Below are 143,660 nucleotides of genomic sequence, written 5' to 3' on the forward strand. Positions count from 1 at the left end.
ATGAGGACATCAGGTCATGTTCACCTGATATATCCTCCTCTGATAGACAAAAAAAACAGTTACCTTTTCCCCTGATAATTAAGCTTGTATCTGACAACTATTATTTATGAGGCTTAGTTAACATCTTTTGGACCAAATTCTCAGTGTTTGGAGTTTATGGTTGGTGTGGACACAATTGGACCAACCATCTTTTGACATGTTATGCCATGTATTTATTTCTTTGTGTCTGCATTCAACATACCAATTTGACCAATATGTGCCTTTCTATGGACCAAATTGAAGCTTTGACTCCTACTACAGTTTTTTCAGTTTTCACTTTTCTGACCAGATACTACAGTTTTTTCACTTGAACATATATCATATGAAACATGGGCATGATACTTTATTTTTCATGTAAGTTTTTCATATGCCGATTTAATTACAGTGTTGAACAGTTCCAACTTTTTAGATAATTTGCTATTAGCAACCCACTAGAGAGGCCTTGTGTGATTGCCAACGATTCACCGGTGCACATCAATTATGCGTCATTTACAGGGCATATTCACCTTTGCTTTTACATCTTTTTCCCCCCCCTTTTTGAGAACGACGTGCTTAAAAATCTATGCGTGTCTATGGTGGGTTGGTTGAAATTTCACTATCTTTTGTCTCTTTTCTCATGCTCTTTTCTTATTTAACCTTGACTTCCTATAAAAATACATTTCGAAACAAAGCACGATAAGATTGTTTAATACTCCCTCCGTTTCAAAATATTTGACACCGTTGACTTTTTGGTATGTGTTTGACCATTCGTCTTATTTAAAAAATTTAAGTAATTATTTATTATTTTCATATTATTTGATTCATTATTAAATATACTTTCATGTACATATATAGTTTTACATATTTCACAAAATTTTTTTAATAAGACGAACGGTCAAACATGTGCTAAAAAGTCAACAGTGTCAAACATTTTGAAACGGAGAGAGTATTTGTTGTGATTTAGGAAGTTAGAATTGTCCTAGTGACTCATGAGTCCGCTTTGGCTTACTTTTTCTTTACTTTCTTTGATGGGAAAGTGCACTCAAAGCTGTTGCAAAGTTTTAATAATTTTCTCCAATCCTTTTATTTTTTTGGTGTATCACTTTGAAAAAGTGCGAGGAGCTGAGGTGCCAATGATGTATAGGCTGCAACACGTCGACTTCTTATTGGGTTTTGACCTCCAAATGTCAAAAGGATAATTTCCCTTGTTTTATAACATGGCCGAAAGCTTCTGAAGATAGACACTAGTACATCAGAAAACCATGGCTGTATTTTTGTTTTTACTTACACTGAATGTGAATTTTTTTTCTTGTGCAGCTCACCAACATTTATCTAACATTTGAGTTCTTTTTTTTTGAGTGATTAATTTTTAACAGTTCTGAGGCATAACATGAAACAATTCTTAGGCACAGGTGGTTTAATTTGGCTGAAGGAATTATGTTATCATGATCTATGCTTTAACACACAAGTTCAAGTAATCAACTTTAATGCTAGTTAACCTATCTTTTGAGAGTTCAGTTATGATTACATAATTCTGTGAATTGTGGGTGCAATGTCCATGCACTAAGCAATGCCCCAAAAGGATGTTTTAAGTGGCACTCAAGTGATAAGCATGCTTATACCATTGATGAATGCATGTGGTGCTCATCACTTCATCAGTGGTGCGTCAACGTTTAATTAGTTACTACTATTTTGTCACTTTTTCAGCGCATTTGTGTTTGGCTCTCTGACCAATGTGTTGACAATTTGACATGTAGATGGAAGCTTAGGTCAAATATAATAAACAAATACTCTATTGAGCATGGTTGACTGACGGTGTTGTAAGTAGTGGAGATGGCACCAGCCAAATGTCAACGCGCAAAAGGAGACAGCATGAATGGTGCTAATTAATCCATATGTTGGAGCATTACTAAGCTGCATTGCTACCTAACAAAAAGCAAGTTTAGTTAATAATCACTACTAGATCGCTTACTGTATGTATTGCAACTATAAGGGATTTTAGTTGACATAGGTGGTGTTTGAATCTACTAAAGATGAAGATTAAGTGTTTCACGTAAAATGAGTGGGTAATAAAATATGATTAATTGAGTTTTAATTATTACAAACTTGAAAAATAGATTAATCTGATATTTTAGAACAACTTTCATATAGAAAGTTTTCGCACGAAACACACCGAGCAGTTTGAAAAGCGTGCCACGAAAATCCAAAAGTGTATCCACTCTTTGTCGTGGATTCGAACAGGACCATAGTCATATTTGTTTTGCTTCATAATACTCGCTCCGATTAAAAATATAAGGTGTATTAGGTTTTTGCTTCATAATACTCGCTCCGATTAAAATATAAGGTGTATTAGGTTTTTGCACGGTCTCTAACCTTATACTTCTACCATTAGTTTCTTTCACAATATATTATCGCATTATCTAAAAAATAATATATTATCAACAGCTGCAAAATTAACATCATATAAAAATATTTTCAAATACGAAGCTAGTAATACAATATAGTTGGCACTAAACACATAATTGTTTGCTTTAATTATTAGTCCAAAATTTGTTAGTTTAGTTACTAGTCAAAATGTTGACTTTGTGGAAAACTATGACAGCTTATATTTTCAAACGGATGGAATGTTAAATTAGTAATGCATAGACAGGATAATCCATCAACTAGATATAGGTGATAAATAAATGTATTTCCTTTGAGTCCATGTGGCCCCACTAAAAAATGCCAACATGTCCATCTCCAATCTTTGCTAGATCAAGCCTTTCATATATTAATTAATATTTTGTTTTGTGAATCCTTTTGTTGTTGGTTGGACCGCTTGTAGGACTGAGCTGGCAGTATGTAAAGGAGCTAACCATTCAGCTTTCACTTTTGAAGGTCAGTGGGGCAATTGGACAAGCAGTTGCTTGTCACTTTCTTTTCTTTTGGCCATGCCTGCCTCCACTTTTTGCACCACTTTCCTAGTCCAATTATCTCAACAAAAAGGCAAATAAATAAATATAAGGGAAATAAAGAAAGAAATGCAAAAGGAATGATACAGAGAAACCAACAAAGAAATCAGATACTGTTTCTGCTGTCCCTGCCAATCCTGAGATGAGAAAGACTTGGACAAATTTGAGAGTTTACCAGAATGTCAGAATATGTCCTTACCCATACCATGAATCCTATGGACTACTTGTGTATTCACTCTCTTTTTTTTTCTCTGAAAACCCATAAAATTTTATTTCATATCAAGGAACAAAGTACATGGTTTATGGTGCAATTAGTTGCACACTGAAACTATTCTTCAGACTGAAGCTTGCAACAATATTACAACAGATTGCTGAAGAAATGAAATACCTCAAGCCATATATTCCATCTAATTGATTCTTATTTATCTACAAAACCAGGGGCCTTACTTATCTCCTGGCTCCAAACCCAAATACTAGCTATATCCATTTAAATAGCTATTTTCTAAATAGTATTTACATGCTACCTATGGTTACAACTATATCTCCACAAGTAGCTATGTCATACACTTCCCCCAAATACCCCTAGTATACAAATACTCTGTCTGATTCACAAAAAAATCAGTACTGTCAGGCTACTAACTTCGTGTTCAGTTCAGAAGCAGCAGAGAGGATGGAGGCAAAAAAAAAAAAATCTTGCAAGATGGCCTTCAAGATCCCTCCTGGAAGGTCGCGGATCGGGTAAGCGCGACGGGGTTGGTGTGCAAGAGCGGCAAGCTCGTGATCGCCGGATGTTTCGCCGTCTTGCCGTCCCTCTTTGGCTCGAACACCGTGGTGGCGAGCTTGTGCACGCCGGTGCCATCGTCGTCGTTGTTATCGTCCGCCTTGTCGCCGCCTCTGAAGGCGAAGAGTGACCGGATTGAGCTCCGGGCAACCTCGTCGGCGTTGTCGATCCGGATCGTCTTCGGCACCCACACTTTACCATTGCCATGGTGATCTCTTGCCTCATGATCACCACCCTCTCTAGGATGCTTGCCTAGTGTGAAGGAGGAGACTGAAGGTGTAGCACTTGTAGGTGGTGATGATGATGAGATGGCCTGAGACTGGACTGTGGCCGGCCATGGGAGGCTCCAAGCTCCAGGAGGTGGAATCATGCAGCCCCAGTACGCCGGCGCTGCCGGGTATATCGGGATCGCGATCCCCGAGGTGTAGTAGGGCCAGATGCCGCCACCGTTCATGGCTGAATGATGATGATGAGGAGGAGGAGGAGGATGCTGCTGCAACCCGTTTGTAGGTTTTGCTACAGTGTTGCCGATCTGCTCGTCGTCCCTGTTGCTCGACACCTCGCTGCACGCGGCGGCGGCGTCGGCGTTCCGGGCATGGGCGACGAGCCCCTCCTTGCCGAGGCGCGTCATCTTGTCGGCGAGGTCCAGGGTGACCGGCGGCGCGTCGTGTCCGCCTCCGCCGCCGCCGAAGCTGAGCACGGTGGCGTTGGTGGCGTCGTGGGGCGCCGCGGGCATGGCGGCGGCGGCGGCGCAGGCGCGGACGCGGTGGAGGAAGTGGGCGGCGGCGGTGGCGTTCTTGTTCTTGCGGCGGCCGGCGCCGACGGGGACGTTGCGCATGGCGCCGCCGGCGGTCCAGTAGCGCTGGCAGTGCTTGCAGAAGTGGCGAGGCTGGTTGACGTTGTAGTTGTTGAAGTAGCAGAACTTGGTGTCCATGCTGCTGCACCGCGGGCATGGCAGGATCTTGTCCGGCTTCTTCAGCTTCATCTCCTTCTGCTGCTGCTGATGGCTCGCCGCCTCGCCGCCCGGCTGCGGCGGGCTCTCGCCGTCGACGACCTCCGACCGCGGGGAGGGGTCGGCGACGGCGACAGCGGCGGTTTCTTGGACGTCGGATTCGGTTGAGCTGCTGCTACTGCCACTATGCTGCTGAACATCCTGCAAATTAGCAACAGTCAAATTAGTTGATCAGTTCTGAAGAAGTGATAATTACTATAGTTCTTGATAAACACTGTAAATTTTTTAGCCTTTTTTTGGGTATAAATCAGGAGGATACAACTGTACAGGCTATGGTTAACATCACCACATATTTGTAATTATCTGATACTATCCATGAGTGCAAATTTAGAGAGAGAAAAAATATTTATTTCCATTTTGTTGTTTCAGGGTTACAGTACTAGGTACTTTTGCTGTATTGGGAATTGGTTCCTGTTTCTGAACTCTATCTGAAGGTTGGAAAATTACTAGTTTTTTCTTTCACAGCTTATAAGAAAGGAAATTTGGACCAACATAGATGGATCCTAGGAGGCTAAAAGACAAGGCTTTGTCTTAACTCCTAAAAACTCTGAAGAGACCAACCAAACAGGTCAGGTCCATCTTCAGAAACTCTAGATTTGCACCAAATCAAGCCCCCCATACCACACCAACTTAAATTAGCATATATTTATTTAAGAGAAAAAATGACTTCCATCACCCTTCCTTATGAACTGTAAATAAAAAAAAAACTTTATACTTTTCCTAATAGAAATTTCAGCTTCATCAAACTCTTCAAACTAGCACTCACTACTGCACCTTTGGAAGGCCTCCTATGCCTTCACATAAAAGAAAAACAAAAGATTTTTTGCAGTTTAAGATGAGAAGAGACATACAAGAATTACAGAGTAGAGACCCAGACCGAAAATTCCCCAAGAGACGCAGAGCCAAGAATCAAAAACTAAAACAAAAAAACAAAAACAACAACAACAACGACAAACGACGATCCTGATCGATCGAAGCAGGGCAGGAACAAAACCAACCTTGGCATCCGGCTGCACCGGGATCGTCTTCCCGAACAGCTTGATCAGCCCATCTCCTCCTCCTCCTCCTCCTCCTCCTCTGCACTCACCCATCTCACCCAAGCTCTCCTCTGATTCTCTCTCTCTAGCTCGTCTTCTTGCGCCTCCGCTGCTGCTGCTGCTGCTGCTGCAACACTGGAACAAGAGCAAGAACAACAAGTACAAGAAGAAGAAGAAGAAGGGGGATTGGGGTTGTAGGAGGGAGGAGGAGGGAATTGGGGGTTCTTGGAGTGATGCGTGCGGCGGCTGGCTATAAGAGAAGGGAGGGAGGAGGAGGGTGGGGGCCACGTAGGAGGGTGTCGAGAGCCACAAGCTTGGCCTTGTGGCCTCAAGGGTGCGTTTTTTGATTCTCTTCCTCGTCGCCTTTTCCCACACCCCCCGTCGCCCTCACCCGCACCTGGCCCCTTCTTCGCTTGGCTGCCATCTTTCCTCTTTTCCCTCTTTTGCACTTACCACCCCCCTCCCATTTGTTTTCTCTCCTTTATTGTCCTCCTCGTTGTCATCCCTTGTGATGTTTCTACATTGTTTTTCAGAGGGCTGCTACAAAACGGAATCCCGTTGTAACGGGATAGATATATTAACTATTCTTTTGCACGAGTATCACATGTATCAGGTCCTAGATATCACAAGTACCGAGTAATAGGTATCACAGGTATCGGGTACCATGTAGCTGGTACCACAACAAGTATCAGATATCAGATACTGTCTCATAAGGGTATCCCGTTCCAACGGGATAATGTTGTCTAGGTTTTTTTTTAATAATAAAGGTGTTTTTTTATCCGGCCTCTACATCCAACCAGGATATATGCGGTCATCTTAGGGTGCTACTCAGATGACTACAGCCACTCTACTACATGCCCTTCCGTATTTCTATATTGCAATTACTAGTAGCATGTTCGTTTTTTTGCAACGGATCAGAATCATAAAATAATTGTGGATTGGGTGGGTGATGAGATGAATTGAGGATAAAGCACGGGCTAAGCTCATATAATTAGGGATTGGCTGGTTGGCTGGCTTAAGAATTAGATACGGTGGTTACGCAGAGTGTATGAAAGAGGACGAAAGAAGGACTATCATACTTTTAAGGTAATAGGGACGTTCTTGATTTTAGAGTTTATTTAAAAGTTTTTTCATCATAGTTTATTTTCTAGCATTTACTTTTAAATCGATAAAAACATGTAAACAAAAGTTTTATCCATGGATTATTTTTACTTGTTAATAAGTCGTGATTTTCTTATAATAAATATAAGTGAGCCATTATGTAAAATATGTAGTCCCTTCTGTATGGATCGGTGGACACAAAACTCTCTAAAGAGAGATGTATATAGTACTATATCTATACTACAAGGTTTGGTTTGCCAATTGTATTTTCGGTTCACATCCATTCATTAATTGTTCTCGAAGTAGTAGTTAGTTATTTCCTTTTTCCATCGCTATTGGTTCTACGAAGCCTGACTTACTCCCTTCGTCATAAAAATATAAAGCACGACTATTTTTTTTATTTTTTCATACTATAAAATGTACATGCATACGCATGCAGTTAACTATCATATTTCTCCTCTTTAATTTGTCTTTTAAATCTCGACTCTTAAAATCTCTAATCTCATTAGATGCATGCATTGTATTTGTTATAGTGATCAAAAAGAGAAAGTGAAATAATTCTTTCTTGGTTTCTACATTAGTGGTATAGTTAAGCCTTATATTTTTGGATGGATGGAGTAATTGGCAATGGATTTGTGGTTGTTTTCACTACTGTGTTATGTTTTCTAGAAAAGGTTATACGCATATCCAAATTAAGGGTTTAGCTGGGCCATTTTTATGTTTGTAGGTTGGAATTCTTAACAACAAACTTTACCTCAAAACCCATAATTTGAAATATGGTAATATCTAGTTGGGCCATTTTTTTCAAGTGTAATAATCAAATAAGGTCAAGATTGGAATAGGCTGACAAAGACATATCATACTCCAATATGGATCATACTATTCAAACAACCTTAATTACTCTAATTAAATTTGTCTTTAGAGTTGTAACTATGTCAGGGAACAGTGTGGAATATAGACACAAAAGGACTTGGGCATCATATCTACAAATGCACCGGTGATTTATTATCATGTGGTCCGGGTGCTTTCGTTTGGTTTCTTTTTGTGTATTACCTTGCACTTCATTTGACAGCCCTGTAAAAGGGGTTTTTGAGAAACACGCCGAATGCATTTCACTCTCAAAGTTTGTCTCAGAGCACCCTCACTTGTAATTAAATTGTTTTTAGACATGTCACTATGTCAGGGAACAGTGTGGAATATGGACACAAAAAGACTTGGGCATCATATCTACAAATGCACTGATGATTTATTATCATATGGTCTGGGTGCTTTCGTTTGGTTTCTTTTTGTGTATTACCTTGCACTTCATTTGACAGCCCTGTAAAAGGGGTTTTTGAGAAACATGCCGAATGCATTTCACTCTTAAAGTTTGTCTCAGATCACCCTCACTTGTAATTAAATTGTTTTTAGAGATGTCACTATGTCAGGGAACAGTATGGAATATGGACACAAAAGGACTTGGGCATCATATCTACAAATGCATTGATGATTTATTATCATATGGTCTGGGTGCTTTCGTTTGGTTTCTTTTCGTGTATTACCTTGCACTTCATTTGACAGCCCTGTAAAAGGGGTTTTTGAGAAACACGCCGAATGCATTTCGCTCTCAAAGTTTGTCTCACCCTCACCTGTTTTGGGCGAATGCATTTCGCTCTCAAAGTTTGTCTCATCCTCACCTGTTTTGGCCAAATTCTCTGTGACTACAATTATTTGCATTGTTCCTAGTTTTCTTTCTTTCTGAAGCTTTAGATAGCTCTAGCGTGCAAGCCATGTGTCATAAGCATATAGCTCGTGAGATTGTATGGCCATGTACTCGTAGAAGCGACAGTGTATGTCCTGGAACTCGGGGTATATTTGGAGGAGCTCCACACCACAAATTAGTATTTTTTTTCATCGGCTTTACATCACAAAACCTGCAAGTTTGGTATTATTGATCTTTAGGACGCTGATTGATATTGGTTGTGTTAATAACTACTCCATTCGTACTAAAATGTAGTTTTTTAATAGTTTGATTTCGTCATAATATATAGCTATTTTTTCACTTACCTCTCATTTCAACCAACCATAACCATCCATCCATCTCCTATTTAATTAATTTCTTCACTTATTTTCTCTTTTCTACCAATTACAACCTTAATGTCATCTTTCAATTTCACTTATTTTCTTAAAATTTTCCGTAAAAACATAATTAAATTTTGTGACAGAAGAAGTATATCTAATATTAGAATACATCGAGGGTTTATTGTAAGAAACAAGAGCCTGTGGTGGTCAAAGATTTGCCAGGTGTAAAGGTTGGGAAGGAAGAGTTTATTGTTTCCTGTTTGCATCCCTCCCTGTCATCATCCAATATAAGGTTCACTAAAATTGTGAATGAACCTGGTCCATCATGTTGGTATGTAGACCAAGTGATGTGTCACTGCAGCAGAGCATCATTGACAGGTGGCACGCACAGCTGGCTTCTCTTATTGCCCTACTTTGGGGGGTCTTTTTTTGCCTTGTTGGGTATAAGCTAAAAAAGAGATATTTAACAATTTAGTATAAAATATTGTTTTAAAAAAATCATTTTTGCATTGTATAAAAATAATGGTACTTTTTTTAAATGATAAAATAAAACAATGGCACTAATCTTGCCAAGAACAAGTCAACCGCACATGTGTCAATTTCCACGTTTCGGTTCTAGAAAGTTCTTCTCCTTAGGAACTTCTTTAGAATCAGCTTGCACTTCTTAGAGCAAGTTTAATAGTATAGCCAACTACTAACTCCAATTCATCTGTAACTAATCTAATAGTTCATTCATACAATAGTTACATACTATACTATTAATATCTGGTCCCACCTGTCATACACACACTGCATCTTGGAGTCCGTGCTACAGCTGGCTACAAATCTGTAGCCCGCTGCCCTTCTCTTTCCTCATTTATCTACTTAAAATATGTTTGCAGCTGGCTTATAGCCTGTTATTGTACTTGCTCTTACCTGGTCAGCTTCCTTTATCAGTTCCTCCCATTGTGACTTGTGAGTGGTGAAGTGCCCTTTTTTGACTTTATTGGAAGGGTAACAAACATCTGTTTTCAGCTGGCTTGAAAGAGACTAGCAAAGTCCATAATTTTTTTAATTAATTAAGTAATACCAAATCAACAAAGTTTGTAACTTTATTTCTGAGGTTTTATTGTTAGACTTTTGTATATATATGGTCGTAGGCAGAAAACAATAAACACAACAAAATCATTTGTCGGTTTTTGTTTACATCTCTTCTAAAAACCATTTCTCCATATGTGATACATGAGTGGAAAAATATTTTACCCTGCATGAATTTCAGACATAATTAGACCCAAATAAGATTGTATGGCACATGACACATCAAATCATAGTGCCTTTTCAGGAGAATTAAGTAATGAACCGTCCAAGCAAAATCCCTAGTAGTTAATCCTTGCATCTAACCTAAACAACCTTATCTAGCTGAGGAGATGCACATGCATGGAAGAGTTTTTGATGAGTTTCACAAAGTCCTCTGATCTGTACTGGTTTAAGAATAAAGATTTCACGTCAAATATATAATCGGTGACGAGCCTTTCTTTAATTAATTAAAAACAGAGACAATATCTTTCTCAGAGTTTGGTTAAATTTATGTCCCACAAAGACCGTAGTTTGGAGAAGAAGAAACAAAATATTCCCTAGCCTACACACGTGGCGGAAGCAGGAGCATGCCACGTGGCTCATATCATTTTTCTTTCCCCTTGGATGAGTACGTTGAAATTAAGCTGTGATGGTCCAATGTTCAGTTGTGTCAACATATGTGAACAAAGATGTGGGGATAGGTATTGACTATTAGCTACTTGTACTTTGCTTGGAGTAATTACTTGAGGGACTCCTAATTAAGGTGTGATTTGGCTCAATCCAGGACGCAATCTATGTGTTGGGTTTTGGTTGGGGAACATGCATGGAGGGGAAACATTGGGGACGTTTGGTCCCCTGTACCTGACTTAGACCCAGCAGATTAAGGGTGAAAACGGTACAAAAATTTTTGATATCTCCGGTTACCGTTTTCGGTTTGCACCGACCGTTTTAGTTGGTAACGATAATTGTCGACGATGGAAATGTAAACAGCAATATTTTTCGAAAATGGTAGCGGAAATGAGATGGTGGTTTTTTCGACTGTTTTGTCGGTAACCGTGTTTGTCTGGTAATTTCCGTCAAAATTCTGAAAGTTCCCCAACGGCCCAGTCAAACCAATGCATCGGAAGCCCAAGAATAAAGGAAGCCTAGCATGCAGCTCATTAGAAAAGGGAAGTGACCAGGGGAAACACTGTTAACCCTAGGGCATGGCATGTAGATTTTGTTGAACTTTGGTCTTCTCAACTTATGGATGTTGAAGTATTGTTTAACTTTGTTTATATTGTTCGTCAAACTTATTATCATATCATTCATCATCATATAACAATGTTATATGGAGCGTATTGATGCAAGAATGAAGTTATAAAGTCATCTTTCATGTGTAGTTAAATGTGTGACTGCCACACTCCGATGTTTTCGACATGAATTTTTGACTTCCGACTAAATATCGGTAGATTCTGTTCTGATCATCCTATTTCCGATATACCGATATACCGATATTATCGATATCGTTACCATTTTCGGATCAAACATTCCGATTTTTTTTGGAGAAGAAAAATATGAAAATAAAAATGGTAAAGGGTTTTTCCAATCGTTTCCGACCGTTTTCATCCCTACAGCAGATGCAATGTTGTTTTGTTTGATTAGATATGTATGCGTAATTGCATAGGATGATACTCTCCCCATCCTAAAATAAACTAAGTTTTTTTATATAAATCCAGACATATGTCTTGTCTAGGTTAATTATTTTTTAAGAATGGATGGTGTAGCTCACCCAGTTCACAAGGCATCACTTATTATGGCTCTGGGTAGATGAAAATCATATCTACTTCTCCATATGCATGCTCAAATTGGTCCACTAGCTAATAAATAGGATTACAAGGAAATTAGCATAAATTAGGTAGTATTAATGTGTGTCAAGCTATATCAATGACGACAAATTTGATAGATAATCTCTAGTAAATTGTTTTTTAAGATAATTAAAAACTTTGCTATTATCTTTATCTTTTCACATCCATGCTACTCATACTGTCATACAACATCTTCAATCCATCCGTCAAACAACATCTAACAATTACAAGCTCACCATATCAAGCAACCAATAAACAAATCACAATTGAATACCAATATATCCTGGCTTTGCCTGGATCTTTTGTTGAGCCTGGCTACAAACGTCCTAGTAATTAAACCGGAACAACCATTGGTTCTGACTTTGAAAAGCAGATGCACAGTGAAACTTAAAAGTGTTTTAAGTGGCTATTGTTGATGGACAGATTGATAAATATTGAGAAACTTCACAGTACAGGGAGAACCTGAATGTGTAATATGTACAGATGCAGTGCTAGTAGACATGGTGCACCTCTTTTTCTCATGTTCTTTTGCAACACGATATTGGAATTATCAGCAAAATTTGTACACAAGGAGGGAGAAATAATATTTTGTAATTAGATGGCACCTTGCACATTGAAATTATAACATATGGATTTCAATTAACATGTAAATCATAAAGGAACAATTACATAATATATTTTGTAGTAAATTTCACAAAACTACTTATAATTTGACCAAATTATTGAAAACTATAAATTAACATTAAATTTATCATAAAACTACATGTTTAAGGCTAATTACAACAAAAATACATATTTAATAATGAAATTATCATAAACTATAGATTTTGATGTTTAAATCCTTAGCTCCAAGTTTTATGTCTCAGGTGGTCACTACGAAATGACTAATCCAACAGCCAAGACACAATGATGCACAATAGAAAGCTTACATGATGCCACCTCCATCATAAAATATAAGAAATTTTATCCACATAGTTATATGGCAAAATCCTTCATATTTTGGAACAAATGCAGTAGCATTTCTTTAAAGAACCATCCAAGGGTATCAATAGGGCGGAACTTTTTCCTCAAAAAATAGGGGGTACGGTGGAGCTAGGTAGGAGAGGAGGAGTGCTCAAGAATCCGGTCAAGAAAATCTTTTAGCTATAGTCATCTATTTTCGTCATATCTGCACCCTCTCAATCCAAACTCAAGCACTCATATCAGACTAAACTTGATCTAAAGTAGTGTAAAGCAAGTGAGTAGCACCCCTCACCATTTTGTTGTAGCTCCGCCCCTGGGTATCAAAGACATGCAATGGTGCTTTTCCTATTATGGTTTATATCACTACTAGAAAAAGTATCTTTCCAGGCGGCAAAAAGTGATTTTTGCAGGCGGAGGTACCCTCCGCCTGTAGGTCAACGACTGCGAAAATCATCTATTTTCGCAGTCGGGGCAACAACCCGCTTGCGAAAATACATTCAAAAAAACAAAAAAAAAAATCACGGGCGGCGGTCGCCGCCGCCGTCCTCCTCCGGCGTCGCCGCGCCGGGCAAGAGGGGAGGGGAGGGGAGCCACGCCGGGCATCGTTGTCGCCGCCGCCCTGTGCCGTCGTCGTCGTCGCTGCCGCCGCCGCCGCCGCCGGCTCGCGCCGTAGTCGCCGCCGCCGGCCTCCCCCCTCCCTCTGGCCAGATCTGGGAGGGAGGGGGGAGGGGAGCTGTCGCCGCGGCCCCCGCGCACGCGTCGTCGTCGTCGCCGCGGCCCCGCGCCGTAGCCGCCGCCGCCGGCCTCCCCCCTCCCTCCTCCGGCCAGATCTGGGAGGGAGGGGGGAGGGGAGCCGCCGCCGCGGCCCCCGCGCGCGCGTCGTCGTCGTCGCCGCCGCCCCGCGCCGTAGCCGCCGCCGCCGGCCTCCCCCCTCCCTCCTCCGGCCAGATCTGGGAGGGAGGGGGGAGGGGAGCCGCCGCCGCGGCCCCCGTGCGTCGTCTTCGCCGCGGCCCTGCGCCGTCGTCATCGCCGCCGCCGCCGCCGGCCTCCCCCTCCCTCCTCCTAGATCTGGGAGGGAGGGGGGAGGGGAGCCGCCGCCGCCACCCACGCCGTCGTCTCCGCCGCCGCCCCACGCCGCGCACCGCCCCGCTGCCGAACGCCGCGCCGCCCCGCTGCCGGACGCCGCGCCGCCCCACCGCCTTCCGCGATGTAGCCGCCGTGGGAGAGGCCGGCCGTGGGGAGGAGAGGGGAGGGGAGGAGAGGTGAGAGGGAGGGGTGCGTTTTGAGACTTAGAAAAAATCTAAGTCTATCAAAAGTCTATTTATAGTCAAGTCTATTTTCGCAGGCGGACCGGCACATTTATCCCGATTTATATTTTTGTAAACGGTCATTTGGCTCTAAGGGTTATGTCCGCCTGCGAAAATGAGACTCCTACGTTGGGAAAAATGCTTTTTCTAGTAGTGTATCTAGTAATTACTAGACTAAGTAAATTCCAATTAATTACATGGTAGATATAGATATGCAAGCATCCAATTGAGCAACTTGAATCTGTATGGGACATATATATATACTTTGTATGTCCTAGGACTAACAATTAGTTCAACTTTATCTCTCGTGCATATGCTGAAGGCACCTTTATGTGTGTGTAGTGGTACACGTGTGGAGCAACTCGGTGTGTGCATGTTCTCTCCCTCTCTCAAAAAGAAAAAAAAAGAAAAATGTTATACACGTTGTTATAGAATTATTAGATAAAATCAAAAGTGGAAAGTTCATTGGATGTCCAAGCCTAGTTGCTCTATCCCCACTTTATAAAAGGCTGCTAGATATGCCCAGTGGAAAATGCAGGAACTAGATCCTTATATATTATTCCCTTCTCTCCCCAGCCTATGATATATTCTTTCCCATAGTCCAGTCCGAGGCATGTTTTGTCTGCCCAAAATGAATAATGAAAAAAAAGACACCTAAAAATGAAATTAAACATAAAAAAACATAAGAAATATGCATATCTATACTCCTTTAATTAAAAATAAGTAGTGGTGCCACCGCCAATTCTCTATCTTTCTGAAGTAGGGAAAGGATATGTGAGGTCAGAGAGCCTACATATCAATCACCCATAGTGGTGTTTGAAACTCATGAAGTTGAAGATTAAGTGACCGCACGTAAAACGAAAAGCTATTAGCACATAATTAATTAAGTCTTAATTATTATAAATTTGACAAATGGATATATTTGATATTTCAAAACAACTTCTATATAGAAAATTTTCACACGGAACATTGCCATTTAGTAGTTTGAAAGACGTGCTAACGAAAACCGAGATAAAATTAAATCTATATCTTCATGAGAAAATAGCAGGGCACAGACCAACATATTAGTCCTTAAATATACGTAGAAAATTACGAGATGCATAAAAAAAAGTAATGATAATAACATGTTAATGATGATTTCAATTAATTAAAATTTCGTTGCGAATGCACAAGCGTCAGGCAATATGCTACTCCCTCCATCCACAAAAGTTACACCTATTTCGCATTTGAGTTTTTCCAAATAAGTTGTTTCTATTTGTAGTCTTTATGCATTCAAGATTTAAATGAAGAGATAAATTAAATATTTTATTAGAACCCAATGAGTCATCTAAATACTTATTGGTTGTATGTTTGTATTCACTACTTGATTTTGTAACATCCAAGGTGATTTAATTTTCCCTTGGTCTTGGTATAAAAAATAATGTAACTTTTGTGGATGGAGGGAGTAGTATACTAAATAAACCAAAAATTCTCATGGTTTCTTACCACTCTATAAAGCAACAAAGTAAAGTCATTTTTTTTCCAACACAACAAAAAGGTCATTTGATTCCTTTGCTTGCACTACCTCCTCACATTCAATTCCACCATCTTTTCTTCTTCTTCTTCGCATTTAAGTTTGGGAAAGCATCGAAAGGAGAGCGACGTTTCATGTTATACTTGGCTGTGATGAGGAGGAGAAAAAGGGCAGCAAAGCGTAGTGCTTTCCACCACCTCCACAGCGACAGACAGACAGGTTTGGTGATCCACAAGCAGACGCTACGCTGTGGCTCAAATGGGCTAATCACATCACACACACATATATACTAGACCGCATATGGGCCAAGAAAATGCAGCAAAACTCCAACCAACCTTACGTTTCTTTGTTGGTGAAGAAGCCAACTGGCCAAGTGCCAGTCTGACACTTGTATATCACTTCCCAAAACAACCAAAAAAAACTTCTATCAAGGAAAAAAAAAGCCATGTCAAAATGGTTTTTCTTTATGCTGTGCCTCGTTCTTATCTTAATAATTAAGATGTAGATTGAACATTGGTTTTCATTAACACGTTTTTTAAATTATTAAACAGTGTGTTCGTGTGAAAACTCTTTATACATAAGTTGCTCTAAAATATCAGATAAATCCATTTTTTTTAGTTTATAAAATTAAAAGTCAATTAATCATACGCTAATGATTTTCTCGTTTTAGAGCACTTATTTAATCTTCAACTTCATAAGTTGTGAACGGGGAATCATCTGAAATAGCTACTGGACAATGCCACACATTTATTTTTAGAGTAAATATCAAAGACCATTTGTGAAAAAAAAAATCATGTCTAAGATAATCCTTTCAAAACACTAGCTTCAGAAGCCCCCATGTGGAGATCACGGTAAGGTATATGCTTCCAAGATCAGACAATTGTTCTGTCTACACACATGAGCAAAGTTCACTGTTTCGTTTTTGTTATTATTGTTTTTATAAGGTGTATGTGCATTTTGAATTCAAAACTTGTAATATTCGACCAGAAATTATTGCTACAATCAATGGGTTTAGAATCATATATGGAAATATCTTCAGGTAATTCTCCTGCTTTATCAATACAGCGAGCAGTTCTCCTGCATGCTTGCTTCAGAAATACATATCATAAATTTTGTTGGTATTGACAACATTTGCAAGGGCTAAAGAACTGCACGCAAAATTTCAATTTCAAAAAAATCATGCTGAATCAAACTGATTGATTATTAGTTAGTCAGGACGTAATTTCCCAAATTATGCCTGAATAAAACAGATACAGCTGGTGGCTCATCCTACCACTACTGGGAGGTTGGAACTCTAGAAGTCATCTCTCCCATTCTGCATCAATTAGAAATATACACATCTCTAGCCTAGATCATTTAACCCAATTTTGTATATCCTATCATCAGATCATCCTTCTTGCACACAAAATACTGGCTCTTGTCATAGGAGAAAAAAAATCTCAAATGGTAAATGGTAAGCTACGAACAAGGAGTTCTTGTTCCAACAAAGCCAAACCCCATCACAGTGAATGCAACAGCTTGGAGGTAGATGTAGATGTAGTATTTATGATTTCCAAGAACGAAATCATATGATGCACATATAAGGAGATAGAGCGCAAGCAAGAGCTCAGGAATGTAAATCCTGCAAAGGCAAAGGTTGAAATCTGAGAGACGTTCTTGAACATGTATTTTATTCTTTCAGCATTGAAAGTAAACTGTGCTTTGCTCCCGAAAAAAGGGATGATGTAAAATTTATTATTGGTTGCTACACTTACCTTTCAGCACATTCAGTGGGCTTCAGTGGTTCAAGCAGTGGGACATCAAGCTCATCCTTCACCTGATCACCTACTTTTTCAGTAACTACCCAATCATTTGCACGTGCAGTTTCAAGTAAACCGCTTAGAGCTGCACGCATACGGTGCATGGCCATGACATTCTCAAATAGAATCCAGAATGGCATGAGATGGACTGACCTATCATATTGCATAAGATAATCTAGATAAGTCGGCAGTAAGAAAGTACATAGGAGGCTGTACTAGTAGGAAAGAGCCATGCGTTACCCTGGATTTCTGATGGCATTCATAATAGTAATGGCTGTGGGAATATAGACCAGGCCCCACACAGGAATAGTGACTTCAGGAACCATGGCAGACAATGGGATGACAATACAGTAGAACAAGAAAGTCAGGATGGGAGCAATGGCTCTCCGTACGAAGAAAAAACTGTACAGAAGATGATGTTTCTTCCACATTGATACCTCCTACATCAAACATAGATGATAATAGTGTTACAAGATAACAAGACAAACTTTTGTCTTTTGGGGAGAGGTTCAAGAAGGCAAACCTTGTTTGTAATAATTTCCCATGCCATTTTTCTGAAAAGATTGGCAGCACCACATGTCCATCTATGTTGTTGGTGACGGTAGGCCTGGAAGGTACTTGGGAGTTCACTCTTCACCTGTGTAATATTAATAATTTCAATGCTGTCAAGGCACAGCATAACACATGCTAGTCATATGCCCATCGAAAAGCATATTAGGTTCAGAGGGAGTGTGAGACATACCCTTATATCACCAACATACAAGAACTCCCATCCCTTTAGGCTTGCCCTTACAGCCAAATCCATGTCTTCCACAGTGGTGCGGTCTTTCCATCCTCCAGATTGATTAATAGCAGATACGCGCCACACACCAGCTGTACCTGTAGGCAAGGTTGCTATTGTTTTGGTACATGTACACTTCACGCTAAAATATCAAGCAAGATTGAAGCTTCAAGTAAATGGCTACGAGAAGTCGAGAACAGCTCTTACCGTTGAAACCAAAGAATGCGTGCATAAATGAGCCTGACTCTTGCTCCACTTTGAAGTGGTAGTCCAGTGACATCTTCTGTATCCTTGTCATCAGGCAAACATTGTAGTTCACTGCAAAATCACCCGGCAAAGGCCAGGTCAGGAACATCCTGTAATCAGAATAAACAAAACTACTCATTTCAAGTTATCGATATTACCACTGCCATAGAGAGGGGGTAAATTGCAGCGGAACATCATTAGTAATCAGAATAAATAAATTAGTGCTTAAAATTGTCAACCTAGATAATATCATGCATCTTTACTGAAGAGTGGGTAGAAATTGTTAGTCCTCTGTTCATGTTATATGTTTCTCAGCCAAAATGTTACTTAAATCACCATACTGTTTAGGTTTAGCTATTTGTAGGACTAAGGAAATATACATATCATAATGCATATTTGTGAGATGGAGTTAGTATTTTGAACCACCGTTGCTTCATATGCAGTCCTGTTTATGGAAGGTATCAACATCCCAATTATGAAGTAGTTACAATCATAAAACTTTGAAGACTTGCGTCAAAAAAAAAAAAAAACTTTGAAGACACTGATCTGACTTTGAGCACAAATGCCCATATCAGTAAGCATGGCAGTTTGAGGAGAAACATAAGCTTCAAAAATTTTAAGAGCAAGGGTCTCAATGTCTCATACTTTGTCAAGATGTAGTCTACAACTCTACATTTTGTGGCAAGTCCAGTACTTTGTTTGGAATCTCAATCCTTATGTTTAATACTTCTTGGGGCAGGAAGAAAAATATCTCACGGGAACACATCCCTGGGTATGTGCAAACTCGGATGTGGACCATTGGATGAAGATGAGGTTTGAATGGACTTATAGATGCTTAAGTGCCACATGGATAAACATTTTGAAACCACTTAGATTGAAAAATCACGATGAGTCATGAGTGATCACAACCTCAAGACCCTCTACATCCAATCCATCAAAACCTCATCTAACGGACAATTTCTGAATTTGAGAACATCTAGATATGCTTGCATTTTTGTACTCTTTTGAAGGAAGAGATGCCTTCGTTAGAAACATTCACTATTGAACATTAAGCATGCAACAATGAAGAGGAACCAGTAAGTTGGCAATGCACTTTCCACTCCTCATTCTTGATGCTCCATACTACTTAGTACTTTGACAGACGATTGTCATTTTGACAATACATGATTCTCTCTGCTTCATTTCCTCCATTCCGTTTGCATGATAATGAAAGTACAGCAACAATATCTAACAATGGTAGCAGTATGCTTACCAAACTCCCAACGTGTCTGCACAAGTGCAATCTTTGGATTGTGCAAAAGATATGGCATGGTTTTTAAGAGGAAGTCTGATTCAGGCTCGAAATCTGCATCGAAGATAGCAACAAAGTCACACAGTTGTGCATATGTATGCTCCATGCCTTTCCGCAGGGCTCCTGCTTTGTATCCCTTCCTGTTGTTTCTAACCTCATACTTGATATTAATTTTCTTGCTGGCCCATTCCTTACATTCAAGCTCCACTAATTCCTGTACTAATGAAAACTAATTAAAAGAATATAAAGGCATAATAATCTCAAGACAAATACTAAATGAATAACACACACTGAAAAAAAAACAATGCATTAATATTTAAAGTTTCCGTTTGTCAATCACCTCACTTCCAATTTTGCACTAATTAGTTGGTTTCATGAAGAGTTTGTGTTTGCTTACTGACCAAGTGACTAAACGATTCTATCCAAACAAGTAAGCAAAACAGAAAGAAAGTATTATGTGGCAATCAAGTAACTCATAGATTCGTAAATCAAGTACTTTAACAAGGGTGCATAAATGCATAAGTACTACATATAACAATTATTCTACTTGATAAATCACAGTGACATGGTTTTGTCTCCATGTTGCCTAAATTCATTTCATCACATATATCCACACTATAACAAAAACAATTCACGGAAATAAGATTTGGAATTTGTATGGACTATTCACTGAAGGAAGTCCATTAGTTCGATGCTTCTGCCACCTATCTACATTCGAATGATATTGATTCTAGTCCTTAAAGAAATAACAATGAGTTAAATACTGTATGATTTGCTTAGGGAAATTTGAGAAGCATTGTTCTGTACGAATATACAGAACATTTCACAAGAGCATCACAGCAACCAAATTTTGGCATAGAGTTAACACAAGGCATTTGTTTCTTTTTTTTTTTTTGGACAATCAAGACAAACTTTTTGTCACCGAATGACGTTAAGACTTGGAATTTATACGGACTAATCACTGAATGTCGCGCATTCGTCCTATGCTTCTGCCACCTATCTACATTCAAATGACACTGATTGTACTAATCCTTAAAAACAAATGAAAAATGGGTTTAAGTACCATATGATTGATTTATGAAGATTTGACCAACATTGGAATGTACGTAACAGTTTACATTTCCCATGAGCATGACAGCAACCAAATTTTGACCCCTTTTTTTGGACAACCAAGACAAACTCTTGTCACTGAAACCTAGGCTTACTTTAACGAAAGGATCAGTGGAGTCATCCAAGACTTGGATTATGATACGGTCCGGTGGCCACGTGAGCGCGCACGCCGCTCCGATGGAGAGCTTGTACACCTGCACACACCAAAAAAAAAAAAAAAAAAAAAAAAAAAAAAAAAAAACACACCAACAATTCTGGGATTAAATGCGATGAATCAACGGGGGGAGAGAGGACTAGGCGGGCGGAATGCAGGAACGGGCGGGGCGGGGTCACCTCACCTCCTTCTCGTTGTACATGGGGATCTGCACGAGCACCATGGGGAACTCCGCGGGCGCGGGCGCGGGCGCCTCGACGTCGGGCGGCGCGGCCATGGGCTCCCAGCGGTAGCCGTACCCACGGAGGCGCCTGGCGGCGGCGGCGGCGAGGCTGGCGAGGCCCATCCAGGCGGCCTCGGCGACGAGCATGGCGGACATGGCGAGGCACGCCCACACCGCGGCCCGCAGCGCCGGCGCCACCGCCCCCGCCCGCACCGCCGCCGCCCACGCCGCGGGCAAGGACGACGAGGAGGAGGAGGCCATGGATTTGCTTGCGGCGGGAGGAAGGGATCGGCGGGCGGCGGTGGGCGGCGCGTGCAGCTTTTTGAAAGGGAGGAGGGGAGGGGGGTAGGTTTGGGTGGTGGTGGTGAGGAGTGGACGCGACGGCAGCCAAGACCTTTTTTGCGATGGAGCCCCTCCATTTGTGCTCATATTTCACTTCTACTACTACTTACTCCTTCCATTTCACGTTACGATATACGTTTTAGCCTTTTCCGTAGTATTTTCTTGGAAACTATCATACTATATCCGTATTCATATCCCTTCTGTTTCACGTTACAAGACACGTTTTAGCATTTTCGTCCCTCCGTAATATTATATGTATTTGTTGGAAACTATCGTACCATATCTGTATTCATATCCCTTCTGTTTCACGTTATAAGACACGTTTTAGCCTTTTCGTCCCTCCGTGTTATTATTCGTATCGGTTGGGAACTCTAATATCATATCTGTATTTGTATCCAGAGGAAAAAAATTATATCCGAACGATATACATATTTGTTTTTCTCTTGAGTGGATGAAAACTATCCGCTCTGTTTTCATCCAAATTCTTCTAGATTCACTAAGATCTACTTTCTCCGTCCAAAAATATAAACAACCAAAATCCCATATATTTTGGGACAAAGGAAGGATTTAGACACATGTATAAAGTATATATGTGGATCCATTTATTAATCTATTTAAAATCTAAATGTCTTATATTGTGAAATAGAGGAAGTAGTAGTAATTTTATAATGTGAAATGGAGGAAGTAGTAGTAATTTTGTTCTCATGGTACTTCCCCATGGTATGTTTAAAACAATTTACAATAAAAATAATAAATGTTTTTAAAATCTTTTGTTGAAAACTAAGGTTTGTGTTTCATACTAGCATAAGTACTACTATGTCCCACTCCCATGTGGAATATCCCATCAGTGATGCTCTTGTTTGAGAACCTCATTAATGATTATAAAGACATTTCGGCGCATCATTAACTAGTTCTATTTAAAAGTTTGGTATCTGATGTCATTTTCAGCTGTGTTTTTTTAAATGTGTTGGAAGCTAATCTCCCGTGCACACAAAACAAAACAGAGTAACTCATTAACGCATAGTTAATTAACTATTAGCTATTTTTTCTTAAAAAGGATTGATATGATTCTTTAAAATAATTTTTATATAATATTTAAAAACATATTGTTTAGTACTTTGAAAATGCTTGCGTGCTGGTTGGAAAAAGTGGAGAAAGAACACAACCTTAAAAACTACGTGCGATGAGAACAGCAAAACAAAAATAGTACTCCATCCGTCCCATAATATAAGGGATTTTAACTTTTTGCTTATACTATTTGACCATTCGTCTTATTCAAAAAATTTTAGAATTATTATTTATTTTATTTGTGACTTACTTTATTATCCAAAGTACTTTAAGCATAACTTTTCGTTTTTTATATTTGCACAAATTTTTTAAATAAGCTGAGTGGTCAAGCAGTACAAACAAAAAGTCAAAATCTCTTATATTATGAGACGGAGGGAGTATTAGGGTAGGGACAGGTGAGGAGGTGGTGGGCATGAAAAACAGGAAGGAAAAACCATGTACAACCAAATTCACTTCATGGGTGTTCCCACTAACCGGAGCCACTTCATGGGACAGCCATCTCTCAATGGGGGGTACTTGTAGCTGAGTTCTTCAAAATCTCAAGTAATCGGGTAGAGGTACTCTAACCCACATTGGGATGCCTCAACCCACGTAGCCACATGTATTTTTTTCCTCCCCTACCCTTACTTTTTTAGCCCATCTCTTCTCTTCTCTTCTCATCACCTCTCTTCGCTCTCTCTCCCTCTTCGCTCCCAATGACGCCGCCCTACCGCGCCGCCTCCAACTCAGGCCTAGCGCGCCGCCATGGTGGCCGACGACGAGCAGCGGGTGGCTGATGGCGCGTGAGCTCCCCCACTCTCTCTTTCAAAGCACAGGAGCGGGGAGCGGTGGCCAACGGCAAGCGGCGGTTGGCTGATGGCGCACAAGCTCCACCGCTCTCTCCCTCTCTCTTTCATAGCACGGGAGCGGGGCGCGGTGGCCAACGGCGAGCAATGGGTGGCTGACGGCACTCTCTCCCTCTCTCTTCTGTCGCCGTCCTCCCTACCTTGCACCGTCATCGTCCTCCCCGCATCGCGTCGTCGCCGGCCTCCTTCGCCTCGCGACGTTGCCGTTCGGGGGCGGAAGATCCAGCGCCGTCATAGGCGGATCTGCCAACCCCCCCCCCCCCCACCGGCCAGGTCGGGATGGAGCGGCAGCATGCCGCATCGAGGAGGAGGTAGAGGCGGTGGCGGGCGCGGTGCCGATAGAGGAGGTCATGATGGTGGCTGTAGCTGTGTGCGGGCTCGTCTTGCTCCACTCCGTCGGATGGAGGCCTTGTTAGCGGCTGAGGCGAGAAGGGCAAGAAGGAAAATCCAAAAGGGATGAGGCAGGGAAGACGGGACCATGAGCCGTGGCTCAGGAAAAGGGAGTGGAGGCCCTCGTTCCCCTCGTGGGGGTCACGCCTCCCTCCAGGGGCATGGCCCGGCGACAGAAGCGGGACGGCGTTTGCGAAGGCATGGGTTGAGGATACCCATTGCTCATTCTCTAACAACCCCACCGCATACCGTAGGGGAGGGGACTCCTCCGTTTCCTTCCTCCTGCAGATTTTCTGAAAGTGCAGTGTACTTCACTCTGAACACACTTCCTGCCACAAGACTACTTTCTCTCTCCTAAAAAAACGAAGCTAGAACTAGATATATCTAAGTACAGTAAATCTATATCTAAGTACAGTAAATCTGAACAGGTTTGTTGTATTAGAATATTTCATATCTAAGTAATACTTAGATTTGTGCTTTTGTCCGACGGAGGAAGTATGAACAAGGCATAGAAGCTATGCCCGCCAAAGAGAACCATTAGCATTTCTCTGAATGCGAAGGTTACGTAACTTGCTCCTCCAATAAATTCCTCTGCCAAATTTAAATGTTTATTTTCCAGGGCTATGATGGAATCCATTTGCGTAAACCGCAATTCAGACTATAGTAATAGAAAATTACAAGGTTCCGTCTGGCAGGTTCAAAGAGAAATCTACAAGTTAACTCGTCAATAGATGCACTTTTACGAGGCAATGAACAACCAAATAGCAGAATTCCAATTGTCTAATCGATTTCAACACAAATAACAACAGATGTGCGCCTAGAACAAATTTAAGAAAAATTCACCAAGAGATACAGGAGATAAATATTGGTCCCACTTCAGAGGCAACCAAAAGAAAACCCTGCGAATCCTAAAGCAAAAGCACATAATGCTGATGATAAGCAAATATGTACCAACGGTACTCAGCTTGATTTCAAAAATTATTGTTCCTGGTTCAGAACACGTTTTAATGTTCAACAAGAAAAGGATTTATAGTTTAGAACCTGATATTATGAGTTCAACAAAAAAAACAAAAGGCTTCTAGTTCAGAACATCATTCTATGGAATCAAATAAAAAAGTTTACGTTATAATGGTCTCAAATGGGATGATGGATCCTACAATCTCAGTCTATGGATCTTCCTTCTGCACAGTTTGACTAACAATAATAACTTCATGGGACATGCACAATTCTCTAACCAGTATCAATCAGTACTATGGCCCTGTTCTTTTCAAGGAATGGATATAAAAGACTAGAAGTTGCTCTTTTATCAACATGATATCCATTAGCTTCTGGGCAAAAAACGTCAAAGCTCACTTAACAGGAGAAAGGCCAGGTCATCAGAGCAAGCATAGTTTAGTGGGTAAAGCAATCATCTTGTTTTCCCCTCCCTTTTTAGTTGCCCTTCTGGGATCCACTAAAGCAGCTCTTGAAATGCTACAAGCATTTCATTGGAATATATCAATGATAAGTGATCACATATCAAATCCAAGCTAAGTACCATAGTACTATCAGTACATGATTCTGTAGTTAATTGGTGGCATGCATTCTGACAGAATACTACTATCTCAGGGATATTTCTTCAGCCCCTCAACAATTCACCATGCTAACTACGACCAGCTTGCTAGAGTTATGGTCTGATTTCCAAAACTTGTATTTAGTACATATGCAATCTATTCTTAGCCCTCTCATAAGGAAAGCAACAAGCAGCTCAAGCTCTACAGACTCCCGGCTTGTTTGGGTTTTAAAGTGCAGGGTGGATCACTGTGGCATTTCATCAAACAGTAGATAAGTGCAGCAATCGACACCAATCCAACCACAGTTACCACTGTGATGAGAACTAGTAGTGTGCATGGTAGAAGCCAAAGCTAGCACAGGTCTAGGAAAACCAGGGGCAGCAGGATAATTGCAAAGCCACCAAACAGATTGGCTTACAGTTAATGGCATGTTGAAAAGGCAGGTGCCCTGCCTAACAGGTAATGGCATGTTGAACACAAGAGACCGGAATTGTGGAATTGACTAGTTTATTGAACTCATAGCAACCATGTCATGGAAATTATCTAGCAAACATAATAACATCTCAGTTTTAGTTGCACCGATCACTGCAGCTTCATCTCCATGATGCTCTTGGCCTTTGGGGCGTACAGAGAGTACACCACCGCCTGCCGCTTTGCCACCTCCAGCTGCTTCTTCCCGTCCGCGAACACTGCCGCCGCGGCAGCCGCATCGCCGAGGGCACGGTTCTCACGGAAGGCGTCCGCGGCGCGGCGGCGCGTGTACTCGCGGATGTTGTAGTCAGAGAACTGCCTTGCCGTGCGGAGGAGGGACCGGAAGAGGGACAGCGCCTCCGCTCTCGTCGGTGCCGCTGCCATGGATGAGCTTCGTCACGGATGCTGTTCGTGCGCTAGAGAACTACTCCAGAATCCAGATAGCTGCTTGGGCTAATGGCGGCAAGGGAAAGAAAAGAGGAGATGCCCCTGAACCTGAACCCCACATGGCAAGAATGCAAAGGATTATTAGACCGCCTCTTGACTAGTATAGTACTAGTAACAAACAATAATGAATGAAAATTGAAAGCTAGTACCAGTAATAGTATAGCAATAGCTTCAGCAGTTAGTGGCACTGACCATCTCTGTAAGAAGTGAATAAACAGTGACTGTAAGAACTAAGAACAAGCATGATTCCAGCAAGTAATTCTAACAACACAATTCAGATACCCAAGAACTGTCAAATAGCTAAAAAGGCAGCACTATACAAAGAAGTTCAAGTGTAGATCATAGAAAATTCCAGTGAATTCTCATGAGCAAAATCAGTTGACTATTATTAACTACACCGCTTCATTGTTTTTGTAGATAACAGACGACTATGATGCATATACATCATTACAGCTTTGGACCAAAGCCCTGCAATATAATACCTGATCTGAGGGCAAAACATAACCTCAAAGAATGAAATCAAATGAGTTGGACATAAAATAAAAAAAAATTCCCTTTCTAGGGGAGCTTAGTTAGCAAAGGGCAGAATTATCTGCAACCACGCTTGTCCTACGGAACATTATAGATGAATCAACCAGGGGCGGATCCAACTTGGGACAAACTTTTGGGTGAACAAACAAACTGTTATTACTTGAATTAAGAGAGGTTTAAGGCTATCAAATTAAGGAGGAGGAGAAGATCTAGAAGAGAAGCTAGTAGGGTTCACGAAGGCAAGCAAATTCCAGCCCCGGTGGGGTGGGAGAGAGAGAGAGAGAGAGATGAATCAGAAAGAGGACGCGGATGCTCACCAGGATCCCCTCCCCTCCGCTGCTCTGCTCGCCAGATGGAGATCGCCACCCGGCCCTCCCCTGTTCAGCCGCGACTCGTCTTGGCGGCGGCGCAAGGAGCGGAGGAGACAACGAGAACGAGACCAAACGGGAGATTTCTTTTTCTTTTTCGCGATATACTCTCGACTACTCCGCCCTTATCTTAATATTTTTATTTACTACTCCCTCCGTCCCAAAATAAATACAGTTTTGTATTATTCACATTCGACGTTTTACCGTTTATCTTATTTGAAATATTTTTATGACTAAAAAAATACCCGTACGTTGCAACGGATAAAGTCTATTTTAATCTTATTATTGTTATATGGTTTAGTTAAGATGAAATTCACTGTAGGAGTTCACTTGGATATATATTTTTTAGAAAATCATAGGCTGCAGTTAGGAGTTTGATCGTCTCAATTAGCATGAGTTTTTTTAAACAGATTTCTTATATGATTCTTTCTTTATTAACAAAAGTGAACGACCTTAAAAACCGACTCAAATACGGATATGTATTTCCAAAAGCAATCGAACTTAAAAACCGACTCATACACGGATGACGTACTAAAATACCGACAAAAACATCTTCAATTTTTATAATAGTAGATATTAATATTTTTATTATTATTAGATGATAAAACATGAATAGTTTTTTACGTGTGACTAATTTATTTTAATTTTTTCATAAACTTTTCAAATAAGACGGACGGTCAAAAGTTTGACACGAATTTTCACGGCTGCATTTATTTTGGGACCGAGGTAGTATTTTAAAACTAGCTAGTACTATTTCTTTATATAATTGGTGACCCATGTATCATCAATACTTAAGAAAAAATTAAGCGATTGTGTCAACAACAAATTCCTCATACCACAAGCAACTAACTGCCACTCTACACACCGTCATCACCGCTCTTTCTCCATGAGCCACTATCGTTCCTCCTCTTTGCCTTTACATGCGCAACCTTATCCTCTAGTAACCGACATGTCTTTTTCTCCTACCCTATTGTGATACACACTATTGTTATGGTTGCCGTTAAGGTCGGGGATGTCGAGCTTGCAGGGACTTTGGGAGGCAGGAACTGACCCAACGAAGAGCGAATGTGCTATATCCGGGCTCCTTCTTGCTAGATCTATCGGTTATCCAACTGTCGGAGGGAAAAAGAAAATGGAGAGAGAGAGTTAATGTGCGGAGTGATTGCTGAGTCGTCGGACTTGGAGATGGATAGAATAAGGTGGTCTAAATTGAAATGTAAAGTTAGCTATTGTGTAAATGAAAATAATGGTTAAAGGATAACATTATATGAAAAATTTTAAGAATTTTTAAGAATACATAATATAGACTGTAATTTACTCCCTTTGTCCCAAAAAACGAATCTAGAACTGGGGTGGCATATTCTAGTACAACAAATCTGAACATATGCATGTCTAGATTCGTTTTACTAGGATGTGACACATCCAGTCCGAGGTTGGTTTTTTATGGGACGGAGGGAGTACTTTTTTTTCTCTAGCACAATTAAAGATAATTGTCCATTACCCGATAGTCTTATGATATGCTAAGTATGGTTGGGCTGGTGTACTTAGCTATAACTAATAATATCATGATATGTTGATGCATGACGGTACAAATTTCTATTAACACGGACTGATTAATTATGGTTAGATAGATTTCGTTAAAACATGATAAAAATAATACCATCGTTTTTGCTCAATAATAAAGCATTCGCCTATGATAATAAAGCATTCGCCTGTGGTCTTCTTTTCTGATTGCATTATATATGATGACTACATTAGTACGTATTTTCGTAATTCTTTCGTATTGTTTTTTATTTTCTACATATATGTTAATTTGGACTAATATTTTTCTCATAATTAAATAGATAATAAATCATTTTTCCATATTTCTCCTATAAAATGAGAATAGGGCATTTTATAATTTGAAAATTATATTATAAGTGTATGTAATTTAATGTGTAAGATATGAACTTACAGTATAAAATTTAACTTTTTCTAAAAATGCCGCATCATAGTAGATAGGTAATTAAGCGAACAACCATAAAAATAGAGACAATCCATTGTGTGTCACTGATTTTGTCCCTGCTCTACAATATGTCATTGGGTTTGTCAAGTTCTAATATGTCATTGTATTTTGCTTAACTTTTATAATATACCATTGTCGTCTAGATAGCCTCCGTTAGCATTGTACAATTTTATCATACAGATTGTAAAACTTACAAAGTTTAAGATAGGCAACTTCTCTGCCTAGTTTATTATATGTATTGGATTATTTTACATTTCTTTAGAGATAATATTGTATAACAATTAGATAATTTATTGTTTTATAAATAAATTAGTTTATCGTACCTCATTTATAAAATCCTATATCCGCCATTGGAATCAACAACTAGCTAAGAAACTTTTATTGGGGGAAAGAAAAGAAATCAAACTTTTACTTATTATAACTAGGTTAAGGCCAATCAGCAAGAGAAAAGAGAGCTATGATTAATGCGAGCGAATTTCAAGACAGAAGTTGGGTTGGACTGGGAGAAACAGAGATGAACGAGAGAGAAGATTCGGATGCTCACCGGAATGCGGCGGAAGCACAGGACGGCGGCGGCAGCTCTACTCGCGAGATGGAAACCGGCGCGGAGATGACAAGATGGGGATATACTGTAGATTTCCCTATTTTTTAGGTTTATTTTTTGAATTACTGTAGAGCTGATGATTTTTTTTCAGCCAAAATTGTAACATCGGATCGGCTATAAGTTTTGTGCTGTGTTATTGGCCCTGCCCAGATAATAAATCTGGTTAAGCCTGTTTTGGTTTGTCAGCCCCAATGTGCCCACGTGGTTACGTCCATTTATCCACGGAAAATTTAACTATTTATTATCATTTTTTATTATACCTGTTATTAGGACCGAACTGTTGAGATTATAGGCATATAATGATTTAATCTATTCCATAAATAAATCATGACATTACAGATGAAAACTAGCATGAACGCATCATTAGATCTACACATGTAAACTACACAGTATAACATGAACAGATCAAATATGCGCAACATATTGAACACGTACCGAGTTGACGGACAGACCGGCTGCTTGGTCGAAACTTTTTGCAAGCATCTACGAAGGTACGAAACACGCGAGCGAAGAGGAAGACGAGCCGTCGCGAACGAACAGGGAGCAGTCGCGCGAAGCGCTTCCCAAAAACCTTATTGCCGCCTTCTCCCGATGCAGGACGTCGAAGGCAGAGGTTCCGGAGACCTGCTCTCCCGATCGCCGGTGCACGCCAGCGAGCGAGATGGAGTAGTCGAGTTGACGGCAAACCCTAGATTGATTTCGCGTGTGTTGCGTGAAGACGGCGGGTCGATTTATATAGAGAAGGGTCGCTTGATCAGGGCGCCCGCACGATCTCTACTGCGCGTAACCGAACCGGATAAGTCGCGCGTAACTTATCCGGACTCCAGGCTGCATCTGCGCAAGGATGAGGAGCCAATTTTTCGGACCATTCGACGCGTACGTCGTGCACGCGCGCCGCCGGCCCGGCCCGGCGAGGCGAGGCGAGCGAGCGCGCGCGTGTTTCCCCTCTTCTCTCCACCACACATGCTTCAAATGGCTAGGAGGGCATCCTCCCTTTTAAGGAGGTCCCCCTCTCCTAGAATAAGCAAGGTGGTACTAAACTCCACATGCATGCCATCCCATGAGGTGGGCTTTTATGATTTTCCAAAGAATTAATCTTTGAGTGGGCTAAGGCCCATTCATTAATTCCAACACGAACTAGAAAAGAAAACCAGAACCATGCCCTTAGCCAATCCAGATAAAAGATCAGCCATGCATTCGAGCCGCTATAAACTAAGTTGAATCGGACGGGTTTTCTTAGAACCGGATAAAAACCCAAAACCTTCCTGTTTCCACCAACCATACTATGGCCCTGTTTAGATCCCACCCTAAAATTTTTCACCTTATCACATCGAACGTTTGAATACTTGCATGAAGTATTAAATATAGACTAAAAAAATAACTAATTATACAGATTGTGACTAATTTGTTAGACGAATCTTTTAAGCCTAATTGCTCCATGATTTGATAATGTGGTGCTACAGTAAATATTTGTTAATAATGGATTAATTAGGCTTAATAAATTCGTCTCGCAGTTTACAGACGGATTATTTGTTTTGTTATTAGACTACGTTTAATACTTTAAATGTGTGTCCATATATTTAATATCACACGACAAAAATTTTTACCCCTATCTAAACACAGCCTATCTATTGGTAAATCTAAAACTTTACAACACGTGTGAATTTGAGCGGCTTTAAACTATTGGTTTGAGCGATCACCGGTCCAACAAAGAAACCATTGAACCAAGTGTCTCAACGGTTCAATCACCAGTCTGTTCCTAATAAATACGCTTGATATGTTTGGCAATTAGTATCAAACATAGGCCGAGTTTAAGTTCCAAACTATTTCATCAAACTTCTAATTTTTCTATCACATCAAAACTTTTCTACATACATAAACTTCCAACTTTTCCATCACATCATTCTAATTTCAACCAAAATTTTAATTTTAGTGTGAACTAAATACACCATAGCCTAGTCTTTAGGTGGACACTCGCATCGCCGGTCGGACAGAACCACATGATATCAGCATGTTTGTGGATGGCACCAACAATCAGCGACTATTTTTGGTCACCGGCTTGCTCTCTCTTATCCCGCCTTTCTCCTCCAGATCATCACGAAAAACGACGTGGCATATATATCGCTAGCTGCTATTGCCCTATTATACTTACTCTTAGGGTAGACTACAGGTCATAATCACAACAAGTTTAATAGTATAGTTAACTATTGGCTATTAGCTCATACCAAGGCCGCGTTCTTTTTCAGCGGTTGCGTTGGGATGATTAGCTTCCAGTAAAATGAGAAACGTGATTAGCATATAATTAATTAAGTATTAATTATTAAAAATTTGAAAAATAAATTTATTTGAATTTTAAAGCATCTTTTATATAGAAAATTTTTACAAGAAACATACCGTTTAGTAGTTTGAAAAGCGTGCTAACGAAAAACGAAGAATAGCTAAACTGCATTAGCTGTTTAGAACATGGGCTTAAAACTATTGGCTATTTTTCTCTCCCCTCTCTCTTACAATGAATTTAATGTAAATATCTTAGAGCAAGTATATAGCTAGCTCTTATATAAGAAGTCAACACTTTTTATTTTTCTTTATATTTTTTCCACGTAAGCTTATAGTTAAGTTTGTAGCCTACTACTGTATTATCCTTACTCTCATCCGCCCAGGCTTCCCAAGTACAATCCTACAATTTCACGGGGCCTTTACGTAAAATTCGATCATTCGAGGCTGCCTATGGGGGCGGCCCCTACCCCTACGTCCAGCTCGGATTGTACTTCCTCCGTCACATAAAAAAACCAACCTAATACTGAATGTGACACATTCTAGGACTACGAATCTGGATATACCTCTGTTCAGATCGTTGTAGATTTGTTTTTTTAGGACAGAGGGAGTACTCAATAGAAAGCCGACACATGTATCTCCCTATCCTCGTAGGCCCTCTTTTGTTTAGTCGTAGCTCGAAGGCTGCGGCGGCTACTCCACTCTAACTACGTTAAGCCATACCGCGTTTATAGTTTAACAATATACTCCCTCCGTCTCAGTAAAAGTCGAATCCTAGAAACTCAAGGTAAAATTAGCATAGCTGCAAAACTACCCAAATGCCCTCATCAAGTACTACTGTTGATAGACAGTTTTCTATAGAAAAAAGAAAATAGTGATTCTCTGCAAGCTAATTCTACGCAAGTAGTACTCCAAAGCAGTGTGAACGAATCTGAACGCAAGTGTTTTAATCTATTTCTCGCCTACCGATGCGAAGAGCTGGCTTAGAGTCAGAGTAAGTCAGAGCAATAACGTTAAATGCTTTGGTTTTCTGTGTAGAAGTCTGCCGAAAATTTGACAATTTGGCCCTTTTTGAAAACTATTTGTAAATTTGGTCCCTGGCAAAAACTATCACCAGATCTGGATCCCGACCTCAGCGCCATCGACCATGGCGCTGAGGTTGAACATCTCAGCGCCAACCGCATCGGCGCTGAGTACTTGACGGCCGTTTCCTTCGGTGTATGGCCGTCTGATGACATTTGGGGGAGCTGAATCTCCGCGCCAAACAAAAAGGCGCTGAGGACGGCCATCTCAGCACCACCTGATTTGGCGCTAAGATTGCCTCCCAAGGGATGCTGAGCCGCATCTCAGCGCCAAAGACCTTGGCGCTGTGGTCGGCCATCTCAGCGCTAGCCGGTTTGGCGCTGAGGTTGCCACCCGAGGGATGGCTGGGTCGCCGGGTGGGCTATATCTCAGCGCCAAATGAATTTGCGCTGATCTTGTGCACCTCAGCGCCAATTGCTCTGGCGCTGACCTGTACAATCTCAGCGCCATTCTATTTGGCGCTGAGGTCAAGCAGTGGCTGGCATAGCGCAGCCAGCCACACAGAAATTGACAGCATCACACAAGTATTTAGCATCACAAAATTGACAGCCACATAGTATTTAACACATCACAGCAACTGAACATCTATCAACCATCACAGTATTTAGAGTTCATTACATCCATCAACCATCACAAAATATAGAGTTCAACACATCCATCAACCATCATCTAGAGTTTGATATAAGTCTAACGCTGCCTAGAGTGTTAAGTACAAAGTAATCCACTAGTGCCGACCCCTCCGGCCACTAGTGGAAGGTGTGTACCGGTCCACCGGTGCCCTCTTTCTCTGCGGGCGACCCTGGGAAGGTTGTGATGGCTGCGGGGCACCTGCAAGCTGAGATGACCTGATTTCTTCGGGTTGTTCCTCTTCCTCTTCATCACTCTGTCCATCTCCTTCTTCCCCTTCCTCATGTCCTTCCTCCCCTTCATCATGTTCTTCCTCACCTTCCTCTTCAGCTTTTTGTTGACTTGTTTCTCCGGCCTGTGTCCGCGTTAGTCTTGGTTGTGGGTCGACTACATCTGTGGACCTACAACCAAGTCTTGCCGCTAACATCCGACTTCGTTGTTTTAGCCTCTGCAAGAACAAAACAAATTAGTCAGAGGCAAGTGAAATGATTCATGGATTGAACTAATTGGTTAATTACCTGAAGTGCGCTCCGAAGTATCCCAACTTCATTCTCTGACCCAGCAGGTGTGCCAAGGGCAACACCCGCGTCGTTCACGGACCTCATCAGCTCACGTGCCTGCAAGTGGATTTAATATTGTGAGAACATGTAGGTGTATGTGAAATGAACAACTCTGAGCCTTAATACTTACCACTCGGTCACGTACAGGCCCGTACTCGACCGTCGCCCCTGCTCGAGTGTGGGTGTCATACTAGTTCATCTCCTCAACATCCTCGGGATCTGTAGCTATGTCAGCTAGAGTCCATGCCGGCCGAAGGAAAAGGCGGTAGTTCCTCAGGAGCCAAGCTAGGTACTCGTCGAAGTATGTCTTGTTGTGCTCCACTCCGTGAGGCAGAACGTTAGCTGCTGTGTTGTCCCACCGCTCAATAAGATGGAGATGATGAGCATGCCAGTCCGTAATCTTCTTGTTCTTCCTGCGGTCCAACCTACAGTCATTCAACAAAACAAATAATTTGGTTAGAACTTGAGTAACAAATGCCGAAGAGAAAGTTTGAAAATGATATGCACAATGCAAATCTTACTTGTGGAGGTCGAGCCCCGTCGGGAATGGTTCTGATATGGGTTGACGCAAGCCGAACTGCCTTAGCACGCGATGGATGAGCTGCCACTCAACGGCGTAGAAGCAAATCAATGGGCATCTGAGAAACTTCATATCCTCTGGTATGTAGCACATGGCGTTGATGTTGATCCCTATGTGCTCATACGGCTGCCACACCACCTGGTTTCGCAAAAAGAACATGTTAGGCCACCGTTAGAAAATAACAAGTACATCAGAAAAAATTAATTAGTAACTCACGTGCTGAGGCTGGAGGCAATCCATCTCATTTGTGTAGTGGTAGTAGGCCTCATTTTTGCGCCCTACTACTAGCTGTGGGACAAGCTCCCAAAGAAAAGCAACCGTGGGACGCCTCTCCTCCTGCTGCCACGGCCACTGAGGGTGTTTGTGCCACATCGGTCGTCCAACGGGAAGCCTAATCCACATCCAAATCTGCGAGACAATGTTCACAAGTACAAGTGCTCAGAGGAACGATATGATGGTGGAATGTACAAAAAATAAAAGAAATTGAACCTGCAACAACCACACACAGCCTGCTAGGTTGGAGGTGTTAGAAAGACGCTGGCAGGCATCACACAGCTGCTTGTACAACCAAGCTAGGGCTGTCGAACCCCAACTGTACTGCCCTGCCTCTGTCCAATCCCCTAGAAGACGAAGCCACATCCAAGAAGCCATGTCACCACCTGAATCAGGAAACAACACACTGCCGAAGTAGTAGAGCACGTACGCCCTGCAATAACGATCGACCGTCAAGTCGTCAGCGTCCTACGGGCAGTGACTGAAGGTGGTGCGCAACCACTGGAGGGAAACTCTAGAAGTCTTCGTAAGCCTCTGACCGGTAGGGGCTTCCGGAGGCTCGACTCCAAGGTAGTTGGCCACCGTCAGTCGCCAGTTACCCGAGCTTGTGTCACCGGTGACCGCTCTCCCCTGGATGGGGAGAGCCAGGATCATGGCGACGTCCTCGAGTGTCACCGTCAGCTCGCCACAAGGAAGGTGGAAGGTGTGTGTCTCCGGTCGCCACTGGTCGACGAGCGCTGTGAGTGCTGGCCCGTTGTAAACAGGCATTGGCCTCTGAGCCATGGTGATGAACGGCAAGAGCTTGGCGGCCCGTAGTCGAGGGATGTAGCGGTTGTCGAAGGGCATATCCCCTGCCAAGTGCCCTCGAATCTGCAACGGCTTCAGACCCTGTGCACAAAACAACAATTGAACAAGTGAGATTCATTGAACAATTGAACAAGTGAATAATAAGCAATTAATAGTATATTACCCCTCCCTCCGCTATCCTACGAGCTCGGTGCCTCTCCTCGTACTGCGGCTCCAGAGCTAGGGCATGCGCTATCCTGCATATGGAAAAAGTTAGAAACATGTAAATATAAGTGAAATAGTAAAAGTAAGCAAATTGTGAATTTAACAGAAATTATTGACATGCAAATATGAATGATGCAATGAAACAAAAACAAACTGTGCATTCTAACCACCTGTGTACTAGGACCTTCTCCCCCTCTACAAGTGCATCGTTGTTTTCTGGGCCGATCCTTAGACTTGTCGCGCTTAGGGCATGTAGTCTTCTTATGACTTACTTCGTGGCATATGGAACACCTGTTAGGCACTACACGCTCAGAATTGCCATCATCTGGCTTCTGTGACCGACCAAGACCGATCCCCTTGTATCCCCTATCCATGTCATTGATGAACCTTTTAGTTCTTCTTCTGCCAGGAGTAACAATCATCTTTGACAAGTCTGGTACAAACACCTCACCGTCATAACTTGGCCATTGAGTTGGATCTAGATATGGCTCGCACTCTTTGTTGGGTCCTATCAAGCGTCTCCTAATCATACTGATGAACCACTCCCAGTTGTAGTTATTCTCCCTCTCTACCAGAGCAAAGGCTAAGGGGACTAGTTGCAAACCCGCATCAGAACCAATTGCTGTCAGCAAAGTACCTTGAAATTTCCCTGTTAAGAAGGTACCATTAATAGCTATCACTGGACGCATGTGGTTGAAGGCCTCCACACACTGCCCAAAGATCCATGCGGCACGCCCAAATACACGTCTCATTACCCCATCCACCGGCCTCGACCTCTCTGGGTGAGGCTCAACAACATAATGCATTGTGGGGTTCTTAGCCTTAATAGCATTTAGAAGCGTTGGGAGCCGAACATATGCCTCATCCCAATCTCCCCATATGTTCTTCATGGCCACCTGCTTTGCACGCCAAGCTTTGCCGTACAAAGGACGATAGTGCCATATGGCCTCCACAGCCTCAACTATAGTAGCAGGAGTCAATGTCGGCTCAGCTCGGACAAATGGTTGCAACCTATTACCGATGAACTTAGAAGTTAGTTGCAAGTGCTTGCCCGAAGCCTCAGCACTACAACATGTGTGCTCTTTGCCTACACCGGTAACTCTCCACCTCCCATCCTTAGTCTTCCTTGCACGAACCTGCCATTCGCATGATTCTTCGATGCAGGCCACCGTATACTTTTTAGAAGTGTTGGAGTGCTTCACATGGAATGGACGATGCACACTAATCGAATAACTCTGCAGCCATATCTGTAATAGCTCAAGAGATTTAAATTCCAAACCCTTCTTTGGCTCCTCACCCATTGCATCGATGATGCCATTGTATGTTACTCCTCCATCAACTACTGCTAGCTCAGAATTGCTAACATCCTCGAACTGAACAACCTCTGGATTGCGTCCAACTAATTTCTCAAACACCTCCCTTTCTTCCTGAGACATCTTGGCTACTGGACGATCGTCATCTAAGTCTACGGCATACTCAACCTCATATCCCTCCTCATGTGTGTCATCATACTCCTCTGAATGTTCGTGCAGCAAATCAACACTCAATCCATTCATCAACAAAGTCTCCTCACACTCCCTCCGAGTATATATTTTGTCTCGAAAACAGAACCGCACCAAGGATGCTAATTGAGCATCAGTAGTACGCTCTTCTCCACCTCCCCCCATTGATCCATCTGCCACTTCATTATCATCATCAACATGATTTCCAACTATCGGAACTGCCTGAACTCCTTGCCTCATTCACCTCTATTGCTTCCTCCTTCTGCAATTCCACATTTACCTCCACCCCTTCTGATTCAAGCCTGCTTTTCTTATTAGCATCAGCTGCTTCCTCCTTCTGCAACTCCACATTTATCTCCACCCTTTCAGATTCCTGACTCCTTCCCTCATTCGCATCAACTGCTTCCTTCTTTTGCATGTTAACATCAACCCCTATCCCTTGAGATTCTATGACTTCCTCAACTGTCAAAGACTTAACCGACTGACTTTTCATAGCTCCTTCATCATCAAATGCTTCATAGTTTGGTTCATCATAAAACAGTGTGCGATTGAGGTCAAAAGAATCATCTCTGCAGTCAGTACGATCAAGCTTCGAAGCAACCACCTCAAGCGACTTGAATTGGGAGCCCAACACTATATCCACATATGTGTTCCACTCCAACTCCCCATTCAAATCTAGCATGTACTTGTGTGAAATGGGTCCTGCTCCAACATCATATCTACCTTGTATAGCTATAGACTGATTGCTCCACCCCAGCACATCCTTTGTACGACAAACTAACTCCTCAAAACTAGGTTTTCCACCAAATATAAGTTGCTTAACACTCATCCCCTCCAAATTGCTACCACTGTTACTTTGCTCTACCACCGAACCACCATAGTGCAATCGTACTAATCTATCCATCTACAACATTAACCGACATATTAGCATATTGCATTTTTTAAAAACTTGAATTTGCAATAAAATAAAATCTAACCTACAACTATGTCCCCCAACGAAATTGTCCATAAATATCAAAACATACACAAACTTCCATTTGTAACGATCCATCCTAAATTTGAACTCTCGCATTGTGATGAAAATTAAAAAAAAAGTGTTCTTCAGTAATTTGGGGGAAAAATTAGGGTTCTTCCTAAGTGCCAAAAATCTCCACTAAAAATTAGGGTTCTATGAGCATCTAACCATTGCATCACCAACAACAACTACAACCACAGAGTAGAGAACCAACTAATTAGGGAAAATAACCCCAAATCACAATTCTAGGGTTTATCCATCAATGAGCAAATCCAAGCAAAAAAAAAAATGCGAAATGACGAGAGGATTCGGAGGAGAATACCTTGCCACTATGTCCTCCAACAATTTCCCCTCCAAAATGCGACGATTTAGTGGGGATTTTTTCGATTTTTTGGAGGGGAGGAGAGAGATGGTTCGGCGCCGCCGCGCCTCAGCCGAGAGCCACTGAGGAGGAAGAAAGAAGGCCCGGGCTGCTGGGCGCGGCTCGGGGGTTATAGGACCTCAGCGCCAGACCCGATGGCGCTGAGGTCCCGAAACACAACGCCAAGTCGGTCGGCGCTGACATTGCGCCGTTCCGTCCATCCTCGCCTTAGGGCCGTCAAGTACTCAGCGCCAATGCGGTCGGCGCTGAGATGTTCAACCTTAGCGCCATCGACCCTGGCGCTGAGGTCGGGGTCTAGATCTGGTGATAGTTTTTGCCAGGGACCAAATTTGCAAATAGTTTTCAAAAAGGGCCAAATTGTCAAATTTTCGGTAGAAGTCTGTTTTATATGGGACAAACTCCCCTAGCTAGAAATCGTCTTTTTTTACGGAGGGAGTACGTCTTCACCGCTGGCTTACGTATTTCCGTGCAATACGCTTTCACCTCGGGTTTGCGTAAATCCGTCACGTCGCGTGCTTTCGGACTTGGAGAGAAGCCGAACCCCACAAAACCTCCTCCCCCCTCGCCGCCGCCGCCGCCGCCGCCATGGCCGACGAGCTCGACGAACTCCTCGGCTTCCTCTCCTCTCCCCAGCCAAACGTACGCTCTGATCCTCCCTTGATTCCCCATGGCTTAGTAGCTGTTCTGCTTCTCTCTGACCCGTGTTCTCGTTCTCGTTCGCCGTCTGTTTTTCTATCAGGTGCGCGGCGCGGCGGCGGGCATCGTGCGGGGGCTGACGGGCGACGCGGACGGCCTGCGCGCCCTCTCGGCGCGCGCCGACCGCGCGCTGCCGGCGCTGCTCCGGCTGCTGGCGTCCGCGGGGGGCGAGCTGGGCACGGGGGGAGCGGCGGCGGACTCGCTCGTCAACCTCAGCCAGGACGGCGCGCTCTCGGCCCGCCTCGTGTCGCTCGGCGCCGTCGTGGCCGCCATGGACGTCGTGGCCAAGCGCGGCGGGGAGCAGCCGGGCCTCGCGCGCAGCCTCGTCATGCTGCTCGCCAACCTCACCCAGGTCGACTCCGGCGTCGCGGCCCTCCTCCAGGTCGCCCACTGCTCTTTCTCCCAAATCAAGTGCAAAATTTGCTGTTATCATCAGCTATTGTAGTAGTTTTAAGTAGACATGTCAATTCTCATCTCTCATTTGTGGGAATTCATATTATAAGACGCTTTGAGCCATTGTGAAGCTTTTTAAGTTTGACCAAATTTATAGAAAAAAATATAGCAATATTTTCAACACCAAACAGAGGGAGTATCTATTTCGTGGCGCTAGAACCACTTTCCTGAGTGAGAGTTAGTACAGAGATGCTATTATTTCTGTTCAAATCTTTTTGTTAGCGAAAGAGGGGCAGGGTGTACGAACTGTGCAATTCTATGGAGTAATTTATTGTATTAATTAGAACTTAGAAGCATAAACTCCCAAAGTCAAAAAGAACTAAAGAAGAATGGCATTAGTTATTAGGAAAACTAAAGTGAATACATGCATCTGCTGGCGCGAGTTGCGTTGATGATTCATCTTTCTTCATAAAATCAATTCTTCGTGTTGTTCAAGTCTCTGTGTTAGGTTTACCAAACTATGGCCCTTGCTTTTAGTAATCTGTCGAGAAGCATTGCAGATTTGCCATCTGCTCAGTTAAGCCAATGATGGTGACTGATGATTGACTTTTGACAACAAATGAAGTTTCTGCTGTCGTTATTTGGATTAAGTATTGCTAATAACTTTGCTATCTCTATGTGCGCGACATAACTCCTTTTAATCATGTGTCACTGGTATCCACACCGGGATTAATAAAACTGGTGGTAACCGGCCAATGACTGGCCTGGAGCCAGGGACTGGCTGGGGGTGGTTACTGACTGGAAGGAGAATTCAAATATTGAATATTTAACTTTAGAATTTTTTTGCTACTACTAAGATCTGGTAATTGGCGGTTATGGGCTGGTTCTCAGATTTCATAGGGTGAACACCGATATTCTGAACCCTGATTACACCTTGAAGGTGTGAGTGTTGTCAAACAATGATGTTGGCATGTTGCCCTAGTTCAATGTTAGTTTAGGTAATTGGGTAAATGATCACTTTGTTGAATTGTGTGATTTCTGGTGGTTAGTCCAGTTAGTCCTGGTAACAATAACACAGAGCAAAACATCTTGGGTCAATAAATACCGGTTGTATTATTTTTTTCTTTTTAACTGAAGCATGTATGGATTACTGAATTTAGTTCTGCTGTTTTCAAAAGGTTGGAGATGAAAAGATGCAAGGACTGTATGTTGCAAAGCTTGTGCGGTCATTCTGCAGGTCATCCAGTGAGTCTGAAGGTGAATTACCCCCCCCCCCCACCCCCCTAATGTCATCAGCTGTGTTCCTGATCTCTGTTTTTATTATCTGTCTTTCTTTGTATTATTGCTATTCATCCATCAAATTCTACGATTTTTCTATATATGTGGAAACCAAAAGCTGCAGCAGCTGCCACAGACCAGCTTAACCTAAAACTAATACCAGTGACAGAATCTACTGTTATCTGATCTTCCACAGTAGCCACTTGTTATTAGATATCATTTTCTTGATGAAAATATATCATTTTCTTTTTCATTGGGAACTGAATCAATATATCCATTTTTCAGATTTGCGATCCCTTTTGTGATTGTTTAGCTCAACTGAGAAAGTCACCCACCAATTCATCAGACTGTTTTTTGCCTTTTACATGCAGAGGAAGATATCTTTGAACATGTTGCTTCTATATTAGTGAACATCTCAAAGGTTGAAGCTGGAAGGAGAATACTGATGGAACCTAAGAGAGGCCTTTTAAAACAGATTATACGGCAATCTGATTCAACAAACCAACTTAGAAAGAAAGGGGTATGTACAGTGCATTATGAATCTTGATGCTGGAGTTAATGTGACATGATTTATACTCTACCTTTTTGGTCCATATTTATTTGTTTTTGACATACTTTGGTCTGTGGACATATTCTTGTTCTCAACTTTTATCATCACACACCAAGTTATCGACTGTTGTTTAGTAACTTTGTGAGTAGCTGCTACATAATGTCCGAGAGTGCCCAAAGGGCAAAAGGAATCTTAGCGAATATGTAGCGATGGAAATGCAATCAGTAAATTGGAACATTGCATTATTTGATAATTCTTCATGATCTTACTTTCCATGCATCATAGAAGTAATAAAGGTTAATGATTCCAAGTTCTTTTCAAATATGTTAATGTTAACTTGAATGCCTAATGTTTAGCTATGCTCATAAGCTGTCTACTTTACTGTATCCTGACAGTCCATTTGCCTGGCATAGCTACATTGGTATTTCATTTAGTGTTAATCTTGTTGGACTTTGTGCTTCCATAGATCCATGGATGTCCTGCTTCCTGATTCCTTTTATGAACCTTTGCAGGTTGTTAGCACCATCCGTAACTGTTGCTTTGAAGCTGATACCCAAATACAAAATTTGCTCTCTCTAGCAGAATATATTTGGCCAGCTCTACTTTTGCCCGTAGCTGGAAAGAAGGTATTATTTTAACTTGTGTAGAATTGTACTGTTTATATGAAATCTACTTTGAGCATGTTTTTGGTAATTGCCATTTCTGTTCTGTTGTGGTAATTTCTATTGCATTGGCTCTGATGACCGTTTTGCCTATGGGCATGATTACTTGCACTGACTGTATGTTTACCTGGTGTTGAAATACCATGTTAAAATGTTTTTATTTTACGTTGCCTTTGCTTTTTTCCAAAATGGTGTAAAAAGTTAATTTCTCCTCACAACATACTGCAGAACACTTCCCAAATATATTCAAGTAGAAATGCACTTGCGTTTTGCATTGCTCCCTTATTAATTCCCTGTGCACATAGAATAGCCTAAACATAGGAATAACCCAATGACAACAGTGAATCCACAGCTTTGAATGATGGCAGGGATACTTCTCTTCCTCCCTAACAATAATAATTAAAAAAAGACATTGTTTAACTCTTATTTTGTGTCCGGTGACAAATGCTCGCCTACCTCTTACACATCTGTTGGTGGTGATTGACAATGCAGATCTACAGTGAAGAAGATAGATCAAAAATGCCTCCTGAGCTTGCAAATGCACTCTCCCATGAACGAGAGGCTGTTGAGAACTCTGAAATTCGGCAACAGGCACTTGAGGCTATTTATATGATTGTCCTTCAGGTGAATCTGACATTCCAGGCGATCTATATGATCTCTGAATTCACGTACTTTATGTATTTTGCATGCTTGTTTCAACTATTCAGATTCCCCTAAGTTTCTGAAAAACTATATAAGCGAAGGGGCCTATAGCCTAGTGGTTACAGTGGCCTTAGTAGCACCCCAGGTCTGGTCTGGATCCCCGTGAGAGCGAATTTCGGGCTGGGTAAAAAAGGTCACTCGCTGGTTCCCCTGGTTGGCATGTGTGAACTGACCTGTGGTGGGCGGGCCCTCGTGTAAGGGGCTGGGCCTCAAAGCATGGGTTAAGGCCCGAACCGCAGGGGGCGGCATCCCCATGTATGAGGGGGATCAGCTTTTGTGGCCTCTCTTGGCCGGGCTCCGGTTGAGCTCTTCTTAGTGAAATACTGTGGGGGTGGCCTTTCCCCCACCGTCTGTCTTTATTTTTGGAAAACTATATAAACTCCTTCATTTTCGCTATATGTTTTTTCAAAACAACTAATGTACTTTATAGTATTCCATGCAGAGAGAAAAGATGATATTTGCCAACCTCCCACCACCTAACACAGTGCTTTTCTAAAGCTGCTTGTCACGTATTGTTCAGCAAGCATATCTAGTGCAACCCAGCAAATGAAATTTTGGATGGGACACTGCCTGCTTACCTCACAAAATACTTAGGCACTTAGCAAAGTACGTTTCATCTAAGTTATGTGTTGTTATCAACCCACAGTAATGTAACATAAGATTTGATTCGAAATTGCTATTTGGATGTAAAATTCGCACCATAATCTAGAACTGTTGGTGTAATTCTCTTTTACCAGGATGAAGGACGAAGGGCTTTTTGGTCAGTCAATGGTCCGCGAATACTGCAGGTTGGTTATGAAGACGAGGAGGACCCAAAAGTGATGGAAGCATACGAGTTAATTGGATCTCTGGTATCACCACCGAACTTCTATTTTTTTAATATATGTTTAATGCTTCTGTAGTCGAATTCTTAGTACCTTGCAGTTAAATAGAGATGTTCTGTTTCTTGCTCGATTTGTCCCGAAGTAGAATTTAAGCATTCGGTTTATTTTTTTGGTATGATAACATTTGAACTAGATGTAGGCCAGCTTTCACAGTATTATGTTCATACTAGGTATCTATAAATTTGTGTGAACCTAAAATTGTTGGTGGCTGTATTGCGAGTTACGATTGCTTTATGAACATGAAAAATTTCATGATTGGACAATATCTTGTAGTCCCATAGAAAATTTTTCCTCTGCATCCAGCAATGCTTCAAAAATTCTGAGGAGCTTGCACAGATAGTTTGCACTTGTTACAAAAAAACATTTGTTATTTCTGATGCATATGAAGTTCTGAACAATATGGAAATTGCAACTATATATCCTTTCCCGAAGTTCATCACATGATGTTGGGATAACAGTGTGAACCTTGTCCTATGCCACCATGCTCTTTATGAGTCTGGATAGTGTTGAATTACGATGACTAGTTATTTAGCAGGAGATCTTATTTCTGCCTCCTTTGAGCACTAGAGTTCTATGGCCTCGCTTCTCATTCGATTGGTTTGTTTGAATTTTGAAACCATATGTCTGCAAACAATTGACAGGGTTGACTATGGGAATATGCCTTCTGATTATCATCGATGTTGTGATGTTGTTTATGAGAGCTAACTTATAGTTTATTGCTTGATTGGATGTCAGCTTGTTGGCAAGGGTGATGATGAGCAAGATCAAGAACAAGGAGGAGGACAGAAGCCTTAATTTCTGCTGTTTAGAAAAAAAAAATTCAGTCCTCCATCGTGTACAATATTCTTCTATTTATCAGTTGTTGCAAAAACTGGGCTACATTGCAATGCTACCGTAATCAATTGTTGTATTATGGACAAAATTTTTTTGCACCATTTGGCAGGTTTTTCCCTGGCTTAAAGCTATCAAGAGTTCTCCATACAATTATGTAAGAACATGGAGAAATATGCATAAACAGAGCAATTTGCCCACTTTTCATCGAAAGATCAGGAAATTGGTTAATGTGCACATGTCACCATTAACTGGGGGATTTGCCTCAGGGCAGAGGAATATCCAGCCCCCAGTTGGAAAAACAACTGGATTTTGGATTAATGGCCCGTTTTAGTGTTTTGATTTGTGGTATGAAATGAAGAGTTTAACAATCAATCAATGGGCAATCAACTTGTCGTTCAGTGGATGTAAGCAAGTTGATCTGTGGTGGCATTGTTCATGGGTTAGGCTATAACATAGCTTAATCGCATGATTGCATCTAAGCATCTTAATATATGTCATTGTCGTTTGACTTGTCCTGGATTCAAGATACAGGATTATGAAAAATGTGAAGATAAATGGCAAGAACATTACCATTTTATTTTATTTTCAAAGACATGAAAGAATAAAGCATGGGCAATCCGTCGAACGACTCGATCAAACATTCAAAGCCTGCTTGGATGATTGAACTCCATAATCATTTAATACTTGAGATTTGAGAAGAATACCTGAAAACAATGCGTCAATGCCATAGGATATAGGGTCCATAATTTAACTTTTTCTTGTCCATAATTTAACTTTATAAAAAGGAAAAATACAATTGGACAATATGTGGTCCAGAGGTTTATTATACGTGTCCTTGTGCCTGAAAATTATCCATGATCCAAGCGATATTTGTTAAGATCTTCTACAAGAGTTATCTGCTAACAGTAGATGTGTTCTATTATCTTACCTCCATCTGACCATCTGTGGTTCTTATAAAAATTTGAAGACAAGAATTTCACGTTCTCAGTTCATTTGTCATACAAAACTGGAAAAATTCAGCTTGATGTTTTCTTTGTGAAATTTTAGCAATTGCCTTTACAGTGGGGGTGAAAAATTCATTATTATTTTTTTAGGGAAAATTAATTAATTTCATTGACATGTCAACAATAATGATGGTTGTTTGCAATAATGATTACTCATCATTCATACTGTCGGATTTTCTATGAAATTCCAATGAGAATCTTGCAACCTTAACATTAAAAATTGTTTTTGACGGGGAAAAAACGATAATCATATAAACCATCCCCTAATATTTGGATTCACGATGTCACTAGTGCTAACTTAATATCAAACACACCTCCAAATTACAAGTCAAAGGGTGTCTTGTTTCAACAAGACAAGAAGCAAATGCCGCACTTCCCGTGGAGAAGATCAGGTGTCCAGTTTAGTTAAACGCTCTCGTGAGTGCTCAACTATTCGTTATTTTTGTGCTTAAATTTTTTTAAAATCGTCCGTTCAAACATTGGAAGGGATCAGCCAAACGTTCCAATCTGTTGCAGACAAGTTTTGGTGTCCCATATCATGTCAGGAAGTAAACTTAGTCTCTTTTTTTAAGCGATAACATGGAGGATTTACTCACATCACTCATCGCTTGCTCATTAGCTAGTTTATCAGTCGTAATTAAAATTTGAATTATGAAACTTAAACTTGGGGTTGATTTTAAGGTTTTCTCATCGTAGTTTATTTTCCTGCACTGATTTTTAAATCACTAAAAACCACATATATGAAAGCTTTACCCATAAATCTTTGGTTGCTTCGTTTATTTTTTTACGGTTTATCAGCTGTAGAGCATACGATTAGAAGAATCTGCAAACTTGTCTGCATATGATGCTATTATATTTTCGCAGTTGACATCAGTACGACCTGCATATTATGAACCCTCTTCTTTCATTTTCTCGCTGACACTGAACTATGAAATGCTGGGAGCCTGGACAGCAGGGAAATCATTTTCCTCCACAGAAATTAACACACTCCATCTCTCTGCATTTCACACTGAAATTCAGTCTAAACTCTAGTACCTAGTTGTTTCAAGAAACAACAAAAGGGTCAAATTCACCCTGAAACAAACAAACAAAACATCCAGATAGTAACATTGTGTCCCCCTGTCTCTCTACATGTCATTTTGCGCGAGAATCCGATAAATCTAATCATTTCTGTTCGTGCGGGGATCGAACATGAGTGTTCCTCAGAAGAAAACAGTATAACCCCCAATAATGATGAACACAAAAACCTTATCATCTCAATGTTGCTCAAATCTAATGGACAAGAAAGTACCAATGTTAGCATGTCACTGTCAGCCTTGCAGCCTCGTTGTTTGCCCTATATGGAATCAACCGCTGTCAAAATTTAAATTTTAAAACTTAATTTTGTAGTTGATTTTAGGATATTTTTTAATATAGTTTCTTTTTCAGTATTGACCTTTAAGATTTAAGTCACTAAGGGTATATTTAAAATTTTTACGTATAAATTTTTTTTCACTAATAAGCCGTTTGGTTTATAATCAGCTCATGGCCAACCAATGGGGCCTTGCAATCAATACAGAACTATTTGAGAGTGAAGTGTTTTAACAACAAATGCATCAGAAATTCGGCAGAAAAATATGGGCCTTGTGGATGTTAAGGCACCAAGAGAGAGTTGCAGCAAGCCACAAAATTTGCAGGAAATGATGCAGAAACACATGGCCCTAAGTGCTCCAGCCATACTCTCTCTGGATCAGTTTCAAAACCTCATTGTCTGCTCCCTGTTGCTGCAGTGACAGTTGCTTCAAAGATACATATCAGCAATTAAATGAACGTTTTTTTTAAATTTGTTGGGTAATCAAATCATTTTTGTACAAAAAAAAAAGGGTGAATTTTATGTACCTGTCTTGCTGTGGTGTCTATATAAGATCAAAGTTGGCTATGTGGCAGATACTTGAGAATATCAGTGCACCAATGGAGAGCTCAAGAAATGGTGACGTCACGGTCACCTATGAGCACCAGCTGTTCGGCCGGCGCCGGAACGTCGCCGGCGGCGGCGGCGGCTTCGCCACCTACCTCGACCTCGTCCGGGAGGAAGGCGACGCCGGAAAGATGCCGCCGCGGCGGCCATTGCCGGCGCCACCGCCGCATGGCGCGGCGAGCCGGCGGCGCACGTACGCCGACGGCGAGCTCGACGTCTTCGCCGCTGAGAGGTACTTCAAGGGCGCAATGGACGGCGCCGACGGCTACAACAAGGTGGACCTCGCGTCGCCGGTGATGGCGGCGGCGGCGGCGAGGCCGGCCGTGGCGGTGAGCCGGCCGGCGCCGTGGACGACGCGCGCGTCGGTGGCGAGCGCCGGGTCATCGGGCTCCACCGCCAACAGCCAGGCCGTGCTGCTCCGGGAGCAGCGCCGCCGCGACAAGTGCTGCGCCCATGTCGGCGGCATCCTGCGCTCGTGCTCCGGGAAGCGGTCGGTGCACGTCGGCGGCGCCGCGGTGGCGGCGACGGAGCCGGCCGGCGATCCGGGGGACGAGCTGCCACCGGCGACGGCGAGTAGGATCGAGTGGTACAGAGACCTGAGGCTGGACAAGGCCGGAGATGGCGTCAGCCATGGCGGCGTGGTCGCCGCTGGTCTCCCGCCAAATTTGAATAGTATTGGCGCGGCGAGAGTGGCGGCCATTGGGAGGGAGGAGGCCACGGCGGCGACGTCGGAGTATTCGAGCTCGAGTTTCCGGAGCAACTTCACTCTCCTCGCTCCGGTGAAGGTCACCATACCGGCGTCCGGCGGCGACGACGACGACGACGACGTCGGGAGCGAGTCGAGCTCCGACCTGTTCGAGATCAAGAGCCTGATGATCGACGACTGCCGGGGCTACGAGCCCAGCGAGGCGAGCGTCCAGTGGAGCGTGGTCACGGCGAGCGCCGCCGACGTGTCCGTCGCCGCGTCGGGGCGCGGCGGCGGCGGCGGCGGCGGCGGCAAGGGGAGGCCGGCGGCGGCGGTGGCCGTGAGGCAGCAGCAGCACCGGCGGCAGGCAGACCGGCCGGTCGGGCTGCTGGCGGGATGCGTCAGCCACAGGGCCGTCGACGTGTCGGCGGTGGCCGCGGTGCGCCGCCCACCGCCGCCGCCCGGTGCGCCGGCGACGGCGACGCGGCGGCGCAGCGATTTGTCCCGGTTCGCGCACAGTGGTCACCTGTGAGCGACACACGTTGGTCCATGCTACTGTGCTAGTAGACAATTTGTTCCATCTTTTCACTACCAAGCGTCTCTGTAAAAAGAAAAAAGTACTTCTACCCTGAAGTAAATTATCCATGAACTTGACAACTTAAATAGTTCAACTGTCAAAATTACTTCCTCCGTCTTTGAAAAAAACCATTTGTTTTAGACACAGAATGCATGTAGGAAACAACGTGGACCCCACAAGGTTTTTCGAGTGGAGGCTGGTTGCAGTGAGCAGGGGCGGATTCAACATGAGTGCAGGAGGACTAGCCCCCCTAAACCCACTGGACCCATGGATACTCGTGAGCCCCCTTCAATTTTTTCACCATGGTTGATAAGATATGAGATGTTAAAGGTCTCTGAATAGCTGGAGGTTAAAAAAAAAACACATATTGGTATGTTGAGATGATGTGTTTAATACTGAGATGATGTGTTTATGCCGGTGTACTTGGTATATTGAGTCACCTCAACATTTTGTTCCTGAATCCGCCCCTGCTCCCTGGTAGTGAGAGAACCCTCGACAATAAGAAACGAAGAGCTCTCATTCAGGTGGTTTCATTCAGCTGCCTATGGCACGTTGAGGGTTTTTTTAGAACACATGATTTTTAAAACACAAGAATACGAAAAGTATATATTGAAGTGTGCTATCACCTTAAATTCTATTAATTCAAAAGTACATAAGAAAACAGTAGGAATGATAGTTTGAATATATATGTAGCATTGAAATGCGCTACCACCAAATCCTACTAATTCAAAAATATATAAGAGAAGTGTCTCGAAAAAATATTCAAGTGTCTAAACAAAAATACATAAGAAAACTGCAGGAATGACCGTCTATACAGCGCAAACGCTGAACCAGAAGAAGGCATGAAATATTTTTCCTGAGGTTGGACCTCATATTAAAAGTCCCCCTAATTTCCCATGTTTTGAGTCCATTAAAAGAAATTTCATAAGATATTTGGATAGCTATTCCTTTGATTCAAAATACTGCATAGAAAAAATTTCTATAGAATTGAATTCCTTCGAAATTCCCCCAAGAACTCTTTGTTCCAAAAAGCGCCCTAAGCAGAATTAAGGGTTTATTTGATTGACTACTACGTTTATCACACCCACACATCGCTTTGTCAGATGTATGGGATGATTTGACAAAAATATTTGCATGTAACACGTGAATCCAAGTCCCAGTGAGGTGTCATATTTATATCAATTAACCGCTAGGCTAACAAATTGTATCACATCAAAAGTTTTACGTGGCAATCTTGTGGCTGCCAACTAGAATAAGTCTTAAACCCATTTAGCTAAGGTTCATAATTTCAAACCGAAATTTCAGGTCTACTGGGTACTCCGACAGCTTGTGCCTTTAGCTAAAATTTTTGAAGTGGTCTTAACTAAGCAACAAATTTGTTTAAATTCAACGATCTTTTGTTCAAAATCCAAAACTTTTGTGTCAAACCACCGAAATGTCACCCCCTGCTCCCGCCAAATATATCTCCTATTCCGAAATCGTGAACCCCTGCTGCTGGCTGGTCGCAATCAGAATGTTTTGAACCGAGGGGCTTCCCCTAAAGAAAAAGAAAAAACAAATAAAAGGAAACTCCAGGTACATGACACCAACCAAACGAAAGAGTACAAAAAATTCAAGGCAAGACGCTCACAAATTTCAACGGCGACGTTTTGGTCGTTGCCGAGACGTTGCCTTCCATATCCTTTCACCCACACTGCATATCAAAGAGCTTAATAATACCCTCAAGCTCTGGATTAATTGGATCTCCCATTTCAACTCCATATCATATCCACACCAGATGGGGATGGAGATCGATACCAGAGTAGATTGCTTTTTTTTTAGTAAACACACCAGAGTAGATTGCGGATATGGCTGGGATCAACACGCCAACACCATCAGCCATGCCATCCCCTTTTTTTCCAGGGTAAACCTCGAGAAGGAGGACATGGATCCTGTTTGATATTATAAGAAAAATAGCATCACTAGCACCGAGACCAGGCACAAGTTATCGTTGCCAAGCTTATCACAGTAGGCAAGTTATCTTTGGAGGCTTCGCATACAAGGTCATGTTCCACAGTCAAGGTGTTAGGTGGTTTTTGAGCCATGACATGCCCTAGCTAGGTTTAGGCTCCTGTAGCTTCCTTCTCAGTTCCTGCAAGATTGAAAGGGAAAAGAAGAGAGAGGAGAAGAAAAAGAATGTTAGGTTCTTCTTCTTGATTGATTTCATGCATCTGACATGTGAAATTGTGAATGCATGTCATGGGGTCTGAATCTGATCAGTCATGAGTCGTGAGTCATGTTCTTTTTGGAATTTTGCATGTAAAATTGTGAATGGGTTCTCAGAAAAATGTGAAGTTGTGAATGCATGTCATGATCTGATCAGTAATGACTTGCAAAAGTTGAAGTAGGACTTGACGTTTGGTGAAGCATGAACATCAGGTCCTTGTTCTCTGACAGCTTGCTTTTCATCGAGGTCCAAGAGATTAGCTCATTAGCGAGCGGTTGTCATCTTTTTCCGGGGGGAAAAGATGTGTCCTAAGAAATGATGGCACCTAATTGTGCAGTCACATAAACCACATGAATTATGTCATCAGGCCTTTTTCAGATTTAATTGAGTGTGCAGTTGGAAGTCCTGAGCTTTGAATCTGAAACTGATGGATAAGTAATAAATTTACCCAGTGGAGTGGAAGAAATATAGATGCAAGTGCAACTTTTTAATATGATGTTGCCGTGTTTGGTATTGCTTCTCAAGGTTTAGGCCCATCTGGAGATGCAAAAATTTCATATGAATCTTGCAAATAATGGTACAAATCATATAGAATTCCTCTAGAAATGCCCAAATTCAAAGGGAAAACAAGGGATCTTGTGTACCTCATTGTTGGATCAAACCAGTCCTTCATAGTCTGATCAGAATTGTTCAGTCAAATATTGGTTCAATTTTTTCAAACTTGTTCAGTCTGTGTTTGTTCTAGATGAACTGCATTCAAAAGTGATCTGTAGACAGGAAGCAACACGTATCAGTAAAAATTTGGTGGAAAATGGCATTTCTACTATGTACCAAAGCTAGTATTATTCTACATGTCCCATTTCAAAGTACCACAATAAATGTTAAAACCTGACGGACCATGCCATTTCCTCTATGTTAACACATTCCCATAGTATAGAAAGGCCGCATGACTCATAGCAGCATGAACAATATCACGTCAATGAAAGAGCAAATAATTTAATTTCGTATTCCTTTATAGTCCTCAAGGGACAAGGCTCATGGAAAACAACAAATATCTCTCCTCAATACAATTGCGTGGGCACAAGTTGACCAAATGTTACACTTATAATACACCCTCCAAAATTATTTATAAGATAGACTAGGGAGGAGGGATGAACTAAAATCCTGGGATTAGACTATGCTGAGACTGGTACTTTTATTGCCATCATCTGGATGAGCCAAGGCCTATCAAGGTCTGGATCAATGAAAGAGTGAGAAAGGAAATTCTCCACTTCAACATCAAGCAATTGTCTACACCAAGCCACTCGGTTTGATGGGCGGAAACCTGGCCCTGAGCACCTGCGTAAAAAAAAAAGGGTTAATGCCTTCTAGTAGCTCATGAATGATCGATAAGCACAAGTCCACAGATAATATGGAAGTTTAGTAAGAGAAGAATCTCTGAATACTGATGGTTCCAATACCTGTACTCAAAGAAGCAAGCAGTTCGTTCATTCTCAGATCTGTCCCAATTATGCCACCCAGCAGGCTTAATACAACGATCCATAAAAGTGTGCGCAAAGACAACCCTTCCAAACGGTCCCCAAGGCCGACCCAGGAACATATATCCAGCTTCTCCATTTCCAGTAATAATACACCTGCATGTGTTCATCCGTCCAAGCATCACATCAAGCAAAAGCAAGAAAGGCACATTGAAAATGATCAAGCTTACATGTCAATCTTATTATACAAGCAATGAGAAACTCAAATTTCAGCCATGAACAGCATGGCCTAACGGACTAAGTAAACATACAATGAAACAACTCACCTCAAGAACACATAACCAGTAGTTTCTGATGAGGATTTCCGGCTGTGAGCAGTAATGTAACCCGCTGATTTGCAATGAATATGGCAATGTTCCAACAGGGCAATAGAGTTGCCGAAGATGAAGTCACAGTTACCTTCGATGTAACAGTCCCTTAAGTATTGTTTTCCATAATGTAAATATAATGTGTCCTGAATGTTTTATTCGACAAAAGTCAAATTCTCATAAATTAACAAAAGCTTCGCTGAATGAAACGATTTAATGAAGAGGTGAATAAATGAGCGTACTTGCCAACCAAGGAACCTGCAATTGTAGAAGGCACACCTATCTGCTGTTACTCGGAGAGCAACTGCCTGCCCAGACCCCTACACCACAACAGGCACATCAGCTTTCTGCACCCACTCATCACACATGCATCTCTCTATGCAAGAAGAACAAGTTTGGTCAAAAGAAAAAAGAACAAGGCAAAGACAAGCACCTGAGGAGCTGAGTTCTCAAATGTGATATTCTCTGCGATGAAATCCTCCCCCTCCACAATAACTGTTCCGCATCCAAACGTTCCTGTCCCAATAACCCTGGACGACTTTACAAGAGAAAAGGACAGAATGATTAAATTAAAAAGATAAGCATAACTATTCAAAGTACACAGCACTTAACATCTGCAGTCAAAATTAGGGGGCAGTTACGGACTCGTCTACTAAAACGTCAAATGTTTTTCTAACAAGCTCAAATGTAAAGTTCCTTTCATTGCTTTTGGAGAAGAAGTCTTGTAAACCTCAGTTGGAAGTTCTCTGCACCTACCCCTTCCTCATAAACACATAATAAACTACAGAGGTACAATAATTTAACATACAATTTGCTCAAACCACCTATCCATTCATATTAACATACTCCAAATGGATCGATATGGGGGTGTCATCCGAAACCAGTGTGCTCAGTACACAGGGATATACATAAATAAAACGCACACCAGACATTTCTTAATGCGTCAGTGCCTCACCATCCTAGCTATAGCCAATGACGGGATGAACGAATCAAACAAACAAACCATTCTAAAAGCTCTCCAAATAATTTACGCAACGCATGCTACATACACCAACAATTTCTCGGGACCTGTCAATAATCGGGAAGAGAATCACTAAAATTGTTCAAGGCCATCTCCGAGTTTGGCATTTCATCGAGCAGGAGGCGAGCGTACTAACCTGGGAGTGCTTGATGCGGGTGGCGGTGTTGTCCCAGGTGATGACGATGGCCTCGGGCGAGCCGGCCTCGCCGGAGAGGGTGACGAGGTTCTTGGCCTTGGCGACGTAGACGGGCTCCCTGTACGTCCCCGGCGCGAGGCGGATCACCGTCCGCACCCTGTTCCCCACCGGCACCGCGTCCACCGCCGCCTGCACCGTCGCGAACACCGCCTCCCCCTCCTCCCCCCGCTCCGCCTCCGCGCGCGCCCCTCCTCGCCCCGGCGGCGCCACGCGGAGAACTCGCCGCGGCTGCTGCTGCGCCATGGCGAGATCGGCGGCGCGGCTTGGTTTGGTTTGGGTTGGCGGTGGCGGTTTCACACTAGCGCGTGGACTGCCTGGGTTGGTTTGGTTTGGGTTTGGAAATTGGAATTTATTATTTATAGGCGTCAAACTCAGGGGGTGTTTAGATTGGTGGCGGAAAATTTTGGCGTACATTGGTTATTATATTTATATAGTATGTCGTATAAGGTGTTCGGACACTAATAAAAAAACTAATTATATAATCCGTTAGTAAACCGCGAGATGGATTTATTAAACCTAATTAATCCATTATTAACAAATACTTATTGTACCACCATATTGTTAAATTATGAAACAATTAGACTTAAAAGATTCGTCTTATAAATTAGTCGCAATCTGTATAATTAGTTACTTTTTAGTTTATATTTAAATACTTTATGTGGGATGAAAAATTTTAGTGCGGGAAATAAACAGGCCATGAAGGCGGAGACGGTGCGAATGCGGCAACGCTGACGGTTCAAAAGCGGTGACCCCCCGCCCGCTGGTTTATGTGGGGCCCGCGATGTCAGTGGCTGCGTTCGCTGACAGGTTGGATTTGAATTTGACTGGACTGTGGTGATGTTGATCCCGCGTTTGGTCTCGTTTTGTCATCTTTTCTTTGTTTTTTGTTTTGGATTTCCTTTCGAAGATTCCCCGTGCCAACTACTGATAGGCTATTTTATTCTTGATTACCGCAGGACCGTCAATGATAAGTGCAATCACTAAGGCTAATCACTCGAGTACCACGTATGATCGGAGAATGATCGACAGGTGATGTTTAATTAAAGGAATTTCATGGAAGTTAAGGCAACTATCATGCGTTTTAAAGTACCTCTTCTTTTTTTTAGGAAAGTTTTAAAGTACCTCTGATATTGGTAAGTTAGTTTTCACGTATACTAGGGTTACCTTGCAGACAGGGGCGGATCCAGAAACAAAAAATTGGGGGGGCTCAATTACACAGTTTCTTCAACCTCCAGCCATCTAAGGACCTTTAGTTTATCATTCATGGTGAGAAAATTAAAGGGGGTGCTCCAGGGGGGTATCCATAGGTCTTGTGGGTGTAGGGGGGACTCGAGTCCCCCTGCACCCATGTTGGATCCGCCCCTGCTTGCAGAAATCTAATGGTTTATTTGACCCTACAGCAGATAATGAAAGAATACCCCTTTCTGTTGGTAGATTTGTAATAATGACAACGCAAACATTAACCTTTGCTATTATTTAGAACAGTAGGGAAACGTGCCATTCATGGTTGCTATTTCGTAGATGCAGACAGGCCCATTTGTCATCCACTCGGAGTGTCAAAACTGCGAAGCCCCAATATTTACAGTCCTAATATTGTAATTTTCTCCTTTCTGTTTGTGGTAGAATTAAGAGAAAACGTTAAGCCTCCTTAATATATCGTGCATCGACCCATATAATAGAAGATGGGCTACACGACCCATATGACTAATCTAGCGGTTGGAGATGTAATCTAGCGGTTTCTTTAATTTCAATTTCTCATGCTGTACCGCGAAAGGGGACGACTACGCTTTTAACAGTCATATAGACAACATTTTTACAGCTATTTAAATTGCCGCGGCTACTCTAGAAAGGAAAAGTTCATGCATACTAACTTTTTCATTCTAAATTCTTATTAATACTGACATATCATGCTATGAGTGTATCTAAATTTTTTATAACTTTTACCTACCTACATGAAATAGTTAAGATGATTGTTAGTACAAATTTACTTTGAAAAATTTAGAGCATGTAGCAGTGCTCCTCGAGAAATTCTGCCGTGCCCTAGCCGGACAGTTGGACTGCACTGCATACATACCTTGCTTTCAATTCACGCATCACGCTGCCTTTTCCCCCATTTTCTTCATCGCCGTAGATTCCTGGATAGCTTTAAGCATCATCACCATCTTCATCGCCGCCGGCCAACCAGTCACCGCTGTCCACTGTCCGGCTGATCCGGACCGTTCATTCAGAAAAACGACGATGGGGATGGCTCAAGCTCTGATACTAGTGCCAACGTTTCTCTTTAATTGGCAGCTGGACAGAAAATATTCTTGTTTATCACCAGGACAAAGCAGCAAGGCTGGTATCGATCCAGGAGTAAGACAGCTAGGACTAGATCATTAGAGTCCTACTCTTGACCTTAAATCTCTATTGAAATATTAGAAGAAAAGAAAGACAACCATATGAAAATAAAATTAATTGAGCCCTAGGCTCAAGAAATTTATGGCTCCGCCGCTGCTGGTATCATTATCACAAGTTCACTGCTCTTGATCGGTGAATCTCTAGAATCAAACAAACACGGCCACATTCACCAGACAAACAATAAGGAGGTACTAGCAATATGCATTTTTTTTTCTTTTTTGTCAACCATGATATCAGCTAAGACTTCCAGCGCTTATTATTACCCAATGACAAAAGCAGTCAAAAGTTAAACACTGATTCAGGACTCACATAGATGAAGAAATGGCTTTGATTTCAGGAGACAGGTAGTGGAGTCTTGACTGATTTTACTGGAATGGGGTCCTGGTGTTTTTCCCCCTCTCTGCATCCGCTATGAACTCTCGACTTCAGAGTCTTGAAGGCTATATTACGAGCTCTCAGATCCAGGGTTCCCTCTTTCGCCGCTGCAACAGTAGAAGTGTGGCAGCTTCACCCGACCGCAGCACCTGCAGAGCATAACACGCCACAGATAGTTAGCCAAGCCTGCCTCAGGACAATACCAGGTGTCAAGTTGAAAAAGTGGGGAGAAAAAACAGTTCGCTATCTGGCGCGCGCACACTGTATGATGCAAATGCTAGACATGTAGTTTGGTGATGCTGTTCCCAAGATGCGCCTTGTCAATGACAGAATGAAACATTTCTACTTACATGTTGTTAAAGCTAAAGAGTAATGCACCAAAATAACAAATCGAAACCGAATAGGAATAGGCTGTCTCCATATCATGTTCCGTGGTAACATACAAAAAGACCAACTTCATATAAAACAATGAATCGGCGGTAATAAGAGTTTCCTGCAGTTGACTGAGTAATCTCAGTAGGATAATGCTTCACTTGTTTGTGAAATCGGACTTATGATTATAGATGTATCAAGGGATATGCTGCATTAATTACATTCCATAGATCATATTTGCATATGAATGATAACTAGAAAACTAAAAAATGAGTACATTGAGAAAACAAAAAAGAAGAGCCAACATATATATATACATGAGCAGATGGTCAAAAAACATCCCGTTATCTCAAAAAGATGGTCAAAGAGCATAGGATGCCATGAATCGCAAGTGAAAAGCAGTAGAACAAACCAAGAAAAAATCTGCAGATTATTAACTTTGTATGTTTTCCAACTACGTGATTTTTGCAATGGTACCATACATATTAGCCCTTCGGAATATGCAATGAAACAACAAAAGTAAGAGCAAAGGTTTAAGAAATGCAATGCAAAAAGACTTACTTGCAGCGGACAATTACAGGAACAGGCTTCAGGGCTTTTGGCCCATTCCTCAGGCCCTTCTTATACTTTGAAACCTGTAAGGCATCAGATTAAGTGCAGCATATCCATCAGTAAAGGCTAGTGGCCACCGAGAAAGACTAAGAATACTGCTTGCAGAATGCGTTCACGGCTCGATCAACAGATTAAAATGGACACAAATTTTTGGCCAAAACAGCACGAATAGGTTCGCACAATCCGCGTTAGATACCTTTCTGCAAACAGATTGCCCCAGCGAGATTTGAGGACAAGAAACCAAAACGCATGCTCAAAGTGAATGAGCTAGTACAACTTAAAGCTTAGGATGTTCTCCATGTCCCTACTGTCTCCCTCTGTCACTCCAAACAATCGGAGGGCATAATGTAACTATCAAAAAAGAAAAATAGGCAGGACTTCGGTCCTTAGAAGGCACAAGCAATTCGTCAAACACCTGGTGCGCGCACGCCATACTACTGCAGATTAAACGAACACCAATGGCGATGTAAAAAAACCACAGTCCAACAGAAAAAATAAAGATCACACCATTGAAATGGGAGGGCAGAGGTAATTAACCTTCTTCTTGGGAACAGCCATGAGCTCCATGGCGGCGGCGGCGTGGGAAGGGAGCGCGAGCGCGGGGGCCTCGGACACCACCGCAGCAGCGGGTGGAGGAGGGGTCGGGACGAGTGCGGTCACGAGTCCGCATGGAATGCGCGGGACTGTCCCCGCCGCTCGCCGGAGCCAGCCCGAGGAGGCCGCCGCCGCCGCCGCCGCCATGGATGCGGGGTTCTCACAGATTCACAAGACAAGAGAAGGGCGCGATTCGAGGTCTTGGGCAGCTGGGCTCAGTATTATTTTGATCGGACGGCCAGGATGAGCTGGGGGACTAGACCGACAGGATGGTCATTTTACTACGCGGTTCAAGTTAACAAACAGCTTGATGAACCCGTGTTAAAAAAAAAGGAACAAAAACAGCTTGATGAATAGGTTCCAAAATTTTGAAATTTTTTTGATAAAATTTGTCCGAGTTTCTTCATTTTCCGCCGGTTTCCGCAGAAACCGGCAAGACAGTTATGGAGTGGTATTCAGAGCGAGCCGTGTGGGCTGTGTTGGTTGTTGAAAGATGGTGTACTCCCAGTCTCCCACTCCTACCGTCAAAAAAGTTAAATAAAACAATCTAGACAAAGATTTAGCTTCACCTAGTACAATAAGTTTGTACAAATTATTTAGATTTGTTGTTTTAGGTAGTGTCAAATTTCTATCTTTTTTCGACATAGGAAGTAGATACTAATGCACTGTTTAGTGCATGATTGCCGAATTATTAGGTTACTGAATGTTTTTGCTAGCTAGTTGTACATAAAAACTGACTCAAGATGAAAATTAAACTCATTTATTTTCTTAGTATTATTATTATACTACTACTATACATGAACAAGCTATTACAAGTTCATAACATCCCGAGCTCTGCCTCTCCTGTCTGTCACACTCTCCCTCGAAAACACCTACGAATCCTTCTCGGCGCTCTCCTCCTGCGTCGCCTTGCTCACGTTCTCCTTCTCCTCCTCCTCCTTCTTCTCCGGCGCCGGCGCCGGTGCCGGCGGCCCGTTGTGCATCGCCGCCACCCTCGCCTGGACGCGCTTGTAGAACCCCGGCGTCGGCTCGTACCCGAACAACCTATGCAGCACCTGCAAAAACACGGAGCAACCGCACTCGCATTAAATCGAACACTTGGCGGTCGCCATCGCCGCACGGCGACCAACTCGAACGAACACGGCCAATTACCTCGATGAAGACGAACAGCGGCGCCGTCACCACCGCCTGCACCGGGCCATCCACCAGCGCCGGCCGCCGCTTCTGCAATCACCTCACCATAATATCGGCGCAATGCAACAAAAACACGCAAAGATGGGCGGCGCGCCGTCGCGGCGGCGGCGGCGAGGCGAGGCGACGAGAGGTTACCTCGAAGAAGGCGTGGGAGAAGAACTGGGCGGACCAGAGCACGGCCTGCGCGGTGAGCAGCGGCCTCCACGCGTCGCGGAACGTCCAGAGCCCCGCGGCGTCGGCGAGGAGCGTCCCGGCGGCCCACCCGGCGACGCAGAGCGCCGCGGCGGCGGCGCCCGCGCGGCGGTCCATGAGCGAGTAGTACGCGCCCAGCGCGACGGCGACGGGGAAGCCGAGCTGCACGGGGAGGTACTGGCGGCAGAGCGGGCAGTAGAATCGGAGCAGCGGCAGCGGCGGCGCGTACCGGAGCGGGAGCATCGCGGTGAGGAGGATGGGCCACACGCACACGGCGTGGACGAGCACGTTCGCCGGGTTGGAGTGGTACGCCGCGTAGAACGCGTACCGCCGCTCCAGGTGTTCGAGACCACGCCGCAGCCGCGCCATGGATGATCAAGAAAACAAGAATCCCTCTCCTCTCTGCTTCTTGGATCGAGACGAGGAAGAAGAGGCGGGGGGGCGTCGCTGCTCTTATGGCGCGGTGGTGCTCGATCTGCTGGTTTTGGAGGAGGGTCGCGGCGAATCCAGCGGCGGCCGCGGCGTGTGGTTTCGAGCTGGCGTGCGCGGGCGGCGTTGACACGGCACGGCATGGCGCGGCGGCGGCGCACACCGGCATGGGGGAGAGCGCGGTTCAGCTGCGCGGGGGCAAGTGGTTTTCTTCTCATCCTCCTTTTTCTCTCCGAGATTTTGAGCCATTGGATCTGAATCGGACGATCGGGAGGCCCAAATTCTGCGCCCCGATTTTTTCTTTTTTTTTGCACCCCGACTTCGGGTAGGGCATATTGACAAATGAGGCCCAAGTTAATCTAGGCCATTGGGCTACTTTTAGCCCACTCGTTGGTCAGCACATTACCATATGCCAACTTTTTGAAACGAAAAACGTTCAATTTGACTCCCTCAACTAACGCCTAATCTGATTAGTATACCACAACCGCAAAATCGGCTATTTTAACCCATCCAATTATTAAAACCAGTGCAAATTAAAATGGCTCCATCGCTATTATTGACAATGGTTTTTGCTGATGTGTTATCTAAGTATGGCATTGACCAGGTCTTCATTGATGTGGCATCTACGTGGCATTATAATTAACAAAATATATAAAATATAAAAAATATATGGGACCCATAGGTTAGTAACTGATTATTCCTTTTCCTTCTCTCTCCCTCTATTTCATCATCTCTCTTTATCTTCCGGTGGTTAAGGTGGAGACTGGTGGGACTAGGGGTGGCACCTAGCAGAAGAGGAATTGGAGACGGCAGCAACCTCATCAGTGGGGGAGGCGGTGATCAAGAACGGTAGGAAGTAACCAGGCAAAGGCACAAGTTCACGCTTATCGCTGTGTTGAGGAAGTAGCTAGGAGGAGGTGATCTGGCTTCGAGTTCCACTTTCAGCAGGCCGTGCTCTATAGCGGTGGTGTACTTCGGCTCCCACAACATGGAGGTCACTAACAATGCTAGCCCTGTTGCTAGAGATCCAGTCCGGCGAAGGGCCACCTGCCTCCGCCCCCTCTCCCTTCTTCCTAATGGCAGCTTGTTGATAGCCTACACATGCAATGGTACCACCCTTAGTTTCCTAGTGGAGGCAAGGTTTGTGGCAGCGGAGACGAGGTAGGCGGTGGCAGAGTTGGATCCCGTCGTCATTCTCGTGGCGGCAGACGACATGAACGACGACGTGCTTGGGCCGGTGGTCTTCAAGTCAGGGCGTCTAACCTAGTAGACCGCATCGCTGTCCGAGGATGCCAACATCCAGATTTTGTTGCTCTCAAAGGCAACATATATAGGCGAATGTGGCAACTAGAGCTGTCAACGAGCCGAGCTTGAGCAAGCCTGCCTGTATAGGCTCAACCTCGACACAAGCTCAAGCCAAGCCTAATCCGCCTTTGAGCTTTTAAGCAGGCTCGGCTCAAACTCGGTGAGGTTTGCGAGTTCGACCGAGTATATGATAATGTATATTTTGAGGATAATTTTTTATGTAGAACAATAATTTTAAGATAACAATATTAAATAAAAGGTTAGGAGAACATACGACTGATACCAAAATACACTAATTTTTTACATAAATCTATACTAATTTATCCTTAACCTACTCACTTGTTACATAAGACATAAAAAATTAAACATACATCTGACTCGTGAGAAACTCAAGCTTGGCTCAACAAAGCTCACGAGCTTTTGGTTGGGCTTAGGCTCGGCTCATTAAGAGCTTGAGTTGAGCTCGTATCAAATTTGAGACAAACCAAGGTCGAGCAGCTCACAAGCCTCAAGCTTTTTTGACAGGCCTAGTGGGGAACCACTAGATCTCGCGCTCTCATTAGCCTTGTCAAGCTCGGCACCATCACCCCTACCAGTTGAGCAAGTTGTCGTAAAGACGCCACCACGACAATGATGACAAGCGACCACCACTGTCTTAGGCTCCAGAGTCTGCGCTCCTCTCTTTCTCTACCTAGTCTCTCCTCTCTCTACCTCAAGCTCGGCTCGCTGCTTGCTAGGAGGAAGATGGCAGCTAGAGAGGAAGAAAGCAAAGATACCTATTGATATATGGGTTCCATTATATTTTCACTTTTTTAAATCTTTTTCTTCTAGTGCCACGTAAGCACCACGTAGTTGGTTTGACCAAGGTCAACATGTCACATCAATGAAAACCACAAGTCAACGTGCCATACCATCGAGGAAGTCATTTTACACCAGTTTTATTGATTGAATGGGTCAAATACCTGATTTTTAGATATGTATGGGCATATAAATCAGATTCAACCTACAGCTAAGGGGGTCAAATTGGACTCTTTCCGCGTGAAACGTAGGGCAGCAACCAGTTCCCTGCACCACGTGAATCCTCCTTACCAGAACTGAGTAAAAGTATATTTTTTTGGCACGGTATTTTCTGTAAAGATTTTTGCTTTTTTAATATGTCGGGTATAAAGATGCATTGTTAAAAAAAATTAATTACTTCTAGTACTCCCTCCGTCCTAGATTAGAGGGTGTTTATTTTTTGGGCTTAGCTGGTGCCATTGAGAAACGTTTGTTTCTAAGGTTCTATGGATAGTTTCATTCCGCTACCATTTTCGTTTTGAATGTTCTACTATTTCGATTCTATTCCCAATAAAACAATATGGTTGTGGAAATAGTTTGAGCATTTTTCCGACCATTTTCATCCATAATTTGAAGCTAGCTGTAGAGTTGTGTACTGGACGCCAATCGTAAAATTTCTATATATTCGATGGATATTTTTTTAGATAATGGAATTTCTATCTGTTTGATGAGTCTCGCGATGCAAGCCCCTCTCTAGCTATATATGCTGCTATGGTACAACAATCGGATGATTAATTGATGAATGGATGACATGGATGGTTGAAGATATGGCTGGAAAGCAACAAAGGTAGGCATATGCCACCCCTTTTCATCTGCTCCCACTGTCCTTAAAAAAAACTCAAGTTTAAATCTTGTATGTCCAAATTTAAACCTAGATTAGATAGAATTAAATTTAAAAATATATTATTGATTTGGTTTTTTCTCAGAAATATTTGTGATGTGTATTTTTTAGCGAAAATATACCGTCGATCTCACACAACCGTTGCGCGAAAATGATGCGAGCGTGACGATGCACGCGGTGTCATGTGGTGAGAGCACGACACCGCGTGGCGCGGTATCGTGTGATGAAGCCGCGAGACCGAACGGTCTCGTATAAGGAATCAGCTAGACTGAACGTCTTGTCCAGTGGAGCTGCTTAAATTAGTCATTAATTATCCTAATTATTAATTAATTAATTAATAATTAGTGATTAATTAATCCCTAATTAACAATATTCAATCGGCAGAGGCAGTCGCTATCGCTCACTGATTGAGCGAGACTGCTCGGTCTCGTGGTTTGGCCGCGCGAGACCGCGTGGTCTGACGCCGCCTCCGCGTACGTCTTCGATTTCGTCGTTCGGTATAGCTGTTTTGTAGTGCGAGACCGCGCGTTCTTGTGTTATCATCATGCGACACCCTAGGGTCTTGCGCTCGTTCATGAAACGTCACTTTCGCAGAATGGTTGTGCGAGATCGACGGTATATTTCTGCTAACAAATTTACATTCCGAATATTTGTGAAAAACAAACGAATCAACAGTATATTTTCAAATTTAATTCGATTAGATATGCTCACATTCAAACTTAGGATTGAGTTATTTTTAGTACAGAAGAGTATTTATCAAGCAAGACAAATACAATACTCCTGCTTTTATAGTATTCAAGGACGAAGAAAACCACCTCCAAGGACTTTAGCTTTACAATGTGCGAAACCACGCAAGCAGCGTACTAACGTTATATTACCAAACTTTTCGAAAAGTGAACTTTGAGTGAGTGGGAAGAAGCAGACAATGCAAACAACCTAGGCACAGCATCACTGCATGCAGCTTCTATCACAAGTCACAACACAACACTGGACTCTCAGAACCCAACAGCTAATTCCTCCAATTGATTATATAACACACACTGATGTGAGCTGAGAGGATTGAACTTGAACATTAAGCTCAACTAAAAAATATATACACGGTATGCAAGAATGGACAAAGTTGCATTGTTACTAGATATGGAGTCGATCTTGAGCTGCTGTCAAAGGTCCTGTTTGATTATTACCGAAGATTTTGATTTGAAAACTAGTAGTAAATATTTTTTAAAAATAAACTCCACAAATAGATCTGAACAATGCAGTAGAGTTTTTTTTTCCTTGAGAACACGTGGTTTTTAAAAAGCATAGAGCAAATAATTTGTTTGAATAATCAGATAAATAAAATTAGCCTTTTTTTTGTCTGATTGTTTATTTTTTTTATTGTTTATCCTACTCTATTCAATGAAATTGGTGCTCCTCGATTCGGTAAAACAAAATCCGATAAATGAAATGATGGTTCATATGCATATGTATCCTCTTTGTTTATTTGTTGCCACTGGCCGCCGTCCTTTCGGAGCCGGATAAGGCGATGACTATGCTAGTTGCCCACGTCCTCCATGGAAACTAAAGTTGCAGAAGATAATCTTGTTGGCAAGATCATCTTTTCCTCTGACGAAAAGCAAGCAATATAATGTGTGTGCATCTATTTTGTGTTGCTGACTAACGAACTTGCTTTTCGTCATAGTGAAAGGGGCAGCATACTAATACTAATCCTAGCTATATTGGAAATCAGGATTTTGAAAACACAATAATAAGAAAAAAAAATCACTAGAAATAAGATGGCCTATGCTATAAAATATATCCTACAGAATTTTGAAAGCATAGACATATTTGTATATATATGTGGACTGTGGTGTCTTTGATTGATTTTGCTAGAGGTAAACTTCAATCAGAATTTTAAAAGTTTGACCAAAATATATCATAAACATCAAATATTTATAATAAGCATGGAGATACTCTGTTGTTCATGACTTGACGTCACCAGCTTTCCTTACCCCGTAAGCAAATTGCCAACCCCACAAAGCCCCATCCCCTCTCCTCCCCTCCCTATTTATATGTGCACCACGATCCATCATATCGCTTGAGCTAGCCACAACACACAAATGTTGGCGAAGACGATAGCATATATGTCCATGGAGGAGGGTGAGGGGAGTAGTAGGGCGATGGTCGAGGAGGAGCCAGAGATCGTCTTCTTTGACGTGGAGACCTCCATGCCATGGGGTCCTAGGGAGAGGCGCACACTACTCGAGTTCGGGTCCATCTTCCTCTGCCCGCGACAGCTGGTTGAGGTCGCGGAGCCCTTCGTCACACTCGTGCGCCCCTCCGACCTTGGGGTGGTCACGGAGGTGCTCGAGCGTAAGGGCATCACGCGTGGCGCCCTCGAAGACGCCCCGCCCTTCTATGACGTCGCTGATAACATCCACAACGCCCTGCACGGTGAGTGGAGGGGGTTCTTATATATCGTTGTATTTCTTGACATGCGTCTCCTTCCATTCCATTTTCTTTTCTCTCGAGGAAATATGTAGTTTACTACTGCAGCCATACACTAGCAAGCACGTTCCAGGCATGTACATTGTTGGGTGAGTTTGAATAAAAGCTTTTATTATCTAAAATTCGATACATGCACATGGTTCAATGCCAACTAAATAAAAAAATGTTTCTTTCCAACTCCAACTCACTATGCTGGATGACTCAACGGTTATCTCAATTCTAATACATCAACAGTCACTACTTTAACTCCGTTTTCAATTTCAATCAGAGCCACCTTTTACAATACAAGCACAATATCATCGATGCCAACACACCAGAGAAGAAGAATAAGATTTAATTAGCACTTGAGTGGCATGATAGTTACATGTCAAACCTAGCTTCAATTCATCAACGCTAGACGAATGTACAATATCTATTTTAGTGTTCTATAATGGTCATTTTTTACCACTGTAAAGATTTATTTTTTTTAATAAAACTACTTTATTTTAGCCCTTTCCGTAGTGCTCTCTAACGTTGTTAATTCTGGACAGGGCGAATCTGGGCTGGTCACAACATCATTTCGTTTGACTCAGAGATAATAAGGGAAGCATTCGCTGAAATTGGACGGTCGCCTCCGGAACCAAAGGGGATGATCGACACCTTACCTCTGCTTACCCAGACGTTTGGGAGGAGAGCAGGGAACATGAAGGTGACCTTGTTGTTTGCATAAAATCACTTACAATTTCAAACTAAGAATGCTTTAGGTTCAGTTTGACATTGCGGCATATGGATCCTGATCATAAACTCGTTTGCTGCAACAACTTTTAGACATTTTGGTGTTTTCTAAACTGATTTTCTTATAATCTTGTCAATATTATTATGGTATGCAAATACGAAACAATTGGAAGAGACGTGAAAGTTGGATAATATATATAGTCATAATTCAATCTATAAACCAAACGACCAAAATTATATGTTCAAATTTTTAGAGCAATTTTAAAAATGAGCACAGCTCAACACCAACACAACAACCACAAACCGAGTCTTAGTTATAGATGTACCATAAAAGATAGGAAAAACTACAAAAACCATCCCATAAGTCACTTGAAGTTTGATAAGTTATTTTGTCACAAATGTCCACTCCATGCTCTGTTTTGTTGTAAAAATCACCCTAGTGAGCACATGCTTAATTAAATCACCCTAGAGCTACCACATGATGCTAAGCTATCCGAGTCAATTTTATTCAAGTGCTTGCATTAGATTTATCCTTCATGTTTCATTGAACTTTCTTTATATAGCAAAACACAGTGTAACAACATCTAAGCTCTCATCAGCATTTCTATTTGTGGAATCTTCAAAAATTATTTTATCAAAACTATATTCTACGTGTATCTAAGTTTGGTAAAGATCACATTGACGGCTCATAATTTATTAAAACATGTTGATTCGGTTAGACATATGTTCACTGGGGTGGTTTTTCAATAAAATTGAGTAGCTGGGTAGGTATTTGTAATAAAATAACTTATATGGTGAAATATCAAACTTCAAGTAACTTATGAGGTGGTTTTTATAAATTTCCCTAAAGAAAACCAAAATTTGCATGCTAAAGAATCCAGACCTTCGTTGAATGTTCTCATGGATATACATGATCCTTCTTGTCATTTGAATGAATATGGCTGATTTCTGCAGATGGCAAATTTGGCAGATTACTTTAATCTAGGGCCGCAAATTCACAGGTATATTATATAGAGTGTAAAATCCAAAATTTATATTCATTGCATCTGAATTCCAAATGCGTCCTTTCTCAACTTTGGATTTTTCTTATCCTTTCCTATTTGAATTGAAAACACATATACCCAAGGCATCATGTTGGTAACTTAGCTTGACATTTATTAAGTGATTATTTCATTACTGGTTACCTAGCCCGCTGAGCAGTTTCTATTAATATTACCTTCAATCATAAATATTTGATATTTATGACAATATTTGGTCAAAATTTTAAAATTCTAACAAGAATCTTTCTAAAGAGGTGTGGTGGAAACAATCACTGTTTTTTGAATATATATATCGCCCATCAACATTTACTCCTGCTACCAAACATAATACGAATCAAAAGTAATGATTAACTTCCTCATGATCCCACTTCAGTACATATCATGTTCAAATTGTTTTGTTTAGTTTCATTGGCACATACGCACTTCTCCAAGTACTCAGTATTTATTGTCAATTAGAGAAGTAGATTAGGAATCGTTATTTCACCTTCTTTTATTCAGTTTTAAGTATATATCCTAAAATTAATAGAGTAAATGATCTTCCACTAATTTGCTTTGCAATTTAAGCCATGTTCTTTTCATCAGATTATTCATTGGATCATTGAAACAAATTATTTTCTACATTCTTCAAAAGATGTGCTTTCCTAATAAAGTTTCTCCTGCTACATTGTTTAGACCCTTGTTTTTAAGCTATTCGTTAAGTTTAATCTATGACAATAATCTGCTCAATAATTTGCAGGAGTCTGTATGATGTCAGGATGAATCTTGATGTTCTCAAGTGTTGTTCTACAGTGCTGTTCCTGGTGTGTTTGGATTACCTACCTCCTGTTTTTCTGTTCCTATTAACTTCATATGATCTGGAAAACAACATTGTTCAAGCAATGCTTCTTTGACTGAAAGTCTGAAACAACTACTTGTTTCTATCATTTTTTTTCCACGCATTGGGCATCTGATGCAGCAGAGTGAGAACTAGTGATTGCATAGCATGATATGTCAACAATCCAACTTCGAATTGTGGGGTAATTCATAGATATCTATTATTGAAATTAAGAATATTTAAATTTCTGTAATTCGTAGTAGCAACTTTGAATTGCCTAGAAATGCTACTGTGTAGAGAGATGGAGGAGAGCCAATCAATCATCATTTGGTTATGATATATTGTTTGTAGAATTCATTAATGTGTCTCACTGTCTAATAGTAGGTGTGTAAACGGGACGTGTATTACCCGCTATCCTGACCGACCCGAGGCTTATGAGACTGGTACTGGAGAGTGAAATGAATACTTGCCATTATCCATCAGAATTTGAACCTAGGAGAAAAATAGGATAGGGTATGTGATGAGTTGTAGCCATACTATTAAACATACACCAAAATCTATTATGACTCCACTTATGAACATGATAAAAGATATAAATAGTCCTTATTTATGAACTCGCAAATGAATCCCTAGATCCATCCCCATTTAACAGTTGAAATGCCCAACTAATCGGGTTCTCTAATTGTCCCTAGGCTTAATATCTTAGTACTAGAGATAAAAATCTGTTCTTGGATCCAATTCCGAGGGAAAAAACCGGGATAAGTAAATCAATGCTTGGTTTTGACTCTGAAGAAAATACAAGATAGGTCAAAAAAGAATGCTATCCGATCATATCTGACCTGATTATATCCCTATTTGATAGTATAATTTATTGGCTAAACCATGAAATTCTTTTGCAGGAGGATAATTTTCCAGAACTGCTAAGCGGCGGTTTCCTCAACCCAAATGATATTTCACTCGAGTTCATCCAAGTTTCTATTTCTTTTTCCTCTTGTTTGGGCAAAAGAAGTCTAACTTCCGGCCTTCGCACCAATTCTCTTCCATACCAATTTGAATGGAGCTTATGTATCGAGCACAACGATAATCCGCTACAACTTCGTTGCATAGGTTTGAGGGTCCGTTATGAAGTTTGTCTGTATCAAGACAGTGAAGGTCGACCAAATAAGTTGAGCATAGTGGTTGACATCCCTGAGAATCTCAGACAAGTTCTAGAATTTTGTGATGAAATAGCTGAGATAACATTCCGGAAGTTTGGGAGCAATTCTGAATGGCGGCAAGTGATTAAGGAATACGGGAATCGTCCTAGTGTACGCCTAAAGTGAGTTACATTGCTCTCTGATTCTTTTAAAATGTAAAAATAAGTGCCAAGTGTTCATGCTTCTGTGATTTTTAACAACAACAACGATGCTTCCTCTGTTTCGTATTATATTTATAAGTCGTCTGAATATTTTCCTAGTTAAACTTCTTTAGGTTTGACTAAATTTATAGAAAAATATACTAATATTTTTAACACAAAACAAATATTTTATCAAACTATAGTCAATGTTAGATTTAATAAAACTAATTTCATATATTAGATATTGTTAAAATTTTACTATAAATTTAGTCAAACTTAACTAAGTTTGTCTTAAAAAAAAGTTCAAACGAATTATAATATAAAACCGAGGGAGTAACAACAACCACATTCCCTTTTCGCAGCATCCCCATCGTAGGCAGCGGCGACGATGCGACCTATGCGACAGAGATATACCTGAAAGAGGCTAGCGGCAACATCCGGAAGAAGGATTTCAGCAAGGCAGATGTCGCAGAGCTGGAATTTATGTTTTTTCGAGGGGACATGGTCGACGCGTTCTTCTCTGTGGAACTATACGACTACAAAAATAATGCTGGTATTCGGCTGGTCGCCAAGAAGCTGGTTGTACACTGCAGGTAGCATGCATCACCAGGCTAAATAGCAGATATATAATCCCAAGTGCTGTAAACTAATTAATAGTTTTTTTTAAACAACTCGTATAAAAGAGTGCGAAGTTTCATATTTTTTAATTCGTAGTTGCACTTATAATTTGGTGGTGTTAATCAGGTGTAATGTAAACAATTTGAATATGTGTAGATTAGAAGTGGCCAGCAACATGATCATCTGATCGTGTGCTGTAATTAAAGAGCAACGTTAATTACCTCTATGCTTTGATGCGTCTGTACTCTGTAGTAAGAATATCTCGTGCTCTTTCCTTGGCCATTTAGTATGGACAATCCATTATTTGTTTCATCATGTTTTACATCGATCTCCTACAGCTTCCATTAATTTCAATGTCTTATTAGTTCGAACTAAAACGTTTCAATGCATATGGTGATAAATTTGTTGGTGTTGATCTCTACTAATTGACTTAATTTGATTGTATCATCTTGATGTAATTAACTGAGTCTAAATAAAGCTTCCATTATCTAAAAAACTAATTGATCGAGAGTTGCATGCGCGAGGAAGCGGTCCATATCGTGGGCACGCTCCCTCACAAACCACACTATGATCGCCTGATTGGAGGCGCTTCTAACTCCGTTGGAACATATATGCTCCCTCAAGACATGTGGCTATTTTGGTATAGAAGCACATTTTTTTCGTCGTGTATATATCTCTTGGAATACAAGTGAATTGTCTATATTTTTTTCACTAGCTTAAGCTTTTGAATGATTGTACACACATGCATACGAGCATTTGCGTTTGTATTGTGTTCCAAAAAAAAAGTATACGAGCCAGAGGTTTTGAGTTAAAATGCTGGCTGTCACATAATTAAATAAAAAACTACAGGCCATCGCTATTTCATATTTGAGACCAGAGGGAGAGCCTCCATATGAGGAGTTTTTGAGCAATTTGTAGCAATCATGGCATGCTATATTGTCAAGAATACCCCCCATAGTCCATGTCTGTATATGTTGGCTGATGATGACTCTAGAGGACTCTCTTGCTTACTATCTTCCCTCTCCCAATTCCCAGACCCAAACATCAGCGTAGAGTCCCGTCCTTCCTTATGGGCTGGCATGTTTGGACCTTTTTTTATAGAAGTGTATTTTTTACCCGGTTTATATCCAACCAGATATATGCAGCTATTTAAAAAGAGAACTTAGCATTTCAAACAACCTAATCTGAAATTCGCTCCTAAGAATATTTGAACTCAGGATCTTAGGATGCTACTCAGATCACTACAACTACTAGGCTACATGCCCACTTTAGAGTAGTGTAAAAGTGGAGCTTAATTGTCTTTGGAATTCCAAGGATTCCGTTGAAGCTTTCGCACAATCAAAGTTTAGCAAACAGACAGGAAAAGGAGTGTGTGTGTGTGGGGAGGGGGGGGGGGGGGGGGGGAGTGGGTTGTTGTTGTTGTTAAGGTTTCATGGATTGATGCCACCAGTAAGCTAGTGTGTGACAATATTTCAAAGTGTTGTTCAAAATATATCTTAGCATGGTGAAAATTTTAATTTGTTTAGCGCGTTATATATGTATCATAGATTTTTAGTGGATCGCAAACTGAAACTAGTAGTTGGTCTTCTGGGGACTATGAAACCATATGCATGACTTCTTCTTTAGAAACCAGCACCGTTATTGCACCATATATCGAAGTAATGTTTGGATAGCAAGATTATTGGTGCCTTTGAAATGGCAGTTGCATTTGAAATGACAGTTCAACTTGGTTAATTTGCGAATGATTAGTTAAGTATTAACTATTCTAAAGTTGGAATATCGATTTGTTTGATTTTTTAAAAATAACTTTAATACATATATTTGTTTTCACAAAATACACCGTTTAACAGTTTAGGAAGCGCGCTTACGGGAAACGATAAAAATAGCTCAATCAATTTGCTTAATCAAAATAAACCTAAATACTAGTCTCTCCGTCTCACAGAGACTCTATTTTTAGGATTCTATGTGTAACGTTTGATTGTCCGTCTTATTTTAAAAAAATATGAAAAAAATTAAAAAGGTAAGTTATACATAAAATACTATTAATGTTTTATTATCTAATAAAAAATACTAATCAAACAAAATTCTTAAATAAAACGAAGAGTAAAAAAATGAAAAATAAAATCTTTATGAGACGGATGGAGTAGAATACTTAGGCTGAGTTCTTTTCCCAATTCACCTTCCTCGTTTTCCGCGCGCACGCTTGTCAAACTGTTAAACAATGCGTTTTTTTCAAAAAATTTCTATACGAAAGTTTCTTTAAAAATCATATTAATCTATTTTTTTTAAATAATCAGGTAATACTTAATTAATCACGTGTTAATGGACAGATCCGTTTTACATGCGCAGGAGATTTGTTCCCAACAAGTAGGAACAAACACAACATTACATCTTTATGGCTATATCCAAATTGTAGGCTTCGCATCCTCGGCATAGAGCCACAGTGCCATGCCGTTGGGGGCATTTATACCGGTTGGATCAAGTTGTGGATGCACGAGATTAAACGCTACAGTAACGATAAAAAATAATTAATATATATTTTTCACTGTAGCGACGGCATGGCACTGTAGCTTCCCTCACGTTTCACTATGCGCCTATGCCGTTCTGCTCCCCTCGCGGATAGGAACCCCAAATTGTAAGGTACTACCTCCGTCTTAAAATGTAAGCATTTTTAGCTATGAATTTAGACACACATGTATACAAATTGTGTGTTCAGATTTATAGCTAAAAATTACTATATTTTGAGATGGAGGGAGTCCGAGAAACCTGGACACCAACACTCATGGAGATACTCCTCTCCGATTCCTTCCTGACTTGACCGCCACCACGTCCCCAAATTCCTTACCCTTTAAGCGACCTCCCAAGTCCCAACTCCTTTCCCACAATATAAAAACTCCAAATCCAAATTCCAATCCCAATTCCCATTCCGATTCCGATTCCCCATCCAAACAAACCAAACTCCCTATTCCAAACCCCCACCTCCACTCCACGCCACCCCCGCGGCGAGGCATTCCGTCGAACACCTCCTCCTCGCCGCCACCGCTGCCTCCCTTCACGCCACCGCCCACCACGGCGCCGCCTGCCCCTCCCCCCCACGCAATCCCTAGCTTCCTCCCTCCTATTTATCCCACGCCTTCTCCCCTCCTCCTGAGGCATCCCGATACAGCAGCGATGGAGATGGCGACGAGCGCGGCGGCGGCGGCGGGGGAGGGGACGAGCGGAGGAGGAGCTGTGCCGGAGGCGGGGGGACCCGAGATCGCGTTCTTCGACGTGGAGACCTCCGTGCCGCAGCGGGCGGGGCAGGGGTACGCGCTGCTGGAGTTCGGGGCCATCCTCGTGTGCCCGCGGCGGCTCGTGGTGGTGGGGTCCTACGCCACGCTCGTCCGCCCCGGCGACCTCGGGGTCGTCTCCGCGGCGTCCGTGCGCTGCAACGGCATCACCCGCGACGCCGTCGCCGCCGCCCCGGCCTTCCGCGACGTCGCCGACGCCGTCTACAGCGTCCTGCACGGTGAGATGCGAGAACCCCCTCTCTGGCTTGGCCACCGCGTGACCGACGCGTGTCGGCTCCTCCACATTTAGGAATTCCTGCTCTTTCTTTTTTACCTGCCAATTTATCCTAAACTAATCCAGGAGCTTTAAGGACTAGTAAATTGCGCCATCTTTCCTGCTCACCCTTATCCTTTTTGATGCTATAATTGCAAAATTGGTAGTGGTTTAGCTATAATTCTAAAATTGGGAGTGGTTTAGCTTGTGTGTAGCTCACAATGTGCTGTCTTGTAGTAGTTGAAATCTTCATTTAGTTGTTCTCACAAACTAAGGACATCATTAGTCATTAGCAGTAATTAAATGCAAGCTTAAGCTGCACAAAGAGTATTCAGGAGTTGTCAATACCAAATCTTGTTTAGTACAAAGGCTGTAGTTGTTGGATTTTGTTCATTACGTTGAAAAGTAGCACTGAAGTTTAGAGGTTATAAACGCTGTCTTTGTGTATAGCTAGCATAAATAGCTGCCATATTTTAGTTAGTTTGATAATGTTCTAACCTTGAGAGTTCTCAATAGGGCGTGTCTGGGCTGGTCACAACATCGTAAGGTTTGACTCGGCCAGAATAAGGGAAGCATTTGCTGAAATTGGACGGCCACCTCCGGAACCAAAGGGGATGATCGACACCTTGCCTCTGCTTACCCAGAAATTTGGGAGGAGAGCAGGGGACATGAAGGTACATAACCTTTGTGTTTTTGCATGTAATCACTTGTAATTTTGGCAATAATGCTTTAGTTATACATGTGTCATCATGGATAGTCAGAGTTCTACATATGCTGAAGAATCTGACCTTCAATGATAGTTCTTACCTTTAAACTATCCTTTTTGTCTTTTGAATGAATATGCCTGATTTTTCCTCTTATCTGCTTCATCTGCAGATGGCAAGCTTGGCAAATTACTTTGGTCTGGGGCGACAAAGTCACAGGTATATTATATGCGCATGTAAAATCCAAATTTTATAGCTGCATCTAATTTGTTGTTTCTTAACTTCTAGTATTTCTTATCCTTACCTATTTGAATTGAAAGCACATATCTGCCCTTGGCATCATGTCGTGTAACTTTTCTTACCATCCATGGAGAGGCAATTTGGTCACCCAGCAAAGCAGAGTCAGCTTGCAGTGCCTGTTCCATTTGGAATATATAGTTTGCAAAACTTTTGTGGGACAGTGCTGTTTTTTACTTACCCACAGTTGTCTTTTGGTGTCAATAAGTCAACCAGGATCCTGAAATCCAGTCCCTGTAGATCTTACCCCCCTCATGTTGCGCAGACTAGTATCCGTTCCACTCCCTAAAGCTCTATGAAAACTATTATTTATTATTTTAATAGATAATATGATGGAACCATAAATCGTCCATCAGTGCTACTCCTGGTACTAACTATACACCTGATGTGAATGATAACTAATAGTAGGTAACTTTATCATGATCCCACTTCACATCTTCAAGCATTCGCTATTGCGATAGGGGATTAGGAATAGTTATCTCCCTTTTTTTTGGGTTTTAGTATATATCCTACAATGAATGAAGTAATGATGTTTTTCGAATTTGCTCCACGATTTGTTTGCAGGAGCCTTGATGATGTTAGGATGAATCTTGAAGTTCTCAAGTATTGTGCTACAGTTCTCTTCTTGGTATGTTTGGATTACCTTCTGATTTTCACCTGCCTATAGTTTTATGATGTGGACAGTAACATTGTCCAATGCTTCTTTGCCTGAAATCACTATTTGTTTCTTTTATTTTTTTCCATGCATTGGTCAAGTGGTTTAACTGTTGCAATGGAAGTATGATATGTTCATTATCTGGAAACTTCTGCATTGAAATGAATGAACTACAGGATCTTGGCAACTAGCTAGCTTTTCTTTTGCTGTCAATAATTGAATTTTGCACTGCTGTAGTTTGTAGTAGCAACTTATTATTGAGATAATCGCTGATATGTTTGTAGTGAGATGGATAGCCAATCAATTATCATTTTTTTACAATATGTTTGTAATTTACTGATGTGTCTCACTGTTTGATATAATCTATTGGCTAAATCGTGAAGTTCTTCCACAGGAGGCAAGTCTTCCAGGAGTGCTGACTGTTGAGAACCTGGTGGAGCGTGCAATTACAAGGAGCCAAGCTAATGGAGCTGCTTCTCCTGAGGTGCCAAAACCTGTAGCACGGTCTTCACCTGATTCCTCAAAACGGCAACGAACAATTTCTCGAGTTGACAATGCAATCCAAGCTGGAGGTAACCAACAATTAATCGATCCTGCAACAAACAAGGAACCCATTGAGTTGATATCCAATATCGAGGAAATGACATTAGGTTCTGGCATACAGATCGATGCAAGTTCTAGTGGGTTTTCTGGGTTCCTCGAGCCAGATGATGTTTCAACTGAGTCCATCCAAATTTCTGTTCCTTCTTCCTACCGATTAACTCGAAAAACATCTATCAAGCACAAAGGTAGCCCGATCAAACTTTGTTGTGCTGGTCTGCGGATCCAGTTTGGAGTCAGCACAAAGTTCCTAGACAGCGCAGGTCGCCCAAAGTTGAACATACTGGTTGACATCCCTGAGAATCTCAGTAAAATTCTAGAATTCTGTGATGGTATCGCTCAGAAATCATCTCAGGATTCTGGGAGCACTTCTGAATGGAGACCATTGATTAAAAAATATGGTTATGTGAATCGTCCTACTGTCCGCCTACAGTGAGTCATATCATTCCCTCATTTTTAACCTCCAAAGCGCAAACATTATCCCGCTTTTCAGAAGCTCTAATAGCAACCTTTCATTGCAGCATCCCCACTATTGTCAGCGGTGAAGCTGCGACCTATGGAACCGACATATACCAGAAAGAGGCTAGCGGCAACATTCAGAAGCTAGTTTTCAGCAAGGTAGATGTCGCGGAGCTGGACTCTTGGTTTGTTCGAGGGAACACGGTGGACGCATTCTTCTCACTGGAACTATATGACTACGAGCAAAATGCTGGTATCCGGCTGGTTGCTAAGAAGCTGGTTGTACAATCCAAATAGCATCGGACTAACTGCTTATGATCCTAGTGCTAGAAACTAACTCTTGCACTAATTTAGTGGTGTTAGCCAGATGTAAATAATTCAAAGTGTTGATTAGATCTGACCAGCAGCACATGTTGATCCTGAACTAGGAATTTATATGCGCTGTAAAATATTAACAGTACCTCTATGCCTTTGATGCTCTGTAATAAAATCTCCAGGTGTTATTTCCTTGTATTTAGTATGGATAATCCATTTATTTCGTCATGTTCTCATTGTTGCAGCTTCAATTTGAATGTCTTATTTTGTAGAGTATCGAAACGTATTGGTGATAAATCGCAACGCTTCATTTCAACAATATTATGTTGGGTGCACAAACCATTGCAAGTAAATTTCATTCATCATCCTTGAGACCACCTTACCATTGTCTGTTTTGGGGGAGAGCTATAGGACTAGGAATCAAAACTTAACAAACCATGATGTCCTATGGCAAATTTGGCAATGAACTCGAAGAATCCATTTTGCAAAGTTCATCTTCCTCTGGATGCCATTCATGAGAGATTACATATATCAAACTACAATTCTGTCAACATTGATAGCTGGAGGTTAAAACTAATTTCTTCAAATAGTTCGTGAAGTCCTTGCGAGAAACATAATTGACTCTAATCTTTCCACATCTAAACAAGGTTGAAGCATTGATAGATATGTTTGCTTCTAAGGAAGACCCTTTAAAAGGCCAGTGTAAAATTGCCTCCAGATTGCTAGTCTTCCTGGTACGTCCCAAACCCATGTAATAGAAGCATTGTAGCTTGGAACATTGTGTCAATAATTCCTTTCTCACCGTATGGCAATTTAATGAAAGGACATAGGAAGTTTAGTGGGTAAAAAGGGCATTTCTTGTGTACTAAAAGTACGGCCCTGCTTCAGTGTTGTTCCTTGTACTTAGTATTTTTTTTAAGAGTCTTCTTGTACTTGCTACTCCCTCCTTTTCTAAATATTTAACGCTGTTGATTTTTTTAAACATGTTTGTCCATTCGTCTTATTAAAAAAAATAAGTAATTATTAATTTCTTTCCTATCATTTGATTTATTGTTAAATATACTTTCATTAATACATATAGTTTTGCATATTTCATAAATTTTTTTAATAAAACGAACGGTCAAACATATGCTAAAAAGTTAACGGTGTCAAACATTTTAAAAATAGAGGGAGTATAATATTTGTACTAGCTTAATTTAGCTCTAGGAGAGCTTCTACTTCTGAGTTATGCAGACACATGGCAGTTTCCAGATGCAAACTTTGCAATGCCTTCTTGATTTATAGCCCTGCATTCAGCAATGCTAGTTAACTTTGATATAAAGTCCCACATAATGTTTGCTTTATACTCCAGTATATATTTAAGCCATGAAGTTTAAAAGTATATAGTTGATATTAATTGCACAGATTAACGATTCAATTCGTGATTCTTGATCAGAATTTTATACGGGGATTTCTTTTGTTATGATTAACCAGTATACTACTGCTTTTTCTGTTTCAGGCAAAGTGTACTACTGCAAAATCAAACATTACTGGACACCAAGCAATCTTCAAGATAACCATGGAAAAGCTCTGAGTTTGTGGATGCCTTGCAGCAAAATGTTGTCAGGTTATCTTGAAACTTGCCAAACTGTTGTTATCGGAAGAAATTGACTTAGAGAAGCCAATAACTTTACTATACTTAATACTTTTATATGCACATATATAATTAATTATGGTGAAATTAACATATAATCTTTGAGCCTCACTGTTTGTATAGCGCACACAGAGTTTGCGACTGAAATAGCAGACCATTGATGACATCCCAGTCGCAAGAAGAGTTCTGAATGGAAGCTATACTGGGATAGTTGGATAATCTCTACTTCAAATAATCACTATAATGGTAGCCACCTGAAAAATTACACTTCAATCGTTACTGTAGTGATATCCTGATGCTTCCTAATCCTACATGTGAAGCTAACATACCACTGGTGAAGAAACCCTTTGTAGTCCCGGTTTGTAACCCCCCTTTAGTCCCGGTTTCCAAACCGGGAGTACCAATCTGGGACTAAAGATCGTTATTTTTAGTCCCGGGTAAAATAACCGGGACTATAGCTGACCTTTTTTTTTTTCATGGCCCTGTTGCTGCATGGTTATATAAACCATGCATATATATATATGCATACATATATATATATATATATATTATATTATATTATATTATATTATATGTATATATGGTTCAGTACATATGTATATGCATAATATATATGTATTTATACATATATATATATATGTGTGTGTGTGTATATATATATATGACCAAAATATATTTACATTATAGAAAATGTGTACACATGCATATAGAAACATATGTAGTCATGTATTAATTACAATCTATTATATGTCCTAGCTAGTTACGATTTCGACGTAGTAGTAGTACTCGCTGCTAGCTCAGAAGCTAAGGACCGGTGAATTGTGTTTCCGTCGTAGTAGAATTCACCTTTGGGATCAAGGATTTCTTCGTTGATGAATCCCATGAGTTGTTCTTGAACCGCCACGATAAATTCCTTGTGTGTGGTCAAGTTATCCCTCATGCGAATAAACTATATGAATGTATGAAATTGATTAGTAATTAAACAAGAAATCGTTACGTAATGAAATTTTGAATTTATTTGTACGTACATCGAGCTCTCTTGTGGTGATGATTTAGTCTGCAAGGCAGTGACAATACTCGCACATGTAGTAGCCGCACAAGTTAGGGTATACCTCTCCTTTGAATTAAGGACATCCATTTCATTTTGTTCGAAAGTTAGCCTGTTGTGACAAACAGAGACTTAGCGTACCTTGGTTACTTATATGCCAACACTCATCAAGGACAAAAAAAAAAGTTGCAATATGGTACTAGATGTTGGTGGTTCATGCTTTATTATCTATCTATTATATACTAAAAGTCCATTAAACTTCCTACAAACGCTCCTAAACTGCCACGTGGCGCTCCTACAAACGCTCCTAAACCGACACGTGGCACTTTCAATCTAACCGTCGGTTTTCACTTAAATTGATGGGTCCGTTATTTTAAACCATTAGATTAGATCTATTTAAAAGTCCCCGCTTCAGACTATTATCAGATATATACAAGATATTTTTACGAGAAAAATTGGCATGTATTTCGATCGGATATAAACCCTGTTCGCTTAAGGAAAACAAATCAACATATGTACGTACAGCTGTAGAGCGAAAACAAAAATACTACACCGTATGTTGATAGAACCTATAATAGACAGTCTCTAAAAACAAGATTTTCTATACATGCCACTTTCTAATCTAACCGTCGATTTTAATTTAATTTGGTAGCTCCGTTATTTTAAACATTAGATTAGATCTATTTAAAAAGGTTCTGCTTCACCTCATTGTCAAGTATATACCAGATATTTTTTTTAGAGAAAAATTGACATATTTCGATCAGATATAAACCCTGTTCGCTTAAAGAAAAATAAATCAAAATTCGTACGTACAGCTATAGACCCCCCCAAAAAAATACACCCTGCATGGATACAACCATTAAATAATAGATGGTCTCTATAAAAATATTTTTTATACTATAAAATAAAATTTATTACTTCACAAATATATACGGTTAAACTAGATTAATATAATATATCAAATCAATCGTCTTTAAATATCCATTTCTAAAATTTTTTTTGAAATATATATCTAACTTATAATCTGTTGTATTCCTTTAATTAAATAAACTATTGATCACATATAATAGTTATATTATAGTGCTAAATACATGGGGCCGACATATAATATTTCACGTCATAATTATTTTTAAATAACTTAGCCAATATATAATAATTAATGTCATTATAATCTTTTTTTAAATAGTTTCACATGATAGAAAGGATCAACATGGTCTCAAATATAGCTTGACAAATAACACTAATTCAAATCCACATGCAGGGAGAGTGGAACGACATTGTGGTTTTTCAATTAGATTTGATTTAATTTTAGTCAATGTGAGATTAAGATTCTCATTTTTTATAACTTTTTAGAATAATTTGATTGGAATTTCCAAACTATGATCTTGCCATAATACAACCCCTTAATCCATCATGGGAATTATGGTCATATATATCTTTTCTTTGCCAAATAGATATGGTAACAAATCAACAATCCTATTCATTCAACTTTTATCATATATTTTCTTATAGTAGATGATCTATGCCATACACCCTACCAAAGTGACTATAAGTGCACTCTAACGAATTAATTACGTTAAATAATTTTGGAAAAAAATAAATATATTCTTTGGATTAGCAAAGATGTCTGTCGCGGTCATATATCTGTTTAGCTATAACTTTTTAGTGATCAGCCTCGCTCATTTCAAAAGAGAACATTGTATCTATACCATAAAAAATTAAGCAGTACTGATTAACACCATAAATGATTGTGTCTACAAAAAATTAAAAGAAACAATTTTTCATTGGAAAAATACTTTCATCACGTACCTTCTCTCTTTTTATTCCTTGAAGGTCACCAAGCATGCTATGCAAAATAAACCCATTTCTATACTTTTATATGCTCATATTTTTTAACAAATACTACGAATATATTGAAAAAAAAACAAGTAGAAGCGGATAGATCTTTTTTAAGTAGAAGCCGATAGATCTTAATAAATCAATAAAGCTCTTAACTGAGACATATTAAACTTATAAAGCACAGACAAAATATAATGGTGATATTGTTTCACCAAATTTACATAATGCGATGGACCTATTATTTTATACCATCTTAAGAACTCAAAACCATTTATCTATGTTAAAAAACAAACTCCCTTCACCCAACCCAACCATATGGATCCTCTCCACTGCTATTATATGTGCATGTACTCTCTCCGATTCAACTTCTTCCTCTTCCTTTCTCTAACTAACAACTTGTAAACATAAAAACAATCAATAACGAGAAAGCTAAAAAATCATAATTATTAATCCTTTAGTTTGTTTGAACTATTGCTTTATTTATAATCAAATAAATAATTTAAGATCCATATTAATCATATTTTTTACTTTATAAAAAATTAAAATATATCATTTGAACATAGACCCCTGTCCTTTGTATGCCAACCAAATAATAACAACATTAATGAAACAACATAGATAAAATGACAGCATGCATCCCGTGCATCATAGGAACTAGAAAACATAGATTCTTTATCTTTCGTATACTTAGGATTATTATTATTGTAATTTACTTTTTGGTTTGGATAGTTTCCGCAACTATTATATCTATTTACACAAATCACTCTAAATCCTTTGCAGCGCTCTTAACTCGCCACATGTCAAGTACTAAAAATTAGAACAAAAAAATTTCCAAGGGAAAAAAACATTTGACAATGGGTTTTCACTTAAGTCAGTGGATTCATTATTTTCAACCATTAGGTCTTGCTTTAGAAAAAATCTTAAGCCGCTATGTGTCATGTCTTCAAAATTAGAAAAATCTTAGAAACTATAAGAAAAAAGCAAAACATATGATCATTGGTTTTAGTTAAATTATTTAGAAAAATAAAGTCCCCAATGCATCGCCCTTCCCAGAACATGCATTCACACAACACTGAACGCCCCCTTCCCCCTTGGCTCACACTCTCCACTCTCCACTACTCCCCCCCTTCTAATTTTAAGCTATCAAACTAAAACACAAACTATTAATAATATTGCAAAGATCGTATTCTTAAGCTATAAATCTAATTTTTAATTTAATTGTTGCTCTTTTAAATAATCAAACCAAAAATACATGATCCATAATGTCTGTATTTTTAACCTAAAATGTCTGTATTCATAAGTAGAAAAATGTCAATAGGGATTGAATTAAATCAATTGGACAAAATATAATAAATTTGTAAAACAAATAGTTATTACTTTTCAAAAACTGGACAACCATTGTACAATGTTCGATTGCCATAACCATCTTTAAGTGCTTAGATGTTAATGGCCTTCCATCCATCCTACACCATGGCATTACGAGTTTCTCAATGTATTATTGCATATACAAGACACATTAAGGTAGCAGTGCGTAGAAGTACGTAGTTGTTGTTAAAAAGTTATGCATTGCTACTATTAACTTTAAATTTAGGACTCATATTGGCTAGATATTTTTTTTTTAGAAAACGGTATAGATCACATATATAATAGGGAAGCGAGGTGTACAATATGTATATCTCCTATGTATTTATTGACACGTTCTTTCCAGAAAATGAAGAATTATTGACAATTGCTTGTAGTAATGAATTAAATATTATATAGTTCAAATCTTACAAAAATATTGTAAAAATTATCTAAGCAATGTAGATGGAGAAAATTTATGAAGAAATTAAACTTTTCAAGCGTGACAGGTGTCATCCGGTAGATATTCCACCTTACAAGTTAGTCAAGCGTATCCTATTTTACGTGCCCGCGCGAATGCGCGGGCTACCTTCCTAGTTTTTAATAAAAGGAAGTATAACTCCTGCCCTCAGCAAAAAATTATTATTTGCTTCAATTTTCCATGTTCGATGGCCTCTGAGTTGAATTTGAACATAATTTATGAGAGATAAATTTGCTAGTTTTTTTCTAACTGATTTTGTTTGTATCAATGGATGCTGCTGAGAAGGTTTGACCGTTTGACTACACTGTTTTTAAAGAGTAAACTTGCTTCATTGAACTGAAGGTGTAATGGTTAAGTTTGGGTTGAAAATTTCCTAAACCACTCAGCATATTTACATCCCATTTAAACCATAATTCTATATTTATGCCGATGAATCAAATGAGTCCAATACTTATGTTTAAGTCACCATGAAATATTTAATAGTATCTTGTCCCACATGTCATGGAGTTAAGAGTATTTTCTAAGACGAATTTATACACCATAATAGGATATATTGTTCCATGAATTTTCTTGGTACAAAAATTCATGAAAAAGAGGAGAGCTAAGACCCGGAGTCAAAACAAACCATGGCGTCCTATGGCAATTTGACTATGAACCCTGAGAATCCATTCTGCAAAGTTCATCTTACTTTTGGACGCCGTTCCATACCATGTCACGATGTAGAAAATCAAAATAAATCTAGGCAAAGCAAAAATAAAAATAACAATCACTTATTTGGATTGGTGGAAGTTAAAACTAATTTTATGGAATTGTTGGAGAAAATCAAGTCGATACAAGAACATACAAAGTTGACTCTTAAGGCCTTCCTCAATCCTCATCCAACCAAGGTTGAAGCAAGGTAGAATCTTTTTTGGGTCAATTTCTAAGGGAAAAAACTAAGAAATGCTAGTGTAAAATGGCCCGTCTGCTTTTATGTCTGGTTGCTTGTCTTCCTCACTTCCTGGTACCTCTCAAACCCATATAATAGAAGCAGTGTAGCTTAGAGCATTGTCTCAATAATTCCTTGCTCAATGTGACCATGACGATTTGCTAGTCTGTAAATTGTGATGAGTAGCAATGTGCTTCTTTGTTTCTTTTTTATCACCCCAGCAACACTTCGGCACTAGCTATATGCCCCATCTCAGTAAATACCTGACAGTAACATTGTATGTACTGTTGGTAAATGCATCAAGGATATAGGAAGTTTAGTGGGTAAAAAATGGCATATCTTATATACTAAAAGTATGGCCCTGCTTTGTTTCAGTGCTGCTTCTTATACTTTAGTATACTATCAGGTGTAGCTTAAATTTGGTTCTAGGAGCTTCTAGTCTAGGTAATTATTTTCCAGTAACTATATATGCAAGCACCTGGTAGTTTCCAGATGAAAACCTTGCAATGCATTCTTGATTTATAGCCTGTGAATGCATTCAGAAATATAGCCTAGTTAATTTTGACTTAAAGTCGCACAGAAAGTTTTCTTTATCTGAAGTGTTCTAGCTCGGACGCATAAAACATGCCAAATTGTTGTTATCTGAAGAAATGAACTTAGAGAAGACATTTACTATAAATGCTTGTCTCTATCTTGTGTTCAGGTTATTACTTATTCTTTTGTCATTTCCTGGGTGATATGTGCTCTTTATTGAGTGAAGTGGCTGTAGCTTCTTTGAAATAAAGGTCGGGATTTTTTTTTCATTATTTTTTCAAAAATAACTTTACTTTACACAATACAGATATATATACACGTATCTAATTAATTATGATGAAAATAACATATAATCTTTGACCCTCACTGTTTGCATAGCAAACGATCTGGTGTCTTTGAACTTGTAGGCTCTTGTGGCTACTCCAAAGACTTCAAGAGATGAACAGCGGAAGCGACTGAAAGAGTAGACCATTGGTGACATCTCAGTCGCAGGAACAGAGATCAATGGAGGCCATTCTGGGCTACAATGAAGCCTAGTTCTATCACTTTAGTTGCTGAGCTAATAGTAGGAGACTCTCTAATTCAGAAAATTGTTATAATTGTAGCCCCCTGAAAATTACACTTCAATCTCTGACATTGTGATATCCTGATGCTTCCTAGTCCTACCTGTGGAGACAACATTCCTCTCCTTTGAGTTAAGGACATCCATTTCATTTTGTTGGAAAGTTTGCAAATTGTAGTCTGTTGTGACAAATAGAAACCATTCCTTGGTTACTTATATGGCAGCACAAACAACCAAGGAGAAAAAAAAACTGCTTTACTATTTTTAATAAAGGAAATATAACTCCTGCCCTCTGCAATACTTTATTATTTTCTGCAATTTTCCATGTTCAATAGCCACTGAGTTGAATTTGAACAGAATTTATGAGAGATAAAGTATGCTAGCTTTTTCTGACTGATTTTGTTTCTACGAAAGAATGACGCTGAGAAGGTTTGACTGCGGTGTATCTTAAAGTGCAAAACATTTTTTCTTGAACTAATGGTTAAGTTGGGTCTGAAGGCCACTATTGTATAACTTATTTGAAAATTATAAAGCATAATGAGCAAGTTCGATCAAATCGGTGAACAAGTGGCATAGACAAATCAATTGGTGATGGCATTATTTTAATGGAAGATAAATTGCCCCAATTTTAAACTGTCCAAAGGAATTTTCTCCTTGTTTTTGTCGATGGACTCTAGGGTTCCATCGGGTAGTTTAAGTGCCGTTAGGTGATAGATGAGTTGCGCCGTGAGGACGGATTTCGTTAGACGGGTTCTTGCGGCTGCCGACATTAGCCTCCCTTGCTATGGCACCAGTCTTGATCTGCATTTGTCTAGCAACGATTGCACATGCAGTGAGGTGAAGATCGGTTCTTGTGCTACATATGTCTCATCAAACAGCAGATGCCGAAATCTTCTGTCGCATAGAGTGACCATGTAGTTCATTGACCGCAAACGCTTTGGAATTGTTGATCTTAATTTACTCCCAAGCTTCCGCATTTCATAAGAACTGACCAGAAATTGATGGTTATAAAGTGATATACGGGAAAATTACTGGCAATATTCTATATAAAGCTTTTCTTTTCTTGCCATAAATGTTAATATATATGGTTATGTGAATCGTCATAATGCATGCCTACATTAGAGGGCCTAGGGGGAAGAGCTTTTCCATCTTCTCTCTCACGCTCCTCTCCCTTAATCCCAAAGATGTGGTTAGAGTGGAGTTTGGTGTCGGTTGTTAGGGTCGGGTTCTGGGCGATCTCACTTGTACTCCTTTGTTGGCCTAGCGGCGACCGGTCACGCTTAGTGACGACCGGTCTGGTGCTAGCCTTCTCTCGAGGCTGTGTGCTGGAGCTATTGGTGTGTGGGTGGTGGCTATTTTTCTTCTTTTCCTGGTTATGATCTTCCAGGATTGTAATATTGTAATTTTTTTCTTGCTCTATCAATATGGTGTGAGTAGTTAAAAAAAAGCATGCCTACAGTGAGTTGTCCCTAAATTATTCTCTCATTTTTTAACCTCAGAGTGAAAATGCAATCCTACTTTTCACAGCTCTAATTACAACCTTCCCTCGCAACATCCCTAGTGAAAACAGTTCGGAAAGTTTCTGGTTTCAAGACCTGCTTTTGAAAATAGAAAGTGTCGGTCGGAATTTTTTTAGGAAGTTTTGGAAACAGAAACGAATTCAGAGCTTTTTTTTACTAAGAAACGAAATGAGTATGGCAGGGCTACTATCCGTCAGAAATTGGAATCCTTCATAAACTTTCCGGAAACGAATTCAGATTTTTTTTCTCAGAATCAGGAACAAATTACTTTCATATACATCTGATTAGCTTTAACCTTTTCTACTCTAAATGTTTAGATTTGTACTGAGGATTGAGGTGGTTAGTTAAATGTAGATTTTTTTCTAGTCCAGTGCTATAGATTTGTTTTTCTTTTGCATAATAACTATTTTTCATTACTCTATGCCATAACGTATAGTTCCTGTTCTTATAGGAAGTGAGGTGTACAAATAGTTGTATTATTATTAATTGATAAAAAATAGAAATGCCAATTTATTTTTATAAAAAAAATTATGAGCTACATCTCTTTGTTGATTTGAGAAGTTCAGGTTGAGAGGTTTTTATATTTCGATAAATATGAGTTACGTATTTTCTCTGATTCATATTTGCTTTGTTTTCATAATCAATAATATTCGATTCAGTTTTCGTATCCAGGGTTTCTGCCGATTCCGAGAAAAATATGGAAATGTTTCAAGTAGAGGTGGCTTCCATCCGTTTACGAGAAGGTTTCATCCCTTCCAGTTCCTCACTATTGTCAGCGGTTAAGCTACGGCCACCAGAAAGAGGCTAATGCCAACATTTAGAAGCTAGTTTACAGAGAGGTAGATGTCACAGAGCTGGATGTACTCATTGTTTGTTCGAAAAATCATGGCTAATATATCTTCTACCTGGAACTATATGATTACGAGCAAATGGCTAGTATCTAACTGGATAATAAAAATAAAAAGAGTAAACTTTTGAAAGCTACAACTTTAGTGACAAAACTATCAGTTTGCTGCAACATTAGTAACATGTTTTAGTTTGCTGCAACGATAACGTGGGAAATTATCACAAACGTTAGATGTTGCTGCAGACCTACAGTACATATATGTGACAACTATAGCAGCATATAACGTAAACGTTACAGTTTTCTGATAATTTCCCATGCTATCGTTGCTGCAAACTGAAACATGTCACTAATGTTACAACAAATTGATAGTTTTGTCATCAAAGTTGCAGTTTTCTGAAATTTACTCAAATAAAAAACATGCTTGTCTTCCTGGTACCTCCCAAACCAATGTAACTGAAGAAATCGACCTCCAAGCATTGTCTCGATTGATTTCCTTCCTCATTGTGAGCATGGTGATTTTATAATTGTGAATTGTTATAGACAGGCTTCTTGGTTCCTTTTACACCACCCCAGCACACATTGCCACTAGCTATATACCCATCTCAGCATTTACTGTTGCTAAAAGGCATGAAGGATATAGGAAATTTAGTGGATAATAGAGACATAGTTTTGCACTCCTAAAGTATGTTAAGCTTGCTTCAATGCTGTTTCTTCTACTGCTATGCATATTATTAGTGCAATCTCAAATTTGATTCTTGGAGAGATGTTTTATTCCGGAGTAACTTTTCAACGCCCAGTTAACCAAGCAGCAAGCATCCGGTAGTTTCCAGGTGAAATATTTGCAATGTATTCTTGATCTGTATATACATGTGAATGCATTATTTAGCAAGCCTAGTTAATTTTGATTTAAAGTTCCACATAAAATCTGCAATATATACAATGTGGTGTGTTCGAACTTTATATTTAATACTAATTGCACAGGTGACACGTACATGTGTCATAGCTTAGACATAGACAAAAGAAAAGTTATGAATTTGCGCCTAATCCACTCAATTTTCTCTCTGAAATTCGATGGCGACAAAAGGATATATTCCTGTCATCAATTCAGGGTGAAGAATAGTACATCGTGCACGCACAATATACTTTCCAATTCCAGCAAAGGCAAAATCGGGTGAGACGAACAAATCTGTGACAAAACTAATTAAATAGAGATCTGAAGAAAGCTGATGTAATTAACAACAGCACCCAAATCCTGGCCGGAAGAGCAAGAACTGAGACCCAAAAAAAAAAAAAAAAAAAAAAAAAACGGGTGGAGAAGAAGCCCCCATCATAGATAACTTTTCTTCTTCTCACTCAGACTCGCTGTCTTATCCTCTTTGTCTGCCGACAAAGAGCCTGGATTGGCTAATGGATAGTTGGGTTGGGTGGGCTGAATGAGGATCCCGTGACTTTGTGCAGTTTGCAGTTGTGCCACTGACATGTGAGCCATATCAAAGTGGGACCCACATGTCAGTGGCTCAACTGCAAACTGCACAAAGTCAGGGGATCTGTTTCCAGGTGGGCTTGTACGTGGTGGAGTACGGCGACGCTGGATGCTCGCAGATAGAGAGGAGGAGAACCTACATGTCTTGCATGGTAAACACTGATAGGCGTGACATTGAGGAGAGCACGATGATATCCTGATGCCTCCTAACCCTACATATGGAGCTCACTTGTTCATCGATCTCCTTGGAATTAAGGACATGCAATTTCATTTTCTTAAGAAGCTTGCAACAAACCTCTGTTGTGACATCCATGCCATTTTCTTCAGAAGCTTAGTATATATACCTTGGTTACTTGTATATATGCCAACTCCAACCACCAAGGACAGAATAATGCTACTAGTTGTTAGTAGCCCTTGCTCTACTATTATTTTTTTACTTGTACAACAAAAAAGTTTTTTCTGTGCGGCCCAAAATCTATTTTCGCGTGTGGAAGCCCAGCCCTTCTGCGCCAAAAGGTGTGCGAAAATCTGATTTTTACATACGGGAGCGCAACCGCGTGCGGGTGCTTATCTCGCCCGCATGGAAAAATAAAAATTCGAAAAAAATAAAAATTCAAAAAAAAAATCAAAACCATAGGAATCTGCCGGCGGTAGCACGGATCCGGCCGGCACGCGTGCGCGTGGGATTGGCGGTGCCGCTCCAAGCCGTGTCGTCAGTGGGGGTGGCACGGATCTGGCCGGTGCGCGTGCACATGGGCCCGGCGACGCTGTCCCGGCTGCCTCCTCCTCGTTGGCGGAGGCGGCGCGGATCAGACCGTCGCGGGGCTGACGACGCCACTCCTGTCCACCTCCTCCTCGTCATTGTCGGTGGCGGCGGTGGTACAGATCCGCGCGCGTGGAGGCTAGATCCGCGCCACCGCCGGAGCCACCGTCGGACGCGGGGGAGAGCCACTTCCGGCCACCCGCTCGAGCCTGCCACTAGATCCGTGAGGGAGGGCCGAGGGAGTCACCACTTTGCTGTCCCCACGCCCACAGTCGCCCACCGTCGACCGTGCTGCCTGCCACCCGTCGTGAGGCCGGTGGAGGCGGATCCGCCCGCCACTGAGCCACTGTTGGTATTTCTTAACATCATTACTAGAAATATAATTCTCAGCAATAGCGCAGAAATACTCTTGGTATATTATGGTTACAGAGTTCATCCGCAAGCGCACGGATATACCATTGTAGCATTTCACCCAAGAGTATTCCAAGGGTATCGTATTTGTTTAATCCCATGGGGAAGATCATAGTAGAGAGAACCAGACTAATAATTTATATGTTACTTGTAATAATCATAGTCTAAGCAGGGGTTAAGATAATCCAAGGGTAGATTGACACACAAGCAGGGAGCTACTCATTCTCATACTAAATTATCTAAGCTAAGTGGAAAGAAAAGAGAAAGAAAATCTATTCCTATACTTCTAGTATGCATAGTATACATACATCTTAGTTATATGACATACTAGCTAATACCCTCTATTCGATGCCCTCCTGGTACTTCGAGAAGCCACATCTGACTGGTGAGTTCCTTACGACAGCCCGTCATGACCATACAACCGGGTCTAAATACGGAGGAGTACCCTCTCCAGAAAATTAACTTAGGACTATATACAAGCGCGGAGGAATACCCGTACTGAGCTGTCACCATCAGCGGCCCACCTCTCATCCGCAGCATATAACCCCAAATAATGATATCCCATAATCTAGACACCACGCCTAAACTACTAGATACTACTCTAATATCATCATCATGACATAGAGTAGTTGCATAAGCAAACATTATACCCGCACCGATGAATCTCCCAGATAAGCTTGCAGTATGTTTAGTATAACACGAACATAATGTAAAGTTGGCATTCATATACTCGGAAAGTATTTAACATGAATGTATAAAGAAGAGTATTATAATAAAATTACAAAGCTTACAAAAGAGAAGAGAAGAGCTACTACAGCCATACCCGAACTCTTCCGAAGGCTTCCGGACTCTGATTTCAACTCTATTCCTATTCCACTAGCTTGAGAATACTAAACTAAACTTGAGAGAATATGAGAGAACTTTGCTTGAGGTGTGTAAGTGAAGTGAGAAGAGAAGCTCCTTTTATTGTCAGGTAATGACGGTTATGACGGTTGAAATGGTCGGTAATACCCTCAACCGTCATTGAGGATCAATCTCAGCCGTCCATCAAAACCATGCATCCATTGGTGCCACGGGAGGTTTGGCCGAACCATGGGCTGGGCCCATCTGGCCCAAACTCCGCAGGTGGCCTCCTCTGTTGCTCCCTTACGCAGACTTGTGAATTTTGGCCCAGTTCATCGTGTCAATTCTGAGTTCTTGGCCCATTCATGCATAAGTCTGATTATCGACATCGTCCGATTGATTTATCGTCTGATTTGATGTCGATTCTCCTTCACTTTATGATTATCTCTGCAAAAGGTTAGTGAACCAAATACTAGTGGAATATTATTATTCTAACACGGATATGCATTGCAAGCATAACTAGTTCTCCTCTATTTTGGTAATATTGACGGTCGAAACTGATCGCAAATGACCGTCAATAGCCACCCGCTGCTGCCGGCCGCTGCGCCCACCGCCGTCCGCGCCTGCCGCTCGTTGTCGGCTGCGAGAGGTGAGTGAGAGAGGAGAGCTGCACAGAGTGAGAGAGTGAGTGAGAATAAGAGATGAGAGTGTGAGAGCATAGTTATTAAGACCGGACCGGTGAATGAACCAGTTGAGCTCTCGGTTCACCGGTTTAGTGGTCGGACCACCGGTCCAACTACGGTTTGATTAGTATTATAGAATAAATGTTCATCTAATGGTACAAGCAGTAGGATGGTGGCATGGCTAGCGCGTGGTGCTCTCAATCCCATGACCTAAGGTTGAATCCCCATCCAGGGCTGAAAATTTCGGACCGAAATTTCGTTCATTTAGACCCCTCCGATACAATATTATTTCGGCCAAAATTTTAAATTTTTAAATTTTTCCATAAATTTTGGTAATATTTGTTCAAATTCAACTAAATTTTGTTCAAAATTTCGGAAATTTTGGCATTTCGGTGAGCACCGATCAAATCGGCTAAACCGATAGGTTTAACCCTGTCCCCATCTCCACCAATTTTCTTGGGATAATGCGTGCCCATGCACTGGTGGCAACTGGCTGGGCCCTCATCTCAGCCCATTAACCGATATTTCCCGTTCGACCAGCCCGGTTTAATCCCCGGTTTATATAAAAACCACCCGATTGCACGCTCGATCTTTTAAGGGGACTGGACCACGGGGGCCTGGTTACGGTTTTTTCCGGTCGAACTGCTAGTCTGGTCCGGTCCTAATAACTATGAGTGCGAGAGGATAAGGATGAAAAAAATTAAAGTGCTGAGGAGGAAAAAGATGAGGGAACTTAGAATTTAGACAAATCCTTAAGAGGCCCGAAAATCGATTTTCATGTTCCGTCTGCAATATAAAGTGGTCCATGTACAGGAAAATCATTTTTTTAAGTAGTGGAGACATCAAGTTTGCTAGTTTCTCTGGCTGATTTTGTTTATATCAGTGTTTGATGCGGAGACGGTTTTATTGCACATTTTTTAGAGGGCAAAACTTTGTTTTTAAATTGACAGTGTAATGGTGATCAAGTTGGGACTGAAAGCCACAAATGTGGTCGAATTATTCTTATAACATGAACTAAAAATGTGGTCAGATTGTAATGTACATGTACGGTTGGTAAAAGTCATCAAGGACATGGAGATCATATATAGTTGGTCAAATGGTCGTATCTTGTACCCTACTCCCTCCGTTTCACAATGTAACACTTTCTAGCATTGCCCATATTCTTATAGATATTAATGAATCTAGCCACACATATATATCTAGATTTATTAACATCTATATGAATATGGGTAATGCTAGAAAATCTTACATTGTGAAACGGAGGGAGTAAAAAGTATGGTCCTGCTTGCATCAATGCTTCTTCTTATACTTAGTAACTATTAGTACTAGCTTAATTCGGTTTCAGGAGAGCTTCTAGTTCTAAAGTAACTTTTAATGCTCTAGTAAATATGCAAGCGCCTGGTACTTTGGAACGCAGTATTGATTTTATATAGCCCTGTGAATGCATTCAGCAATCCGGCCTAGTTAATTTTGATATAAAGCCCCACGGAAAGTTTGCTTTATATACATTTGTGCTATGGTAGAAGTTTTAAAGTTCATAAATTGATATTAATCTCACAGATTAACACATTGATAAAGCACAAATTCAATTCGTGATTATTGATCAAAATTTTATACGGGGACTTCTTTTGTAATAATTAACCAGCTATACTACCTTATTTTCCGTTTCACGGACAATGTACTACTGCAAAATCAAACATTGCTGGACACTGAGCAATCTTCAAGATAACCATGTACAAGCTAGCTCCAGCTTTGTTGATGGCATTATGCAAAATTCTGATAGGTTATCTTGAATGATGCGAGGTTAAGAAGAATTGTTCCCACACTCATAAAAGATGTCAAAATTCTCCAAAACAATTAGTACAGTCCTCGCCGCATGAACAAGAATTGGCTCCAATCTTCCCCCATCCAAACAAGTTCCTAGTTACCTTCTAGCTAGTCAACAGCACATAGGAGGCAAATGTCTTCCTGCTACCTCCCAAACGCATGAAAAATTGAAGCAAGATTGGAGCATCATCTCAATAGATTTCCTTCCTCACTGTGTACGTCCACGGTGATCTTATCAATTGTGAATTGTGATACGTACCAATATGGATCTTGGTTTCATTTTATCAGTACTAATATCTGAAAGTAATGGGCATTTACTGTTGATAAGAGGCATGAAGGGCATAAGAATTTAGGGCATTCCAACCCAATGACTAGGATGGTGTCCATAGCATTAAATAAGATGCCACATAGGATGAAAAATGATGTGGCAAGTGAATAAATGAGCAAAGAGAAAGAAACCATGTCTTACATGAGACATACTCTCTACACAACATTCAAGACATCATGTGAGATAAGTAGCATTAAATTTAAGTATGGAATTGTGGTATTTGCATTGAAAGAGTAGTGTCTAGTACTAGTTTCTTGATGTGGAGTTTATGGAAACTATGTCTAGTATCTTGGGTTGGGAATGGCCTTAGAGGGTACTACTTCCGACTCAAACACACGTATTAAGTAATTAGTAGGTGAAATTAAATAGTGGAGGGTTGTGATTGGTAAAAAGAAAAAGTAGATAGATCAGAAATTAAATGGGAGAAAGTTGTGTTTGTTTAACAAGAAAATATATGTGGAGAAGTTGTTATATTTTAGGACAAATTTTGAATACTAAAAGTTACTATATTTTAGGATGGAGTAAGTAATATGCAGACATATATTTTGGCACACAAAACGTATTGTTATGATTGATTCAATGCTGTTTCTCCCGGTTTCTTGTACTTTTTTATATTAATAGTTTTATATAAGGATATAAATTCGGTTTTTATATTCATAAATGGATGTACATAACTAAAGTTTACGCGAGTGCTTAGACTTCTAAACAAAGCCATCGATCGACTCTGTGTCAGGCTTGGTAATGCCGCAGTGTTTGTTGCCAGCTGTCACTGGATTCAGTTGTTGTCATTGCAAAGTATTGGCACCTCATGCCGCTCAACACATATAGGGCATGTTTGGCGGAGCTTCAGATTCTGAGAAGCAACTGTTTGATAGCCAGCTTCTAAGAATCTGGAAAAACTCTGAAACCCAGCTTCTCCAGCTTCTGGCTTCTTAGTTCATTTTTCAGAATTTGTAACTACATATTCTCAGAAACTGTGGACTGTTTGGGGTAGCTTCTAGCAGAAGCAGTTTTTGGGAAAGCTGCAGCTGGGACAAGCTCCCCCAAACAGGGCCATAGGCTGGTTTGGTTTGTGGCCTAAATTGGCCTTACTAATATTTGTCAATTTGAATAGTGTCTCGTGTCTATTTTGTTTGAAGCTGAATTTTGGCAAACCTAGACAAAATAGTACATTTGAATAGTTAACTTAGGCCATTTTGGTTTCAATCCAAACATAACTTTGTCTTGCCTAGATTAGCAGTGCTAAAACTTATGAAAATTTAGAATGAACAAAAATTAGGCTACAAACCAAACCTGCCCTAAGTACGCGCCTATGCGGAGAGGAAAGGGAAAAATCTGCACCAGGAATTTTATACTGTTTTTACTTGGTTGTTTGGACAGCTTGAGGCACAGATACCAAAAGATGTTCCAGGATGTGCACAATGCAAGGTGATTAGAGATAAGAATGATCAGAAAATTTAGTGTACCGAATTGTGATGCAACTTCCATCCAAAATTAAATTTAGTCTATTCGAGTTCAGTTGCTTGGGCGGTCCTACCTGTCCTACTGTAGCATAGGTCCTTGCAGATCCGATCACTGAGAAGGCATGTTTTAGCTTGCTGGTCGCTACCTCTACTCCTGTGGTTACTCACCCCTAGGTGCTACTCCTAGGATTGAATTAAGGGACCTCACCACTAGGAACTTACAATGATCTGATCCAGTGATTTGTCATGGCCATCGCCATAGTAGTCCTCAAGGCTTCTATATGTTCGGTCAACTTCGCTTTCCACTACCAAGTACTTCTAGAGTCATTCCTTTTGTTGCCATATGCTACTTTTTCATTACCATATTTTTCTTTTGCTTGTTGGTTAGAGACAATGGTTGTTGCTAATATACTTCCTAACATGCTGCTATTGTCTTTTGGTAGTTCATCATGCTGCAAATTCAAGTATTTTGTTATGTATCAAGCTCATCCAAGACTACTGCATATCTTCACTTTGTTGAAGCATATGAGTCCTTTACATTGATCATCATCATCATCATCATCATAACCTTTGTCATCATCATCTCCCATCGAAGCTGAATCATCATCATCTCCAATCCTGTGAGGATCTGAAGAACATTTTGTGAAGGGCCTTACCATCATCAACATCTCCAAAAATTAGTGAAAGGCCAAAGAACAATTTGTGAAGACTTCTGGTACCGATGGCTGAAGAATAGTTTGAGAAGGCTTCAAGGTCGACTTCATTGTGAATGATATGTTTTTCTTTCTTTCTTTTTATGATTGACGCTTCGACAACACCTTGAAGCATAGACTTTGGGTTTATTTCAACCTTCCAAATGAAACAGTATTGAATACACGTTGTATATAAGTGAATGTGTTAAGGATATATGAGTTATGGGCTTTTTAGTCTTTTTTGCTTTCGGTATACAACATATATGCTCTTAGGCTTCATTCATTCCCTCAGTTTGGTTGGTAATTTTTAACACACGTGAAACGAGAAAGCTTATTAGCACATGATTAACTAACTACTATAAACTTGAAAAATTGATTTATTTGTCTATATAGATTTTGTTTTTCAAAAAACATACCATTTAACAGTTTAAAATGCATGCTAACGAAAAATGAGAAAGTTGAAGTTCAGAGTTGAAGGAAATAACATTGCCTTTAGTCTCTTTGAGCCAATCTCAAGACATAAAGTAAAATCCCTAAATTATTTGTCACACTAAGACAAAGCACGGAGTGAGCAAGTGTAAAACGGCCTGCTGATTGCTGTACCTCCCAAACCCATGTAACTGAAGCATGCTACCTTGGAGCATTATCATAAGTGAAGATATTTAACTGTCTTAGATACTGACCTATCTTAACTCTGAGATAACCATGTACAATACAAGCTCAAGCATGTACAGGATAGCGAAATGTTGTTTCCTGAATTTTTTGTTTTTGTGAACATGTTTAACTGTCTTAGGCACTGACCTATCTTTACTTTGAGATAATCATGTATATAGCACAAGCTCAAGCAGAATATCGAAATTTTTAGATAACCTCTCGATCTGCTTTGTATGGCAAACACTGAAGTACTGAAGTCCCCTTTTCTGTAGATTCATGCAGTTAGCTTTGTGAATGAACATGAAGATGTGACTGTTCTTGAGAGATAAGTAAGGAACATCGATATCCATTTGGAGCAGAACACATCGATATCCTGATGCTTCCTACCCCTAGATGTGGAGCTAACAAATCTCTCCATGGAATTTAGGACATCCATTTAGTTTTCTTCAGAGAAGATTTGCAACTGAGAAACTTAGTGCACCTTGGTTATTTATGTGCCAACTCCAACCACCATGGCCAAAAACTTACTACTAGTTGTTAGTGGCACATGTTTTACCTTTTTTCTTTCATAAACATACTACTACTTTTTTTATATCTTCTGGCCTTTATAATACTATACTAGTATTTGCTTAATTTCCATGCTCAATAGTATCATAGTTATACTTGAATAGAATTTGTGAGAGAACACGTTTGCTAGTTTCGCTAACTTATTTTGTTTGAATCAATAATTGATGCTGACAGTTAAAATTTCATTGATAAAAAACTTCTCAGCATCATTTGGAAAGAGCATGTGGCCTATTCCTTTCATCACTTGTTCACTTCTGCATTTTCATTCGAACTTCATTTTGTAGGATCGTAAAGAGCTTTTCCCACTCTAAAAGCAAGCCAATAAGGTGAAGGGTTTCTCCACTTATATATTAGGTCTATTGCCCTTCCACAACCAATGTGAAACTATTCAACATATTTTAGTTTGGATTGGAACATCTTTTGGTGATACATCGTCCAGCTTCATTTTAACATGTTGGAAGAACACTTTACTATATGTTTCTGTCCTTAGCGAGAACTCAGACTAGAGGTAAGCAAACCACGAAATCCCATGGTAAATTGGCAACAAACTCAAGCTGTCCAGTCAGCTGAAAAAAATTCAAAACGAAAACAAAATAACACCGACTTTTTTGGATTGGCGGAAGTTAAATCCTTCAATCAACAGTCCGGAGAACATCGAATTAAAGTCGTCATGAAATCAAAGAGAATTGCCCCTAATCTTTGTTATAAATAAAGCTTGAATTGAATAATAGTCTTGAGGAGGCATTAATTTATATGAAGAGTAAATTGCGTTGACGGTATAAGAACTTGGCGGGTGGGTGCGATTAAGTGCGAGAACTTAAAAATTGGACATACCGATGCAACAACTTGGCTAGGTGGGTGCGTTTGTGGTTCAAAAGGCTGCCACATTAGATTTTTTGCCACGTCAGCTTTCCACCTTGGACAAAGTCCCACGTTAGCATCAGCATCATAGAGTGATATCCCATCTCATTTTACAAAAAACCTCCTAGTAGTTTTTATATTCTAATTGGTTCTTTTGTTTTAACATAGCAAAAAATATATGTGCCTTGGTTCTGTTTTTCTGTCCGTGATTTACTCACCTCAACAGATCGAGAGGCGACGGCGGCTAGCAGCGAGTGCACAGCAAAACTGCATCGCCTCTGCGCCGGTTGCGAGGGCATCATATATGAGCCACGCTGATCTGAGATCATCCCAAACTGGTGCGCTTAGTAATTCAGACCTACGAACTGATCTGACGTGATCGCCTCGTGCGCTGGGATGGCGCCGACTCGGCGAATTCTTGGGGCGTCCCCTCCTTCTTATGGTAAATAACTCCCTAGTGATTACATATTTTCGTTTTTGGTTCAATTGATTGTTGTTGATAAAGTTAGGGTTTCATTGATTTGTACCGGTAATTGCATGTTTCTCTGTTTTTTCTTGAATCTTTTGATTGTATAGTTTGGTCTCTGTAGCTACAGTTTGATGGTTTGGTCCTTGCTTCCTCGTTTCTGTTTATTCATCTAATTAATCTCCATTATAACCTATGAGACAAAGTGATTAAGTATATGATTAATGAGTAATATGTTGTATATGCATTGGAGCAGTGTTGTTGTATGCATGGAGCCTGGGCAATTGCCTATGGTGGCCCGGCGCTGCCTCCGCCACTGCTTTGGTGTTTTATAAGGCTAGGTGTCATATAAGTAATCCTTCACGAATAGTTTGTGATTAGAAATAATTTTTGATCTAAGCATGAATATGTACTCTGTATAATCTTTTTGTGTATAACAGATCAGATAATTATTTACGATTTGACACATCAGAATGGTTTGTCTTATGATGTAGGCTGCGAGGATGAACAGTTCACAACTGAACTACATCATGGTGGTTTCTTCTCTGGAGTTGGTATAGCAGAATTTATTTGGATGAAAAGGTGGGTTGGTTTGATTATTGTGACAGTGACACATGGTCTTCATTATGGCTTGATGATTTTATTGAGCAACTAGGATATGATATGTCTGAGAAGGCCAAGGTTTATTGGTTATTGCCTGGGAAGACATTCAGTGATGGGCTAAGGAGAATTAACTCTGATGCAAGCACCAACAGCATGGTTGCATTAGCACCAAGGTTTAGGACATTGCTTTTGTATGTGGATCACCAAGACATTCTTGAATCCATCAATTGGGATGATGTTGCTCTTTTTAGCCCTTCTTCTATACCTATCGTGGCTAGCCGTGAGAGGTCTACAATGAATCGAAAATATTCAAATGTTAAACCTATAGAAGGTCATGACATTGACGATGACGATGACATCGATGTAGATCCTGACTTTGTTGACAATGATTATGAGGCTGACAAGGGGGATGATGATGTTTTTGACAACTGTGTCGAGATAGAAGAAGTGGCTAGCAACAAGATGGTTGTTAAGCTTCCTGAACATGACTCTGATGATGAAGGCTTGTTGCTTCCAGAGTCATCTGATGAAGATAATGAAGGCATTAAGTTGAAATTTAAGAACTTTGTGGCTGCTGTGGACATGGAGTCACCAATCTTTAAGGTTGGGATGTTGTTCTCTAATGCTATTGAAGTTAGGCAAGCAATAAAACAATACAGTGTGAAGAATAGAGTCGCAATTAAATTTACAAGAAATACCAAGAAAAGAATTGAGGCTAAATGTAAAGAAGAGTGCTCATGGATGTTGGATGTAGCTGAGGATAGCAGGACGAATTGTCTTATGGTAAAAAGATATATAGATGGCCACAAATGTCAGAAGGAGTGGGAGTTGAATTGTGTAACTGCCAGGTATCTTGCAAATAGGTATGTTGAAAGCTTTAGGGACAATGATAGGATGACACTCAAGAGTTTCTCTAAGGTAGTTCAAAAGGAACTAAATGTAACACCATCAAGACATAAATTAGGTCGAGCAAGGAAACTAGCTATGAAAGCGATATATGGTGATGAAATAGCACAATACGATATGTTGTGGGATTATGCACAAGAGCTTAGGACTTCAAATCCAGGTAGTAAATTTTTCTTGAACCTACAAAATATGTGCTTCCATACATGCTATGTGTCATTTGATGCTTGCAAAAGAGGATTCCTAAGTGGTTGTAGACCTATCATATTCCTTGATGGATGCCACATCAAAACCAAGTTTGGGGGACATTTGTTGACTGCAGTAGGCATTGATCCTAATGACTGCATCTATCCTATAGCCATGGTTGTTGTGGCGGTGGAGAGTAGAGCTAGTTGGGGTTGGTTTTTTAATACTTTGAAAGAAGATCTCCTTATCGACAACACTGGACCTTATACTATCATGACAGACAGGCATAAGGTATGACTTTATTCCATCATATTTGATTTTGTTCAACTTGTCATTTTTTAAAATATTTGAATTATTTACTGTTCAATGGATTGGTACTCACCCTTCCTTTTTAAATTTTGTAGGGATTGGTACCAGCTGTGAGGGATAAATTCTCAGATTTAGAACAAAGATTTTGCGTTAGGCATTTGTACCAAAATTTTCAGGTTCTATACAAAGGGGAGACTCTAAAGAATCAGTTGTGGGCAATTGCAAGGTCAAGTACTATACCAGAGTGGGAATTTAATATGGAAAAGATGAAGTCTCTTAGCAAAGATGCTTATGCCTACCTGGAGGAAATACCACCGAACTAGTGGTGCAGAGCATTCTTTAGTGATTTCCCCAAGTGTGATATTCTACTCAACAACAATTCCGAGGTATTCAACAAGTACATTCTTGAAGCCAGAGAGCTTCCAATTTTATCCATGCTTGAAAAGATTAGGAGCCAAATCATGAATAGGATACATACCAAACAAGAGGAGTGTATAAAGAAGTGGTCGGGAAACATATGCCCAAAAATACAGAAAAAGGTTGATAAAAATGCAGAATTGTCAAATACATGCTATATATTACCTGCTGGTAAAGGGGTGTTCCAAGTAACTGATAAAGAACACCAATATATTGTTGACCTCATGGCAAAACACTGTGAATGTAGGAGATGGCAATTGACAGGGATACCATGCAACCATGCAATTCCTTGCTTGAGGAGTGAGAGGACAAAACCTGAAGATGTGGTATCCTTCTGTTATTCAACTGAAAAAATACATGGAGGCCTATGGATTTAACATAATGCCTGTTAGGGACAAGGCATCTTGGGTGAAGATGAATGGACCAAAGGTGAACCCACCGATTTATGAGAAGAAAGTTGGAAGGCCTAGGAGATGTAGAAGAAAGCAGCCACATGAACTTGAAGGAGGAACAAAAATATCCAAGCATGGTGTGCAAATGCATTGTAGCTACTGTCAAGGAGTTAATCACAACAAGAAGGGCTGCAAGAAGAGGAAGGAAGATATAAAAGCAGGAAAGCAGCAAGCTAGTGCTGCTCCTTCACAACAACATGGTAATGAAAATTTTATGCCTCTGCAGGTCATGCCTAAAGTTCTGAACAGTCAGACTAGCATTTTAACTAGCCAACCTAGCTATGATCAGTTACAAAATACCATATTGTCTTCCTTGACGAGAGAGGGTAGACAATGCTTTGCCAATTTTCCATTTTATAGCTTTATAAAACAGTTTTCACAATTTCAATGTACTTTCTGTAGAACATTATAAACAACTCTTCTAGAGTTGACCTTGGTCCACTGCCGGAATCAAATTTTATTGCCACAAACCAAAAAGCTGCAGTGCAGCCGCCAATAACGACAGCAACCAAAGAGGGCAGGGCAACAATTTAGAAGAGAAAAGCTGAGCCAAGGAAGAGAAATACGCAACCCAATAAGAAATCAGAGTTGAAGAAAAGGGAGGAGACAAAGAAAAAGTGAACAATATATTCAACTTAATAAAAAGGATTAGCTTATAATTTAGCCAGAAGTTCTGTTTATTTTTTGCCAACCAATTAGACATGTTTCATTTTGGACCGTGCTCTGTTACATTGCTCTAAGTTCCAATTCAGGAACATCTCTTGTTTTTCCTGTTTATACAACAGCTATTTATGGTAAAACATTTCAGAATATTAAGAGCACATTTCTGCCAGGATGTTACATTGCTCTAAGTTCCAATTCAGGAACATCTCTTGTTTTTCCTGTTTATACAACAGCTATTTATGGTAAAACATTTCAGAATATTAAGAGCACATTTCTGCCAGGATTTGTCTATGGACAAGAAAACATACCACATATGTCTGTACAGAAATTGCTACTGGTCAAAGCAATGTTAGCAAAATTCAGGTTATCACTTGGACATGCAGTTCCAAAAGAGAGAATACAAGCAGTATTTGCTACATCGTGTTCACCATTTCATTTAAGTAGCTGAAAAATTCATGTATCCCTTATATAACAAAAGCACTTCCAGAGTATTTACAAAAGCACCTACCACTACGCCGGACCAGGTCATCTCTGACGGGCCCAAACCCTCACCTTTGACGGGTTTGGTCTTGGTTAGTGATTAGTGGTCACTGATGGCAAAATCACCTGTGACGGGTGTTTCAACCGTCACAGATAACCCATCTCTGATCGGTATATAAGTCATCTCTGACGAGTTAAAACTTGTCACCCGTCACAGATGAGTTATCAGTGACGTGTCGTAACTACCTGACCGTCACTGATGACTCATCTCTGACGGGTTGTAACTTACGACCCGTCACTGATGACAAAGCAAGAAATACAATTTTTGAATTTTAAATGCAACAAAAAAACCTCAAAAAAATATTTTGGATTTTACTAGCCATCCTATACATGGTTACACATCACTACCTACAAATTCACAATTTTTCACGCAATATAACTTGCATGCTACATATGAGATTTGAACTCAAGACCTCACAAATTCACAATTTTTCATGCAATATAACTTGCATGCTACATGTGAGATTTGAACTCAAGACCTCAACCTCCATATAGAGCTCCCTTACCAACTCACCTACTCAACACATATTGACTACTCACCCAATGTTATTATTTTGTCTATGCTTGTCTGAATCATTTAACATATATTTAACACCCTAAATGACTTCAAATGAAAATATTATCAACTAAATAGTTATAGATCTCATCTTGTTTTATAACTTTTACATAGAAAATATCTTCATCCGATATTGTTTGAATAATTCAAAATTTCATTTTTCAAAATATATCTCACTTTATAACATGTATTTTGAACATGTAAACTTTGTGAAATGAAAATATTTTCAATTATAATGTTGTAGATCTGGTTGAGTTCTATGACTTTGATACGGGGCATGTATCCATCCATGTCATTTGAAAAAAACTCAAAATTTTGTTTTTAAAAGTAAATTTGATCACTTGTAATGCATGTTCGGGGATGTAAACTATCTCTAATAGAAATGTTGTTAGTTATAAAGTTGTGGATATCATCGAGAGCTACAACTTTTATATAGGACATGTCTCAATCCGAGGTTTTTTGCAAAATTTAAAAATTTGAATTTTCACTCATCACTGACGGGTCATAACTAACACACGTCAGAGATAACGTTATCTGTGACGTGTGTTAGTGAAAGACCCGTCAGAGATGAGTGGTCTCTTTTGTGATGGTTCATAATACTACACCCGTCACAGATGATCAGATGACATGTCATCTGTGACGAGCCATGGTTGTGACCCGTCATAGACGATCTGTGACGGGTTACAAGTGCAAGCCGTCACAGATGACCTCACATCTGTGACGGGTCCTCCCTAGTAGCCATATATTGAAGAGGATATTTTTTCGGCCCGTTAGAGATGACTCATCTTTGACGAGTTGCGTTGGCCCGTCACAGATGACCCGTCACTGAAGCCCGGATTTGTACTAGTGTACACTGCCATTATTCACTCACATACTGCTTTGACAGCAACAAAGAGTCAAAGAGTCCTCTCACTGTGGTACACCAGATGCAGTTATCAAGATGCTGATTCCACTATGGACGAAGAATCCCATAGAATTACAGCACAAAAAAAATGGAAGGTTCAGATTCTCATCAGCTGAAGGGAACCTACTACGGCCATGGGCAGCGACGGTGGCTTCGAGATCTAACAACTCCCTGCACTGGCTTTGAGTCCTGATGGCTGCCGTGGCCGGGCTTCGTGTCCCATCGACCGCTGACCCACGCCGGTTTCGAGTCCCGAGGACTGCCGCCACCAGCTTTGAGTCCCGACAACTGCTGCCGCACGCCGGCTTTGAGTCCCACCGACCGCCGCAGCCGGAAGCTACATATTTGAGGTCCTATCCCTCATGGTGATTAATTGATCCGTACTAGAAAATGTCCTCAAATGGGAACAACAGCAGGGGATTTGTGCAAAATTATTATGATGTGTAAAGGGCCCTCACGTAGACTTTGTCCAAGGTGGAAAGCTGACGTGGCAAAAAATCTTATGTGGCAGCCTTTTGAACCACAAACGCACCCACCTAGCCAAGTTGTTGCATCGATATGTCCAATTTTCAAGTTCTTGTACTTAATCGCACCCACCCGCCAAGTTCTTGTACCGTCAACGCAATTTACTCTTATATGAAATACAGTAGTGCATATAGAAATGAATATAATCTAAGAGTCCCACTCTGATGCTCTTAACTTGTAGTAGAGAATAATCTGAACCGTTGATCACATTTAATCGAATGGTTCAAATATGTTTCTACTACCACCACACTTGATGGTAGTAGAATTGTGGACGGATATTTTAGTCCAAGAAAAATTATATGTAGAGGAATATTTTTGTCCTTTTCACTCAAACCTGGACGCCCGCCGCGTCCAACCGGAACGGTAGCGAGGACGAAGACGACGCAGGGGAGGAGGAGGACGACGACGGAGATTCCTGCTGCACATATTCCTGCCGCCAAGCAATGCATAGCGATAGTGATGGTGGCCTCCTTCGTGCATCAATCTCCGAGGCTGGAGGAATCAGAAATTCAGGATCCTCTCCTCCTCATGGACCTCATCCTCATCTGCAACTCTGAATAATGGGGAGAGATATGCTTGCGCTTTTGGCATCTCGCACCTTATTTAGTCAGTTCAGATTGGTTGTGTACATCTGTTTTACATGTAGAGGTCCGGTTTTAATCCATTTTCTAAAACAAAATCTGGCTGGTTCAGATAGAAGTTCAGAAACTTCAGATCAAGCATGTCACAGCTGCATGCTGCACGTGCATGAGGTAGTATGGTGATATATAGGTGAATTTGTTAGTTTAACTCATCCAGTAGTACTATTAGTGTTACTAATTAATTAGTTATATTAGCTACTTCCTCCGTTTCACAATGTAAGTTATTATAGCATTTTCCACATTCATATTAATGTTAATGAATCTAGATAGATATATATGTCTAGATTCATTAACATCAATATGAATGTGGAAAATGCTAGAATGATTTACATTGTGAAACGGAGGGAGTACAAATTATTAAGTGGTACTTCAACAGCTCTGGTGTTCTTTGGCGCTGGAGAGGGCGTGCTCCTCCACGGAAGGCCACCGCGGTGAACTACCGGGATGCTGGCGTGGAATAGCGGAGAGGAAGGGGAATGGATAGATAGGTGAGGGGCCGCCGGAGGGTTTCGCCGCCGCCTGCCGGGAGGAGTCGCGATCAGCGGTTGTATGCGTCGGGCGAGATGCGGTGCCTGCGTCGGACGTGATGCGATGCCTGCGTCCAACCAAGACAGATAAATCAGCTCCTACCAAAATTACCCCTAATATGTTTTACTAGATTACTAATCTATCTTTTAAAATAAACGGTTGAGATTAATTCTACCGGTAGTAATACTACGAGTAGAGAGCACCGGAGCTTAAATGTAGTACTGTAACCTAACCTATGTATGTAAAGGACTTTATATTCCTTAACAATCCTCCCCCATCAAATTAGTGTGGAACCACAGACTGGCGTCCTGCTGGCAGGTGAAGCAGGGTATCCTGCTTGCATTCTTCCTAAAACCTCACAAACCCATCATGTAATTGAAGCAAAGCTTGGAGCATCGTCGGGTTACCTTCTTCACTGTGACCATGGTGATTTTATCGATTGTGAATTGTGATAGGTAGCAATGGGCTTCTTGGTTTCTTTTATACCTCCCAAGCAACACATTACCACTAGCTATATCCTATCTTCTGAATTCTACAGGAAATGAATTCATAGGATTTTGCAAAATGTATTGTTTGGTAGTACCATATGAAAAGCAAAGGAACTTTGAGTCACAAGGATGAGAAAACATGAGGTCTAGCCTCATGTTAGTTTTCCTCCAAAAATCCTACAAAATTAGCAATTCGATAGGAATTTCAAAGGATTTCCTTAGCAATTCCTATAAAATATCACCTGTTCTTTCATTGGCAATTTAGTTTGGATTGAAAAATTTGTGGTAAAAAATTGTCATGCTCCACTTCGACAATAATACGTTGGACGTATATCTCAGTAAATTTAATTGCATAGGCTGAAGTTAAGCCAGCAGGCGCCTAATTTCTTCGAATAAATAGGGGAAATTGAACTAAAATCCTTTATAGTTTGCTAGATTTTTCTTGTGAGTGACCTGGCAGTGATTGATCGAGGAATTGTATTTCCATTGGGAAAGTGACAGAAGAAATGGATTTTTCTGTGGCCATTTTTCCATCAGATATTTCTAGTGGTCCACATACCGAGCGCATATTTTCCGACAGTAAATCATATTTTTCTAAGAGTTTCTTATACGCAAGAAATCTCTCAAGTCTTTTAGTGGCTTGTTTTCCTGGTACCTCCCAAACACATGTAATTCTACATGTCATTAAGATATGGGTGGTATATCTCAAATTTTACAAATATAGGGTGGCATGGTTCCAACAAACCCTTGAAGCTAGGCTAACTTGGAGCATTGGGTTAGTAGATTTGCTTCCTCATTGTGACCATGGAAATTTTATCGATTGTGAATTGTGATACGTAGCTATGTGCTTCTTAGTTTCTTCTACACCAGCTTAGCACACGTTGCAACCAACTATATAGCCCATCTCAGTAACGTTAATACTTGACAGTAATGTGCATTTACTGTTAGTAGAAGGGATCAAGAACACTGGAAATTTAGTCGGTAAAATAGGCATATTTTTGCACACTAAAAGTATGGTTAAGCTTACTTTCAATGCTGTTCCTTAAACTTTGATATACTTACTAGTAGTGCTTACTTAATTAATTCGGTTCTTGGTGAGCTTTTTGTAGGATCGAAACACAAGAACTAAGCCAACTAGAGGGGGGTGAATGGTTGGTATACCCAAAAACCGAAAACTTTTAGCGGAAATAAAAGTTACCCTCAAAATCGACGGAAGTCGGTCTGACTGAGATTGATGCCGGTCTGACCGGGTGGATGCTGTCGGTCTGACCGGTGTTGAATCTCCGGTCTGACCGCCGAAGTTGCCTGCCGCGCCTGTCGCCGCCGCCGGTCTGACCGCCGTACTCCCGCCGGTCGGACCGCCACGATGCCGCCGGTCTGACCGCCGGTGCGTCGCCGGTTAGACCGCCGAAACCCAGTGAAACACAAATCAAAGAAGTCTTAAAGTAGATGACGACTTTATTACTTCTCTCTATGTTTACAAAGTGCACCAACAGCACTCCTTACAAAAATTTCGACTAAACTCGAAACCCTAACTTAAAACTTAACTCAATTGCTCTCTAAAGCGATACCGGGAAGCCTCACGCCCCCCCTCTATTTATACATGACGTAGGCAGCCTAAAGCCACGAACCAAACTCATACTAGGAGTCCTAAACACGTTAGGAAACCCACTAGTACAAGAAAGAAACTTTACATAACCAATCGTACCAAATTTGGACTCCTTCCAAATTCGACTCCGCATCCCATACGCACACAATAACTCCATCATATGCCAAATAGAATCTCCATCAACCACGTGCATCAACTCTAGCCTTAGTATCCTGCATGATCTCTGACCACAACGGACGTCGTCTTATCCCCAAGCCGACTCCCGGTCCATCACCGCAAATACTCTACCGAGACATCGAGTCACCTACACATGGAACAAACAAAGAAACCATATTACGAGACCAAGCTATCTCCAACTTGACTCATTAGCAGCAAACAATAGTATTACATACGTATAGTATCCATCTAGAAGTCATAATCATGAAATAAACTCGGATATCCAAATAAACAACCTGAAACCGAAACTGACACAGTGTCGGCCGGTCAGACCGCGGGCTGCGCCGGTCTGACCGGCTACCTGAGCCCGGTCCGACCGGTCCACATAAAATGATAGATCCTGCGATCACCTGTAAATCCGATCATCTCCAAAACCACTTCGTGAATAAATTCCAAATAACAAAACCAATAATCTTCGATGCCTAATTGTTCATCATAGAATAATAATCAAAAACACCTTTGATTTTACAATCTCGCCCTTGATGAACACATTGGCAAACTCATAAAAATGTTTTGGTATTTGGTAAAAAGCACACTTCGTACAAACGTACACATCGTGCTCAAAAATCCAAAAGAAAACTTCTCCCCCTTTTTAAAAGAAAGAAATTCCCAATTGAACCAAAAACATGCTCTTCTCAACAACTCTCCAAAAAAAAAATTCATCTTGCTTCTCCAAAATATCCAAAAATTTTCACATTACTTCTCCCCCTTTCGACAATGATTTCATCAAGCATAGGAATTATGTTCATTAATGTTTAAGAGCTTAGCATACATATAGCATATCAAGTCATGTATTGCAATAAAAAGAAGATGAACCCATCTAAAATATAACAAGCATGCATTAAAGTATAACCATGAACCAAAAATTTTACAATTAAGCTTGAATCAACAATCAAAATTCATGAATTCAAACGATTTATAATGCAACATCTTAACAAGCACATAGGTTGAAGAATAAACACTAAACACATACACCTATTGCATTTATCACTCTTTCTCAAATAACCTTTAGCACAAAATAACCAAGAGAATTTGCCTTTTTGCTCATATTTTTTTTATTCCGGGTACGTCCCTATCGTCAAGACTGTTTCCAGGGATTCGGCACCCATTATTTTGCTCACATCGAATACGTCTTTGTCGTCAAGAGTGTTTCCAAGGATTCGGTATTCATTTTTTTCATATTTTTATTCTCTTTTTCACAATGAGCAATTAAAGCTATTTGAGGAATAACAAGTCAATAAAGCATATATATAGAGCATTTATAAATCAAACTATATGCTAGCATCAACATTGCATATTTTCTTAATTCAAGTATAGAATTTAAGTGTCATGCATCATCTCCCTTAAAAGCAAAATCTAAATCTCATGAAAAGACTAGAATACATACAAGCTATGCTAGAGACAAATAAACCTTCAAAGTATTGCTAGCATGCACAAGAAAATACCATATGCATAAACAAAGCTCTCATTTATCAATTTTTCTCATTGTCATGTTATTACTTGATAAAACCATGAGGTACAAACTCCCCCTCAAACCATGCCAAAAGGATAAATTATTCCCAATTCACCACGAAGAAAAGCAAAGCGATTAGAATCCAAAGGTTTAGTGAAAATATCAGCAATTTGCAACTTGGTGTCCAAAAACTGCAACTCAACATCTCCTTTCTCAACATGATCCCTCAAAAAGTGAAAGCGAATATCAATGTGCTTTGTGCGTGAGTGTTGAACAGGATTCTTAGCAATATTGATAGCACAAGTATTATCACAAAAGAGAGGTACTTTCTCAAAAGTAAGACCATAATCTTTCAAAGTAGATAAAAGCCAAAGAATCTGTGAACAACAACTAGCAGCAGCAACATATTCAGATTCAGCAGTTGATTGAGCAACACTAGATTGTTTCCTAGAAGACCATGCAATCAATGATATACCAAGAAAATGACATGTTCCACTAGTACTTTTCCTATCAATTCTACAACTTCCAAAATCAGCATCGGAATATCCACTTAAGCATATAGATAATGAAGTAGAATACCAAATTCCAAACTCCAGTGTATGATTCAAATACCTCATTATTCGCTTGACCGCTTGAAGATGTGAAGCACGAGGAGAAGCATGAAAGCGCGCACACAAACACACAGCAAATTGTATGTCTGGCCTAGAAGCAGTTAGGTACAACAAAGATCCAATCATACTTCTATACTCTTTTTGATCAACAGCTTCACCATCTTCATCAGGATCCAACACAGCTGTAGAACCAATTGGTGTTGAAATTGGCTTGCAATTCTCCATCTTGAACCGTCTCAAAAGATCCTTTGTATACATCGTTTGATGCACAAAAGTACCTTGAGGTGTTTGCTTAATTTGCAATCCCAAAAAGTACGATAACTCATCCATCATGCTCATCTCAAATTCCCTGCGCATAGTCTCAGCAAAATCTACAACCAAAGCGTGAGTCAAACAACCAAAGATGATATCATCCACATAAATCTGAACGAAAAGTTGATTATCACCATGCTTAAGAACAAAAAGCGTTTTGTCAACCTTTCCCATTGTAAAACCTTTCGCAAGCAAAAAGTTCTTAAGCCTATCATACCATGCCCTTGTAGCTTGTTTCAAACCATACAAAGCTTTAGACAACTTAAAAACATGGTTGGGAAAATCAGGATTTTCAAAACCTGGTGGTTGTTTGACATAAAATTCCTCCTGTATAAAACCATTTAGAAAAGCACTTTTCACATCCATTTGATTCAATTTAAAACCTTTTGAAGCAGCAAAAGCCAACAAAAGTCTAATTGCCTCAATTCTAGCAACAGAAGCAAAAGTTTCATCAAAATCCAAACCCTCAACTTGAGTAAAACCTTGAGCAACAAGTCTAGCTTTATTTCTCACAATCAATCCATCCTCATTTTGTTTATTTTTGAAAACCCACTTGGTTTCAATAATATTATGTCCAGAAGGTGGTTCGACTAAAGTCCAAACTTTGTTTCTCTCAAAATTTTCAAGTTCTTCATGCATGGTGTTAATCCACGATTCATCTGTTAATGCATGTGACACATCTTTGGGTTCAAATGAAGCAACAAATGCAGAATTTGCTCAAACATCATGAGTCGTTACCTTAGACCTTGTAGTCCGCTCACCTATATTACCAATAATTTGTTCTGGCGGATGTCGTCGTTGAATGTACAAAGGAGCAGCAACTTCTGAAGTTGATCCACGTTCTATATCAGTACTGGTCGAAGTAGTAATTTCCGGAGGACCATCTCGATCAGCATCAACAGTACCCAAACCCGACGACCCTGGCCGGTCTGACCGCTCTTCATGAGCCGGTCTGACTGGAAGTGTGCCGACGGTCTGACTGGCTGAGTCGACCTCGTCGTCGTCGTCGTAGTCGCTCTCGTCTTCAAAAATATGACCATCCTCCCCCTGAACGTGACAGTGTACCTGCAATATCGGGTCTAGTACCTGAACTAGCCTGATCAAAATAAACTTCACAAGTCTCCACGATTTTGTTAGTCCCCAAAATAAGTACACGATAGCCACGAATGTGTGCGGGGTAACCAAGAAACAATCCATCGGTAGAACGTGCCTCAAACTTATCCAAATTTCCAGATTTCAAGACAAAGCACTTGCAACCAAAAACACGAAAATGTGAAACTTTGGGTTGATGTCCAAATCGAAGTTCATAAGAAGTTTTTCCATGTTTAGATCTCAAGAAAACTTGATTTGAAATATAACAAGCAGTGTTAATCGCCACAGCCCAAAATTTTGCTAGGAGTTTTATATTCATCCAACATCATTCTAGCCATCTCAACCAAAATACGATTTTTCCTTTCAACAACACCGTTTTGTTGAGGAACACGAGGAGATGAAAATTCATGTTCAAGACCTCTTTCATTGCAAAATTGTTCAAATGAAGCATTTTTAAATTCACCACCATTATCACTTCGAATTCTTTTCAAAAAACCAGGAAATTCAAGATCCAATCGAAGAAACAACCCACGAAAGTGTTGAAAAGCTTCGTCCTTAGTTGCCATAAAGAAAACCCAAGAATATCGAGAAAAATCGTCAACAATAACCAACACATACCACTTTCCTCCAACAGATTTCACTCTAGCTGGACCAACAGTGTCTATGTGTAATAGCTGTCCCGGTGCATTCGTCATCACAGAAACAATAGGAGCATGTGAAGTACAAACCATCTTAGCATGACGACACGGTGTACAAACTAAATCAAGATCTTTCTTAAGTTTAGGCAAACCACGAACAAGATCCAAACCACTTAACCTAGTGAGATGATCAAAACCAACATGTTCAAGTCTATGATGCCAAAACATCACATCTTTATCAAACTTAGCAACCAAACATGTTATCACAGGTGAAACAGGATTTTCAAAATCAGCTTTAAACACTCTTCCATAATGAGAAATATTCAGCATAGAATCACCACGAGAATCAAAAACTTTACTTCCAGTTTTCTTAAAGTGAACCTCAAAATTTTCATCAACAATTTGTGAAACTGAAAGCAAATTGTACTTTAAGTCCTCAACCAAAGCTACATTCTTCAATTCAAAATTTCCATTTACCTTAACCAAACCTATAGCGAGAACGGCACTTGTAGCAGCATCACCAAAGATAATCGATTCAGTCTTGGATGCCTTCTTTAGGGAGGAGAACCAATTTTTATCACCGGTCATGTGCCGCGAATAACCGGAATCCACGATCCACACGTTCTCCTTCCCTGCCACCAAAGCCAACACACAAGCAGAAGTCGAAGCCTCAGTACTGGGGTTAGATGATAATAAAAATTTAGGAATCCAGTACTGAGACACACGACTAGAAGATCCAATAGGCATATATCCATGTGCAAAATCAATTTTAGAATTTTCGGAAAAATTCCTCCGAGGCTGGTCTGACCGAGGGTGTACAGCCGGTCTGACTGGGGGCCGGTCTGACCGAGGCTTCACCGCCAGTCTGACCGGTGGTCGGTCTGACCGAGGCTGTTCAGCCGGTCTGACCGGTCGCTGGTCTGACCGCGGGACCCACTGCGGTTTGACCGATTTCCCCGAGGGAAAACCCGATTTTTGCTACTTTGACTTTGCAAAAGCAATTCTTCTCTCCTTTTTCTGTTTATGAGCTAATCTGAAACAAAAACCAACAATATGTCCATCTTTTCCACAAAAAGAACAAGTATATTTTTCACGATGATTAGACACATTGGTAGCACTTGAAGATCTAGCAACACTAGCAACAACAGGAGATTTTGCATGCACAACATTGGATTTTGAAGAAGATGCACTCGTAATAGACATGATACCAGCAGATTTAAACACAGTTTTGTTAGTATCAGGTTTAATCAAAATCTCACCACTTCTAGCACCAACACCTAACACAACAGGAGGATGTCTAGAATTATGAGCATAAGGATTAAAACCTAAACCACGGTTATCTGTGCTAACCTTTGATTGATCCAAAATCATGTTGAGGTTCTTTTTACCATCAGAAAATCTTAGCAAAGAATTTTTCAAATAAGAAACCTCTTTTTCCAAATTAGCACAATTTTCACAATCTACCATGACACCTTTGCTTTTACGACATTTAGGGCAAGAAAGCACTTCATTGTTTTTCACAACATCTTCCATGTACTCAACACGACCTAAAGCATCTTTTAGTTTCATCTTATTCAAATTACATGTTGAGCAATTCAAAACATCATGAGGTTGTTTTACCTTTTTAGCAGAAATCATGTTAAACATCAAACTAGCATGAAAAGCAATTTGATATTTTTGCAACAACTTTTTAGTTAAAAACAACTCATCCAAAGTGCGTGTGTGCAAAGCAAAACTACAAGCAAGAGAAGATCTATTTTTCAAATCATGTGCAACATTAACATCTCTAATTTTTGAAATTTCATTCATTAAAACCTCACAATTTTCGCAATCATCATCATTAGGAATAAGAGATTTTAACCTATCAATTTCAGATTTAACAGATTCAATGATAAATTCCTGTTTTCTATACATTTTCTCACACTTCTTATTTTTTCCACTCAAAATATTAATAGCTTCCTCAAAAGCACTCACCTCATTATCTTCATACTCTGTGTTAGATTCACCACGCGCCATGAAGCAAACATCGGAGACGTTCTTTCCCTAATCATCATCTCCACTTTCAGCATCTACATCACTTAGTGGCTCGAAGGCGGCGCAAACTTGTTGAAAAGCCTTCCTAAGATTCTCCATCTTCCTTCCTTGGTATGAACCCTTCGACTTGTTGTTGTTGGGCTTGTTGTTGTTGGTCTTCTCACCATCTTTGTCTTCTCTTTTGCCTCTCCCAAGCTTAGGACAATGCGAACGAAGGTGATCAATTGAACCACATTCAAAGCAACGATTTGGACCACCTCTTTTCCTGTTCCTGGCATTATTCATAGCTCGAGCAATTCTGTTAGCAACTAAAGCCAAATCCTCCTCCTCGATTTGTTCGAGTTGATCATCGGATGTGGCATTAAAAACAGCAAGAAAAGAAGACTTAGATGAAGAAACATCAACATCCAAAGAGGAAGAAGAAGAAACCAAAGCACTCGACTTAGAATCAACTTTTCTAGAAAGAACATTCATCTCATGTGTTTTCAATTTTGTATAAAGTAAATCCAAAGTCAAAGTAGACATGTTAACAGACTCCTGAATAGATGTAACTTTCATCTCCCAAATAGACATGTCGAGACCATTCAAAAAATGACGAGAAATCTCAGATTGTGGATAACTAGCATCATAAAAAGAATCAACAGATCTAAGATCACTCAAAATTTTATTAAACCGAGAAAGATAGTCATCCAAAGCTTCTCCAGGTTTCATCTCAAATTTAATATACTCCTTTTTCAAAAGATCACGACGAAGTTCTTTAATATTATTTGTTCCTTGATGAAAATTACTCAAAGCAGTCCAAATCTCATGAGCAGTTTGAAGATGAGCAACACGATCATAATCTGAACGAGAAATACCACTCAAAAGAATATTGCGAGCTTTGCAATTTTGTTCAAAAGCAGTTTTTTCAGCGGCAGTATTAATAGCTTCAGGAATCACATAAGGATGAGAAAATTTTCTCCAAATATGATAATCTTCAGCCATAATATAAGATTGCATCCCACTACACCAATGAGAAAAATCCGTTCCATCGAAAACATGAGGCTTAGTTGAAAACCTAGCGGGAGTAGCCATGGCAAAAACTCTAGATCGATAAAAATCCAAAGAAGAAAACAAGGCTCTGATACCACTTGTAGGATCGAAACACAAGAACTAAGCCAACCAGAGGGGGGGTGAATGGTTGGTATACCTAAAAACCGAAAACTTTTAGCAGAAATAAAAGTTACCCTCAAAATCGACGGAAGTCGGTCTGACCGAGATTGATGCCGGTCTGACCGAGTGGATGCCGTCAGTCTGATCGGTGTTGAATCTCCGGTCTGACCACCGAAGTTGCCTGCCACGCCTGTCGCCCCTGCCGGTATGACCGCCGTACTCCTGCCGGTCGGACCGCCACCATGCCGCCGGTCTGACCGCCGGTGCATCGCCGGTTAGACCGCCGAAACCCAGTGAAACACAAATCGAAGAACTCTTAAAGTAGATGACGACTTTATTACTTCTCTCTGTGTTTACAAAGTGCACCAACAGCACTCCTTACAAAAATTTCGACTAAACTCGAAACCCTAACTTAAAACTCAACTCAATTGCTCTCTAAAGCGATACCGGGAAGCCTCACGCTCCCCCTCTATTTATACATGAGGTAGGCAGCCTAAAGCCATGAACCAAACTCATACTAGGAGTCCTAAACACCTTAGGAAACCCACTAGTACAAGAAAGAAACTTTACATAACCAATCGTACCAAATTTAGACTCTTTCCAAATTCGACTCCGCATCCCGTACGTACACAATAACTCCATCGTATGCCATATAGAATCTCCATCAACCACATGCATCAACTCTAGCCTTAGTATCCCGCATGATCTCTGACCACAACGGACGTCGTCTTATCCCCAAGCCGACTCCCGGTCCATCACCGCAAATACTCTCCCCGAGACATCGAGTCACCTACACATGGAACAAACAAAGAAACCATACTACGAGACCAAGCTATCTCCAACTTGACTTATTAGCAGCAAACAATAGTATTACATACGTATTGTATCCATCTAGAAGTCATAATCATGAAATAAAGTCAGATATCCAAATAAACAACCCGAAACCGAAACCGACACACTGTCGGCCGGTCAGACCGCGGGCTGCGCCGGTCTGACCGCGCATTACACGCCGGTCTGACCGGCTACCTGAGCCCGGTCTGACCGGTCCACATAAAATGATAGATCCTGCGATCACCTGTAAATCCGATCATCTCTAAAACCACTTCGTGAATAAATTCCAAATAACAAAACCAATAATCTCTGATGCCCAATTGTTCATCACAAAATAATAATCAAAAACACCTTTGATTTTACACTTTTAGTTCCGAGTAACTTTCCAATGTTCAGTTCACCAAGCAAGCACAAGGTATTTTCCGGTGCCAAAATTTGCATCGTGTTAATCAACTGTAGCCTTGTCAATGCATTATTTTTTAAATAAAAAAAAGTATAACTTCTAGTCCTTGTGCCGGATGCACACAACCACATTTGTGGATACTAGTATTTGAACTCTGGTGGGTGAAGTCATACACTCATGGTTACAATAACATTTAACAAACGTAGTTAATAACCGCACGACCCTATATCGGTAACGTTAATTTTTCGAAAAAAAATACCGACAAAGAATTGACAGTAATTTGCATGTACTCTTGGTAAAAGACATCAGGGCGTAGGACGTCTAGTGGGTAAAATAGGCAAATTTTGTATACTTAAAATATGGTTACGCTTGCTTTAATGTTGTTTCTCATACTTTTATATATCATGACTAGCTTAACTCGGTTCTTGGAGATCTTTTAACCATGTACAACATAAGCTGAAGCATGAGTGTTCTCACCTACAGGAAAACCTTGTTGCATGAAAAAAAATATGTGAAAATGTTTAACCTTGTCTTATACACTGAACTATCTCAACTTTGAGACAATCATATACACCGAAACATGATATCGAAAATTTGAGATAACCTCTCTGCTTGGTATGGCAAGCACTGAAGTACTACTGATTTCGATCCCCTTTGATTCTGTAGACTCAGGCAGTTAAATATTTCAACACTTTCAGACATTAATTAATTAGGTTTGCGAATAAGTCGAAGATTTGGCTGTCCTTAAGAGATAAGTAAGACAAATGGAGCTTGAACAGAGCACGTTGGTATCCTGATGCCTCCTACCCTAGATGTGGAGCTAACAAATCTTTCCATGGAATTTAGGGCATCCGTTTGGTTTTCTTCAGAAAATTGTAACTATATTGGCTTACTATGCCAACTCCAACAACCAAGGACACAAACTTGCTACTAGTTGTTACTGGCACAAACTTTCCTGTTATTTTTTTTCATCAAGGTGGCATAGCTTATTGCCTTTGTAATACTTTACTATTATGCGCTTCAAAAAAATATTACTTGTTGTTCTTTCCTTGGCAATTTAGTTTGGATAATTTATTTCTTTCATCACGTTTATATTTTTAGCTTCGTTTCAATGCCTTAGTTTGGATTGAAACATTTTGGAGAGAAACTAGAGCACGCTCTCCCATACGAACAGCATAGTTTAAGTTGTTGATGACGTCAAGTCTCTTTTGCGTGACCAGTCCTGTATCATTTTAATAGATGAGATGACAACAGAGCTAGGCCACATGCTCTGACATGCCTATGTGCTAGGTAGCTAGGATGGAGTTGGGTCAATATGCAATGGATAGATGGTCTGAATTATTTCTTTATTTTTTTTCTAAAGTAGGGAATGAAAGCTAGGCTGATCAATTAGGTTGAGTCACCTAGATTCATACTACATGTGATGATTCTAATATTTGGAGATACATTTCATGTCTATTTGTATCAAACTTGCTCGTGCTCATGGGTATTTGACATGGTAATTAGGTCCTAGATATGGTACCCACAGGTATCGAACTTGGTTACTTGGTATCGGAAATGGTATCCACAGGTATCAGACCTGAGGTCTTAGATATGATATCATAAGTAAGAGATTTGGTTACTAGGTATTGGGTATACCATAGGTATCAGACCTAGCACCTAGGTACCGGACGTGGTATCCACGAGTACAAAAAAAAACAACGTAACAAAATAAAAAAATAGGAAAGAAAAGAGGAAAATTTAGTGACTTTCCCCTCATCCGTACTGCTTAAATAGTACTCCACAACGTAACAAATTTCTAAAACAAATTGGTAGCTGCATGCCAAGGGTCCATTTTATATGTGGACATCATGGGAAATCCGGAGGGTCCACGTCATCTCATCCGCACATACTCAACATGGGCCCCACTTGTCATCATATTTTATCTTCCCGAGCTATCCGTATGATAAGTGGGAAGTTGCTTGTAATTTGTGAGAATGTGTGTGTCAGATTACATGCAAGCAGGGAGCAGGTTCCATTAACTTTACCGTGCAAAATGGTATCCCATTTTTTAGCTTTTCTCAACATTTTGTGGTGAATGATCATCTTAACCTCAACATCGAAGAAAACAGAATGCTATCAGTCTATGAGTGGAATTTCAGAGAAATAGTTAAGGTACAGATCTTGAAACTATTGGAATTCAGGAAGATCTATTGGAAAAAAAGGTACACCAATACATGGATGATGTTGGGGGAGGAAAATACAAAATTCTTTCAGTCAATAGCCACAGAAAGGTTCAGAATAAACACTATCTCACAAGTGCTTGATCATGATGGACAGATTCTACATCTTCATGAGCAGAAGGCTTCACTGTTTCATCACAGCTTTAAGAATAGGATGGGTGTATCTAATTCCCCACAGATGGCTTTTGACTTGGACTCTCTTTTTGACAGACATATAGACTTGAACAGCTTGGTTGACATGTTTTCAACTCAAGAAGTAGATAGTCTCATCTCTATTATTCCAGCTGACAAAGCACCAGGGTCGGATGGTTTCAATGGATTTTTCATGAAAAAGTGTTGGCCTATCATAGCTCAGGACTATTATAGACTGGCAGCTCATTTTCATGCTGGAAATGTTGATTTGGAAATCCTTAATAGCTCTTTCATAACCCTGGTTCCAAAGAAAACCTCCCCAGAGACTGTTAATGATTTCAGACCCATTTCCCTTATGGGTATTAGTCTCAAAATCTTAACTAAATTGCTAGCTGACAGACTTCAAGGGGTAATTCTTAAACTGGTGAGTGATAACCAATATGGTTTCATCAATGGAAAAACCATACAGGATTGTCTTGCCTGGTCTTTTGAATATATTCACCAATGTCAGCAGTCTAAAAGAGAAATAGTCCTCTTGAAGTTAGACTTCGAAAAAGCCTTTAATACCATTGAGCATTTTGCAATTCTTTCAGTTATGCAGCATATGGATTTTCCTCCAAAATGGATTGAGTGGGTACATATGGTTTTCTCTACTGCTTCTTCTATTGTGTTATTAAATGGGGTGCCAGGGAATTCTTTCAAATGCAGAAGAGGAGTCAAACAAGGGGATCCTCTCTCACCTCTGCTGTTTGTGTTGGGGGCAGAGCTGTTGCAAAGAATAATCAACAAAGCTTTTCATCAAGGACTTCTATCAAAACCAATTAATGAAAGCAGTGGGGATGGTTTCCCAATCATTTAGTATGCTGATGACACCTTGATCTTGTTAAAAGCATCTCAGAAAGAAGTCTTCTGTTTCAAGGCTATTTTGAATATGTTTGCTCAATGGCCTCAAGGTAAACTATAATAAATCAAATCTGTACCCACTTAATATGCCTCAGGACAAAGCTGTCTTACTATTTGGCATCTTGGGATGTAAGATCGGTTCTCTTTCATTCACTTATTTGGGGCTACCTTTGGGAACCACCAGGCCTAGAGTGGTAGACTTTGCTCCATTGGTAGACAGGGTTGAAAGGAGGCTGACGGCAAGCTCAATTTTTTTACCTCAAGGAGGAAGATTAACTTTGATCAACTCAGTCCTGTCTTCTATCCCAACCTATTACATGTCCTCATTGCAGCTACCAGTTTCAGTCATCAAGGCCATTGACACAGCTCGTAAGAATTGCTTGTGGAGAGGTAATAACCCTTCTTCGACAAGGAAACATCTAGCTTCTTGGGATAGGATGTGCATGCCTAAGGAGAAAGGAGGCTTAGGAGTGATCAATCTGAGAGTTCAAAACACAGCCCTTCTTCTAAAGCATATGGTCAAGTTCTATAATGGTGCTGATTTACCATGGGTGAAATTAATCTCACAATCATATTATGTTTCTAAAGTTCCACACCTGACGATGAATAAGGGTTCTTTTTGGTGGAGGGACATCACAACTGTTGCAGACATATTCAGGGGGATAGCAAAATATGAAATCAGGACAGGAAGAACTGCCCTTTTCTGGCATGATCTATGGAATGTTGATTCTTTTGCTCTACCACTCTCAGATGAGGCTTATTCGGAATTCTTGCAACTTCAGGGGGTTCTCGACAGTTTGAATTTACAATCAGGGATGGAGGATTCTTGGAATTTTATCTGGGGTTCAGATAAGTACACAACTAAGAAATTCTATAAGCTAAATTATTCTGCATTGCAACCCTCCAGACCCATGATTTGGCTATGGAAAACAAAATGTGTCATGAAGATCAAAGTCTTTGCCTGGCTAATGTTCTGTGATAGGCTTAATACAAGAGATATGCTGGATAGAAGACATTGTGCCAAAGAAGATGATGATCTCACGTGTGTTTTGTGCAATGCGAACTGCAGAGAGACAAGGCTACACCTCTTCTTCTTATGTCCTTTCAGCATCAGGTGTTGGCAATACCTGGGAATTGAGTGGAATAATAATTTGGAGTTTTTCCAGATGATCTCCCTAGCAAGAATCAAATTTGCTCAGAAGGGTTTCCTGGAAATTTTCTTTTTGGCAGCTTGGCACATCTGGAAGCAAAGAAATGGCTTCATATTTCAGAACATTCAGCCCTCTTTCCAGGCATGGAGATCTCTTTTCGTCAAAGAAGTTCTTCTGCATATATGCAGAATGAATGATCCTTTAAAGCAAACTGTTTTTAATTGGGTACAAATCTTATAGTCTTTCTGTGTGAACCGCATGTAAACTATGTAACCTTGTAAATATTTTCTTTATTTATAAAATTTCGTCTTATTCAAAAAATTTAAGTAATTATTTATTCTTTTCATATCATTTGATTCATTGTTAAATATACTTTCATGTACACATAGAGTTTTACATATTTCACAAATTTTTTTTGAATAAGACGAATGGTCAAACATGTGCTAAAAAGTCAACGGTGTCAAATATTTTGAAACGGAGGGAGTAGTACCTAAGTCATGTTTAATCTACCAAATCATTTGCAGTGAAGTACTTGGAGGAAAAAAAGGGGAAGTGTTGATATGAAGGCATTTGATGGATAAAACAGTTTCATGCTGGATATAATTATGGCGGGAATAGTTTCGTTCAGGTGCAGGAAATGATGGCCCAAAATGTAGGAATCAAGCTACTTACATTTCCTACATTGCGCCATGGCGCCATCTCCAAAGACTCCATCTTGAGCAGTCAATCCTCTGTTCATGATGCTTCCCAATCCTACACTCCCAGACCCTGTTGTAGGAGCTTGTACTTACTCGATTTGAAGATTCATCAAGTTGGATATATTTTCAGATGTAGCAGCAATAAGTTTACACAATCAACTGGAAGTAACAAAGAATTGGGGTTACACATGTAGCAGTAATTAGTTTACACAATCTTTTACTCCCAATCCCAGATGGACCCACAGCACAACATGCCACAGCTACAGGAAACCATCATCATCGTCTACCCTTCCTTAAGATACGAGCTGGAAGTGACAAAGGAATGGGGTTACACACAATTTTGTTACTTTTGCAATGGTTCTTTGAGGTACAAGGATCGACGGCGAGAGCATGTGATCGGAAGTTAGCTGATGGAGAGGAGATCTATGGTGAGTTTCAGTTCCCGATGCCTTCCAATCGTAGCTAGCGATGACATCACAGTGGGTGTACAATACTATATGTTAGCTGATCGATCTTGATCGAGCAACTAACATCACTACCACTCAACAACAAACTTGACTATCGGAATCTCAAGTTTGACACAGCTCGATCAGAATGGATGGTGTGTGTACATATGTCTTATATAGAGGGGAAATTGGGGCCCAATAATCCTGCATGATTTTGCAAGTGCTCACTAGCTGACCAACCACCTGTGTGTAGGTGCTCAACACTGCTCGATCTGATTCGAACAGAAACCACATATGCAGTGGAAATATATATGGAAACCATCATTGGATTCAAAAATAGATTCCTAGTAATAAAAAATTATTTTAGATGACGTGGATAAATCTCAAACATCTATTTTTAAATCCAATGATACTTTATAGGTTTTCACGACATGTGTGATTTAAGCTATATATTTTTCTCAGATAGTGAGTGTGTATATGTCTTATATAGGGGGAAATTGGGGCCAATCGTGCATGATTTTGCATGTGCTCACTAGCTGAGACTATTGGACACAATGTTTTATCGTGGTACCCAAAACACAAATATTTCAGTTAGATTTAGAACCGGTACTAAAAAATTTCTTTAGTTTCCCAAAAGTCCAAGTCCCAAAATATCTTTAGTTTCCGGTTGGTGTACCAACCGGTACTAAAATTATATCTTTAGTACCGGTTGGTAACCCTAACCGAGACTAAAGATGGAGGATCTTTCGTCGGGGTTAGTGTTACCAACCGGTACTAAAAATGAAACACGGACTAAAGATATTTTTAGTGTCTACAAAGTTGGTTCAAAAAGAAAGCATGTCCATTCAAGATAGATGTGTATAGTAGGTGGGATGGTAACACACGTGAGGGCTTAGGTGAGAGTTCTTGAGTTCGAATCCTACATCCTGCACATTATTTTTGATTTAGTATGCATCTTTAGTACCGGTTCTTTCAACCAATAATAAAAATCTAGATCTTTAGTCTCGCTTTACTAGTCTCGGCTGCTACAACCGAGAATAAAGAGGGTTCTAAACCAGTAGTAAAGATGCTTTCTCTAGCAATATGAGGAGGCTCAACAAGGAAAAAATGGGTTCTCAATTATTTCAGGTCAAGTTACTTTCAGACCATAGGAGATTGGCTCTTTTCGGGCTGGTTTTTACCTTTTGTTAACCTCAGTTATATTGAGTGTATCTAGCTGGTCACTTAGGATAGGCTCTGATCGATCTCTAATAATATGAACCCATCACAAGAGATTGAGGGTATTCATGGTTGCACAAACAATCCCTTGCTGGGAATTGAGAACATGACTAGAAGTAATAGAAGCACAGTAACCTACATTTGTCTGCATTCTTTTATCATTGGGAGCAATCTAGTCGGTTAATACATTTTTGAAATACCATCCATTCTGATTTATACAGGTGCTATGGAAAAAAGAGTACAATTTCGTAGGCATTGCCACCGAGAAATTAAAATGGTTTTCAGTTAATTATTCAGTATCGCGGTGAACTGATAAACTCCTATTCAGCATTCCAAATAAGAATTTCTAGAACTGATTTTTTTTCCCAGAAGTATGCTAATTCAACGTATCGTTTGAAGCTTCTCCACTGAACGCTGTAATCCATCACCTGCTGTGGCTCTAGAGCCCCTCTTGTGACCCGCCTTGATTTGAAACAATATTATAATTGTCAGGATTAATCAGTTCCACGCATAATGAAATCCATATATATAATTTGGACGTATAAGTACTAGAAGCTGGCTTTCATCACTATTGAATAATTGTGTTTCATGGACAGTAGGACCAAAGACCAACTTAAGGTAAGCTTTCTTTTTCCTTTCTTTTTAAATAATGAAAGGTGCAGTTTAAATGAACTAATGGCTGTTATCACTTCGATCCATAGCCAGTATACGTGCATGGCCCAGTCTTCTGTGTTTCAATTCTGTGAAAATAAAGAATGCTGCAACATTTCTAGCTGCTCTGCATTTTCATTCATTTAGTTTTGACCTTTTGAATGTCATCATATTTGATGAATCCATCCAAACTTATTTGAAATTTAAATCAGTTTTAGAAAGCGAAAATTATTTATTTGTCACTCGAAGTTAATGAGTTTAATTTTTGTCATTGAAAATTTGCTATAATATTACATCTGGTTCAACAAGAGATTCTAGATTCGATAATACGTCATTCGCAATTAACCATAAATTGAAGTATAATCTGACTAGAACTTGATGTGGATCTAAGGATCAAATGAGGAAGTACACAGTGACACTGGTAGTCCCAATATCCAAGACAGTGAACATGCATCACTCATCACCAACTTATAAGGCACGATTTTTTTTTTCACATCTGAGACTAAGAATTCTAACCTCTCACTGGTGGAGAAACCATCTTTCGTCGGTCGGCCGAATTCCACAATAGTCCCGGATGCAATAAAAACCAGGGCTAAAGATGATCTTTAGTCCCAGTTAAAAAGGGTAACGGGCATATTTGACCTTTAGTCCCGGTTGGTAACACCAACTGGGACTAAAGATCATCTTTAGTCCCGGTTCAAATGCTGTCAGGGCCTGTCAGGACCCCCGGGATCTTTAGTCCCGGTTGGTAACACCAACCGGGACTAAAGATTTAGTCCCGGTTGGTGTTACCAACCGGGACTAAAGATCTCGGAGATCTTTAGCCCCGGTTGGTAACACCAACCGGGACTAAAGTCCCACCCCTATATATATATATGTCTTCTTCCTCCTCCAGCTGCCCGAGCAAGCTTCAAAATTTCTTCAAAAAAGAGGGGAGGTCATGCCAAAATTTCTAGTGAATTTATTTTGGTGATTACATACAAATCGGAGGTACCTAAAAGGTTTGCAACTTCATCCTCCAATGTTTTTTTTTGTCATATTACATTTGCAGCTATGTTTTGCACATTTTTTGTCTCCAAAATTTAGTTGTAAGTTGATAAGGGAGAAAATTTGTGTGGGGAAGAAAGAATATATAGAAATTTAGTTGATTTGCTAAAGAAGGTTTTATAAAATAGTTGAGAAGGAAAACTATAGTGAGAGTTAATCTTGAATACTAGAAAACAAACTAAAATGAAAATTAAAAGAAGTAAAACACATTAAAATTAGTTTAAAACTTTAGAAATAGTAAATAAGAATTATTTGGTGTAATATTTTATGATTTTTGTATGAATAAAGATATGTTATTATTGTATGACTGTTGAAACAGTTTGTAATTATCTTATAATTATTGTATGACTGTCATTATTGTAAGAATAATTATTTTTGTACGATTTTTTCTCGACTCATGTAGATGGATCGGCAATGGATGTACGCTGACCGGCGGTCCAAAGAGTTTATTGACGGCGTGCACTATTTTTTGAGAGTGGCCGAAGCTAACAGGCAAAGGGGTTTTATTTGTTGTCCATGCAATAAGTGTAAAAACCAGAAGGAGTATTCTGCATTCAGGACTATTCATTTCCACTTATTTGAGTCGGGGTTCATGCCAAGCTATAATTGTTGGACATCCCACGGAGAGCAAGGTGTTGAAATGGAAGAAGATGAAGTGGAAGACGACAATATTCCGGACTTTGCTCAGTACGTTGGATTTGAAGGAAATCAAACGGGCGAGGAGGAAAGGGATGCTGATGGAAACGACGTTGCGGATGATCGTCAGATGTTGCAGGACGCCAAGGAGGACTGCGAAAGTGAAAAGGGAGCCCATAAATTGGACAAGATGTTAGAGGACCACAGAACTTCGTTGTACCCACGTTGCGAGCAGGGGCACAAAAAGTTGGATACCACTCTGGAGTTCTTGCAATGGAAGGTAAAAAATGGGGTTAGTGACAAGGCATTTGGCTATTTATTGAAACTCGTCAAGAACATTATTCCGGAGGGAAACAAATTGCCCGAGACAACGTACGAGGCTAAGAAGATAGTCTGCCCGCTAGGACTGGAATTTCAGAAGAGTCACGCATGTCCGAATGATTGTATCCTATATCACGGTGCGGAGTATGAGAACCTAGAAGCATGCCCTGTTTGCAAAGCACTATGATACAAGATTAGACGAGACGATCCAGGAGAAGTTGACGGGCAGCTAACAAAGAAGAGAATTCCTGCTAAGGTGATGTGGTATTTCCCTATAATACCATGGATAAGGCGTTTGTTCAGGAACAAGGGGAATGCTAGGATGATGCGATGGCACGCTGAAGAGCGTCAACAGGACGGGATGCTGAGACACCCCGCCGATGGTTCGCAGTGGCGAAACATAGACAGAAAATTTAAAGAATTTGGAAAGGACACACGAAACATACAGTTTGGTTTGAGTACGGATGGCATGAATCCTTTTGGAGAGATAAGCAGCGGCCATAGCACTTGGCCCGTTACGATGTGTATCTACAACCTCCCCCCTGGCTATGCATGAAGAGGAAGTACATAATGATGCCAATTATTATTCAAGGCCCCAAGCAACCTGGTAACGACATCGATGTGTACCTAAGACCACTGGTCGAAGATCTTAAGCTGTTGTGGAAGAAGGAAGGTGTCCCCGTGTGGGACGAGGACAAACAGGAGGAGTTTAACATACGAGCGCTGCTGTTCGTAACCATCAACGATTGGCCTGCACTTAGCAACCTATCCGGACAGTCCAACAAGGGGTACAAGGCTTGCACTCATTGTATGGATGAAACAGAAAGTACGTATCTTAAGCACTATAGGAAGGTTGTATACATGGGTCATCGTCGATTCCTTGCAGCAAACCACCCGGTACGGAAGAAAGGCAAGCACTTTGAACATAAGGCTGACTACCGTACGAAGCCTAAACATCGCAACGGGAAAACAATATTTGCTATGGTTAAAGATCTAAAAGTAGTGTTCGGAAAGGGGCCTGGAAGCCAGCCTATAGAGAGCGAAGATGGTCACGCGGCGATGTGGAAAAAGAACTCTATATTTTGGGAGTTACCCTATTGGGAATTCTTGGACGTACGCCACGCAATCGACGTGATGCACCTCACTAAGAACCTTTGCGTAAACCTTCTTGGCTTCCTAGGTGTATACGGAAAGTCGAAAGATACACTGGAAGAACGTAATGATCTGAAGCATATGGAACAACGCGGCGACCTTCACCCGGAACCAAAGGAGAAAGGAAGCCATTACTTGAGTCCAGCCAGCTACACTCTTAGCAAGGCAGAGAAGGAAAGTATGTTTGAATGCTTGGAGAGCATAAAGGTACCGTCTGGATACTCCACGAATATCAAGCGAATAATAAGCACGAAGGAGAAGAAGTTCACAAACCTAAAGTCTCATGACTGTCACGTGTTGATGACACAACTGCTACCAGTTGTAATAAGGGGTATCCTTCCAGACAATATCCAGGCAACAATAACAAAGCTATGTGCATTCATGAACGCAATTTCGCAGAAGGTCATCGATCCGGATAGATTAGAAGCCCTTCAGAATGATGTGGTGCAATGTCTCGTCAGTTTTGAGTTGATATTTCCACCTTCATTTTTCAATATAATGATGCATCTGCTTTGTCACCTTGTGAAAGAGATCAGTATTCTCGGGCCTGTGTACCTACACAACATGTTTCCTTTCGAGAGGTACATGGGCGTTCTGAAGAAGTATGTTCGTAACCGTGCTCGTCCAGAGGCAAGCATCGCCAAGGGTTATGGAATAGAGGTGGTCATCGAATTTTGCGTAGAATTTATTGAAGACCTTCGCCTAATCGGGGTACCTGAATCACGCCATGAAGGGAGACTACGGGGAAAGGGAACTCTCGGAAGGAAAGCAATAATGACGATAGACAACAATTTATTCCATAAAGCCCATTTCACGATTCTGCAACAATCTTCATTGGTAGCTCCTTACATCGAGGAGCACTTGGCTCTAGTTCGCGCCAGGAACATCGGTAAGTCCGATGCATGGATTACACGGCATCACATTGATACTTTCCCCGCGTGGCTACGACAACATCTGATGGGTAACGAGTCGATCAACCAACAACTTGCCTTCCTGGCGAGGGGACCGTCTGGGTCGATCGCGACATTCCAGGGATATGAGATCAATGGGTACACATTCTACACGAGAGCCCAAGACATGAAGAGCACGAACCAAAACAGCGTTGTTTGTGTCGATGCCATGGGACACGATGGAACAACTGGCACGTATTATGGTGCCATCGAGGCCATATGAGAACTTGACTATGATCCTCTCAAGGTCCCTCTGTTCCGGTGCCAATGGGTTAGGTTGACTGGTGGAGGAGTAATGATTAATGACAGTGGGATGACAACGGTTGACCTTAACAAGGTTGGATACTCGGACGAACCTTTTGTCCTTGCCAATGATGTAACGCAAGTCTTTTACGTGAAGGACATGTCAGCAAAGGAAAGAAGGGCAGAGGGCCTGACGAGCCTAAGCGTCACGTGGTTCTCCCAGGCAAAAGAAAAATCGTCGGAGTTGAGGACAAGACTGACGAGGATTACGATCAGTTGGATGGGCAACCCCCTTTCACGGTGACGATTGACCCTAGCATCCTCCTATCAAATGAAGACACCACTTACTCACGTAGCGATCACAAGGAGGGAACAATAGTGAGGAGAAAGTACGTGCGGTCAACCGTCACCGCCGATGTATTGCCGTAATTATTGTGTACACGATGTAAATTATTTTGGATGTATTGATTATCCATATAAATCAATTGATGTATGGCATATGTTAATTACGCACGATTATTTGAGGTTTTAACAAGTTTAAATCATGTATATGCTAGTTATATGCGATAATTACAATTTTTAAAATTTTTAAATCATGCATGTGGCATTTACATATGTTAATTAGAGTTTTTAACAATTAATTCAATATCATTCATATGCTAATTATATATGACTATTCGAATTTTTAAAATTTTCAAATCATGCATGTGGCATTCACATATGTTAATTAGAGTTCTTAACAATTAATTTAATATCCTAATTATATATGATTATTACAATTTTTATTAATTTTAAATCATGTCGTATGTATATACATATGTTAATTAGAGTTTTTAACAATTTAATATCATTCATATGCTAAGTATATATGATTATTAGAATTTTTATTAATTTTAAAACGTAATATTTGCTTATTACATTTTATCCACTTAATTTATTACAGACAGTACTAATTTTCCGTAGTAATTGTCATTAATTTTTGTACTTTAATAAATTTAATGCATTATTTTCTATTTTAGAAACACATATGTAATGGAAAATAATACTCAGTGCGCTTATCAGTAGTCCCGGTTCTTAACCCTAACCGGGTTTAAAAAAATTTTGGAAATAGTGGGAAAAGATCTTTATTCCCGGTTAATGAGAACAACCGGGAGTAAAGATAACTTTCCTCCCGGTTGGTGAGAAGATCTTTTGTTTAGTCCCGGTTGTTCTCACCAACCGGGAGGAAAGATATCTTTACTCCCGGTTGTTCTCATCAACCGGGAATAAAGATCTAGGGGTATATATATTCCCGATGCGCGCCCTCGTCTTCTCCACCAACACTTAGAAGTTTTTGCCCGATCGATCTCTCTCGGCTTCTCCTTCGCCGCCACTGCCTAGGGCATCCCCGCGCCGACGCCGCCGCAGTATCTCGCCATCGTCTCGCGCTCGTCGTTGTCGCCGCCGCCTCCGCCTCCTCCGCCGCCGCATCTCTGGGGTGAGAGCTGACGCCGCCTCCCTCTCATCAGCTCTCTCTCTCCGATCTCGATCTCTCTCTCCCTCTCGGTTGCCGCCGGCCGCCTCGACGCCGACGCCGACGCCGACGCCGACGTCATCACGACATGACGCCGCGGCATGACGCCGCGGCGGCACGACACGACGAGACGCCATGACGCCGCCGCGGCACGACACCAGCGCCGCGCGGCGCCAAGCCGCCACGCCGCCGCTGCGCCGCGTGCCACATCGGTCCAATGATCCCCAGCCGACCATTCCTCCTGCAATGGTGAGCCTGTCAGGAAACCATAGCAGCTGCGCCTCAACGGGACAGGTAGGATCACAAAGCATGGACGCCATGCAAACCCAGGACGAATCCACCTGCCCCGTTGATGACATCACTCAGCGGACACCATGTGAGCTGCATATTCCTTTCAAGAACTTATCAATAAAGGTAAGCTCGTAGTTTATATATTTTAGATTTGCCCATTCCGCTAGTTGCTGCTTATATATGTTGATTACTAATAAATAACCTCTCACCACATGAAGGTGGCGTCGGGCATGGCCATCCCAACGGACCCTTTAGGTACTTACCACTACAGGCCGATTCCAGCAGGATACTCCAAGGTCGAAGTTGAGTTGGTCGAAGGCACATACGAGGACCTCGAGCTAGATTACCCTGGAGGAGACGGTGAGACGCATCTACGAGACACAAGCCATGCAATTATTCTATGGAGCAGGCGGTACATCATCCTCCCTGGGCGACAAGCGGCGTCTCGTGCACCATCTCCTCCGGCTCCGCCATCTCCTCCTCAGGATCCTGCACCGTCTCCTCCTCAGGATCCTGCACCGTCTCCTCCTCATGCTCCAGCACCGTCTCCACCTCAGGCTCCTGCACCGACTCCTCCTCAGGCTCCTGCACCGACTCCTCCTCGGTCTCCTACACCGACTCCTCCGCAAGCTCCTCTTCCGGCACCTTCAAAGTCAAGGGCCCCCCAAGCTCCACCGCCTGCCCCCAGAAGGGCAACGAAGAAGGCGAAAATTGACGCCACCAAGAACAAGGAACCGGGGTACGATTGCACGCAAGAGGAGCTTGACGCTTACGTGGCATCAGAAGTCAAGAGACAATTCAAGCCTCGAAGTCCAGAAAAGAAGATTCCTATAGACCCGAGTGTCATGAACTTCTTCAGGGGTATGTCTGCACCTGCCAAGGAGGACTATGAGCGAATGCTGAAGAAAGCATCTTCTGGAAAGTCCAAACCAGTCCCTCAGCTTAGAGAGCAACCAAATCAGGAGATCGAGCCGTTGGTGACCGGTAAAGAAATGACGATAGAAGAATTTATTACTAACACTGGTCTAACTACGGATCAATTGCTAGGAGTCGCACCAATCGAAAAGGCGGAAGTGAAATACATGTACGAACTCGGTAAACCGCTTGTCAAGCCTGAGCTGCTGCAGTCCCTACCCACACAAATGTACAAGTTCCATCAGCTGTACATGGAGATGAGCGCCACTGGTAGAGAGATGATCGGAGCGAGGATCAGGGACACGGACTTCTTGCAAGGAGATGACATTCTCTGGATCAATTTTAAGGGAATCTACGAACTATACCAGCTGGACGCCCTCGACGTCTCTATTATGAGTTACTGGATTTTGTAAGTATATCGTTCAGTTAGATTTCTTACTACGTCTCCTTTAATTAATTAGGTCCTTGTATATAAGTAGACTATAGAAAATAATATACTCCCTTTTATCCTTGTAGAATGGAGATTCAAAGGGCCTGACGGCGGGGGTTTTCGATACTAGATTCATCGACCCTCGGAAAGTAAACGTCGCAATGCTCGACCAATATCCGCAAGCCACAGAGGACAATCTCGTCCATCTCCTAAAGGCGCAGCATTACAAGACGTTCATACTGTTGCTGTACAACACAGACTTAGTTTAATTTTACTGTCTTCCTATACCAAATTTCATTCTCGTACGAACTTGCTAAGTGTTTCATATGTAATGCATCCCACGCACATTGCAGATTCCACTGGGTGCTTTTACTCTTCGACCTGTCGGCCTGCACCGTCAACGTATATGACTCAATGCATAAAAAAGAGTCTACGTTTGACAAGGTTTTCGAACTTATAGACAGGTACCGTCATAAGTTCCTCTGTTAATTAAGAAAATCTTGTTATGTTAATTGCTACTACGAATCATAGCTTTAAACTCCATGTAGGGCTTGGTATCGGTTCCGTCATTTGGTCCGCGGCAAATGGAGAGAAAGACTTAGGCGGAAGTTCAAATTTCCTGTGAGTACACATGCTCTACATTTATATTTCTCCGATTCAAATACATACAAGTGTATATTAATTAGATCTCTCATTGTTTGTCATTTATTTGTAGTGCGCAAAGCAAAAGAAGGGAACTAACTTGTGCGGCTATTACGTGTGCGAGTATTGTCACTGCCTTGCAGACTAAATCATCACCACAAGAGAGCTCAATGTACGTACAAATAAATTCAAAATTTCATTACGTATCGATTTCTTGTTTAATTACTAATCAATTTCATACATTCATATAGTTTATTCGCATGAGGGATAACCTGACCATGCACAAGGAATTTATCGCGGCGGTTCAAGAACAACTCATGGGATTCATCAACGAACAAATCCTTGATCCCAAGGGTGAATTCTACTACGACGGAAACACAATTCATAGGTCCTTAGCTTCTGAGCTAGCGACTACTACTACGTCGAAATCGTAGCTAGCTAGAACATATAATGGATTGTAATTAATACATGACTACATATGTTTCTATATGCATGTGTACACATTTTCTATAATGTAAATATATTTTGGTCATATATATATATATACATATGCATTTGCATAACATATATATGTATAAATACATATATATTATGCACATGTACATATGTATTGAAACATATATAAATATAATATAATATATATATATATATGCATATATGTACTGAAACATGGTTTATATATATATAAACCATGCAGCAACAGGGCCATGCAAAAAAAAAAGGTCAGCTCGATCTTTAGTTCCGGTTGGTAACACCAACCGGGACGGATGAGCCATCTTTAGTCCCGGTTGGTAACCCAAACCGGGACTAAAGATCGATCTTTAGTCCCGGTTATTTCACCCGGGACTAAAGATAGTGATCTTTAGTCCCGGATTGGTAGTCCCGGTTTGGAAACCGGGACTAAAGGGGGTTACGAACCGGGACTACAAAGGGTTTCTCCACCAGTGTCTCATTTCAAGTTGTTAACCTCACTCCAGTTATTGAAGTAAATCATGGATGGCTGGTGGTAATTCTCGCACCGTATTTGTATCCAACGCAACAAATTCAACATACATATCTGGTCGGCTGAAAGAAATTAAGTTCCGTGAAAACCAATATTTTCAGCATAAACATGCAACAAATATTGTGGAATAGAGCAATCATATATAGATCTTTACTTACAAGAGGAAGCATCATCCATAGTATTGTCCTTGTGTCTCCCGATCCTAGTGAAGTGATTAATGAACTCAGATCGACAGAATGATATCAAATCACTCTAGTCTCAGCTAGCTCGACTGCCTAAATTTTATTTCTCTAGAGACATATTTTCCTTGTAGATTATTGTAAAGTCAAATTTCGACCTAACCATATATACAGAGGTGCCCCCTATATACATAAGGTCAAAAAGATGGTTGAAAATCATAAATTTGTGTTGTTCAACGTGTGTACTAACTTAAAGGACACAAGCTAACAATATCTATTATATCAAAAACAAGGGGTTTAACGTTTGAAAATTTAAGGTAGCCTAGCAAATTGCTTATTGTTTTAGTATAATACTCCATCCATTTAAAATATAAGGTAGAAACACACTTAACCCAAAGACATATAGGTTGTTTTCAAGCACTACGTATGTGCGTTTAAAAAAAACTAAAAGTTGGGTTTGATTAAACTGATGTACTTAAACATTGATACGAAATAAGATGCACTCGATAAAATCCACTCGGTCAAAAATAAGTCATAAGTGATGTTCAACCGATCCTTGGGTATGTGACAGAGCTAGCTCAGGTAAAACATACGTGTTTCTCTTGGTAATTGGCATGGCAACATTCTACTTATCTTTATCAAGAAAAAAGCATTCTATTTTATCAGAATTTAATATATGTTTAGCACACAAAAACCAATATTAAATTATAATTTTAATTTTTGCTTAATCTAGGAGAACTGTCCACTGCTCAACACATATCATATGTCCTTCTTCTGTCTTTCTCTGAACACTGGAGGTTCTTAGTTAGGGACAAACTTTTTCTCGAGGCAACGAAATGTCAGACAAAGCTCTCGCAAATGCAGCAACATGAAACGCAAGGTTGGAATTAAGTAATTGTGCGTAAGAACAGGGGTGCAAGAGATGACAAAATAAAAATAATAAATGGTAAAAATTGCAGGCTGTAGCGTTGTTAATTTCCTGATGAAAGATATGTGGGTTACTCACATCCTTCTGTCTTCTCTGAATGTACGTACGTACATCCTGGTGCATTCCAACCCGACTAAAACTCCAATCGAAGCTCACAATCGATCGATCGATGCCATTGTTTCACTGGTGCCATTGTAGACATTGTGCGAACGGATTACAAATATAATCGTTGATTTCTTGTTCACTCCTTTTGCACTTACCCTAGCTAACCACCAGAAATTCTCACCACTGTTGCATATATAATTGTTGTTCAGGAACAGGGTTTGCAATTTCGAAACCCTGGTTTTTGCCGGTTGGGGCGTAAAGAACCAAAATTTCGGCATTTTTTAGCCGATTTGTTTTTTAATTTTTAACATATTTTGATTGAATTTGAACAAATTTTGACCAAATTTACAAATATTTAAGAAAAGTAAAAAATGTCGGGGAGATTTGTGCTTGCTGGTTGGGGCTAAAATTTCGAAATGAAATTCAAACACTGTTTAGGAACAGTATGACAAAGGATCGAAAGATTCAGTTAAATTGACCATAACAGTTGTCATCTCTATATAACCAGAGATTGAACGGAACACACCAGTCAAAATTGTGTGCTCGTAACAGAGTTTCACCTGTATGTTTTACAATCCGTCATACCCGCTGGAGATTAACTACTGGTAGGTCTTCTGTGTTTATACATACACAGATTAGTTTGCAAATTAGAGCTTAGGTATGAATTTTGTTGCAAATTCGGGAAAAAAGGTGCAAGCTCACAGGCGTTCCTTCACAAAGCACCAAGCAATTCTTTAACAAAACAAATAGGACAACAAGGCATATTAATTGGAGTACTGTGTAAACAATAATTATTTTATTGTTCAAACTATTAATCTTCGCATTTGCTGTTTAGATCTACTGTCGCACTTTGTTTTGGACCATTGGACGTGGATCTAACAACAAACAGCATACCCTAATGCACTGCACTGTAGCTTCCTCTGCAGTCTCTTCATCACTGCAGAGGTTCCAAATTGGACCTTGATATATATAACTCGAATCCCGGAAGTTTACAATCAGATCCTCAAGAAGAGGAGATATACACGGAATGTCGGAATACAGTAGATCGGCTTAAAAACTCTAATAACTTTGCTCCTTTTACTCCCCCTGTTAGAAAGATCAGAATTATTATGATTATGATGTACCATGCACAATGAAATCCGTGTAATTTGTAGTTGGATTGCGTGTATTACCAGGGTAAATAATCTTACATTTCGCGCATACAAGAGAGTGCAAGATAAATCTTACATAACAGTCGTTAAATATCGGTGTCGTCTCTGGTTGTCTGCCTACTACAAAAACTCAACTGGATGGCAGTGAGGCTAATCGCTATGAGAAAAAAGTTGTCAGGCAAAATGTAAACACCAAGAACTAAAAGCAATCGATAACTTCTTGCCATCTTCTTTTGTCTCAACTAGATGAGTCCCTGGCACCACAAGAAACCTCTCAAGTGACACTCAAGCAGGAGCTGGTTAAGTGGTGGTAGAGAGTTGGCATGGACAACTCACGCTTTTTCCAAGTGGCCGGCAACAGCTAATGAATGATTGGTTTCGCAAACCAGCAACAGCTACTTAGGGGCATGCATTATAGTGTAGCTGATTTGCCTACCAATAGAAATTATGTTCTCAATCTTCAGTTCCTGATGCTTCCCAATCCTAGCCTCCCAGACTCGTGCTGATGGAGCTAGCAGAGAAGTACTCCCATCTGTAGATAAGTGGAAGTTAGATTTTGCTTTTAGTTTATAGAGTCAATTGAGTTTAGTTGAACTCTCTCTGTTCTTGCATTACTCACATTTGTTCATTTCTCCCAACTTCCATGAGCACAAACCAATCTGTGTTATATGTATGCGATTGTGGCCTTTTCATTCTCTATAATTTAGTACAGTACTTGTAGTGACTGTTATGTTTGTACAGAAAATGGCATTGAATGTGTTGATACAATCACCACTGCTGGTTCCGGTTTCTGAATGTCTTTTTTTTTAGACATCAACTATGGCGATTCACCAAGCCGAATGCACACTTCTTCCACAGATTTCATATGTAGATAAAATTTACATGAACCGAAGATATCGAGTTATATTTACAAGGGAGAACTCAAACAGTATGTCCCTCCGGCAGTGAACGTACACTGCACAATTGTTGGTAATCTGAGCAGGGCTGCAAGTCCCTGGTTCCAAACATTTAATTTTAACCTTTTCCAGGTTCTGAATAAAGTCTTACTGATCGCCTTGACTGATTCTTTCAAACACTTACTGGCTTCACTGACCACTTCTAATTAAGCATGCTTGCATGCTCTAATACGATTACTGATCCCTCACTGAACAAAATAATTGCTGACGGCCAGACGAGAAGAAGCAGCAATTACCATCACCGTGGCCAACGTGGCACTCAAAGATCACTGGCCTAGTTTGCTGCCTGGCGATGCGAGAGCAGGCCGATCGAAGAGAGGTGTCATGCATGATTTCGTGGCATTATCTTCAATTTCACGAGGTGCAAGGATCAATGGTGGAAGAATCAGTAAGCTAGATTGCCGACCGGAGATTTGTGGCAAGCTTCAGTTCCTGATGCCTTCCAATCGCAATTAACATACAGTGTCATAGCTAGATAATCCTGATCGATATCAAGCGGCAGCAGCAGTAGCACTGCACAACAACAAACTTGAGATCACTTTGAGAGTGCAAGCTTAGATGCAGCTGGAATAGATGGAACATATGTTTTTATGCAAGTGAAATTGTGGCCCTATCGTGCAAGATTCTGCAAAAGTTTTGGTGTGCGTTATCCTACCTACGCGCTTGAAAGCTGTATAGTGTCAGCATAGAACATACGTATAATTGATTTATAAGAAGTAATTTTAGTATGGTTCTTGGGAGTTAAGTACCAAATTTATGGCATATAAGATTTGGTATCAAGGACCATAAATTAACTTTTGGTATCTTATGGTATCTCAAAAGGACTGTAAAATTTCCAAAGTAATATAAAGTAATAATCCTGTCCTAATCCCTTCCTGGTAGCTGTACCAGAAGATGTGATTGAACTGTAAATATCAATGAGCCAGAAGCATAGTACACCACCTGCAGTTGTGCAAAGTGATCCAAGAGGGGGGAAAGTTCTCTGGAACTTAATTAAATTAATTACCAACAAACCAGAGCACATGATTTATTTTCCATACCTCATTTTTCCTCCACATAACCACATTCCTGTGATACACATCGTATTCTACCCACACAATAAACTATGCCCTCGGTGATATCCCCTCGTTTCCTACATGTCACCGGTCATAAAAAAATATGAAAATAATTAGCAACATAGATTAATATGAAATATATCACTCCACAAACATGCAAGTTTAAATTCAACTTCTACAAGTTGTAACAAAAATAACAAATATAGTTACAAATGTGCAATAACTATTTTCAGTCTAATTTGTTATTTTTATTGCAACTTATAGAAGTTGAATTTGGTCTTGCATGTTTGTGAAGTGATATATTTTGTATTAATCCATGTTGTTAATTTTTTTTAAATCTTTTAATAATTATTTAGATGACATGCAAACAACGAATGGATATCCCCTCGAGGGATGAAAATCCACATCCATTTGTTGGGGGCACCAAAACCAGTGCCCATAGAGCGCCACAAACGCCAGGAAGACAGCGAGTTTGGGGCATCGACGTTGTCCGCGAGATCGACGACTACACACGCATCGACACGTTGAAGGGAACTGGAAATATCATCCATGTTCTTTCAGATTATTGAATCGGAAATTTTATATCCATGTTCGGCAACGATTTCAGTTGTGCCACCCTCAATGAACACTACTCATATACGGCCTACAAGAAATGCTAGCATGTTGACATCTTAGATCATCCAAGCTTTGAAGAACTCATATCACTAGTTGACTTACAGTATTGTAAGACAAGATGCAAGACAAATGAAGCTCTAAACGAGAATGTACTACAAAAAGAAATAACAGGTTTGAGTAAAACGAGCTAGGCACACAAAATTGCTTTAAGAAAGAAATAATGGTTTTGCCATAGAATTCAAATAAGAGAAAACAATAATTCATTTTCTTGGTTTCTGCTTTAAAATGTAGAACAGTGTCTACGTTTTTTAGGAGTCACTACGATCATCGATCAAGATGTAATTAATCTACGGGAACAGGAAAAGAGACCACCAAAAGATCTGCATATTGTCCTTGGATGAACGGAACAAACATGGTCGAAGAGTTTCTAATGAATACATTAGCAGCAAAGGCCACATTTGCTTCAACCAAAGGAACACGGTGAGGAAAAGAATCAAAATTACTTGACACAGCTTGCACATGCACTAGTGCGGTAATAGGTGGCACACATCGATCTAGGATGGAGCTAGCCTCATGGCCGGGCTACAGTTTGCAGCTCATCCCCGGAGAATGCCCCGAGGAATTGAAAGAGAGGTGTCATGCATCATTTCAGGACTGCTTCACTTGTGTCTTGGCATGGAACCAGGAAATTAAGACAGTGGATGCGGTAACCAATTTGGTTACACAGTATATGCGATCTATGGCAAGTTTAAATTCCTGACGCCTTCCAATATCTTCAGTATAGTGTCATACATGGCGTGCATACAATATCCTTACTATGAACTCAACAATAAATCATGAGACTTTGAGAGGCAATTACACTATAGCGGAAACAAACGGCCGGCATGTATATATTGAACGAGAGAGTGTGTAGTTTTTATAAATCCTTAAGGAAGTACAACGACTTTAAGTAGCAATTTAATTACGTTGGTACCTCCTCAAACTTTAACAGTTGGGAGGTACCGGGGTACCAAAATTAATATTTTTTTCAACGGTAAATTAATACCTTTTATATTGATCCACAACATGTACCTTCACAACGACCATAAAAACTTGGTTTGTTATAGACACAAAAGTAATAGAGGTTACAGACAAATCTTAATTAAGTTAAAAAATCCTAATAGTTATGCCTTTCTTCTGTGCTCCATTCAGCTAGCTATGTCTACACTTCTCATGGGAAGTTGATCGGCACAATGGTCTCTCATATGGTGCTTGGATGGCAGTTGATGATGTCACTGGTGGAGAAAGTATTTGTAGTCCCGGTTCGTAACCCCCTTTAGTCCCGGTTTTCAAACCGGGACTATCAATCCGAGACTAAAGATAGATCTTTAGTCCCGGGTGAAATAACCGGGACTAAAGATCGAGCTGACCTTTTTTTTTTTGCATGGCCCTATTGCTGCATGGTTTATATATATATATATATATATACACGGTGGCGCTACGTAGTGCCACACACAGGCGCTGCGTGCCATGGAACTATATGACACTACTCACAACGAGAAAAGACTGCCCACCAAACCAAACCAACAGACCGTAGAGTTAAAAAATAACTTGCGGAAAACGTGGCGCAACATGAAGCAACGAACCCTCGCCCGCCGGACCAAACAAATCTGAATGTGAAGTTAAATTTTAACTAATACTATGTTGAGTTATGCGCTGCGGTGATTTCGTTGTCGAGTTAAAATTTTACCTATGTTCCGGCTATATGAATGGGTCGTCATTAACTTAAATTACGGGTTGGTGGTTGTGTAGTTAAAATAGTACTGGTAGACGATGATCGCTGATGAAAAATAACACAGTTATTTTGTAGATTCTTTTTTTTATGGATGTGTGTTGTTTCTCATGACAAGGAATGTGAGTTAAATTTTAACTTATCGTAAACTGGTATGAGTAGATAAAAACCTTGAGACATTAGGCAGTGGTGGCGATGTGTGACGTAATTCACACTTTATTATTAGAATTTTATTGTTTTGATGCACATCTCCCCAGAAAATTACGTTGATGGAAATTAACTGATGATTAATTCACCGGATAGAAATCAATTCCATGTCGCCGGATCCGCCGATCCAGAAACTACGAAATCCTAGTGTACATTGATTTGGTGTTAATTCGATAAGCTGTTAGAGGAGGCCCCGGAATAAGTGGAATTTTTTTTCATGTGATACATCCTATTGTTGTGGATAATGAACAGAGTCCTAGATCCAAAAATAATGCTTGTACACCTAAATTTAGTTTTCTCTCCACAGGGAACGGAATTTCTATTTCTTTTAGGTATGGTCAGATTCAACTCTCGTACATCATTTAGTTACTTTTACTCACAAATTACAAATAGTAAATATTTTACTCCAAACATTACATATAGTAATTTTTTAATTGTCAATATACTGATACGGAGATTGCATTTTTTTTGCAAGATGTCCGGATGCATCTAATCATATAGGAATCACATATATTAGAAACTACTTACACACAAATAATGCAATAACACATCGGAGAGATCAAATAACAGGACAACGTCCAACTAAAATCAGGAAAAATAATTGATTAATGGCGTTGTTGATCCTGGCACCTTTCTTCTCCTTCTGTATCCGTCGAATAAAAAAGGTGGCTGTTGGTGGTTTCCAGACTGAGAACGGAAACAACGGGCGGTGGCCGCTTCTTCCGCCGGTGAAGAAGATGAAAATGGAAAACTCGGAGAGAGGCATGCTCGGTGCCTCCGTCTCCATGGATGCCCGCCACTGCTCCATGGATGCCGGAGGACAAGCTCACCGCCGCAATGGTCGCCGCCGTCTCGCCTCTTGCCTATAGTCTTCACCCGTGTAGGTCCACACAGAAGGAAGGGGGCGCTGGATCCGCCGACGCGCCGCCTGCAACCGCGCCGGATCCGCGCGCATGGGGCGCAGAGCGGCGGCCAAATCCACCGCCGCATCGCCTCCCGCCCATTGTCACCCATCGACGCCGCACATGCCAACATCGCGCCCGTCCTCGCACCTCAGCACCACCAGATCCGCCGCTCCTCCTCCTCGTCACTCCTCTCATCCCCGAACCACCACCGCTGCTCCTCCTCGTCGCCAAGCCATCACCGGAACCGCCTCGCTGCCACTCCTCATCCCCTAATCACCGTCGCCGTTCCTCCTCTCTGCACAAGGAACCACAAGTCGTCACTGATCCGTAAAATGTGGAGAGGAAGAGGAAAGAGTTGGTGGACGGTTTCTATGATGGGAATCTGTAATATATATATACCATATAGAGGCAGTACGTCGAGTTAAAATTTAACAGTGTAATACGTGACGCCTGTAACGCCATATAGTAGTTCTATATATATATATATAGACATACTGTACTAGACCCCGAATACGTAGTAACTAAAATGCTCCCCCTACATCCTAACCCTCCCCCCTCCCCCCGGACACCCCACACCCGCCCTCCACCCCACCCCTGGTAACCTACCCCATGCGACTGGTCCACCCCCTCCCGCACACTGTTAATTAGAGGGGAGTAACCTATTTACTATAACACACATTTTATATATATAGTCTGTAGCAACTGTATCATTCTCCTAATCCCTCTTTTTTCGGATCGGCGAACCTGCGAGGTACGGCGGCGGTTTGTGGGTGGCAGCGACGGCGGGAGGAGAGCGGCGGGCGGTGGCGGCTGTGGCTCGTGCTCGGGGATGGATGCGGCGACGGGCGACGGCGACGGCGACGGCCTTCGGCAGCGGCGGACAACAGGCTCGGCGGGGCTGTCCACCCCCCGGATCCGGCGGCGGCGGGCATCCCTCGCTTGGCCCCGCACGGATCCACCTGCGGCGGCGGGCGGCAGTCCACCTTGCAGTCCTCCTCTTCATGCTCGATGCCGGCACCGGCCCTGCTGGATAGCCCAGGGAGGAGATTGACCTCCCTGCTGAGCGGGCACCCGAGGGAGGGGCGCTTATCGGTCTCCGTCCGCGCCTCACCACCGCCGGCAACCCTAGCCCCTCTTCCTCCTCCTCCTTCTCGTCGTGCTTCCCTGACTCGCCGCCACTGCCGCTTTCGATCTCAGGAGCCACCGCCGTGCTCAACCATTGCCTCGCTCCCGTCTCATCCTCCTTCCGCCACCTCTCCTTCCCTCCTCTCCTCCCCCAGCTTCCCTGTACCGGCATGGACACCGCCGCCACCGATCCGGATGTGGCCGGACCCGGCCCAGATCCACACTCAGAAGGAGCGTTGCCTCGACCACCCGACCTAGCCATTGCTGTGTCTGGTTGCTGCTTCCTGCCTGCATAGGAGGCAAAATTTTGGTACGCACAGAATATTTTTATTTCCATAGATGGATAGCAGTTCTCTGAGACTTTTTAGATCAACAGATCAGATCGATTGATTTTTTTTTTTCTGAACAGCTCACTACTTATGGTCCTATCGAACATAGTTTTTCTCTGAATATTTTGATATATGTGATGAATGTAGGTTTGTTATAAGCTTCTAAAAAACAATGGATGAACTAGGAGCTTGCTCACTGCATATAGTCCTGTTGAAGAAGCTAGTTTTTCTCTGAATATTTTCACTGACCATTTTTCTTCATACTGAAATGTTCTGAATATTATTTTTGGCTGCTAGCGCTAGCAGCTGCAGTGTGCACTTTTGCAGGTGGAGGCACAGCTCGATGGTATAGCAGTTTAGGGCAATTCTCTGAAATTTGGTGGTTCAACAATGCAGATTGATTGGATTATATTTCTGAACTGCTCACTACATATGGTCTCATTGAACATGCTAGTTTTTATCTGAATGTTTTTATCTGAACTGCTCACTACATATGGCCTGATAAATTACTGAAGAACTAAACT

At 40.8% G+C, this 143,660-nt stretch overlaps 10 protein-coding genes and 1 long non-coding RNA gene across 15 annotated transcripts in view; 5 read left to right on the forward strand and 6 right to left on the reverse strand.

Moving 5' to 3' along the window:
- Positions 1 to 3,443: 3,443 nt before the first annotated feature.
- LOC127753515 (cyclic dof factor 1-like) lies at positions 3,444 to 6,061 on the reverse strand. The gene is made up of 2 exons (XM_052279004.1): positions 5,761 to 6,061; positions 3,444 to 4,903 (listed from the first exon to the last, which is right to left on the reverse strand). Exons 1-2 carry the CDS (start codon positions 5,851 to 5,853, stop codon positions 3,677 to 3,679), a joined length of 1,320 nt encoding a protein of 439 aa, XP_052134964.1. The 5' UTR covers positions 5,854 to 6,061; the 3' UTR covers positions 3,444 to 3,676.
- Positions 6,062 to 16,510: 10,449 nt separating this feature from the next.
- Positions 16,511 to 21,599, reverse strand: LOC127753059 (probable glucomannan 4-beta-mannosyltransferase 2). The gene is made up of 9 exons (XM_052278516.1): positions 21,213 to 21,599; positions 20,970 to 21,068; positions 19,726 to 19,978; positions 18,435 to 18,545; positions 18,189 to 18,325; positions 17,970 to 18,083; positions 17,687 to 17,886; positions 17,402 to 17,599; positions 16,511 to 17,268 (listed from the first exon to the last, which is right to left on the reverse strand). The coding sequence occupies exons 1-9, from the start codon at positions 21,510 to 21,512 to the stop codon at positions 17,106 to 17,108; spliced, it is 1,575 nt and encodes a 524-aa protein (XP_052134476.1). The 5' UTR covers positions 21,513 to 21,599; the 3' UTR covers positions 16,511 to 17,105.
- Positions 21,600 to 25,835: 4,236 nt separating this feature from the next.
- On the reverse strand, positions 25,836 to 27,382 carry LOC127785749 (uncharacterized). 2 transcript variants are annotated; one of them, XR_008019868.1, is made up of 3 exons: positions 27,216 to 27,382; positions 26,517 to 26,564; positions 26,315 to 26,415 (listed from the first exon to the last, which is right to left on the reverse strand). XR_008019868.1 is itself a non-coding variant. In XM_052313150.1 (2 exons), exon 2 carries the CDS (start codon positions 26,302 to 26,304, stop codon positions 26,032 to 26,034), a length of 273 nt encoding a protein of 90 aa, XP_052169110.1. In that variant the 5' UTR covers positions 26,305 to 26,415; positions 27,216 to 27,379; the 3' UTR covers positions 25,836 to 26,031. The 2 variants fall into 2 exon arrangements, 1 of the variants encoding a protein (XP_052169110.1); XM_052313150.1 differs by lacking the exon at positions 26,517 to 26,564 and having other exon boundaries at positions 25,836 to 26,415; positions 27,216 to 27,379.
- A 12,305-nt stretch (positions 27,383 to 39,687) lies between these two features.
- Positions 39,688 to 45,331, forward strand: LOC127785608 (uncharacterized). The gene is made up of 8 exons (XM_052313004.1): positions 39,688 to 39,821; positions 39,922 to 40,260; positions 41,450 to 41,528; positions 41,921 to 42,069; positions 42,612 to 42,725; positions 43,254 to 43,385; positions 44,201 to 44,314; positions 45,083 to 45,331. The coding sequence occupies exons 1-8, from the start codon at positions 39,768 to 39,770 to the stop codon at positions 45,140 to 45,142; spliced, it is 1,041 nt and encodes a 346-aa protein (XP_052168964.1). The 5' UTR covers positions 39,688 to 39,767; the 3' UTR covers positions 45,143 to 45,331.
- A 2,726-nt stretch (positions 45,332 to 48,057) lies between these two features.
- Positions 48,058 to 49,492, forward strand: LOC127786254 (protein PHYTOCHROME KINASE SUBSTRATE 1-like). The gene has a single exon (XM_052313590.1). The coding sequence runs from the start codon at positions 48,058 to 48,060 to the stop codon at positions 49,357 to 49,359; it is 1,302 nt and encodes a 433-aa protein (XP_052169550.1). The 3' UTR covers positions 49,360 to 49,492.
- A 3,110-nt stretch (positions 49,493 to 52,602) lies between these two features.
- LOC127786433 (pectinesterase 31) lies at positions 52,603 to 54,997 on the reverse strand. Its single transcript, XM_052313841.1, has 6 exons — positions 54,614 to 54,997; positions 53,890 to 53,994; positions 53,699 to 53,776; positions 53,415 to 53,602; positions 53,071 to 53,244; positions 52,603 to 52,948 (listed from the first exon to the last, which is right to left on the reverse strand). The coding sequence occupies exons 1-6, from the start codon at positions 54,914 to 54,916 to the stop codon at positions 52,786 to 52,788; spliced, it is 1,011 nt and encodes a 336-aa protein (XP_052169801.1). The 5' UTR covers positions 54,917 to 54,997; the 3' UTR covers positions 52,603 to 52,785.
- Positions 54,998 to 57,115: 2,118 nt separating this feature from the next.
- LOC127786435 (uncharacterized) lies at positions 57,116 to 59,225 on the reverse strand. The gene is made up of 3 exons (XM_052313844.1): positions 58,970 to 59,225; positions 58,382 to 58,455; positions 57,116 to 57,597 (listed from the first exon to the last, which is right to left on the reverse strand). Exons 1-3 carry the CDS (start codon positions 59,171 to 59,173, stop codon positions 57,519 to 57,521), a joined length of 357 nt encoding a protein of 118 aa, XP_052169804.1. The 5' UTR covers positions 59,174 to 59,225; the 3' UTR covers positions 57,116 to 57,518.
- A 513-nt stretch (positions 59,226 to 59,738) lies between these two features.
- Positions 59,739 to 60,997, reverse strand: LOC127786434 (2-hydroxy-palmitic acid dioxygenase mpo1-like). The gene is made up of 3 exons (XM_052313842.1): positions 60,356 to 60,997; positions 60,179 to 60,250; positions 59,739 to 60,081 (listed from the first exon to the last, which is right to left on the reverse strand). The coding sequence occupies exons 1-3, from the start codon at positions 60,779 to 60,781 to the stop codon at positions 59,899 to 59,901; spliced, it is 681 nt and encodes a 226-aa protein (XP_052169802.1). The 5' UTR covers positions 60,782 to 60,997; the 3' UTR covers positions 59,739 to 59,898.
- A 4,919-nt stretch (positions 60,998 to 65,916) lies between these two features.
- LOC127786432 (protein NEN1-like) lies at positions 65,917 to 71,141 on the forward strand. Its single transcript, XM_052313840.1, has 6 exons — positions 65,917 to 66,257; positions 66,842 to 66,999; positions 67,980 to 68,026; positions 68,802 to 68,865; positions 69,779 to 70,197; positions 70,578 to 71,141. The coding sequence occupies exons 1-6, from the start codon at positions 65,924 to 65,926 to the stop codon at positions 70,810 to 70,812; spliced, it is 1,257 nt and encodes a 418-aa protein (XP_052169800.1). The 5' UTR covers positions 65,917 to 65,923; the 3' UTR covers positions 70,813 to 71,141.
- A 2,623-nt stretch (positions 71,142 to 73,764) lies between these two features.
- On the forward strand, positions 73,765 to 77,865 carry LOC127785667 (protein NEN1-like). The gene is made up of 6 exons (XM_052313061.1): positions 73,765 to 74,341; positions 74,893 to 75,050; positions 75,253 to 75,299; positions 75,942 to 76,005; positions 76,427 to 77,064; positions 77,154 to 77,865. Exons 1-6 carry the CDS (start codon positions 74,005 to 74,007, stop codon positions 77,386 to 77,388), a joined length of 1,479 nt encoding a protein of 492 aa, XP_052169021.1. The 5' UTR covers positions 73,765 to 74,004; the 3' UTR covers positions 77,389 to 77,865.
- Positions 77,866 to 142,366: 64,501 nt separating this feature from the next.
- LOC127752544 (uncharacterized) overlaps positions 142,367 to 143,660 on the forward strand; it is a 3,846-nt gene continuing 2,552 nt past the window's right edge. For 2 of the 4 annotated variants that reach the window (XR_008012382.1, XR_008012383.1), the window contains exons 1-2: positions 142,369 to 143,117; positions 143,434 to 143,482. This is a non-coding gene — a long non-coding RNA (uncharacterized LOC127752544). Of the gene's footprint in view, positions 143,118 to 143,433; positions 143,483 to 143,660 lie in introns of all 4 variants that reach the window. The other 2 variants (XR_008012385.1, XR_008012384.1) reach the window with 2 other exon arrangements.

The sequence above is a fragment of the Oryza glaberrima genome, chromosome 10 (genome assembly GCF_000147395.1).
Source record: "Oryza glaberrima chromosome 10, OglaRS2, whole genome shotgun sequence".
Taxonomy (NCBI): domain Eukaryota; kingdom Viridiplantae; phylum Streptophyta; class Magnoliopsida; order Poales; family Poaceae; genus Oryza; species Oryza glaberrima.

Excerpts from the sequence above, each read along its gene's own strand:
- LOC127753515 (XM_052279004.1), bottom strand. The coding sequence starts at position 5,853 with ATGGGTGAGTGCAGAGGAGGAGGAGGAGGAGGAGGAGGAGATGGGCTG. Across the intron at positions 4,904-5,760 it reads CGGTGCAGCCGGATGCCAAG|GATGTTCAGCAGCATAGTGG; the intron begins GTTGGTTTTGTT and ends GCTAATTTGCAG.
- LOC127753059 (XM_052278516.1), bottom strand. The coding sequence starts at position 21,512 with ATGGCCTCCTCCTCCTCGTCGTCCTTGCCCGCGGCGTGGGCGGCGGCG. Across the intron at positions 18,326-18,434 it reads CGCATTCTTTGGTTTCAACG|GTACAGCTGGTGTGTGGCGC; the intron begins GTAAGAGCTGTT and ends CCTTGCCTACAG. Across the intron at positions 17,269-17,401 it reads CCCACTGAATGTGCTGAAAG|GATTTACATTCCTGAGCTCT; the intron begins GTAAGTGTAGCA and ends TTGCCTTTGCAG.
- LOC127785749 (XM_052313150.1), bottom strand. The coding sequence starts at position 26,304 with ATGGCAGCGGCACCGACGAGAGCGGAGGCGCTGTCCCTCTTCCGGTCC.
- LOC127785608 (XM_052313004.1), top strand. The coding sequence starts at position 39,768 with ATGGCCGACGAGCTCGACGAACTCCTCGGCTTCCTCTCCTCTCCCCAG. Across the intron at positions 42,726-43,253 it reads TGCCCGTAGCTGGAAAGAAG|ATCTACAGTGAAGAAGATAG; the intron begins GTATTATTTTAA and ends TTGACAATGCAG. Across the intron at positions 43,386-44,200 it reads TTTATATGATTGTCCTTCAG|GATGAAGGACGAAGGGCTTT; the intron begins GTGAATCTGACA and ends CTCTTTTACCAG.
- LOC127786254 (XM_052313590.1), top strand. The coding sequence starts at position 48,058 with ATGTACCTGTCTTGCTGTGGTGTCTATATAAGATCAAAGTTGGCTATG.
- LOC127786433 (XM_052313841.1), bottom strand. The coding sequence starts at position 54,916 with ATGGCGCAGCAGCAGCCGCGGCGAGTTCTCCGCGTGGCGCCGCCGGGG. Across the intron at positions 53,777-53,889 it reads TTGAGAACTCAGCTCCTCAG|GGGTCTGGGCAGGCAGTTGC; the intron begins GTGCTTGTCTTT and ends GTTGTGGTGTAG. Across the intron at positions 53,603-53,698 it reads GCAGGTTCCTTGGTTGGCAA|GACACATTATATTTACATTA; the intron begins GTACGCTCATTT and ends TAAAACATTCAG.
- LOC127786435 (XM_052313844.1), bottom strand. The coding sequence starts at position 59,173 with ATGGCGGCGGCGGCGGCGGCGGCCTCCTCGGGCTGGCTCCGGCGAGCG. Across the intron at positions 58,456-58,969 it reads TGGCTGTTCCCAAGAAGAAG|GTTTCAAAGTATAAGAAGGG; the intron begins GTTAATTACCTC and ends GATGCCTTACAG. Across the intron at positions 57,598-58,381 it reads CCTGTAATTGTCCGCTGCAA|GTGCTGCGGTCGGGTGAAGC; the intron begins GTAAGTCTTTTT and ends TATGCTCTGCAG.
- LOC127786434 (XM_052313842.1), bottom strand. The coding sequence starts at position 60,781 with ATGGCGCGGCTGCGGCGTGGTCTCGAACACCTGGAGCGGCGGTACGCG. Across the intron at positions 60,251-60,355 it reads TCTCCCACGCCTTCTTCGAG|AAGCGGCGGCCGGCGCTGGT; the intron begins GTAACCTCTCGT and ends AGGTGATTGCAG. Across the intron at positions 60,082-60,178 it reads CGCTGTTCGTCTTCATCGAG|GTGCTGCATAGGTTGTTCGG; the intron begins GTAATTGGCCGT and ends GTGTTTTTGCAG.
- LOC127786432 (XM_052313840.1), top strand. The coding sequence starts at position 65,924 with ATGTTGGCGAAGACGATAGCATATATGTCCATGGAGGAGGGTGAGGGG. Across the intron at positions 66,258-66,841 it reads CATCCACAACGCCCTGCACG|GGCGAATCTGGGCTGGTCAC; the intron begins GTGAGTGGAGGG and ends AATTCTGGACAG. Across the intron at positions 68,866-69,778 it reads GTTCTACAGTGCTGTTCCTG|GAGGATAATTTTCCAGAACT; the intron begins GTGTGTTTGGAT and ends ATTCTTTTGCAG.
- LOC127785667 (XM_052313061.1), top strand. The coding sequence starts at position 74,005 with ATGGAGATGGCGACGAGCGCGGCGGCGGCGGCGGGGGAGGGGACGAGC. Across the intron at positions 76,006-76,426 it reads GTGCTACAGTTCTCTTCTTG|GAGGCAAGTCTTCCAGGAGT; the intron begins GTATGTTTGGAT and ends GTTCTTCCACAG. Across the intron at positions 77,065-77,153 it reads CGTCCTACTGTCCGCCTACA|CATCCCCACTATTGTCAGCG; the intron begins GTGAGTCATATC and ends CTTTCATTGCAG.